This window comes from Oncorhynchus clarkii, chromosome 3 (genome assembly GCF_045791955.1).
Source record: "Oncorhynchus clarkii lewisi isolate Uvic-CL-2024 chromosome 3, UVic_Ocla_1.0, whole genome shotgun sequence".
NCBI lineage: Eukaryota > Metazoa > Chordata > Actinopteri > Salmoniformes > Salmonidae > Oncorhynchus > Oncorhynchus clarkii.
This window is the reverse complement of record NC_092149.1, coordinates 21,557,369-21,701,547: the sequence shown is the minus strand read 5'-3', so window position 1 is coordinate 21,701,547 and position 144,179 is coordinate 21,557,369. Positions and strand designations below refer to the sequence as shown.

The 144,179-nt window shown below is 46.4% G+C and overlaps 1 protein-coding gene across 1 annotated transcript; it reads left to right on the top strand.

Annotated features, from left to right (window-relative positions):
• Positions 1-58,772: 58,772 nt before the first annotated feature.
• Positions 58,773-128,175, top strand: LOC139390807 (adhesion G protein-coupled receptor B1-like). The gene is made up of 33 exons (XM_071138212.1): positions 58,773-59,629; positions 76,032-76,190; positions 78,335-78,340; positions 79,134-79,259; positions 79,979-80,149; positions 80,748-80,912; positions 82,916-83,080; positions 83,197-83,361; positions 86,669-86,770; positions 88,484-88,590; positions 88,973-89,167; positions 89,371-89,439; positions 89,874-89,982; positions 91,653-91,796; positions 93,889-93,964; positions 98,697-98,799; positions 99,950-99,993; positions 104,616-104,742; positions 110,122-110,225; positions 110,504-110,606; positions 110,814-110,964; positions 111,081-111,150; positions 111,585-111,651; positions 112,665-112,750; positions 115,926-115,991; positions 120,669-120,767; positions 122,069-122,240; positions 122,500-122,595; positions 122,705-122,744; positions 123,774-124,441; positions 125,270-125,305; positions 125,713-125,871; positions 126,330-128,175. Exons 1-33 carry the CDS (start codon positions 58,864-58,866, stop codon positions 126,522-126,524), a joined length of 4,911 nt encoding a protein of 1,636 aa, XP_070994313.1. The 5' UTR covers positions 58,773-58,863; the 3' UTR covers positions 126,525-128,175.
• The last annotated feature ends 16,004 nt before the right edge of the window (positions 128,176-144,179 follow it).

Genomic DNA, 144,179 nt, shown 5'->3' with positions numbered 1-144,179 from the left:
TGTCGTTCTGCCCCTGAACAGGCAGTTAACCCACTGTTCCCAGGCCGTCATTGAAAATAAGAATTTGTTCTTAACTGACTTGCCTGGTTAAATAAAGGTAAAATAAAAAAAAATAAAAAAATGACACACACACACACGCGCACACACAAACACACACACGCGCGCACACACACACACAAACTACTGATGAAACTGATGAAACCCAGACTCTGCATTTTACATCTTTTCATAGAGTTGGCATATTACAGAAGGATGTAAATGACAGTATTTAATTCCCACCTGACATACAATCATAATGTCATGAATTGCTGATGTCATGGATGTGGGCCCTGTCACAGGAACCTGATGACAGCAGCAATTACAGAAACACTTTGAAAAGATTCTGGAGGCGGAAAAAATATTCTGTAGTCAGGATCAATAGCATAAAACCTCAGCTCACTCAGACAGTTCAGAGAGATGGACAGGTTACGTCTCTCAATCCATATAGCAGAGCCCTATATGCAGGGAAACACAGCAAAAAGAAAACATGCGAGGGGAGTTTGTATTGTATTGTATACATTCATTTATTGTGAATCCCGGAGGAATAAATAGTTCAGCTCCTAGCCAGAAGGGTTTTTCATCTGTCCCCATAGGAGAAACCATTTTGGTTCCAGGTACAAAGAACGATTTTGTGTTCCGTGTAGAACCCTCTGCGTAAAGGGTTCTACGTGAAACTCAAAAGGGTTCTAGCTGGAAACAAAGGGGTTCTACCCTGAACCAAAAATGGTTCTTTAAAGTTTTCTCCTATGGGGACAGCTGAAGAACCCTTTAAGATTCTAGATAGCACCTTGTTTTCTAAGAGTGTAACATAATGAAATCTGTTCATGATCACAATCCTGACATGACATTTCCCTAATGAAATACAATCCTGTCATGATGTATGACCACTACTTGGATATTTCTACTTATAACAGCATGCAATCCACTCAACCCTGTCTGATAGCCAGGTCCCATGGAAGGGATCTGTTAGTGACCCATATCTGATTAGTCGTTTGGGAGCAGCTGTGGAGCGTTTGATTGGTGCGTGGGGCTGGAATGCCTGTGTGTCAGGTTGTGCCCTCTCCAACCTGCCTGTGTGTGTGGCCCTCTGTTGATCTGTGTCTAGTTGGTCAGGGAGGGAAACCATCTGATACCTGATGACTATTAGAGTGCTTTCTGGGATCAGTTTGAGCCAAGGCATCATATGGGATGCAAGACACATCTCTGACAGACTATGGTTCCGCTCACTGAACTGGGTGTGCCTTGGCTATGAATCCAAGCTAATGCAATTGACAGAGCTGACAAGCTCTAAAAAGTCTCGGGGCTTGTTGGGCCTTCACCAAAGTACTCTTTCTCTGGCTGTCTCCATCTATCTATACAGTCTTTCTTTCTGGTTCCTACCTTGATTTCCTCAATTACATTTCCTCCCCTTTCTCCTGCCCCACCCTCCCTCCTCACCCTCTTCCCCTCTCTCTAGTTTGTTTTGGTGCTGCTCCCCAGGGCCTCTGTGTAATGTGGTTACCTCGTCACCTGTACCGCATCTCTGAGGTGCGTTGTTTGTGTTGCTGTTCCAGAGATATCTGTCTTTGTTTGTGTTTCTCTATGAATCCCTGGACACAGACTGAACCATGTATCACTGAGTAAGATGTAGCATTATCAGCAAGGGTGACTTCAGTGGCGGAATTTACCTTTCTCCCTTCTGTACATGTAGCAAGGCATTCACTCTCATTCCCACATACTGCTGCTCACTTAAACCCATTACTGTTGCTGTAAAAGCCCTGGTATGACAGATAAGGACTAGGCTATATACGCCATCGATACCGGGAAGCTGATCAACGTATAGTGGCAACACTCTTTCTCTCTCTTGTTCTCACTCGTTCTTTCTCTCTCCCTCACACCCCTCCTGTTCTGTGCTCAGTTTAGCCTCGTTCCAATTTTCCAACTACAATTCTTTTTTCTCTTGTAACTTATTTTTTTGTTTGGGTCTCACAAAGGCTCTCTGAGCATTAATCTTTGAGCAGTTTAGACCGCTGTATAGTGAATAATGCAGGGCACAGTCTGATGCTCCTCAGCCGACTTCACCTTGCCTGAATGGATGAGTGCTCAAGCTGAACACACACACACATTCACCTTCTACAAACCTTCTCCACAGGGAGTGGGGGAGTAAAAACCTCACAAACAGGAAGCAACATAGGATGTGTGTCATCTCCTTAAGCATATTTCTCTGTGTGTGTGTGGGGGTGTTTGTATGTGTTGAGGGGGGTTCGCCTTATTTTAAATTCAAGGCATCTATTCAATATCCAATAGCTCTTAAATGCCTGTAAGAAAGTTAAAGGCCACCCAGCATCCTCACCATTTGACCCTCTGCCTGCCCTGAACGAATCTAATACCCATTAGAACAACTTCTAAGATGTCAATTATACGTTAAAGCAAAGGAATATTTGAGTGCTCTGCCTTTTCCTGGTAGCCTCATTAGGAAGACAACATCAAACGCTGAGGCGTTGTGGATAAACACTCAAGGAAGCTAATCCTCCCAGTCTATGGTGTCTTAGGCCTTCAGCAATAATCAAAGACCACAGGTAGGAGAAGAACACATCTAGCACTGAGATTAGTAGAAGAGCTATGGAATGAAAGGAAGTAGATCGGAGTATAGAAGGGGAAACACACTTATTAACACAGGGAATCAAACATTCTCTCAGCTTCTAAGGGCCGGTATGCTTGTTGAGGTAAAGCTCATGTCCACACGCAGGCAAACACACACACAATCACACATACACACACCCACACAATCACACACACACACACACACACACCCACACACACACACACACACACACACACACACAATCACACATACACACACACACACACACACACACACACACACACACACACACACACACACACACACACACACACACACACAATCACATATACCCCCCCCCCCCCCCCCCCCCCCCCGTCATGTCCACATCCCCCCACCCCCCATTCCCTCAGCTTCTAAGGCCCGGGATGCTTGTTGAGGTAAAGCTCATGTCCACACACAGACACACATACACACATACACACAGACACACACACACAGACACACACACACACACACACACACACACACAATCACACATACACACACCCACAGGCACACACACACACAATCACACAATCACACATACACACACCCACAGGCGCACACACACACAACCCCCCCCCCCCCCCCCCCCCCCACACACACACACACACAGGAAGGAGATAAATACCCTGTATTCTGCCTCAGTACCACTACTGTTTAAATGTTTGTCATTAGAATGGATGTATCATTAATAATTCAGGTGTTAATAGTAAAGAAGACAAATGTTGAGGTTGAGGTTGAGGGATCATGCAGGGTTTGTGTGTGTGTGTGTGTGTGTGTGTGTGTGTGTGTGTGTGTGTGTGTGTGTGTGTGTGTGTGTGTGTGTGTGTGTGTGTGTGTGTGTGTGTGTGTGTGTGCGTGAGCGTGCGAGAATACTAGCTTGAGTGTGCGAACATGCAAATGACTCTGTGTGCATGTGTTTGCGAGCGCACCTGTCTGTGTATGCACCGTGTACATGTGTGTGAGTTGGTGTTTCTGCCTAGTGTGTTATCTCTGAGGGAGAGAGCTTTAATATGACCTAGAGGAATTCCATTAGCTTCTCTACACATGGAGCGTTTGCTCCAGATCTTGTTTCCATAGCCCTGACCTCTGGAGCTGGGGTCACACTGTCTGACACTCATTTATGGTGTTGTGGATCCCTCAGTCTGCTGACTGCACCTGCCTCTCTCTCTCTCTCTCTCCCATTTCCTCTCTCTATCTGTCTCTCTCATTCTCTATCTGCCTCTCTCTATCTCTCTATTTCTCCCTCTCTCTCTCTTTCTCTCACTTTCTCTCTCTTCTTTCCCTCCAGAGAGGAAGGAAAAATACCAAATAGAGCAAAGCAATCATTCAGCTGACTGACAAGCTCAACACATTGGAGAGAGCTAGGAAAGATGGAATTAGGGAGAGAGGGAGAGAGGGAGAGAGGGAGAGAGAGGGAAAGAGGGAGAGAGAGAGGGAAAGAGTGAATAGAGTCATGGAAAGAGGGAGAGAGGAGGGAAAGGGGGAAAGGGGGAGAGAGTGAGAGAAAGAGGGAGAAAGTCAGGGAAAGAGGGAGAGAGGGAGGGAAAGAGGGAGAGAGTTAGGGAAAGATGGAATGATGGAAAGAGGGAGAGAGGGAGGGAAAGAGGGAGAGAGTTATGGAAAGATGGAAAGAGGGAGAGAGGGAGGGAAAGAGAGAAAGGGAAAGAGGGAGAGAGGGAGGGAAAGAGGGAGAGAGAGAGGGAAAGGGGGAATAGAGTCAGGGAAAGAGGGAGAGAGGAGGGAAAGAGGGAAAGAGGGAGAGAGAGAGAGGGAGAGAGTCAGGGAAAGAGGGAGAGAGGGAGGGAAAGAGGGAGAGAGAGGTGAAGAGGGAAAGAGAGGGGAAGAGGGAGAGAGAGGGGGAAAGAGGGATAGAGAGGGGGAAAGAGGGATAGAGAGGGGGAAAGAGGGAAAGAGGGAGAGAGGGAGGGAAAGAGGGAGAGAGAGGTGAAGAGGGAAAGAGAGGGGAAGAGGGAGAGAGAGGGGGAAAGAGGGATAGAGAGGGGGAAAGAGGGATAGAGTCAGGCAAAGAGGGAGAGAGGGAGGGACAGAGGGAGAGAGAGGGAAAGATGGAGGGACAGAGGGAGAGAGGGAAAAGGGGGAGAGGGAGGGATAGAGGGAGAGTGGGGGGGAAAGAGGGAGAGAGGGAGGGAAAGAGGGAGAGAGAGAGGGAAAGAGGGAATAGAGTCAGGGAAAGAGGGAGAGAGGAGGGAAAGGGGGAAAGGGGGAGAGAGTGAGAGAAAGAGGGAGAGAGAGAGAGGGAGAGAGTCAGGGAAAGAGGGAGAGAGGGAGGGAAAGAGGGAGAGAGTTAGTGAAAGGGGGAATAGAGTCAGGGAAAGAGGGAGAGAGGAGGGAAAGAGGGAAAGAGGGAGAGAGAGAGAGGGAGAGAGTCAGTGAAAGAGGGAGAGAGGGAGGGAAAGAGGGAGAGAGAGGTGAAGAGGGAGAGAGAGGGGAAGAGGGAGAGAGAGAGGGAAAGAGGGATAGAGAGGGGGAAAAAGGGATAGAGTCAGGCAAAGAGGGAGAGAGGGAGGGACAGAGGGAGAGAGAGGGAAAGATGCAGGGACAGAGGGAGAGAGGGAAAAGGGGGAGAGGGAGGGATAGAGGGAGAGAGGGAGGGAAATGGTGAGAGAGGGAGGGAAAGAGGGAGAGAGAGAGGGAAAAGGGGAAAGGGGGAGAGAGTGAGAGAAAGAGGGAGATAGAGAGAGGGAGAGAGTCAGGGAAAGAGGGAGAGAGGGAGTGAAAGAGGGAGAGTGTTAGGGAAAGATGGAATGATGGAAAGAGGGAGAGAGGGAGGGAAAGAGGGAGAGAGTTAGGGAAAGATGGAAAGATGGAAAGAGGGAGAGAGGGAGGGAAAGAGAGAAAGGGAAAGGGGGAGAGAGGGAGGGAAAGAGGGAGAGAGAGAGGGAAAGGGGGAATAGAGTCAGGGAAAGAGGGAGAGAGGAGGGAAAGAGGGAAAGAGGGAGAGAGAGAGATGGTGAGAGTCAGGGAAAGAGGTAGAGAGGGATGGAAAGAGGGAGAGAGAGGGAAAGAGGGATAGAGAGGGGGAAAGAGGGATAGAGTCAGGCAAAGAGGGAGAGAGGGAGGGACAGAGGGAGAGAGAGGGAAAGATGGAGGGACAGAGGGACAGAGGGAAAAAGGGGGAGAGGGAGGGATAGAGGGAGAGAGAGAGGGAAAGATGGAGAGAGGGAGTGTCACGCCCTGACCTTAGAGATCCTTATTTATTCTCTATGTTTGGTTTGATCAGGGTGTGACTCGGGTGGGAGAATCTATGTTTTCTATTTCTTTGTTGTTTTTGCCTAGTGTGGTTCCCAATCAGAGGCAGCTGTTTATCGTTGTCTCTGATTGGGGATCATATTATAGTCGTCATTTTCCATTTGGGTTTTGTGGGGTGTTGTTTTCCGTTTAGTATGTGCCTGACGGAACTGTTTGCTTTCGTTTTTGTATTCGTTATTTTTGTTTGAGTGATTCTTGACAATAAAGATCATGAACACCTTCCACACTGCGCCTTGGTCTACCCTTAACGACGAACGTTACAGAACACCCCACCAAAAAAAGACCAATCAGCGTGGCCAGGAGGAGCTGGGATTCTGGGCCCGGGAGAAAAGGGAGTGGAGGACATCCTGGACATGGGAGGAGGTAATGGCAGCGCATGAGAGCCTGCCATGGAAACAGGAAGAAGCAGCGAGGGAGGAACAGCGACGAGACCAGGAGTCACGGCAACGACTGGTCGATATTGGGGGTGGCACACAGGGTGATTGGCGGAGTCAGGATTTAGACCTGAACCAACTCCCCGTGCTTACCTTGGGGAGTGTGTGACCGGTCAGGCACCGTGTTATGCGAGGATACGCACGGTGTCACCAGTGGGCAGTCACAGCCCGGTGCGCTCTGTTCCAGCTCCCCGCAGTTGCCGTGCTAGAGTTCAGCCAGGACGGATTGTGCCGGCTCAGCACTCCTGGTCTCCAGTGCTTCTCTTCGGCCCAGGATATCCTGTGCCAGCTCTATGCACGGCATCCCCAGTTCGCCAGCACAACCCAGTGCGGCGTGTTCCAGCTCCCCGCACTTACCGTGCTACTGGGGGTATTCAGCCAGGACGCTTTGTGCCAGCTTTACGCTGCAGACCTCCAGTGCGCCTCCACGGTCCATTATATCCTGCGCCGGCTCTACGCATTATGCCTCCAGTGCACCTTCATAGCCAAGTGCGTCCTGTGCCAGATCTCCACACTCACCGAGCAAAAGTGGGTATCCAGCCAGGACGTGTTGTGGCAGCTTCCAGTACGTGTCCTCAGTCCGGTGAGACCTGTTCATGCTCCACGTATGAAGCCTCCAGTGATGATCCATGGCCCGAAGCCTCCAGTGATGATCCATGGCACGAAGCCTCCAGTGATGATCCATGGCTCGGAGCCTGCAGTGATGATCCATGACACAAAGCCTCCAGTGATGATCCATGGCATGAAGCCTCCAGTGATGATCCATGGCACGAAGCCTTCAGTGATGATCCAGGGCATGAAGCCTCCAGTGATGATCCATGGCCCGGAGCCTCCAGTGATGATCCATGGCCCGGAGCCTGCAGTGACGGTCCCCAGTCCGGAACCTCTAGCGACGGTCTCCAGTCCGGAGCCTGCAGCGACTCCAGCAACGGTCCTCAGTTCGGAGCTTGCAGTGACGGTCCCCCAGTCCAGAGCCTGCAGCGACGGTCCCCTGGCTGGGGCCTGCAGCGACGGTCCCCAGTCTGGAGCCTGCAGCGACGGTCCCCTAGCTGGAGCCTGCAGCGACGGTCCCCTAGCTGGAGCCTGCAGCGACGGTCCCCAGTCTGGAGCCTGCAGCGACGGTCCCCTAGCTGGAGCCTGCCGCGACGGTCCCCTAGCTGGAGCCTGCAGCGACGGTCCCAAGTCTGGAGCCTGCAGCGACGGTCCCCTAGCTGGAGCCTGCAGCAACGGTCCCCTAGCTGGAGCCTGCAGCGACGGTCCCCTAGCTGGAGCCTGCAGCGACGGTCCCCAGTCTGGAGCCTGCAGCGACGGTCCCCAGTCTGGAGCCTGCAGCGACGGTCCCCTAGCTGGAGCCTGCAGCGACGGTCTCCTAGCTGGAGCCTGCAGCGACGGTTCCCTAGCTGGAGCCTGCAGCGACGGTCCCCATTCTGAAGCCTGCAGCAACGGTCCCCAGTCTGGAGCCTGCAGCGACGGTCCCCTAGCTGGAGCCTGCAGCGACGATCCCCTAGCTGGAGCCTGCAGCGACGGTCCCCAGTCTGGAGCCTGCAGCGACGGTCCCCTAGCTGGAGCCTGCAATGACGGTCCCCAGTCTGGAGCCTGCAGCGACGGTCCCCTAGCTGGAGCCTGCAGCGACGGTCCCCTAGCTGGAGCCTGCAGCGACGGTCCCCTAGCTGGAGCCTGCAGCGACGGTCCCCAGTCTGGAGCCTGCAGCGACGGTCCCCTAGCTGGAGCCTGCAGCGACAGTCCCCTGGCTGGAGCCTGCAGCGACGGTCCCCTAGCTGGAGCCTGCAGCGACCATCCCCTAGCTGGAGCCTCCTCATTATTCTCTATGTTTGGTTAGGTCAGGGTGTGACTCGGGTGGGAAAGTCTATGGTTTCTATTTCTTTGTTTTTGGCAGTATGTGGTTCCGAATCAGAGGCAGCTGTCTATAGTTGTCTCTGATTGCGGATCATATATAAGTTGTCATTTTCCTTTTGGGTTTTGTGGGATCTTGTTTTCTGTTTAGTGTCTGTGCCTGACAGAACTGTTCATTTTCGTTTTCGCTTTGTTATTTGTTTAAGTGTTTTTTGGAATAAAAGGAATCATGAACACTTACCACGCTGCGCTTTGGTCCACTCTTCCTACCACCAACGAGAGCCGTAACAGGGAGGAAGTCAACATTCAGACAGATGATTTGGACTCCCTCCGAGTCTGCACTGTCCTCACTGTTTACACAAAGGAATATTTGGGTTTTACACATCACCGCTCATGACTTTCTATGTGCAAAGTCACTGGCTCTGACTGAAATTGAACATCACTTGTTTGTGAGAGTGTCAAAGGTCCAGTGTCTAATCTGTTGGTGGGAGTGCATGGGTGTGTATAAACAATACAGTCTACTGCACACACACATATATGCAAACTCAAGCACACACACACACACACACACACTTTTTGTGAAGAGCAGAGTGGGAGAATCCCATTATTCACTAAGCTGACACATATTCACATCTCCTCCTCCCCTTTCTCCCTCTCTCTGCAGAAACCAGGCCAGGGGATGACATATTCACTATGTGCTCCCATATCTTTCAACACCATAACTACCACTCTGGACCCCAACAATACCAAGACCCAGAACCACCACAGCGGATCTCATCCAACCTTCCCCACACCCCCCAACAAAACCAGTACTACAAATCTAGAGCTGGACCCACCTACCCCCACATCCCCCAATAATACCAGAACTACGAGTCTGGACATGAGCCAGCCTCCACCACATCCCAACAAAACCAGGGCCCAGGACCTGAGCCAGACTCCTCCAGACTAGCCTACAGCACCAGATTACAGTCTAATATGTGATTAACAACAAGTGACTAGGGTTTTTTATTGAGCCCTTCATAATCACACTTTAGAAGATATAAATCAAATGCACTGTGCAATGACCATAATGACATGTCCAAACTGGTTTATAAAGTACATTGTTTTATTCATTCATTAATGTGTTCAGTCACTCAGTCATTCATTCATTCAGACAGTCATTCATTCTAGCAGAATCACCACAGTCAAACAGGCTCCCCAGAGTTCTTCAGATAACTGGAACTAAAAAGGTCAGCTCAAAACCAGGCTTTAATTTTCTGTAATGGTATTATAATAGCATTATCCCCCTGAGCTGCTCAAATGATATGTTGCTGTTAGAGATCAGAGATAATGCCAATGTGGATTTAATACCCAATAACAGATGAAGCCACTATAGAACACTACAAAGCATCTATAGAAACTGAAAACAAAACATAGATTGATAGATGGACAAATGTTGCTGGGTCCCCATAAGGATTGGTGAAGTGGGGATTCTGTGTGTTAAGGTCACTTACAGACTGTAAATGTACTAGGACATACATGTGACATGACAAGTTAGCATTGGGCACACCACAGGGCTATATGGTCAGCTAGTTATTTTAAGAGGTCATGATTGCAGTCAAAAATGTTCCTCAATATAGGCTTTCTGTCATGCCTGCTCCCGCTCCTCCTCCCTGGCGCTTGAGAGCGCCAGGCTGCCCGTCTTTACACGCACCTGTCACCATCATTACGCGCAGCAGCAATCATTGGACTCACCTGGACTCCTTCACGTGGTTGATTATCCCCCCTTATATCTGTTGTTTCCTCTGTGGTGTTCCCTGTGTCCGCATGAATTGTTATGTGTTCCTGTCCAGACACTGTTCCTGTTCTGTTTCATGTCTGTCACTTATTAAACCCTCACTCCCTGTATCTACTTCTCATCTCCTGCGTCGATCCTTTCACTTACATTATGTGCATGATTAAAAAGGCATAAGCTCCATTTACTATAAAAAAAAGAAGAATCATATTATGGGGAGCAAACCCTGCTGGGATTTGCATAGATTTGCATTTGAAATAGCCTTATGTTCATTTGCATATCATTACTTTATGATTCACCCATTATTCAGAATCTGTGTTGTATAGGTTTCCAGAACACAACAATCCGTTACTCCCTGCAGTCAAACCAAGCCATTATGAGATGTGTGTATTTATGTAATTTGTATTAGTTCAGCTGCCACCGCAGCAGCTTTCCCCACAAACGTATCCTGGTCCTCCTATCTGTCGACTTTGACTGTAACTGTAGAGCACAAAGGGCCTCCTGAAAACACTCTCTCAGCTTGTGGTAAATGTAATTCACAATCAGGCTGTATTGTATTGTTGGAGTAGTGTAGACTCTGGGCCTAGTGGTAGATTTTGGAGGTGAAGTGTGGCTCCAAACATGGGCAGACATTTCCCATCAACCCTCGATAGCGGGCCCGAGAGAGAGAGAGAGAGAGAGAGAGAGAGAGAGAGAGAGAGAGAGAAAGAAAGGGGGGGGGCAAAAGGTAGAGAGAGAAGGGGAGAGTGAGAGTGAAAGATAGGGAGAGAGTGAGAGAGAGTGAGAGAGAGAGAGAGAGAGTGGAAGGTAGGGAGAGAGAGAGAGAGAGAGAGAGAGAGAGAGAGAGAGAGAGAGAGAGTGGAAGGTAGGGAGAGAGACAGAGACAGAGAGAGAGAGAGAGAGAGAGAGAGAGAGAGAGAGAGAGAGAGAGAGTGGAAGGTAGGGAGAGAGACAGAGAGAGAGAGAGAGCGAGAGAGAGTGGAAGGTAGGGAGAGAGACAGAGAGAGAGAGAAAGAGAGAGAGAGAGAGAGAGAGAGAGAGAGAGAGAGAGAGAGTGGAAGTTAGGGAGAGAGAGAGAGAGAGAGAGAGGGGGGTTGGGGGGGCGATAAAGAGGAAGGCAGAGAGTGATGTCAATCTATGCTATTCTCATGTCTGTCTTACAGTATATATTACATATTTAGTGACACATTTATAGGCTTTTGGACACATGTTGAATAAATCATATGTGATAATGGTGGATACAGTAATGCAGATTACTGAGGATAAGAGGGGGAGTCACTCTGCTCCTCCAGGCACACCAAGAACTTTATATCATTGTTCACTGCACAGACTGCTGGACTCATCCTCATTTTAGGTAACCCTAATGTAGTTAAAGTAGGGACAATGGAAGTATCAAATTAAAAACATCACTTCATGAAAAGGGTAGGCTGGAGATGCAGTGAGATCACATCATGAAAAGGTAGGCTGGAGATGCAGTGAGATCACATCATGAAAAAGGTAGGCTGGAGATGCAGTGAGATCACATCATGAAAAGGGTAGGCTGGAGATGCAGTGAGATCACATCATGAAAAGGGTAGGCTGGAGATGCAGTGAGATCACATCATGAAAAGGGTAGGCTGGAGATGCAGTGAGATCACATCATGAAAAGGGTAGGCTGGAGATGCAGTGAGATCACATCATGAAAAGGGTAGGCTGGAGATGCAGTGAGATCACATCATGAAAAGGGTAGGCTGGAGATGCAGTGAGATCACATCATGAAAAGGTAGGCTGGAGATGCAGTGAGATCACATCATGAAAAGGTAGGCTGGAGATGCAGTGAGATCACATCATGAAAAGGTAGGCTGGAGATGCAGTGAGATCACATCATGAAAAGGTAGGCTGGAGATGCAGTGAGATCACATCATGAAAAGGGTAGGCTGGAGATGCAGTGAGATCACATCATGAAAAGGGTAGGCTGGAGATGCAGTGAGATCACATCATGAAAAGGGTAGGCTGGAGATGCAGTGAGATCACATCATGAAAAGGGTAGGCTGGAGATGCAGTGAGATCACATCATGAAAAGGGTAGGCTGGAGATGCAGTGAGATCACATCATGAAAAGGGTAGGCTGGAGATGCATTGAGATCACATCATGGAAAGGTAGGCTGGAGATGCAGTGAGATCATATCATGAAAAGGTAGGCTGGAGATGCATTGAGGTCACATCATGAAAAGGTAGGCTGGAGATGCATTGAGATCACATCATGAAAAGGTAGGCTGGAGATGCAGTGAGATCACATCATGAAAAGGTAGGCTGGAGATGCAGTGAGATCACATCATGAAAAGGTAGGCTGGAGATGCAGTGAGATCACATCATGGAAAGGTAGGCTGGAGATGCAGTGAGATCACATCATGAAAAGGGTAGGCTGGAGATGCAGTGAGATCACATCATGAAAAGGTAGGCTGGAGATGCAGTGAGATCACATCATGAAAAGGTAGGCTGGAGATGCAGTGAGATCACATCATGAAAAGGTAGGCTGGAGATGCAGTGAGATCACATCATGAAAAGGTAGGCTGGAGATGCAGTGAGATCACATGAAAAGGTAGGCTGGAGATGCAGTGAGATCACATCATGAAAAGGTAGGCTGGAGATGCAGTGAGATCACATCATGAAAAGGGTAGGCTGGAGATGCAGTGAGATCAGTGAGATCACATCATGAAAAGGTAGGCTGGAGATGCAGTGAGAAATGCAGTGAGATCACATCATGAAAAGGGTAGGCTGGAGATGCAGTGAGATCACATCATGAAAAAGGTAGGCTGGAGATGCAGTGAGATCACATCATGAAAAGGTAGGCTGGAGATGCAGTGAGATCATATACATGGAAACTACATCAACAACACATTAATAGTGTAATTGAATGGGAAGAAATCCCTACTGTTTTTTTGCACATATTTGCATTTGGAAATAGCCTCATGTTAATGTGCATGTCATTACGTTGTTATGATTCACCCATTATTCAGAATCTGTGTTGTATAGGTTTCCAGAACACAACAATCCGTTACTCCCTGCAGTCAAACCAAGCCATTATGAGATGTGTGTTTTTATGTAATTTGTATTAGTACAGCTGCCACCGCAGCAGCTTTCCCCACAAACGTATCCTGGTCCTATCTGTCGACTTTGACTGTAACTGTAGATAATTCAAGCACAAAGGGCCTCCTGAAAACACTCTCTCAGCCAGTCGTAAATGTAATTTGCGATGGGGCTGCAGAAAGGCTTTGATTTTCCCTGAAATTAGATTGCTCCGAAAGGCACAGCCAAAATAGTCTCTTTTGGCCAGACTGTGGTTGGCAAGCCTTTTGGGGATGTATTTTGGTACATTGTCAACATGAGGTGAATGAAAAAGATCTAACTTTAACCTGTGTGTTTAACCTGCCCATGTTCTGAATGGCTTGGTTATTTGGAATGAATTCTCAGTCTGCTGTTGTATAGCTGGAGTAGAGTAGACTCTGGGCCTAGTGGTAAATGTTGGAGGTGAAGTGTTGATATTCCCCATTTGCCCCCTACTGTGGGCACATATCCCTCCTGTAGAAGGAGAGAGAGAGAGTAGAGAAGAGAGAGAGAGTAGAGAAGAGAGAGAGACAGAGAGAGATAGAGAGAGAGAGAGTAGAGAAGAGAGAGAGAGTAGAGAGAGAGAGAGAGAGAGAGAGAGAGAGAGAGAGAGAGAGAGAGAGAGAGAGAGAGAGAGAGAGAAAGGGGATAGGGAAAGGCGATACGTAGTCAGTTGTAAAACTGAAAGCATTGAACCAAAATGTGTCTTCTGCATTTAACCCAACCCCCTCTGAATCAGAGAGAGAGAGAGGGTGGAGGAGGAGGGGTGAGAGAGTGAGACAAAGAAAGAGGGGAGGTATTTATTTATGCCTTTTCCTCTGGAAGTCTTTCAGATCTCCCTGGGTTTCACCTCATAAGGGGTTCCCAGCTGTGTGGTTGAACCATTTGAACACGGTCAGTGTATGTGGAAGCACAGGAGGGAGGGGAGGATGGAGGAGAGAAGGGAGGGGTCACATGCAACAGTGCCACGGTGAGTGTATGTGGAAGCACAGGAGGGAGGGGAGGATGGAGGAGAGAAGGGGTGGGTCATATGCAACAGTGCCACGGTGAGTGTATGTGGAAGCACAGGAGGGAGGGGAGGATGGAGGAGAGAAGGGAGGGGTCACATGCAACAGTGCCACGGTGAGTGTATGTGGAAGCACAGGAGGGAGGGGAGGATGGAGGAGAGAAGGGAGGGGTCACATGCAACAGTGCCACGGTGAGTGTATGTGGAAGCACAGAAGGGAGGGGAGTATGGAGGAGAGAAGGGAGGGGTCACATGCAACAGTGCCACGGTGAGTGTATGTGGAAGCACAGGAGGGAGGGGAGTATGGAGGAGAGAAGGGAGGGGTCACATGCAACAGTGCCACGGTGAGTGTATGTGGAAGCACAGGAGGGAGTGGGGAGGATGGAGGAGAGAAGGGAGGGGTCACATGCAACAGTGCCACGGTGAGTGTATGTGGAAGCACAGGAGGGAGGGGAGGATGGAGGAGAGAAGGGAGGGGTCACATGCAACAGTGCCACGGTGAGTGTATGTGGAAGCACAGGAGGGAGGGGAGGATGGAGGAGAGAAGGGAGGGGTCACATGCAACAGTGCCACGGTGAGTGTATGTGGAAGCACAGGAGGGAGGGGAGGATGGAGGAGAGAAGGGAGGGGTCACATGCAACAGTGCCACGGTGAGTGTATGTGGAAGCACAGGAGGGAGGGGAGGATGGAGGAGAGAAGGGAGGGGTCACATGCAACAGTGCCACGGTGAGTGTTGTCTCTCATAACAGACATAAAAGGCAGGGACAGAACAAAAGCTGAATATTGACTACTTCCTCCCTGCTGAAACCTTTCCATTCAGGCTTCTGTAACTCTACGTTGCTGACAAAAGGCAGTGCAAAATAGCTTGCTGCTTATATTGGCTAACAAAGTTTTGTTACTAAAATGTCAAACATAAAATGTGTACTTTACACCTTACACTATCACAGGCTGTTGAGTGGTTTGCAGCGTTTTTTGTATGGTTGTTTACATGTTGCATTGATTTTGTCAAAGCCATTTGAGAATGCTAGGGCAGGGATTCATGTACCTGAAAACATGATTTGGCAACATAGGGCTATTCATGTCTGGGACTCCCGAGTGGCGCAGCGGTCTAAGGCACTGCATCTTAGTGCTTGAGGCGTCACTACAGACTTCCTGGTTTGAAACTAGGCTGTATCACAACTGGCCGTGATTGGGAGTCCCATAGGGCGGCGCACAATTTGCCCAGGGTCATCTGTGTTTGGCCGGTGTAGGCCGTCATTGTAAATAATAATTTGTTCTAAACTTACTTGCCCGGTTAAATGAAAACCTTCACCTCCCTTCACCGTGAGACACGTGACCCTGGACAACACCCTGTTATTCTCTACAAACGTCAAAGCAGTGATTCCGGCAGGTTCATGCTCTACAACATCCGTAGACTACGACCCTACCTCACACAGGAAGTGGCGCAGGTCCTAACCCAGGCATTTGTCCTCTCCCGTCTAGACTACTGTAACTCTCTGTTGGCTGGGCTCCCTCCTTGTGCCATCAAATCCCTGTAACTTATCCAGAATGCTGCAGCCCGCCTGGTGTTCAACTTTCCCAAGTTCTCCCATGTCACCCTGCTCCTCAGCACACTCCACTGGCTTCCAGTCCAAGCTCGCATCCACTACAAGACCATGGTACTTGCCTACAGAGAACCAAGAGGATCTGCCCCTCCCTACCTTCAGGCTATGCTCAAACCCTACACCCAACCTGAGTACTCCATTTTTCCACCTCTAATTTCTTTGCCCTTCCACCCCTACAGGAGGGCAACTCCCACTTAACACAGGCCAAGCTCTTCTCTGTCCTGGCACCCTAATGGTGGAACCAGCTTTCCCCTGAAGCTAGAACAGCTTTTTTCCCTGCACATTTTCAGAAAATATCTGAAACCCTACCTCTTCAAAGAGTATCTTAAATAATCCCAAAGCACCTCTCAGCACCCTGTCCTCACCCCCACAAAAACATGTTGTGAACTAACACTGGCACTTGACTCTTTTCCCTCTTACTAGCTCTGACTTTGCTACTTTATTGAAGAAAACGTACTATTACTGTGATATGTAGTTGTCCCACCTAGCTATCTTAAGATGACTGCACTAACTGTAAGTCGCTCTGGATATGAGCATTGGCTAAATGACAAAAATGTAAAATGTAAATGATGACAGAACCTCTTGTCAATAGCTATCATACAGGGGAATGTCAAACCAGTGGTAATTGTGCATTTGTATAGGGACATGGGGTACATATGTTTAATATGAATATAATAAGCCTCTTGATGTAAACAAAGCACTCTAGAAATATTGTCAATTAGATTTAAATAGCCTAAACTTCCTGTCATTTACTGGATGGATGTAAGCTACTCGAACGGCTGATGTGTGTTATTGGACCAGAATGAATCTATTCAAAGCTTCCCACTCACGCCTTCTTAAAACAGCGAACCTCCTATGCATAATTTTTTTAAAAAAAAGTCCACCCACTTGGAGGCGCGCTGGGAGAGCCATGGGATGCCTCGAGAAATGGAATCTCCCATTTGAGCTACAAGTATTGGCTAGTCTATTTTCCGACCACTGATCCGGATATTAGACAATAGTCTGCGCAAAATCTGGTTGGATACATATAGCCTACATCTGAGTCACTTTCCGTCGCTAGGCTACTCATAACCTAACGTAGCAGGCGTAAAGGCTACTCGGAACAGCTCGAACAAGGGAGCGACTAAATGTGCGACTAAATGTGCCATTTGGCAAGTGTAGGCTATAGCACGTGCAGCTTAACTAGTGCATTTGGAACTCAGTTAGGGAGTGTATGTTTTTTTATTACGCATATGAGCACTTGATGTTGGTGTGTAGACACTCACTGTATCTTCAATTCAGATTCAACTATAGTTGCATCACATTGGCTACTTTTGACAAGACACCATTACCTTCGTAAGGAAATAATCATCGTTTGAAATGCCATGCGTAATTGCATCCAAGCATCTAAACAGTTGTTATTTACGCTACATAACATGATTTTACTAAACATATAGGCGAATTCCAATATATTAAAAAGCAGCAAGAACTTAATCATGTCTTGAATAGATATTGCTTTGTAAATAATATTTCGATACATCTACAAAACACAGTTGATCAAGAAAGGCACACTCTCGACATAAACAAAATCCCTTCGTGCACCTCTCTCTTCTCTCTCTTGCATTCTCTAGCATACGTCTCACCCCAGCTCTCTTTGCTGTGGCTTATTCACTTCGGTGTGTCACCCACGAATTGCTACGACTCCATCTCCAGAAGGGGGAGGGGGAGCTGCTGGGTATATGCGTTTGTGACGAATCCCAGGGCTTCAAAGACGAAAACCAAGTCCAGCTCCCGGACAGCAGACACACCCGCAAGGACACTCCAAAACTGGGATGAACGATGGGTGCTGCCTTTAACGCGCGCACTGGAATCAAGACAAAACACCAGGAGCTATCCTGATTTTACGCTTTGTTAGACCTTCACTTCACCTGGCGCCTGTGTCGATCGAAGCCAGCGAAATTTGAGAATAACTTGATGACAAGGCTTCTACCATAAATTGGGATTTAAAAATATAGATTTTGAGAGCATCTCTTCAGAAACAGGGGGACCTTTGAATTTGGATCGACATACTGTTAAAAGCTACATGGACTGGATTGGTATTCATTTTACTCAATGGAACTTCGGAATAACGCAGTTTTGAATTGCAAGTCTTCTCAGACTTGTTAATTTCATCAAAATATCTACATTCGACTATACATCGGCTACGCATTCTTGAAATAATAAGTACAACGAACTTATTTTAATCAAGCTTGTGGAATTGTTGATTGTCCCTCGAAAGCGTTTGAGCTTGGAACACGGAAGATACGCTTCAATGGAATTGTTAACTTTTTCAAGGTAAATATTAGTTTCATTTAATATATAGACACCTCAAAGTAACGCGTTATTGTTACTTTCATGTGCTATGTCAATATCATAGTGTTATATTCATCCAACATGGGACCTATGCTTCTCGTATCCTCCCTTGAGGCAATGGTGTTTTTAAGAATTTAACATTTGTGTTTGATAACATATTTAGTGAATTAATTTTGCAGCACCATGCTTTTAGGATAATTGTCGTTGATGACAGACTAGCAGCAAAGCCGAGGCGCTAGTCGGCAGTTTCAGGCAGGCAAGGGAGAGAGAAAATATCCGTCACTCATCACATCAACTTCTTCTAAACCCACTGGGCATTGCTCTTATTTCCGTTCTGGTCCATCTCAATTCGATTACTATAAGCTGTACAGCTTTGGAAATGGAGAATAGGGCCAGATGAATTCGCTCCGAGTAGCTTTTAGTGGTCTCGGTGTGGATTTAGTCAGCATCAACATGTCAAACAGACGCGCTCAGGGAATCACAGCGCGCCCAACTCCTAGCGCCCTCGCGGCGGCGGCGGGCTCTAGTAGGCTAGTCGCTGTCCAAGGTACCTATCCACTATCTCTGACAAACTGGATAGCAAAGTCACCACAACGAATATCTACTGTGATTTCATGGGTTTAACCAAACCCTGGTATTTGTTTTTTGATGAAATCAAAGGGACCTTCCGGGATACAAACATGGAAAATGTTTTTATATGTTTTCGGAGATGCCTTTGTTGTGCATATTGATTGTTTCTCTAGATTTCTGTTATTATCTGACTTGTTTTTCTATGCAAGGAATACCTCAGTGGCTATTTTTTCCCTTCTACCCGCGTTCCCTTGTCTCTGCGTTTGGAAGTAGCTGCACTTCGATAGACATGTAGCTCTCCATGTCGTGAAAAATACATTCTTTCAGAACTCTTCTCCACTTTTAAACTGTTTACTCACATGTTCAATAGTCCTTACTTAGTAGCACATCATTTATTATAACATTATAGGCTATCCTATCCCTAAATGCAGATTCAAATAACTTGCTGATGTTTTAAGTTATTCAGCCTGTGTTGATTTATGTGGCCATAACTTATAGCGACGTGGCTTGCAATGAAAATGTGATACATTGTGATTCTACATGTTGGTAACGCGGTCATGCTCTCTCTGCTTTGTGGATCAGTAGTCACTGAACACTTTGGGGCGAGCGTGTGATGTGCAACTGAAGCGTATGTATCAATACAGTGTTTCCCCTAGTCCTAAATGGCTCGTATGGTTGGAATAAATAATACAACAATATCCTCCCCTATAGGGAAATAGGATGGTTCTAATATTTTCACCTAACCGCTTCTGGTGAAACTGTCCCCCATTTCCACCCCTTGACTCAAGTGAACGTTAAATGTTTCTGGACCAAGTCTCCCTCCCTGTGTGTATGGCTAAATGTCTCCGGACCAAGTCTCCCTCCCTGTGTGTATGGCTAAATGTCTCCGGACCAAGTCTCCCTCCCTGTGTGTATGGCTAAATGTCTCCGGACCAAGTCTCCCTCCCTGTGTGTAGGGCTAAATGAAGCGTTCAACAGCAGAGTGATCGAAAAGACAGAGACGGGGAGAAGACTATTTGCAGGAGCCGAGATAACTATTCGGTTCAGTTCGCCCGGTGCTTTGCTGAATAGAGGTATCTTTAAGAACAGAGCGAATGTGTGTGTGTGTGTGTGTGTGTGTGTGTGTGTGTGTGTGTGTGTGTGTATGTGTGTGTGCGTACGTGCGTGCGTGCGTGCGTGTGTGTTTGTGTGACATTAAATAGATCATAGGTTAAAGTGATTGAGACTGAGAATTGGCGTTACATTTAGAGACAGATGTCTGAAAATATTTGCGCTTGGCTTTGGGGGTTAAGGATAAGAGTTAAGCAGGAAGTTCCGTCTTCTTACGGTAGGGGGGAGTCTACAGACACTCAATCCACTCCGCGGGGGAGACGGGACTAACAGAGCATTGCAGCGCCAGAAATGATTCCTGAGCACCGGGTGGGGGTTCTCACGGGATCTCCTCGGTGAAACCGAGTGAGTTGTGTCGGTGTAAAGACCCGTGTAGCCTACCCCTGTTGCTCCCGTGTTTTAAATAGCAGTAAAGGTGTGAGATACATCAACAGGTGAAGATCCAAGATGCATGAAAGGCCCTGTTGAACAAAGCATTCATATTTCATACACGTTCCTATTATTTTTCAGTTGTAACAATATGGAGTAAATCTTTGGGCTAGTAGTCTAGTAATGACACATCTTGATGCCTGTCCTTGCCTCACCATTCACCTCTACATTATATTAGGACTACCACACCACTTTCAAGGGATTCAGGTAAATCAGGTAGTGTCTGGTCAAAGGCCTGTAAGAGTAGGACTGGCCACACACACCCTGCAGCCACTGATATTAGCCTACTATGAGTATTTTAGAAGACACAGTGATTTTTTTACCTTCATTTAACTAGGCAGGTAAGTTAAGAACAAATTCTTATTTTCAATGACAGCCTAGATCACAAGTGGGTTAACTGCCTTGTTCAGGGGCAGAACGACAGATTTGTACCTTGTCAGCTCAGGGATTCGAACCGGCAACCTTTCAATTGCTAGTCCAACACTCTAACCACTAAGCTACCCTGCCGCCCCAATCTTTGAGTAACGGACAGACCGGGCTGAGCAAGCACAGCACTCAGGCCCTTAGCCTTAAATAAACCTGGTGTGTCTAAACCTCAGAGCCACCACACGCAACCTGAAATGGAAAACACACGGTGGGATACAGACAAGAGAGGGATGAAGAAAAAGAGACATAGGGATTGAAATAGAGGAGAGACGGGAGGGGATGAAAGAGAAAGAGAAAGATAAAAGGTGGATTAAAGGCAAGCGAGAGAGCGAGGGACCATAGAGAGAGTGTTTATGATGGAGACAGACATTCTGCTCTCTTTGTCTGTCACACACACACACACACACACACACACTCACACACACACACACACACACACACACACACACACACACACACACACACACACACACACACACACACACACACACACACACACACACACACACACACACACACACACACACGCACACACACACCATGCTTTGGAGTAAGTACACAGCTATCAGTCACCCTTGAGCAGACTGAGCAAACACAAAAAAACACATGCATCCACAACAGACACAAACACAGGCACATGCATGCACATCTACCAACACACACATTCTCCACTCTAATTGGTTGCCTGAGCAACATGGTATCATCAAAAGCACAGGCGCACGCAATTCACGCACACACAGACAAAGATAGACACCCTAGAGAGGATCACAAATCTCCCTCCTCTTTAATGTTGGTGGTAATGGTTTAATGACAGGACAGTGGAGAGTTCCATCGCCACAAGCATTGTACACTTGGAGGTTGCTGCCCAGATCATGCCTGTCCATTGGCTCGCCTAATTAGTGTCTACAATAGGGCCTAGGGTTGCTGGGTGATGAGGCCTAGCCAACATGCATTGTGAGGATGCAGGGCCAGGGAGGGGAACTCAGGGCGAGGGCAGGCAACAGTTACAAAGTCCACCCGTTACACTATGACACTGACCAACGAGGCTCACTAACTCTGACCATCAACACAACATCACACAGAGTGATGATATCCATCCTTTGAGACAGTCATGCTTGTTTGTGTTTTCGTGTTTGGGCCTGTTGTGTGAAGCAGTCGTAAGGTTTTCTCATTAAACATTTAGCTTTCTCTGATGCTAGCTCTCCATCACGCAAGGATAGAGTCTTCAGTTGGCACATCACTGGGCTTGTAGTGTGTTTTGGAGCAAAACATTCATATATATTGAAGCAATATGAGCTCAGAGGAAAAGTGAAGTAAGTTTGTTATAAACTGTATGCCAAGGAATGTTTTTGTTTTTTAATGGAGTGGATCTCACTTTCTCTTTCATGCTCTTCTACAGCTAATAAAACAGGCTCTGCACTGCATGGCAGTAAGACATGGTATTGAATTAGCAAGAGTTCTTTTGCCTGTTATTTTTATCCTGGGTGTTCAATGGGGGTGAGAAGGGAATGAGGTAGAAGAGAAACACCGTCACATCTCTTATAGGTGTGTGTGTGTGTGTGTGTGTGTGTGTGTGTGAGTGTGTGTGTGTGTGTGTGTGTGTGTGTGTGTGTGTGTGTGTGTGTGTAGGGAGAAACACCCTCACACCTTTCTGCTACTTCTGTCTGTCTGCATTTCTGGTGTGTTTTAATTACATTGGGAGTTGTTAAAGATCAAGGGGGTCTGGTAAGATAAAGGACGTGTGTGTATGTGTGTGTGTGTGCTTGTGTGGGTGGGTGTGGGTGTGTGTGTGCGCGTGTACCCATACTGAATGTGCATGTGTAATGAGTACTGTAATGCACTGTACACTTGAGCCATGCATCATTGTATCCCTACAATGCAATGTGATGCTTTGTTAGAAAATATTTTTCAGACTAAGTTATAGACTACTGGCAACAAGTTTGTGTGTCTGTTAAGGTTTGCTGTGAGTGTGAATCATTGTAATGTCAAATAAAGTCAAAGTAAAGTTGTAGCGTGCACCAACAAGCAGGCATGTAAGCCAAAGTATAGGGTTTGAAGGAGAGAAATGACACAGAAATTAGAAACACAGAGACAGACACAGGCATGCTCCCTCTTTCTCTCCTTCTCTCCTTCTCTCCTTCTCTCTCTCTCTCTCTCTCTCTCTCTCTCTCGCTCTCTCACACACACACTCACACACACACTCACACACACACACACACACACACACACACACACACACACACACACACACACACACACACACACACACACACACACACACACACACACACACACACACACACACACACACACACACACACACACACACACTGTACACAGATGCTCTGGCGTAGAACTCACAGATGGCTGTCTTTCTGCTTCCTCCACAGTTTTCTTTCAGGGGTTGTGACCTTCTGTTGGGGTAGAGAACAGCCCATAATGTAACTTCTATTGGATGGGTTTTTTACATTCATCTATCTGTATTTTAGCTTTCTATTTTAGCTTTATATTGATGTGGACTGTTTAAGATTCAATTTGAATGCATTTTTTGATACAACTATTTCACAAATTGTGGTTTTACAGGATATGTGGCTACTGTGTCTATGTTAGAGGTACATTTCAATTTAAATTTCAATACACAGATTGCAATTCTGTTTGTTCATGTTGGTTGTTGTTTTTTTCTGAAAAATAAATATTAATTCTTATTAGCTTACATTTTGTTTACAAAACCCAATGATAAAAGACAGGTTGTTGGATCCAATCATTTCTCCCCAGTCTGTCTGTATACTCCCTGATGAGAACAAGGCATGGTTGTGCTTTGATCTCAAGTCCCTTAGATCATCATCTGTATCAGATACCACATCTCAGTGAGTCTCCATTCAATCCCCTCTGATTCCTCTATGAGTTAGTTAGCCTAGTGTAAACAAAGGAACTCAGAGTTACCTCCATTCTCCACACTAATTGGTTGCCTGAGCAACATGGTATCATTAAAATCATTAAAATACTGAAAGCTGTATCATTACAAAATGTCAAAATGCTGAAAGCTGTTGTACATAGGATCAAATAATCTGTTTTTATTTTTGAGTAGTGAGTCGGGTTGAAAAATTCCTAGAACCTTCAATAAACTCCCTGGTTTTCCCAACATCCTAGACAGAGGGAATTAATTGAAAGTTTCTGGAATTTTTCAACCCCAAAAGTGAGTATTATTATAGGTTAGGGGTGTTTTAAGATAGTCCATATTGAAATTATAACACTGAATGGTAGCATTCAGAATCATACTTAATTCCACATGTTGCAACAGAAAAGAGAAGATAAGGATGTAGTAAGGTTTATTTGAGCTTGTACACATTCACAGCTGAAAGCTGAATTACAGTATACAGACAAAAGGAAACAAAAATAAGAAGATTTTAAGGGGAAATAAAGAGTTGATATAGATAAAGTTGAATTAGCATAAATGTCTGATCGTGTGACATAGTATGTTATGATGTTCTATGTCTTAATATTGATAGGGTAAAATGGCACAGGAATATTTTTTTTTTAACGTGTTATCTGTAACTTATTTTGTGCATAATGTTTCTGCCACCATATCTTATGGCAAAAAAAGAGCTTCTGGATATCAGGACAGCGATCACTCACCTTGGATTAGACAAATATTTTTTTTCTTCAACAGCAGGACACAGGATATACTTCAGACACCCGACAAGGCCAACATCCCTGTCATTGGCAAGGGAAAGAGAAGTATAGAGGACACAGGGCGGGGTGCCTCATAAGGATCCACAGACGACGAGTGGGAAAGCTGCCCGTACCATCAATATTACTTACCAACGTGCAATCACTGGACAATAAATTAGACGAGGTACAATCACGAATATCCTACCAACGGGACATCAGAAACTGTAACACCTTATGTTTCACAGAATCGTGGCTGAATGATGACATGGTTATTCAGCTAGCGGTATATACGCTGCACCGGCAAGACAGAACAGCACACTCTGGTAAGACAAGGAGGGTAGAACTGTGCATATTTGTAAACAACAGCTGGTGCACGAAATCTAAGGAAGTCTCTAGATTTTTCTCGCCTGAAGTAGAGTATCTTATGATAAACTGTAGACCACACTATTTGCTGAGAGAGTTTTCATCCATACTTTTTGTTAATTTACCACCACAGACGGGATGCTGGCACTAAGACACGCAGTCAGCTGTATAAGGGAATAAGCAAACAGGAAACCGCTCACCCAGAGGCGGCACTCCTAGTGGCCAGGGAGTTTAATGCATGGAAACTTAAATAATTTCTACCTAAATTCTATCAACATGTTAAATGTGCAACAAGAGGGAAAAAAATTCTAGATCACCTGTACTCCACACACAGAGATGCATACAATGTTTTCCCTCGCCCTACATTTGGTAAATCTGACCACAATTCTATCCTCCTGATTCCTGCTTACAAGAAAAAATGTAAGCAGGAAGCACCAGTGACTCGGTCTATTAAAAAGTGGTCAGAGAAGCAGATGCTAAACTACAGGAATGTTTTGTTAGCACAGACTGGAACATGTTCCGGGATTCTTCCGATGGCATTGAGGAGTACATCACATCAGTCACTGGCTTTATCAGCAATTGCATCGAGGACGTTGTCCCCACAGTGACTGTATGTACATACCCCAACCAGAAGCCATGGATTACAGGCAATATTCGCACTGAGCTAAAGGGTAGAGCTGCCGCTTTCAAGGTGCAGGACTCTAACCTGGAATCTTATAATAAATCCTGCTATGGCCTCCGACAAACCATCAAACAGGCAAAGCACCAATACAGGGTTAAGATTGAATCATACTACACCGGCTCCGACACTCGTCTTATGTGGCAGGGCTTGCAAACTATTACAGACTTCAATGGGAAGCACAGCCGCGAGCTGCTCTGTGACACGAGCCTACCAGATGAGCTAAATCACTTCTATGCTCGCTTCGAGGCAAGCATCACTGAGGCATGCATGAGAGCATCAGCTGTTCCGGACGACTGTGTAATCATGCTCTCCATAGCCGACGTGAATAAGACCAATAAACAGGTCAACATTCCTTTGGCCGCGGGGCAAGACGGATTACCAGGACGTGTGCTCCGGGCATGTGCTGATCAACTGGCAGGTGTCTTCACTGACATATTCAACATGTCCCTGATTTAATCTTAAATACTAACATGTTTCAAGCAGACCACCATCGTCCCTGTGCCCAAGAACACTAAGGCAATCTGCCTAAATGACGACACACCAGTAGCACTCACGTCCGTAGCCATGAAGTGCTTTGAAAGGCTGGTAATGGCTCACATTAAAACCATTATCCCAGAAACCCTAGACCCACTCCAATTTGCAAACAGATCCACAGATGATGCCATCTCTATTGCACTCCACACTACCCTTTCCCACTTGGACAAAGGAACGCCTACTTGAGAATGCTATTCATTGACTACAGCTCAGCATTCAACACCATAGTACCCTCAAAGCTCATCACTAAGCTAAAGGATTCTGGGACTAAACACCTCCCTCTGCAACTGGATCCTGGACTTCCTGACGGGCCGCCCCCAGGTGGTGAGCGATGGTAGCAACACATCCGCCCCGCTGATCCTCAACACTGGAGCCCCTCAGGGGTGTGTGCTCAGTCCCCTTATGTACTCCCTTTACACCCACGACTGTATGGCCAGAAACAACTCCAACACCATCATTAAGTTTGCAGATGACACAACAGTGGTAGACCTGATCACCGACAACAATGAGACAGTCTATAGGGAGGAGTTGCCAGAATAACAACCTATCCTTCAATGTGATCAAGATCAAGGAGATGATTGTGGACTACAGGAAAAGGAGGACTGAGCATGCCCCCATTCTCATCGACAGGGCTGTAGTGGAGCAGGTTGAGTCCTTGGTGTCCACATCACCAACAAACTAGAATGGTCCAAACACACCAAAACAGTTGTGAAGAGGGCACAACAAAGCCTATTCCCCCTCAGGAAACTAAAAAGATTTGTCATGGATCCTCAGATTCTCAAAAGGTTCTACACAGCTGCAACATCGAGAACACTGGTTGCATCACTGCCTGGGACAGCAACTGCTCGGCCTCTGACCGCAAGGCACTACAGAGGGTACTGCGTATGGCCCAGTACTGTACTTCACTGGGGCTAAGCTGCCTGCCATCCAGGACCTCTACATCAGACGATGCCAGAGGGAGGCCCTAAAAATTGTCAAGGACCCCAGCCACCCCAGTCATAGACTGTTCTCTCTATTACCGCATGGCAAGCGGTATCGGAGCACAAAGTCTTGGACCAAAAGGCTTCTCAACTGTTTTTATCCCCAAGCCATAAGACTCCTGAACAGGTAATCAAATGGCTACCCGGACTATTTGCATTGTACCCCCCCAACCCCTCTTTTATGCTGTTGCTACTCTGTTTATCATATATGCATAGTCACTTTAACTTTACAGTACATTCATTTACATACTACCTCAATTAGCCCGACTAACCGGTGCCCCTGCACATTAGCTACCCAGACTATCTGCATTGTGTCCCACCCCCCACCACCCGCCAACCCCTCTTTGGTATTGTCTTTGACATTGTTCTCTGTAGATCTTCTATATTATATTCTGAAAATGTATACCGTTTCAGTTTCAATGGACACAGTAGTTTATTGATCCACATAGTGTTTGTTTTTTAATGTTGTCAGTAAGTAAGGTGCTGCTCTGCATGGTTTTACAGGCGACTGTTCTACGAGATGGGTATCATGCTGTGTAAATATGCTTAGAAAACCCAATGATAAAAGACAGGTTGTTGGAAGCAATGCTTTCTCCCCAGTCTGTCTGTATACTCCCTGATGAGAACAAGGCATGGTTGTGCTTTGATCTCAAGTCCCATAGATCATCATCTGTATCAGATACCACATCTCAGTGAGTCTCCATTCAATCCCCTCTGATTCCTCTATGAGTTAGTTAGCCTAGTGTAAACACAGGAACTCGTCAGAGTTACCTCTATTCTCCACACTAATTGGTTGCCTGAGCAACATGGTATCATTAAAATCATTAAATTCATTAATATGCTGAAAGCTGTATCATTAAAAAAAAATTGCTGAAAGCTGTTGTGTATTTTTTGGAAGATGGCATGTAGTCTACCTCACTTTGATAAAGTGGGGGATTAATTTGATAAAGGACTTGAAAGTGAGTAGGGTTGCAAAATTCCTAGAACCTTCATTAAATTCCCTTTTTCTTCAGAAATCCCAGATGGAGGTTTCCCGGTATCAGGAGGGAATAACCAGGAAGTCCGGAGTCCTCCAACCAGGATTTCTGGGAAACCAGGGAATTTATTGAAAGTTCCAGGAATTTTGCAACCCTAAAAGTGAGTATTTTTATAGGCTACAGGTGTTTTAACCCTCCTGTTGTGTTTGTTTCATGTTCATTAGTTCCCGGTCTAAAATGACCACCCCATTATAGCTGATTATAAATCCATAATAATACATATATTATCACCTAATGTTGTGTTAGATCTTTTTATAAACTTAAGTTCTTGTAAACATTACAAGTTTTGAACTTCTATTTCCTATTTATGGCCTGTAGGCCTCATTGACCTGAGTTCATACAACTCGTTTTTTGAGTAAATACTGCGCTATTCATCACAGACTACTTTGAGTCCAATTTTGACAAGGAGATTAGTTTTGAAACCATTTCAAATGTTTAAATAGTGTCAGGATTTTATGTCATCAACCCGGGATATGGCGTATCTCGTTGGGCCTGGCGTCATCCTGATAACATTTTCAGCCGACAGCCGACCTCTCCTCTCAGGGGTGGATGAAAACCAGGACATATTCCCATTATTTGACCGAATGTAACAACAACCTCAGCAGGGCCCTCTTCCTCATCACTGGATTGTTCTTCATCACTGTCTCTTGGTCTGGATCATATTCTGTGTTGTCTTCAACTTCTGACACTTCCTCCTCTAATGAATCTTCACTGTCAGTTTCCTGGCCTCTCTCCTCCTCACCAGTGTCATGATCAAAGATATGATCTAGAGCCTCACATACAGTATATCGTTTGGTCATCGTGCTGCCACAGTATTAATTATGAGCAAGGCCTCAAAAAAGCTTAATTTACCAGAGCTGCTAGAAAAGTTCTATATATTATTGAAACAATGTTGCGATTGTTTGTAAGAATGCCAACAGGTGCGGTTCCCATGGGGGAAAGATTCTATTGGGGAAAGGTTCCCGTGGGGGTTGCCATGGAAGCCAAGAAGGGGAGTGAGGTGTGTGTGTGTGTGTGTGTGTGTGCTAAACACACATGCATGTGGGAGTCTGGGAGAGGAAGTGTGTCCGTCTGATGAATGGGCATATGTCTGAACTCAATTTTATACACTAATTGTAGTCTCACTAATTCATTTCTAATGACCGGTCATTTTTGACCAGGAACACCACAGGTGTACAAAAGTTAAATAAAACAAATTTAATGGAAATCACCTAAGTATATTTGGTGTGTTCAGATGCCCTGTGTGGACAAAGTCATGGAACCTTATGACAATCATATCAAATGAACTACATTTTCAGAGAGAAAACTTGTAAATCGGTTCAATTCGACTGGAACAATGCAGGAGGGTTAAGCTAGTCCATATTGGAATTATAACACTGAATGGTAGCATTCAGAATCATACTTAATTCCACATGTTGCAACAGAAAAGAGAAGATAAGGATGTAGTAAGGTTTATTTGAGCTTGTACACATTCACAGCTGAAAGCTTAATTGCAGTATACAGACAAAAGAAAAAAAGAATTAGCATAAATGTCTGATCGTGTGACATAGTATGTTATGATCTTCTACGTCTGAATACTGATGTAAATAAGGTATGTTAATAGGTTCTGTTTTTGCCACACAAAAAAAAATGTTTTTGTTTTGTCATTTTGGGGTATTATGTGTAGATTGATGAGGGAAATCATTTATTTAATGAACGTAATATAAAAAAAATGTGGATTAAAGTAAAGGAGTCTGAATACTTTCCGAATGCACTGTATGTATATATATATATATATATATATATATATATATATATTTCTTGACAGGGCTGTCCTGAGGGTTGGGTGCTGTTTTTGTATGTTGGGTGTCATTTGGGCATCATACACTCTACATTAGTGAGGGGCACTGACAGCCATATGTATTGTCTTTGATCTTATTCTCTGTAGATCTTCTATATTCTATCCTGAAAAAATATACAGTTTCAGTTTCAATGGACACAGTACTTTATTGAATCCCATAGTGGGAATCTGTTTGTTAATTTAATGTTGTCAATAAGTAAGGTGCTGCTCTGCATGGTTTTACAGGCGACTGTTCTACGAGATGGGTATCATGCTGTGTAAATGTGCTGTGCTTAGAAAAATCAGATGCTTAGCTGCTATTGTTGCGTCTGGTCTGTATAATCTGGAGTTTGCACCATTCGATGATCACAGCAGTGGTTTTCTTTTCATTCTACATGTGTTTATGCAAGTTTATGCAAGCAACACTGAAAGTCTTGCAGTAATCTCCTATAATCATAGATCAATGCGTCTCCCATCCCCACTCTCCTATTCTAGATTTTCCAAACAGATGTTAGCTAGCGCTCAGCTGCGGAAGGATTGTCATTATCATAAAATAAGGAATAAAAAGCAGTCCCAACCAAACGGCCGTATCGGGTCCAGAGTACATCTGTTAGTCATTTGTCTTCCACTAGTTAATATGTTTACTACATACTGCGTTTGTCTTCCACTAGTTAATATGTTTACTACATACTGCGTTTGTCTTCCACTAGTTAATATGTTTACTACATACTGGGGCGGCAGGGTAGCCTAGTGGTTAGAGCGTTGGACTAGTAACCGGAAGGTTGCGAGTTCAAACCCCCGAGCTGACAAGGTACAAATCTGTCGTTCTGCCCCTGAACAGGCAGTTAACCCACTGTTCCCAGGCCGTCATTGAAAATAAGAATTTGTTCTTAACTGACTTGCCTGGTTAAATAAAGGTAAAATAAAAATAAATAAAAAATACTGCGTTTGTCTTCCACTAGTTAATATGTTTACTACATACTGCGTTTGTCTTCCACTAGTTAATATGTTTACTACATACTGCGTTTGTCTTCCACTAGTTAATATGTGTACTACACACTGCATTTGTCTTCCACTAGTTAATATGTTTACTACATACTGTGTTTATCTTCCACTAGTTAATATGTTTACTACATACTGCGTTTGTCTTCCATTAGTTAATATTACTACATAGTGCGTTTGTCTTCCACTAGTTAATATGTTTACTACATACTGCGTTTGTCTTCCACTAGTTAATATGTTTACTACACACTGCATTTGTCTTCCATTAGTTAATATTACTACATACTGCGTTTGTCTTCCACTAGTTAATATGTTTACTACATACTGCGTTTGTCTTCCACTAGTTAATATGTTTACTACATACTGCGTTTGTCTTCCACTAGTTAATATGTTTACTACATACTGCGTTTATCTTCCACTAGTTAATATGTTTACTACATACTGCGTTTGTCTTCCACTAGTTAATATGTTTACTACATACTGCATTTGTCTTCCACTAGTTAATATGTTTACTACATACTGCGTTTGTCTTCCACTAGTTAATATGTTTACTACATACTGCATTTGTCTTCCACTAGTTAATATGTTTACTACACACTGCGTTTGTCTTCCACTAGTTAATATGTTTACTACATACTGCGTTTGTCTTCCACTAGTTAATATGTTTACTACATACTGCGTTTGTGTGACAACATCTGGTTCAGAAGTGCTGACTGTCCAGTCTGCCATAGTCAGCTTCTATAGAAGAGTTCTTGTGAAGTGAAGCATGTTTGTCTGTGACCTCAAACGTTCCGTTCCATTTAGTCCAACATGTTTCTTTTGTTTTAGACGACGCTAGCTGCAGCTGAGAGTGTGGACTGTACACTGTGGGTGTAGGCCTACTGGGCATGTTGTGTAGTTTGGTTGCTCTTCAGTGTCCCTATATAGTGAATAGGGTTGTGTGGCATTTAGGACATTGCCTTTGTGTGTTTGGTAAATCATTAGAAATGTAGTGTCTCCTATCCTCCTCTCCCCTCCTCTCCCGTCCTCTCCTCTCCCCTCCTCTCCCCCCTTCCCTCCGTGCCCCTCTCTGTATCTCTGTGGAGGACAGTGTTGATGGATGGGCTGGGTCAGTGTGGAGTGTTTGACAGTGATAGCCTCGGTCACTGCTCAGACAGTGTGCTTGTCCCTCTTATCTTTCCCTCCCTCTCTATCTCCCTAACTTTCCCCAGACCCTCTCTGGATTATTGCCAGTGGTCTGAGGATACTGAGGCTGAGTATTCCTCTGTGGGATGATTGGATCATGTGGATATAGGGAGTAGTGGAGTGATGGCTGCAGATGGGCGTAAGTAAAGAAGTAGATGTGAAAGGATGGAAAGAGGGATGGGCGAGTGAGAGGGATGGAGGGAGAGGGACGTGGGCAGACTGATAGTGTCACTGGATTATCTGCACAGCCATGTGGTGTACAGAGTCAATAACTGGTCTGTTATCCACACAAAAAAATGAAATTGAAGGTTACTTGCATACGCTCCTGATGCATATTTTCGGTTTTCTGTCATCTATTGCGTTCAGTATTTGTGTTTTGGGAAAGGCATTGCGTCCCATGCTGCTACGACAACCTTGCTATTCTATTATATGACCGGAGTAATAGAGGGTAGAACTGGAAGGTTTGAAGGAAGAACAGCTAGTCCTGTACATGGTGTTGTTTAGTGGCAGTGGGGTCAGGGTGTGGTGATGCAGAGTGGTAAAGGTCTCTGTCTGGCAGTGGGAATGCACACACACACACACACACACACACACACACTCACAAATACACACACACACACACACACGAACATACACAGACATACACAAACACATACAGTGGGCATCCTCTCACCAGGCTTGTCAAGGCAGTGTAATCAGCCATATTCACCATGGAGCTCTGCCAGGGCCAGAGCTGGCACCACAAATACACCCCAGAGCTAGGTGTGTGTGTGTTAGTGCTACCACCCCCTCCACAGACAGTTACACAATTACTCCGCAGCCCATCCCATATCATTCCCACATGACCATCCAGCTCCCTTGGGTTGTATGGAATAAGAGACTGAGGTACATTGCCGCTGGATACAAATGGAAGATGTATTTTATTTTGGTACATATGGATGAAGCCAGGAAGATCTCTATTCCATTCCTAGTGCAGGAAGATGCACATTGTATTTCAGTATATATGAGTAGATGTGCATAGCCTTTGGGTACATATGGAATCAGGGATATCAGAAGCATATTACACAAAGGGCCTGTATAGCCATACAGAATCTATGGTCTAACCCTTAGGGAGAGGACTGTGATGAAGCTTTAGTAATAGTTGTTAACTTGGGTAATTGTGCCCCAAAGCCATGTCATGGTTTTTTGAGTTTGCTGATGAGAAATATCACACTAAATCCTTCTGGCATGGTAAAAGACAGGGGGATGGAGTGAGAGGGATAGAAAAAGATAGAGAGGGAAATGGAGAGGGAATGGGAGAGAGAGGGAGAGAAGGAGAGGGAGGGAGAGAAAGAGAGAGGGGGAGAGAGGGAAAGGGAAATGGAGAGGGAATGGGATAGAGAGGGAGAGAAGGAGAGGGAGGGAGAGAAAGAGAGAGGGGAAAGAGGGAAAGGGAAATGGAGAGAGAGAAAGAGAGGGGGAGAAGGAGATGGAGAGGGAGAAAGATGGAGAAAGAGAGGGAGGGAGAGAAAGAGAGAGGGGGAGAGAGGGAGAGGGAAATGGAGAGGGAATGGGAGAGAGGGAGAGAAGGAGAGGGAGGGAGAGAAAGAGAGAGGGGGAGAGAGGGAAAGGGAAAGGGAAATGGAGAGAGAGAAAGAGAGGGAGAGAAGGAGATGGAGAGGGAGAAAGATGGAGAAAGAGAGGGAGGGAGAGAAAGAGAGAGGGGAGAGAGGGAGAGGGAAATGGAGAGGGAATGGGAGAGAGGGAGAGAAGGAGAGGGAGGGAGAGAAAGAGAGAGGGGGAGAGAGGGAAAGGGAAAGGGAAATGGAGAGAGAGAAAGAGAGGGAGAGAAGGAGATGGAGAGGGAGAAAGATGGAGAAAGAGAGGGAAATGGAGAGGGAATGAGAGAGAGAGAAAGAAAGGGAGAGAAGGAGAGGGAGAGAGAGAAAGAGAGGGAAAGGAAATCTAGGCAATTGGTTGTCCAGAGCTCATGTTCTAAGCCTTAAAAGAGAAGGACAGAGGAAGAGGACAGAAGATGAGGTAGGCTATGTTCTCTATTTACTCTCCTATCACACGCACACACACATGCGCGCACACACGCACACGCATGCACGCACACGCAAATGCGGACACACTGTGAGTTATTTTAGTTAAGGGCTCATTTATTTGCTTGTGTGTGTGTGAGCCGTTTGCAATCGTTAGGCTGCAGGTGACAGTCGTAAATATTCTGCCATTGATTTGTAGTATACTGTATATGGATATCAGGCCCTCCCTGGGATCCCCGGACTAAAATAAGCTTTGTTTGGCAGCTCAGCACTTGTAAATCTGCCTGTGACATTTTGATAGCGGGCAACACACCGGGGGGAGAGAAAATATAATTAGGGGAGGGCAGGATTAAAATCTGTCACTCAAAGACCCCATTATCGACACAATGAGCATGAGGCGCTCCAGGAAGACGCAGCTGTTGGCGGGAGACAGACCGACAGAGCCATCAGCAAGTTAAACGACAGGAAAATAAAAAAAGAGAAGGATGGAGTTTAAAGGGGAAGAGAAGGTGTGAACTTGTGGTTGTGTGGTCTTGTCAGTCAGGGTAGTCGTGGGTAAACAGAAAGTGGTAAATATTTCAGCCGTCATGGCAGAGTGTGGTTAGCTGGTCCCGTCTGAATGGTGATGAAGGAAGAGGAGGAGAGAAAGAGACCGCCTCAATAGAGCCCTTCAGTCCTGGACTGGGAACCTCTACTGCCTGCCTGCCTGCATGCATGCCCACACACACACAAACACGCACACACGCACACACAAAATCGCAGACCTGTGGCTCCCCAGCTGAGTGGAGAGTCCCACAGGACAGGGCTGCTCTGTGTGTCCTCATTATGCCCTCTATTACCAGGCCTCTTGTCTCTCTGGCCTCGGTCTCTATTCCCAGGCCTCTGGCCTCTCTAGTCTCCGTCTCTATTCCCAGGCTTCTAGTCTCTCTAGTCTCTGTCTCTTTTCCCAGGCCTCTGGTCTCTCTGGTCTCTGTCTCTATTCCCAGGCCTCTGGTCTCTCTGGTCTCTGTCTCTTTTCCCAGGCCTCTGGTCTCTCTGGCGTCGGTCTATTCCCAGGCCTCTGGTGTCTCTTGTCTCTGTCTCTTTTCCCAGGCCTCTGGTCTCTCTGGGCTCGGTCTATATTCCCAGGCCTCTGGTCTCTCTAACTTTCTAATATTCTAGTGTCCCTAAGGGGCCCATGATAAAGCCTACCCATCAGCCTATTACTCATTCTCAAAGCCCCATCATTCTAGTCATCATATTTAAATGCCTGGTTAGTCATCACACTCAAGGCCCAGTCATCTCTGGATCTTTTACTGACTTCCATTTGTCTTCATCACTCGCTTATGTAACTTTATATCAGGGGTAGGCAACTAGATTCAGCCGCAGGTGTCACATGGCATGATGCTGGAGAGACGAAGCAGGTACTGGGACTAAAACATTTTATAAATAACGGACATGGCATGATGCTGGAGAGACGAAGCAGGTACTGGGAGTAAAACATTTAATAAATAACGAACATGGAACGAGACAGGAACAGCGTCAGCAAACAGGTAACACAAACAAAAGACAATCAATGCAGAAGAGGAGAGCAGACGTGACAGTACCCCCCCCCCCCCCCCCCCCCCCCTCTAGCCGGCGTCCCATCTGGGCGAACCGGCCGAGACATGGGCGTTGGGCAAGCCGGTTGGAGCGTGGAAGCCCAACAAACTGGCAGGAGTGTGAGAGCCTGGCGAGCTGTCTGAGGCATGGAAGCCTGACGATTCGGCTGAGGCAAGACGCCTGTCGAATCCGCTGCAGAGAGGGATGCCGAAGATCTGGTGGAGTGTGACGTGGGATGGGAAGCCGCCGAGCCAACCGAGGCAAGGAAACCTCTCAAGCCAGCCAGGGCGTGAAAGCCCGATGGGCTTGCTTAGACACCCCCAGTTCCATCGGCAGCGGAATTCACCCCGACGTCAGCAAAAAAAAAAAAAAAAACATAACAAACTCCTGGCCCTGCTGGGCCAACAAGAACTGATGATCCTGCTGAGGCCCGTCATGGGATGGGCGCCATCCGAGCCAACCGGGGCAAGGAAACCTCTCAAGCCAGCTAGGGCGTGGAAGCCCGACGAGCTGGCTAAGCAGCCCCCGGTTCCATTGGTGGCGACCCAGAGCCGATGCCACCATACCAACCGGAACGCCAGTACTCCCCGATGCTTCGTGTGATGGCTTCTGCAATCTGTCACATGGAATGATGCTGGAGAGATGAAGCAGGTACGGGGAGTGAAACATTAAATAAATAACTGACATGGAACGAGACAGGAACATCGTCAGCAAACAGGTAACACAAACAATAAACAATTAATGCAGCAGCAGGGAACAGAGCTGGGGAACTGACAAATATAGGGGAGGAAATAAACAGATGAGTGAGTCCAGGTGAGTCCAATATTGCTGATGCGCTTGACAAGGAAAGGCAGGTGTGCGTAATGGATGATAGGAGTTCGTGATGCAGGCCAGCCTGGCACCCTCAAGTGCCAGGAGGGGGGAAGAGCGGGAGCAGATGTGACAGCAGGATGTTCTGGGGGCTGGAACAACTAAAATAATTTGTACACTGCAAAGTATCACAATTATGCCCAAAAAGAAATTGAATTTGAAAATAACAATTGTTTCAATCCTTGATTGCATTTAGACACGATCACATATGTCCCTCTTTTTATTTGTGGGAAAAATTGAGAACAGTAACCAGCATGGCTACCACAACCTTTTGCAGCGATACGCAATCCTTTCTGGTTTGCACTTAGTGGGACAATCATTTTTTTCCCAAAAGGACAATGACCCAGCACACCTCCAAGCTGTATAAGGGCTGTATGACCAAGAAGAAGAGTGATGGAGTGCTACATCAATCAACCAATCAATCAATCACTCACTCAAATGTCTTTATAAAGCCCTTTTAACATCAGCCGATGTCACAAAGTGCAGTACAGAAACCCAGCCTAAATTTTTTTTTAAGAAACCCAGCCAAAAAACCCAAACAGCAAGCAATGCAGATGTAGAAGCACGGTGGCTAGGAAAAACTCCCTATAAACCAGAACCTAGGAAGAATCCTAGAGAGGAACCAGACTCTGGGGGGTGGACAGGTCAGCACCTCAGGAGTAAATGTCAGTTGGCTTTTCATAGCCGATTATTCAGAGTTAGAGACAGCAGGTGCGGTAGAGAGAGGGTCCAAAACAGCAGGTCTGGGACAGGTAGCTTGTCCAGTGAATAGGTCAGGGTTCCATAGCTGCAGGCAGAACAGTTAAACTGGAGCAGCAGCATGACCAGGTGGACTGGGGACAGCCAGGAGTCATCAGGCCAGGTAATCCTGAGGCATGGAGAAAGAGAGAGAGAGAGAGAGAGAGAGAGAGAGAGAGAGAGAATTAGAGGGAGCATACTTGAATTCACACAGGACACCGGATGAGACAGGAGAAATACTCCAGATATAACAGACTGGCCCTAGCCCCCCGACACATAAACTATTGCAGCATAAATACTGGAGCCTGAGACAGGAGGGGTCGGGAGACACTGTGGCCCTGTCCGTCGATACCCCCGTGGACAGGGCCAAACAGGCAGAACAAAACCCCACCCACTCTGCCAAAGCACAGACCCCACACCACTGGAGGGATATCTTCAACCACCAACCTACTACCCAGAGACAAGGCCGAGTATAGCCCACGAAGATCTCCCCCACGGCACGAACCCGAGGGGGGCACCAACCCGGACAGGAAGATCACGTCAGTGACTCAGCCCACTCAAGTGACGCACCCCTCCTAGGGATGACATGGAAGAGCATCAGTAAGCCAGTGACTCAGCCCCTGTAATAGGGTTTGAGGCAGAGAATCCCATTGGAGAAAGGGTAACCAGCCAGGCAGAGACAGCATGGGCGGCTGGTCGATCCAGTGCCTTTCCATTCACCTTCACAGTCCTGGGCCAGACTACACTCAATCATGGAACCTACTGAAGAGATGAGTCTTCAATAAAGACTTAAAAGTAGAGACCGAGTCTGCGTTTCTCACATGGATAGGCAGAGCATTCCATAAAAATTGAGCTCGAAAGGAGAAAGCCCTGCCGTAGCGGGCAGGGCTTTCTAGAATCAAATCGGAAAGATAAGTAGGAGCAAGCCCATGTAATGCTTTGTAGGTTGGCAGTAAAACCTTGAAATCAGCCCTAGCCTTAACAGGAAGCTAGTGTAGAGAGGCTAGCACTGGAATAATATGATCATAATTTTTGCTTCTAGTCAAGATTCTAGCAGCCGTGTTTAGCACTAACTGAAGTTTATTTAGTGCTTTATCCGGGTAGTCGGAAAGTAGAGCATTGCGGTAATCTAATCTAGAAGTGACAAAAGCATGGATTCATTTTTCTGCATCATTTTTGGACAGAAAGTTTCTGATTTTTGCAAAGTCACGAAGATGGAAAAAATCTGTCCATGAAATATTCTTGATACAGTGCCTTGCGAAAGTATTCGGCCCCCTTGAACTTTGCGACCTTTTGCCACATTTCAGGCTTCAAACATAAAGATATAAAACTGTATTTTTTTGTGAAGAATCAACAACAAGTGGGACACAATCATGAAGTGGAACGACATTTATTGGATATTTCAAACTTTTTTAACAAATCAAAAGCTGAAAAATTGGGCGTGCAAAATTATTCAGCCCCTTTTACTTTCAGTGCAGCAAACTCTCTCCAGAAGTTCAGTCAGGATCTCTGAATGATCCAATGTTGACCTAAATGACTAATGATGATAAATACAATCCACCTGTGTGTAATCAAGTCTCAGTATAAATGCACCTGCACTGTGATAGTCTCAGAGGTCCGTTAAAAGCGCAGAGAGCATCATGAAGAACAAGGAACACACCAGGCAGGTCCGAGATACTGTTGTGAAGAAGTTTAAAGCCGGATTTGGATACAAAAAGATTTCCCAAGCTTTAAACATCCCAAGGAGCACTGTGCAAGCGATAATATTGAAATGGAAGGAGTATCAGACCACTGCAAATCTACCAAGGCCTGACCGTCCCTCTAAACTTTCAGCTCATACAAGGAGAAGACTGATCAGAGATGCAGCCAAGAGGCCCATGATCACTCTGGATGAACTGCAGAGATCTACAGCTGAGGTGGGAGACTCTGTCCATAGGGCAACAATCAATCGTATATTGCACAAATCTGGCCTTTATGGAAGAGTGGCAAGAAGAAAGCCATTTCTTAAAGATATCCATAAAAAGTGTCGTTTAAAGTTTGCCACAAGCCACCTGGGAGACACACCAAACATGTGGAAGAAGGTGCTCTGGTCAGATGAAACCAAAATTGAACTTTTTGGCAACAATGCAAAACGTTATGTTTGGCGTAAAAGCAACACAGCTGAACACACCATCCCCACAGTCAAACATGGTGGTGGCAGCATCATGGTTTGGGCCTGCTTTTCTTCAGCAGGGACAGGGAAGATGGTTAAAATGGATGGGGCGTAAAAGCAGCACAGCTCATCACCCTGAACACACCATCCCCACTGTCAAACATGGTGGTGGCAGCATCATGGTTTGGGCCTGCTTTTCTTCAGCAGGGACAGGGAAGATGGATGGAGCCAAATACAGGACCATTCTGGAAGAAAACCTGATGGAGTCTGCAAAAGACCTGAGACTGGGACGAAGATTTGTCTTCCAACAAGACAATGATCCAAAACATAAAGCAAAATCTACAATGGAATGGTTCAAAAATAAACATATCCAGGTGTTAGAATGGCCAAGTCAAAGTCCAGACCTGAATCCAATCGAGAATCTGTGGAAAGAACTGAAAACTGCTGTTCACAAATGCTCTCCATTCAACCTCACTGAGCTCGAGCTGTTTTGCAAGGAGGAATGGGAAAAAATGTCAGTCTCTCGATGTGCAAAACTGATAGAGACATACCCCAAGCGACTTACAGCTGTAATCACAGCAAAAGGTGGCGCTACAAAGTATTAACTTAAGGGGGCTGAATAATTTTGCACGCCCAATTTTTCAGTTTTTGATTTGTTAAAAAAGTTTGAAATATCCAATAAATGTCGTTCCACTTCATGATTGTGTCCCACTTGTTGTTGATTCTTCACAAAAAAATACAGTTTTATATCTTTATGTTTGAAGCCTGAAATGTGGCAAAAGGTCGCAAAGTTCAAGGGGGCCGAATACTTTCGCAAGGCACTGTATGTACGTCAAAAGAGAGATCAGGGTCCAGAGTAACTCCAAGGTCCTTCACAGTTTTATTTGAGATGACTGTACAACCATCAAGATGAATTGTCAGATCCTACAGAACATCTCTTTGTTTCTTGGGCCCTAGAACTAGAATCTCTGTTTTGTCATATTAAAAAAATAAAAAAAATTGACGCCATCAGATGACCTGGCCTCCACAATCACCCGACCTCAACCCAAATGAGATGGTTTGGGATGAGTTGGACCGCAGAGTGAAGGAAAAGAAGACAACAAGTGCTGTGTATGTCTGTATGTATGTATATATGTATGTTGCCTAAGAACACAGCCATGAATAAGGAATGGTACCAACACATCCTCCGAGAGCAGCTCCTCCCAACCATCCAGGAACAGTTTGGTGACAAACAATGCCTTTTCTAGCATGATGGAGCACCTTGCCATAAGGAAAAAGTGATAACTAAGTGGCTCGGGGGAACAAAACATGGATATTTTGGGTCCATGGTCAGGAAACTCCCCAGACCTTAATCCCATTGAGAACTTGTGGTCAATCCTCAAGAGGCGGGTGGACAAACAAAAACCCACAAATTCTGACAAACTCCAAGCATTGATTATGCAAGAATGGGCTGCCATCAGTCAGGATGTGGCCCAGAAGTTAATTGACAGCATGCCAGGGCGGATTGCAGAGGTCTTGAAAAAGAAGGGTCAACATTGCAAATATTGACTCTTTGCATCAACTTCATGTAATTGTCAATAAAAGCCTTTGACAATTATGAAATGCTTGTAATTATACTTCAGTATTCCACAGTAACATCTGCCAAAAATATCTAAAGACACTGTAACAGCAAACTTTGTGAAAATTAATATTTGTGTCATTCTCAAAACATTTGGCCACGACTGTGTATATATATCTAGAGAGGGCAAAATGAGGACACACAGAGCAGCCCTGCCCTATATATATATATATATATATATAGGGCAGGGCAGTGTCCTTATTTTGCCCTCTCTCGATTCTATATTATCTCTATTCTATTTATTTATTACTCCACCTGGATTCGGTCTGATGTTGCAAAATTTGAACTTGTGTTTTTTACATTGGATAAAAATATAGACTCAGAGTTACAAAATGTTATATCGTATAGTGCATTTGAGGAACAATGGGAAAGTAATTCTGCTTTGAAAGTTGATCAACTTATAAACTCACTTTTGAGAAAATCGCCTTGGAATGTCTTGGTATCTAGTGAAAAGCTCCTCTTTGTCTACACCCATTCAGCATCGTTCACACCCTCTTAAGCTTTAGCCCCACCCATCTTGTTTCACTCTCGGAGCGTAGACTTGACAGTCAGGCTGATGATTTGTTTTACCTCTGGATAACATGAAAACAGCCTAACCAGCTCATCTGGCAACAATTTTATCAGGCTTTCTTGCAGACCTTTACTGACACCGGCCATATTGAACTGGTGTTGTACACACGTCACGTAACGTTAACGAGCCAGACAGCTATGGACAGTGCTAACAATTCCACAGTGCTGGGAGCTAACCAACCAGAACGAGGAAAGCAAATAGCTCTGGGAAATGAATAATAAAGTCAACTAGGGAGCCAGACAGCTAACGTTAGCTAGCTAGCTAGCTAACAGTATACTTTAGCTTAAGACATATAGCTAGCAGTGGGTCGGTTTTGTTCGCGGGCCAACTGCTCTAGATGGATCCAAAATAGCTTTCTACTTCCTAGAATTTGCACTACTTTTGGCTCGTGTCCCCATGTGCACCTCCAGTCACAGCCTCCCTGTCTACTGCCCTGCCCCCTACTGCTTACAGCACATCATCAGGGTACCATGGGATCTCTGTGGGTCTGACAGGATGTGAGGTGATGGGTGTCCCTGTATCTGTATCTGGTCCTGATACTGTATCTGAGCTCCATATCACTCAGCGTGAACCACTTTAATCTGAGAACTCACTAAAACATTTTAGTTCTGGTCTTTCTCTGAGCCTCTTTGTTGAGATATGCGGTGCATGGCTGGGAAATAGATCTAATTCACACACTCTGGGCAAGCACAAGGGGAGGAGTAGTGTGTAGCTGGGGGGAGAAGGGGGGGGGGGGGGGTTGGTTAGCACACAAGCGTGTGTATATATGTGTGTGCGTGCGTGTGAGTGTGGCAGCAGGGTAGTTCCCTGACAAGTGCAGTAACAAAGGCTAATTATCTGCAACATTTAAAGCCTGATTGCGTGTGACAAGCTTTCCCTGTCGTCTCCAGCAGGAGAAGTAACATGATTCAACCCCAAAATAGACTGTACATCTACACAACGGCCTGGAACACAACGTGTGAAATCTGATTGCAACGCCTTAAATAATACAGGGAGGGAATATAGCCTTAATGTCTTGTTCTTCAGCGCTCACTTTCTCTATCACACAAACACTCACACACTATCTCTATCACACAAACACTCACACACTTTCTCTATCACACAAACACTCACACACTTTCTCTATCACACAAACACTCACACACTTTCTCTATCACACAAACACTCACACACTTTCTCTATCACACAAACACTCACACACTTTCTCTATCACACAAACACTCACACACTTCCTCTATCACACAAACACTCACACAATTGCTCTATCACACAAACACTCACACACTTTCTCTATCACACAAAAGCTGACACACCGGCAGACAGGCACTCACACTCTGATAGGCTAAATACACACATTTACCATAGATATCCTACACTGAAACACATATACACACTTTCTCTCTCTCTCTCTTTCTCCGCAGATTTCCCATATGAAGTTATTGCTGAGTCACTGTAACAGACTGTTATTGTCTCAATGCTGTCAAACAGCTGATTTTGCAGTTAGTCCTGATACTGTATCAGTGTAATGTATTCTGATATTGCTGGTATTTTAGAACGTTGTTTTTGTCTGAAACCATAGTGTCTGTCAGGCTGTGAGGTCATGAACTTCTGAGGTCATGCAGTGAAGTTGTACTAATGAAACATATTTTAACACAGGCGTAACATCTAACAAGCATGACTGCTATGGTTTTAGATACAAGCATCATGAAACCTCTAACACAATAAATTCATTTGACTTTTTGGACCTAACTTGCTTATCACTTTTTCAATGTGAGCTCTTCCTTCACAGACTCCATGACATGATGACCTCATCCTAAATATTTGGTCAGATGATTCATTTTCAATGTGAGCTCTTCCTTCACAGACTCCATGACATGATGACCTCATCCTAAATATTTGGTCAGATGATTCATTTTCAATGTGAGCTCTTCCTTCACAGACTCCATGACATGATGACCTCATCCTAAATATTTGGTCAGATGATTCATTTTCAATGTGAGCTCTTCCTTCACAGACTCCATGACATGATGACCTCATCCTAAATATTTGGTCAGATGATTAATTTTGTGTATGGTTTCCTAGAAACAAGGGTGGCTCAACTTATCCCTTAGGCTCAACTTCCTCCAGTCTCCCCTATGGTTTCACTATATTATTTCATTTCTGTGGGTTGAGTGGTTGGTGGTTTGGCAGAAACTTGTGGAATAGAGTTGACGCTGACAGGCAAATCAGTAGTAATGAGAGATTTCTTGGCTCATGAGGTCCTCTTTTGCATAAACATATTTCCATTTGCAATGGAAATTCATAACAAATATTAACGCCACATGAAAAGAAGTGTAAATTGTGAAAGTTGCCAGGAGAATATGATATTCAGCAGCACTAATCCCACTCTCCTTTTGTTTACTGTCTGGCTTATTTGATTTGTATGTGATATGACTTAATTTGATTTGGTATCCAGTGCAATTTCCTTTCATATTTATGTGATTATGTCCAAGCACAAAGCTCCTATTATGCAGTAAATTATGCTTGATGGCATAAAGGACCATCACTTGGCCATCTGTAGCATTCCCCACTGTGTGATGTGGGTATTAAGAAGAGAAGATGAGACATTTCCTATTCCATGCACTACCCACCACACATATGCACACGCACACGCACACGCACACACACGCATATATTTATATCGCTGGATTTACACTTGCAACCCTTGACACGAGAGGCAGGTGCCATGTCATCTCCCGTTGTTCTCAGACATGGATGGACGTCGAATACTGACTTGTATTACGCCTGATCTGGCTGCACAGAAACACACATACACACACACACTCATGCTGGCACGGAGACACACACACACACTCATGCTGGCACGGAGACACACACACACACACTCATGCTGGCACGGAGACACACACACACACACATGCTGGCACGGAGACACACACACGCACACATGCATGCACGCACGCACGCTTACACAAACACAGACCCACACCGTGTCCCCTACGTCACCGCAATGTGTTGAAAAAGCTACACAGAGGTTGTTTTAGGGCCAGCCGAGGCTGTGTGATTCAGACCAAGTGCTACAGACCAACCACCAAAGCAATGCATCTGTTTGTCATTAACAGCCAATAAAAGTGTTCGTTAAACCACTTCTGCAATTTGCTTGTGTGGCAAGAAGACGATAATCTGGGTTACAGATGTCACCAATTAGGGTTATATTTAACACTGCATCCATTCCAACCAACACAGACACAGGAAGGGCAATGGTGGCAGCACTGCGTATTGTCTGTGTGGGATAATTGCTCGCTTTCATACGATGTGACTGCTCCACTGGGCATCACTCACAAAAAGGCTCTGCAAGCCATCACACCGTTCAAGGGAGGAAGAGGAGAGGAGGAGAGAGAAAATTATGTTTAGGGCTACTTAATACATGTTTGCTTCTTTGCACATATAATCAATCTATAAGCCTAATGAAGGAGATGTGAAATTAAACACTTTCTTTCCTCGGAAGGTGGAGGATCTGATGTGACGTGCTAAACATGGAGAAAGGCCAGTGTGGTGTGGGTGGGGAGGACCCGAGAGATAGGGAGGGAAAGGGGGGGTGGGGTAGAGTGAGACAGACAGACAGAGAGAGAGACGGTGTCAGGAAGAGAAAGACAGAGACAGAGTTAGAGACAAGACAGAGAAGGACATATGGGCAAAGGATGAGAGAAAGAGAGATGGAGAAAGAGGGCGAGATAGAGTGAGACAGGAAGAAATAGATGGACAGATTAGACAGAGATGGAGAGAGGGGTAAAAGGAGAGCGACAGAGAGGTGGAGAGCAAGAGGCAGAAGCAGAGGGAGAGACAGAGGTCTAGTTCCCTCCCAGTGCATCCTATTCCCTTCAGAGCACAGGTATGTGTATCCTATCCTCATATAAACATTAGGACCAATGCTGGGAAACAGACAAAAGGAAACAGAAAACATTTCATACGGACAGATAGGCAGGCAGGTAGGCAGGCAGACATGTCGCACCAGACTGCCCTCCCAGCTCCTCCCCCACTCTATCCATTTCCTCCCACGTTTAGTCTCCTAATTGAAATGAAGTGCAGCTAAGCACGAAGTGATGTCTGTGAGGGGAGGAGCTCTAAAACAACAGACCAGACCAAGAGAGAGCCTTTTAGGGGGAGAGGATAACTCATTCACCACCAGGCCTGTTTAATCATCTTACTAAGAGACCGAAGTGTGACTGACTGACTTTCTGACACTTGTTCTTTTTCATTCTATTACTGGTGTCTTTTCAGTTGTACTTTTGTTGAAATAGTTAAGCTCCAACATAGGAAGATGTGAAAATGCGTTATCTTGTTTTGTGAGAGGCTTTTCACTTTGCAATTAGAGGTTGAGAAGAGACAGATACTTTAATGCCTCATTCCAAGATGTCCTTTGTTCCTCTACAGTTATCTATTGTTTCTGTACTACTTACCATTAAATTGTCATTCACAGATCAGTAAAGATAAATATATTATTGTAAGAAAACAAACGTTCAATGGGTGCATACTGTTCTTGTTCTGAACACAATGTGTGTGTGTGTGTGTGTGTGTGTGTGTGTGTGTGCATTTATGCAGTGGTGTATGTGTTTACCCGTGCGAGTTGAGGCAGGCGCATTTGCGTTCATTTGTTTCTCTTCTGATGAGAAAGGTTTGGCATTTAATACAGTAAACACATTCATCACCATAGACAGATAATTATCTCCATAATGTGGAAGCCTTCGCAGGCCTCCCTGGGTTGTTGTCATAGTCATCAGTGGATGTGCTGTAGATGTGTTTTGCCTTTTGTTGCTTTCTGTTTGTTTGTTCAAATAACCTTGCTAGCTCTGGGGGGCACTGCAGCTCTTTATTTTAGAGAGAGAAGGATGGAGGGATAGATGGATGGAGGAGAAGAAGAAACGGGTGGCACATCAAAAAGGAAGCCGATAAAATAAACCACTCAGGAGAAACGCTAGTCGGTCATGGTGCTTAGGTCCTCTGTCTGACTCTGTCTGACTCTGTCTGGCTCTGGACGCTTTTCTCCTTGCACCCAGTTTTTCTCTCCTCCTTCTTTGCTCTTTCTGCTGTCGCGTTCTGTCTTTGCTGCTTCCTGTTTTCCCCTTACTTTCTCTTTTCTCTCTCTCTCTCTCTCTCTCTCTCTCTCTCTCTCTCTCTCTCTCTCTCTGTCCCAGTCCTTGCTGCACCTGTTTTCTTTTCTCCGCCCTCCTCCCCTTCTTTTCTCTCGGGTGCAGTTTTTTGATATCTGCAATCCTGGAAACTGAAAGCTAAAAGGCTAAATGCTGTTGATATTCAATGATTACATGCTCACCTCCCCTCTTTTCGAGTGGGGTGATAAAACGTTACGCTCTTAAATTTCCCAGCTCATAGAATAATGCGATGGCACAACAGTACTTGATTGTATGCAATTTGCATTTTCCCGTGATTTATATATTGCATATTCTCTCATTTAGTTTGTTGTGCCCGTTGTGGCTTCCCTAATCAGTGTGTAATCCTGGAGCTGATGATGAGGGAGGAAGAGGGGATGTGAACAGAGGAATACTTCCTTATCTATCTCCATCCCAACTCTATAATTTTCTCATCAGTGTGTTGTGTGCTGTGTGACTGTGTGACAGAGAAGTGGAGGCAGCTGAGAGGAGTGAAAGGAGGGAGTCTCTCCCCTAGCTCTGTCTCTGTGATTGTGGCATTGTTCTAGTGTGTGTGTCTATGTGTGTTGAGGCTGGCCTGCCTCTTCTCAGCATCAGACAGCTAGCTAGCCTCTGGGACGTGTAGACTGTGGTTTCCTGGTTGGGTTAGTCAGCTAGCTAATGCAACACCTTTGTTCTCCTAATTGCCTGCTGTGTATGCCTCGGGGCGGAAATTAAATTGCATGAATTATTCCAGTACGATGGAATACTAAAATTATGAAGTCGGTTTAACACGTTTTGCACTATATCATAGTTCCACCGTAAGTCATCATAACTTATGCACATGAAACTTAGATTATTTCTTCCATCACCATTTCTCTACAAAGGCCAAAAATACAGTGAATGAAATTGGTGACATTTTCCTTACTGACAACATGGTGTCCAAATCTTGAAGGGCACGGATGTATGTGAATCTCTGAAACTCTGTCCTCTTTGGTCCTGCCTTGGTTTGTTCACCATTCCTGTGGAATAGATTGTGTGTTAATAGCCTGCTGTACATCTGTCTGCTGGCTTCTCAAACACACAATCATTAAAAAGAGGAGGGGGGTAGTAAGAGGAGCACTGGGAGGCAGCACAGGAAGTGCTCCCAGTGCATGCTGTGTGTGTGTATGTGTGTATGTGTGTACGTGTGTGTTTGTGTGTGAGGGTCAGGTGGTGATGTATAAAGAGACCAGCAGCTCTTTCTTTCTTTCTTGCTCCTGTTCTGTTGAAGCCACATCCATTTCATTAGTGTCAGGCTCGTCTGGTAAAACGCTGCTAAATCCGGCTCTCTGGACACCTTGGACTGAAGGTTACTCTAGGTCGGAGGAGTGTTTAAACAGGGCAGGAAGGGAGCATGTGTGCTGATTCATAAGAATGCAACCCACTAAATGAACTGCTCCAATGTTTCCCTTCCCAGGATCAAAATGATATGCTCAGAAGGCCCAAGTGTGCTCATTGGGTGTGGGGACTGGTGGGTACATGCATGGGGTGTGGGGACTGGTGGGTACTTGCATGAGTTGTGGGGACTAGTGGGTACATGCATGGGGTGTGGGGACTGATGGGTACATGCATGGGGTGTGGGGACTGGTGGGTACATGCATGGGGTGTGGGGACTGGTGGGTACTTGCATGGGGTGTGGGGACTGGTGGGTACATGCATGGGGTGTTGGGAGTGGTGGGTACGTGCATGGGGTGTGGGGACTGGTGGGTACATGCATGGGGTGTTGGGAGTGGTGGGTACATGCATGGGGTGTGGGGACTGGTGGGTACATGCATGGGGTGTGGGGACTGATGGGTACATGCATGGGGTGTGGGGACTGGTGGGTACATGCATGGGGTGTGGGGACTGGTGGGTACTTGCATGGGGTGTGTGGGGATGCATGGGGTGTGGTGGTGGGTACATGCATGGGGTGTGGGGACTGGTGGGTACTTGCATGGGGTGTGGGGACTGGTGGGTACATGCATGGGGTGTGGGGACTGGTGGGTACATGCATGGGGTGTTGGGACTGGTGGGTACATGCATGGGGTGTGGGGACTGGTGGGCACATGCATGGGGTGTTGGGACTGGTGGGTACATGCATGGGGTGTGGGGACTTGTGGGTACATGCATGGGGTGTGTGGGGACTTGCATGGGTACAGTGGGTACATGCATGGGGTGTGGGGACTGGTGGGTACATGCATGGGGTGTGGGGACTGGTGGGTACATGCATGGGGTGTGGGGACTGGTGGGTACATGCATGGGGTGTGGGGACTGGTGGGTACATGCATGGGGTGTTGGGACTGGTGGGTACATGCATGGGGTGTGGGGACTGGTGGGTACATGCATGGGGTGTTGGGAGTGGTGGGTACATGCATGCAATAGGTGCCAGTTTGTACAGTAGTTTCATGTTTCAAGTAATTCATATATTTTTGGTTGAGATCATACCAGCTGGATTACAGATTCAGTTTTAGTCAGGCAAGTTTAGTGCTTCCAAATCCATGTCTGACATCTCTGCTCCTTCCAGAACTAGAACCAGAGGTGATGTTAGAAGGTAATGAAATAAGCTCTGCTGTGTTCATTCAGACAGTTCTCATAGCCTCACTGCTAGTGGAGACAGACTCACTGCATTCAACGGAGTAAGAGCAACAACGCTAATTGAGTGCTTCCGTATTGTGATTCAGCCTGCCTCCTCCACAGTAGCTAGCTGGAGTATATGCTTGTGTACCAGTGGTGGCTAGTGAATCAATGCCACTGCACTGACTGTCAGACACTACTAGTGCCAGATATGTTCTTCCAGGAGCTGGCCTGCCTGGCCACATTTCTCTCAGAGGCTAAGTCCCAAATGGCACCCTATTCCTTATAGTGTACTATTTTTGAGCCATAGGGCTCTGGTCTCATAAAGCCCTGGTCAAATGGATAAAGGAACTATTTATGGCTCATAAGGAGCCTTTCCACTAAGCTAGACCTCAAATCCTAATGGGGTAGAGAAGAGTTCACGGCCTGTAGACACGACCATGGAGGAAATAATCAGGACTGGACAGCCCATACGCTATATACATGGACAGTGTCTGCGGGAATCATTTCCTGTGTTCTTGAAAAGGTAAAGATGTCTTACCGTCTTGAAAGTATATGGTGAAAGTGTTTTGATATTTATTTTAAAAAATTATGGTAGTGGTAGCACTTGTAGGAATCAACTATAATTGAAAAAACATACAAACACAACCAAAACTGGATTTGGGGAAATAGCCTATGGGAACTTTGAAAGAAAATACAGCCTACTCACAAACAAATACGTTCCTTTTCAGAGCTTAAAAAATACTGGCAAAGCCAGGGTTGCGTTCAGTACAATGGAACCTGTGGAGGCTGCTGGGGGGAGGACGACTCATAATAATGGCTGGAAAGGAGTCATTGGAATGGTTTTAAACACATCAAACACATGGTTTCCTCCCCTCAGCAGCATCAACTGGATAGAATTGTGTGCAACATTGAATTCAACATAAACAGTGGTGTACTGAATGACCAAAACGCTGTGCTTATGCTGGTTCAGAGGGAATTTACCGTATGGTGCACTACATGAGTTTTGCGATTTCAGATGGTCACACCCATATTTATCATCCCAAAACTTGCCACACCCACCAAATGGGAGCAAACGTACCTCAAAGACTGTTGAAGAACGGTGCTCACCATTTTGGGGAACCGTCACGCAACATAGAAAACGTTGAAGCAAAGTGAACGCACCTCAGGTAAAATTGCCAAGTGCCACTCTCTGGACAAAACCATTGCTACAACAAGCAGGGGTGCACATAACCAACAAAGTAGTTGAAGTCCCCATTGCAAACCTAAGGGCATTAGAAACATCTCAAAGAAGACTATCATCATCATAATACTATTCACAGACCATTCTCAATTAAACCAGTATACATTTTCAATAAACAAAGTAATCAATTGACAAAATGACAGAATCCACTGGAAAGGGGGTGCACGCTTCTCGAGCATCCACGGGATACAGTCTACATGCACAGATCTGCTTGTATATAACCTCAAATATAACGAGCGAAGCTTCCAGAAGCAGCAACGATCAAACACAATGGAAGCACTCAAAATGCACAAACAAACAAAATACATTAAGTCGAATGACACAGAAGGCTTGGGCCCTTGTTAGCAATTTCATAGTCAAACATGTTTAAAATCAGTAACAAGGTTTGGAAACATGATTATTTAGCAGACAGTGAACAAGGGAGAGCAAGGCTTACATTTCAGCGGCAATGTGAGACAGGCCGCCATCACAGTGTTCTCGGCCAACTTTGCCCAACATGCTGCATTTGCTTTGTTAGACATACATAGAAAACAAACTGCCACACAGGGATCCAATGGTCCACATTTGTATTAGTATTGTATTTGATCTCAGGGGAGATGGGAATGGTTAGCGAGGCTTTTGGATCAGCTTGATTGATCAGTGAAAACCTGGATGTGGTGTCTGGTGTCCCTGACTCCTCCAGTAAGCCTACTATATGCCCTCTCCTGGCTCCCCATCTGAAATCCATACAGGTCTGAGAGAGCCAATGCTGCATCATGAGGTATCCAAAGTGATAATGACCGTTTAATAGGAGTAGTTACTGTTCTACCATGAAGCAGTTTTCCACACCAAATTGTTTTAGAATGAAATAGTTTGTATTTCAGTATTATGGTTTGTAATGAAGGACAAATATCCATTTAAACAACAACATGTTCTATTGACATATTCACCTATCTATTGTTTCTTACCAGGCAAGTTAGTTTAGAACAAATTCTTATTTTCAATGACGGCCTAGGAACAGTCGGTTAACTGCCTTGTTCAGGGGCAGAACGACAGATTTTTAGCTTGTCAGCTCGGGAATTCGATCGTGCAACCTTTCGGTTACAAGTCCAACACGCAAATTGAAAACAAACGGAGCTATTGATCACACAGTGGCAAGCTAAAGCAAAGGCACAGAGATAATGCATGACTGCAGGTTTTTATATTTTTGGAGTTAATAGCCGCGTGATTGGACAAATTAGTGTGCTCACTGATCAAATATGAGAGGAGACATGTTAAACAAGCCATTGTCTCTCAGGAAGGGACCGTTCTGAACTTGACTAATGAACCAAAACAAAGCTAGGCCTATGTAGTATCATCCTTCTGTCTGGTGGTTACACATACTTCATATTTTCAGAGATCTGGATGAACTGGGCATATGGTTCTCTTCTCAAGCCTCAGTGACTGTGTCTAACAATATTCTGCTGTGTCAGTTGATTAATGTGCCTTCAGAAAGTATTCACAGCCCTGGACTTTTTCCACATGTTGCTGTGTTACAGCCAGAAATGGATTAAACTGATCTTTCTGTCACACATCTACACACAATACCTCATAATGACAAAGTGAAAACATGTATCTAGAAATGTTAGCACATTTATTGGAAATTAAATACAGAAATATCTCATTTACGTAAGAAGTCACAGCCCTGAGTCAATAAATCTTAGGATCACCTTTGGCAGCGATTTCAGCTGTGAGTCTTTCTGGGTTAGTCTCTAAGAGCTTTGCACATCTGGAAACATTCTAGGTCACCTGTATTACACACACAGAGACATTTACAAAGCTCTCCCTCAATTCTATCCTCCTGATTCCTGCTTACAAGCTAAAATAAAAGCAGGAAGCACCAGTGACTCGGTCTATAAAAAAGTGGTCAGATGAAGCAGATGCTAAACTACAGGACTGTTTTGATATCACAGACCGGGATTGTTCCGATGGCATTGAGGAGTCACTGGCTTTATCAACAAGTGCATCGAGGACGTCGTCCCCACAGTGACTGTACGTACATACCCCAACCAGAAACCATGGATTTACAGGCAACATTCGGACTGAGCTAAAGGGTAGAGCTGCCACTTTCAAGGTGCGGGACTCTAACCCGGAAGCTTACAATAAATCCTGCTATGACCTGCGACGAACCATCAAACAGGCAAAGAGTCAATACAGGGCTAAGATTGAATCATACAACACCGGGTCCGACGCTCGTCTTATGTGGCATGGCTTGCAAACTATTACAGACTACAATGGGAAGCAAAGCCGTGTGCTGCCCAGTGACACGATCCTACCAGATGAGCTAAATCACCTCTATGCTCGCTTCGAGGCAAGCAACACTGAGGCATGCATGAGAGCATCAGCTGTTCCGAACGACAATGTGATCACGCTCTCTGTAGCCGACGTGAGTAAGAACTTTAAACAGGTCAACATAAATAAGGCTGCGGGGCCAGACTAATTACCAGGACGTGTGCTCCAGGCATGTGCTGACCAACTGGCAGTTGTCTTCACTGACATTTTCAACATGTCCCTGATTGAGTCTGTAATACCAACATGTTTCAAGCAGACCACCATAGTCCCTGTGCCGAAGAACACTAAGGCAACCTGCCTAAATGACTACCGACCCGTAGCACTCACGTCCGTAGTGTTTTGAAAGGTTGGTAATGGCTCACATCAACACCATTATCCCAGAAACCCTAGACCTACACCAATTTGCAAACCGCCCAAACAGATCCACAGATGATGCAATCTCTATTGCACTCCACACGGCCCTTTCCCACCTGGACAAAAGGAACACCTATGTGAGAATGCTATTCATTGACTACAGCTCAGCGTTCAACACCATAGTACCCTTAAAGCTCAGAATAACAACTTATCCCTCAACATAACCAAGACAAAGGAGATGATTGTGGACTACAGGAAAAGGAAGACCGAGCACGCCCCCATTCACATCGACGGGGCTGTAGTGGAGCAGATTGAGAGCTTAAAGTTCCTTGGTGTCCACATCAACAACAAACTAGAATGGTCCAAACACACCGAGACAGTTGTGAAGAGGGCACAACAGAGCCTATTTCCCCTCAGGAAACTAAAAAGATTTTGCATGGGTCCTCAGACCCTCAATAGGTTCTACAGCTACAACATCAAGAGCATCCTGACTGGTTGCATCACTGCCTGGTACGGCAATGGCTTGGCCTCTGACCGCAAGGCACTACAGAGGGTAGTGCGTACGGCCCAGTGCATCACTGGCGCTAAGCTGCAAGCCATCTAGGAATTCTACACCAGGCGGTGTCAGAGGAAGGCACTAAAAATTGTCAAAGACCCCAGCCGCCCCAGTCATAGACTGTTCTCTCTACTACCGCATGGCAAGAGGTACCAGAGTGCCAAGTCTAGGACAAAAAGGCTTCTCAACAGTTTTTACCCCCAAGTCATAAGACTCCTGAACAGGTAATTAAATGGCCACCCGGACTATTTACATTGTGTGCCCCACCCCCAACACCTCTTTTACGCTGATGCTACTCTCTGTTTTTCATATATGCATAGTTACTTTAACTATACATTCATGTACATACTACCTCAATTGGGCCGACCAACTGGTGCTCCCGCACATTGGCTAACCGGGCTATCTGCATTGTGTCCCACCACCCACCATCCGCCAACCCCTCTTTTATGCTACAGCTACTCTCTGTTCATCATATATGCATAGTCACTTTAACCATATCTACATGTACATACTACCTCAATCAGCCTGACTAACCAATGTCTGTTTGTAGCTTCGCTACTTTTATAGCCTCGCTACTGTATATAGCCTGTCTTTTTACTGTTGTTTTATTTCTTTACTTACCTATTGTTCACCTAATACCTGTCATGACGTTGGCCTGGGGGTAGGTTTATGACAGTCATAAATACCTCTTCCCCCCCTTTTTCCTCTCTCTACCCTACTGATGTTACATTTGCAAACACCTTGGTTAACATAGAGATTCTGGGAACATCAGAAGGTGGGGGGAAATTAACTATATTCTGTTAATCCGACCAATTGAACATATGCGGTGGTACTTAATGAATATGATGTCAGTTCGGTTGTCATCTGAGACATTCTCATCAATGATAAGATGACAGTGGAAAGTCTACACATCAGAGTTATCGGATTCACATGGAATTGTTGTTCAATTTAAATGTTTGAATATGAAATTATTTGTGATGGGATGAAATGTGTTTTTTGCTTCTAAAATGTGAGATTTGGGTTTTCATAAGGTAGGGCTCTGCTCAATCGGTGGCCCGCCCCTGTGACGGGACATGGGCTATAAAACTTTTCAAACACGGCTTCCTCTCCCTTCCTATATAAAGCCTTGACGACAATATAACCTCTTGCTCCGAGGATGTGAGGACGACGGTCCGATGTCAGAATGGTTCAGATAATAACTACAGAACGAAGCCACATCAGCGTGAGCTTTGGTTGCGAATGGTATGATCTTTGAACTCTTATTAACTACAGAAGTGATACCTCCTAGCCGTTGAGTTAGCAACAGCAGCTGTAAACGAGGGCTAGGAAGGAACAGACAGAGTATCCCGTATATCACACAACTACGTTACTACAACGTATCCAATTGACAACCAGAGACATTCTTCAAAGGACAAAGGACTCGGTTTGGCAACACAGCCTTCCATCTACCACCAACCGACTGAAGCGCAGCTCAGAGTAAATATTTATTGCATTTTCCTTTTCCAAATGGGCGGTAATTTAGAATGCATAAGATACTGTATTTATGATAGCACAGCATCACCCTTTGTTCCTCAGTCTTCCCGCTATTTCACTCAAACCCAGCCCCTTTTCTTTTGTGTAACAAGCTGTCATATCTGCTCCGCCCGCTAGGGACATTTTCCTTTATGAAGTAATTTGTAATCAAATTATGATTAATTATGTGTACAGTGCATTGCGAAAGTATTCGGCCCCCTTGAACTTTGCGAACTTTTGCCACATTTCAGGCTTCAAACATAAAGATATAAAACTGTATTTTTTTGTGAAGAATCAACAACAAGTGGGACACAATCATAAAGTGGAACGACATTTATTGGATATTTCAAACTTTTTTAATAAATCAAAAACTGAAAAATTGGGCGTGCAAAATTATTCAGCCCCCTTAAGTTAATACTTTGTAGCGCCACCTTTTGCTGCGATTACAGCTGTAAGTCGCTTGGGGTATGTCTCTATCAGTTTTGCACATCGAGAGACTGACATTTTTTCCCATTCCTCCTTGCAAAACAGCTCGAGCTCAGTGAGGTTGGATGGAGAGCAGATTTTCTTCCAGAATGGTCCTGTATTTGGCTCCATCCATCTTCCCTGTCCCTGCTGAAGAAAAGCAGGCCCAAACCATGATGCTGCCACCACCATGTTTGACAGTGGGGATGGTGTGTTCAGGGTGATGAGCTGTGCTGCTTTTACGCCAAACATAACGTTTTGCATTGTTGGCAAAAAGTTCAATTTTGGTTTCATCTGACCAGAGCACCTTCTTCCACATGTTTGGTGTGTCTCCCAGGTGGCTTGTGGCAAACTTTAAGCGAAACTTTTTATGGATATCTTTAAGAAATGGCTTTCTTCTTGCCACTCTTCCATAAAGGCCAGATTTGTGCAATATACGACTGATTGTTGTCCTATGGACAGAGTCTCCCACCTCAGCTGTAGATCTCTGCAGTTCATCCAGAGTGATCATGGGCCTCTTGGCTGCATCTCTGATCAGTCTTCTCCTTGTATGAGCTGAAAGTTTAGAGGGACGGCCAGGTCTTGGTAGATTTGCAGTGGTCTGATACTCCTTCCATTTCAATATTATCGCTTGCACAGTGCTCCTTGGGATGTTTAAAGCTTGGGAAATCTTTTTGTATCCAAATCCGGCTTTAAACTTCTTCACAACAGTATCTCGGACCTGCCTGGTGTGTTCCTTGTTCTTCATGAGGCTCTCTGCGTTTTTAACGGACCTCTGAGACTATCACAGTGCAGGTGCATTTATACGGAGACTTGATTACACACAGGTGGATTGTATTTATCATCATTAGTCATTTAGGTCAACATTGGATCATTCAGAGATCCTCACTGAACTTCTGGAGAGAGTTTGCTGCACTAAAAGTAAAGGGGCTGAATAATTTTGCACGCCCAATTTTTCAGTTTTTGATTTGTTAAAAAAGTTTGAAATATCCAATAAATGTCGTTCCACTTCATGATTGTGTCCCACTTGTTGTTGATTCTTCACAAAAAAATACAGTTTTATATCTTTATGTTTGAAGCCTGAAATGTGGCAAAAGGTCGCAAAGTTCAAGGGGGCCGAATACTTTCGCAATGCACTGTATGCGTAATTCTGTGTGATTAGTTAGGTATCTAGTAAATAAATAATTAAACCCAATTTTGTATTGCTGATTCAACTTAGCCAGAGTACGTGCAGATAACCAATAATTTACAACTTTCAGATGAGACTGAATTGAGGTGACGATTAATATTGACTGCTATTGATGTAAAATATTACTAGGTCTTTAAGAGTTTATTCGGAAGATAACAGCTCTATAAATATTATTTTGTGGTGCCCCGACTCTCTTGTTAATTACATTATTAGCTCAATCAGGTAATATTAATTACTGAGAAATTATTTTATAGAATAGCATGTCATATCACTTAATCCGGCATAGTGAAAGACAAGACATACCTTTTTTTGCACGATTGGTTAGAGCCTGTAAGTAAGCATTTCACTGTAAAGTCTACTACACCTGTTGTATTCGGCGCAAGTGACAAATTAACTTTGATTTGATTTGATTGTACAATATTTGCCATTATTGTTTTCAAGATTCTTCTAGCTCTGTCAAATTGTTTTTTGATAATTGCTAGACAACCATTGTCAAGTCTTGCCATAGATTTTATACACTGCCTTAGGAACATTCACTGTCTTATTGGTAAGCAACTCTAGTGCAGATATGGCCTTGTTTTTTAGGTTATTGTCCTGCTGAAAGGTTCATTCATCTCCCAGTGTCTGGTGGAATGCAGACTGAACCAGATTTTCCTCAATGATTTTGCCTGTGATTAGCTACTTTCCATAAAAAACCTCCCAGTCATTAATGATTACATGCATACCATAACATGATGGAGCCCACACTATTCTTGTAAATATGAACAGCGGTACTCAGTAATTTGCCCCAAACATAACACTTTGTATTCAGGGAAAAAAGTTATTTGGTTTGCCACATGTTTTGCAGTTTTACTTTAGTGCCTTGTTGCAAACAGGATGCATGTTTTGGAATATTTGTATTCTGTACAGTCTTCCTTCTTTTCACTCTGTCATTTAGGTTAGTATTGTTGAGTAGCTACAAAGTTGTTGATCCTCAGTTTTCTCCCATCACAGCCATTCAACTCTGTAACTGTTTTAAAGTCACCATTGGCCTCGTGGTGAAATTCCTGAGGGGTTTCTTTCCTCTCTGTTAACTGAGTTAGGAAGGACGCCTGTATCTTTGTAGTGTCTTGGTGTATTGATACGCTATCCAAAGTGTTATTATATTATATTATATTATTACCATGCTCAAAGGGATATTCAATGTCTGTTTTTTTTAACCATCTACCAATAGGTGTCCTTCCTTGTGAGGCATTATAAAACCTACTTGATCTTTATGGTTGAATCTGTGTTTGAAGTTCACTGCTCAATTGAGGGAGCTTACAGATAATTGTATGTGTGGGGTACAGATATGAGGTAGTCATTCAAAACTCATGTTAAACACTATTATCCATGCAACTTATTATCTGACTTTATAAGCAAATCTTTACTCCTGAACTTATTTAGGCTTGCCATAACAAAGGGGTTGAATACGTATTTCAGCTTTTCGAAAAGCATAATTCAACTTTGACATTAGGGGGTATTATAAATATGTGTGACAAAAATCTAAATTTCATCCATTTTAACTTCAGGCTGTAACACAACAAAATGTGGAAAAAGTTAAGGGATGTGACTTCTTTCTGAAGGCACTGTATATATCTGTGTTGTAATGGAGATCAAACCACTATGCACAAACTGAGTCTGGTGGTGAGAGTATAATGGAAAGAGCGAATGATTCATGTCTTATCTTGTTGATTTGCTAGTGTATTTGCTGTTATAGTGATGTGTCCTCTCAGGTCAAAATATCTCTCTTATTTCTTTCTCTCCAGGTTCGTCTGAAAGTCTGGGTCGACTGACACACACAATCATGGACAGATCACTGGACCGCTGAGTGCAATCTTTCTCTTTCTCCTCCTCCTTCCTCCTCCTTCCTCCTCCTCCTCTTCCTCCTCCTCCTCCTCTTCCTCCTTCCTCCTCTTCCTCCTCCTCCTCTTCCTTCTCTTCCTCCTCCTCCTCTTCCCCCAGAGGCTTCAGTGAACACCCTGAAGGTCCCACCTGGTTGCCAGAAAATCAGTGAGACAGAAAGACAGATCGACGAGAGGTTACAAAAAAACAGAGGTTCCAGCAAACCCCCTCTGGTCTTTCTAATTCATTTGGTAACCATGACGACCACTCTTTTTTCCTCCTTACCTGGGCACCTGGTGAACCCCCAAGTCCCCCTGTCATCATCGTTGCTGCTTTTGCTGCTGTTACAACTGTTTAGTCAGTGCCCTGCTGCTCCCTCAGGGCCTGAGTCAGACACCTGCTCCACTCTGGTTCAGAGCCGATTCTTCGGCCACTTCCTGTCCTCCTCCACTTTCCCCACGGCACCCTGCTCCTGGACCCTGCAGAACCCAGACCCGCGCCGCTACACCATCTTTATCAAGGTAACCAAACCTACCTCCACAACGGACTGCATTCCCCGGCAGCTCCGCACATTCCAGTTTGACTCGTTTCTGGAGACCACGCGCACCTACCTGGGCATGGAGAGCTTCGACGAGGTGGTCAAGCTGTGTGACTCTTCATCCCCTGTGGCCTTTCTGGAGGCTGGGAAACAGTTCCTACAAATGAGGAAAGGGCCGCCCCGGGCCGGCGTGACGGTCACCACCCCTAACGCTAGCGAAGATGGGGAATTTAAGACAGAGTACCTGGTGGTGGGGAAGCGTAACCCCAGCATGGCAGCGTGTCAGATGCTGTGCCAGTGGCTGGAGGACTGCCTGGCATCCAGCACCTCTAACAGGCCCTGTGGCATCATGCAGACCCCCTGCCAGTGCTGGGAGCCCCCTCCTCCTCCACAGCTCAGCGAAGGAGATGGATGCTACAGGAACGGGTTCTATCTGGAGAACTGCCTACCCAGTGCCAATGAGAAGAGTGATACTGACAGCAACAGTGAGTGCAATAGTTCTCTGGTTTTAGTTATGGGAATTTGTGGAAATGTTTTGGCCAGCATGTGATGCCGTTTTGTCTATTGGAGGAGAGCTTGTAGGCGAGGCTTGTGGCTCACTTGGTCATCTTGTCTGTATAGCATGCCATTTCATGTTAAATGGGGGGCCTCTGTGGTCCAGGTCAATCAATAAATGTGTAGGGAGCCTCGTACTCTAACCTGTCACAATACAAATAAACAATTATTTTAAAGGAAAGAAAAGTAATTGACATAGCCACCTCCTTATAATTTCCGGACAATTTGAGGCAATTTGTGTTCAAATGACTATGCAGCATCCAAAAAAAGTGCTCTGGCTAGGTCACAGAAAGATCAGTAGAATGACAGTAGCTAAAAGACAGAACAGAGATGGTATAGGGTTTCAGCTGATGGATTCTGAGCTGAATGACCTTGGCAGGTCGGCGCCGTGTCCTGTCTCTCTGTGGTTGGGAAGAGAGATACTGGATCGGCCTGAGGGAGGCTGGGACTGGGGAGGATGATCTGGGCGTGATATGGGATTGCTGCAGGAGGGATATGGAGGGAGGTAGAGATGGTCAGGGAAAGATGGAGAGAGGGGGAACTGGATGAATAGAGAAGGGAGACTGGGACTGGGGAGGAATGATCTATGTGTAATATGGGATAGCTTTAATGGCAGCTCAGAGCGGGGGGAGTGGGTGTGTGTGTGAGCTGGATACACAGTAGATGAGCTTTAGATTATGGGGACTGTAGCTAGCTGGATTTCTGTGTATGGCTGCTCTGAGCAGGGGGCGATGCACAGGAGAGCGACTATAGGGGCTTGGATAAGGATATGGATCTGTAGTTGGTTAGATGTGTGATGGTGCTGTGTGATCCTGGCTCCCCTCCCCAAGCCTGGACCTGACAGACAGGTTGATAACTGAGAGCTCCATCCCTGAGGGAGACTAGGGCTACTGCCTGTCATTGGGTTGAACCCTCTTCTCCTTCTCCATCCATCTTTCTCTTCTTCTCTCGCTCTCTGCATCACTTCCTCTTATCAGCCTCTGGTCTCTTCTAGGGCCGGGACAATGCCAGATTCGCGATCCTTTAGTATGGAGGCAAGAAAACAAAAAAACAAAGCAGTTTTCACTTATTAAAGAAAACAGCCCTAATGTTGGAAACAAACATCATTATGTTGTCATTATGAGTCACATGCATTTATTTTCCAAGGTATAGCACACAATATTTTACATACAGCAGGTTTTTAACTTACCAAAGAGTTAGGTTTGCTTCGTGTTTAAATTTTTTCCATAGGAAAAATATCACGATACTGGTATCATCACAACCCTAGTCTCTTCTTCTCAGAGCACCCAGCCCTCTCCCTCCCTCCACATCTCTTCCCTCCATCTTCCCCTCCATCTTCCCCTCCATCCATCCTTCCTCTCTTTCTCTTCTCTATCACTTCAGCCTCTGGTCAAACCTCTCCCTCCCCATCCCTCCCTCAATCTCTCCCTCCCTCCCCCTACCCAGGCCTATAGGCTGATTCCAGGCTGATGGAGGAGACTCAGTCTTGCAGCCAGCCAAGCAGAGCTGATGTTGTGGGTAGTATCTCATGTCGTCTTCTCCCCCCTGTCTCTTCTCCTCTCTCTACAGCTAATGTTCCCTGTCACCAAGGCTCTCCTCTCCTCTTATCTCCTCTCCTCTCTTCTCTCCGCAGCTAATGTTACCTGTCACCAAGGGTCTCCTCTCTTTTCCTTTCCTTTCCTTTCTTTTCCTTTCCTTTCCTTTCCTTTCCTTTCCTTTCCTTTCCTTTCCTTTCCTTTCCTTTCCTTTCCTTTCTTTTCCTTTCCTTTCCTTTCCTTTCCTTTCCTTTCCTTTCCTTTCCTTTCCTTTCCTTTCCTCTCCTCTCCTCTCCTCTCCTCTCCTCTCCACACTAGGCTAGTTATCCTTTTTATGTCATCCAGATCATGGGGTGTGGTCTGGAGGTACATGCAACACAGACTTGGCTGGGTACATCTAGAAAGAGGGGAATTCTTAATGAATCTCTTCCTACTCTTTTTCTTTCTTTCTTTCTCTCTCTTTCTCTCTGTCGCTATTTATTTATTTGTCTTTCTCAGTCTCTCTTTCTTTTTCTCTCTTTCTCTCTCTCGGAATAGCAGGGCCTCTGAGGTCAAAGTGAACTTTGATGATATTCCTATACCTCTCTGAGTGGCAATTGAACCCCCACTGAGCATGGGGAGACAGTCGATGGATGGATGGCTAGCTGGAAGGATGGATGGGTGGGTTAGTTGAGGATGAAAAGAGAGAAGAAAGGATAATGGATTCTGTGTGAGAATGGGCTGGAAGCCAGACTGGCTTGCTGTGCTGAGGAGGAGAGGAGCAATGAGCGGAGAGAAGAGGAGCATGAAATGATATGACTGTTGAAGGGTTTGGGAAGTGAGCGATTGAGACAGAGGCCTTCGTGGCCCTGTCTGTCTCTGAGGCCTCACTCAGCACACGATTAATGGATCCCGGTCTATCTCACCCTCCATCTTCCCTCCATCTCTCTCTTTGTCTCTCTCTCTCTCTATTGCTCACTCTTTCTATGGAGAGGAGAGGAGAGACGTCAGTTCCACACTTCCTCCCGTACACACATCTATCCCTTTCACATGGAGCGCAGATGGCTGGAGTAGTCAGTTAGAGGTCAGGCAGTTGGAGAGCAGATGGCTGGAGTAGTCAGTTAGAGGTCAGGCAGTTGGAGAGCAGATGGCTGGAGTAGTCAGTTAGAGGTCAGGCAGTTGGAGAGCAGATGGCTGGAGTAGTCAGTTAGAGGTCAGGCAGTTGGAGAGCAGATGGCTGGAGTAGTCCGTTAGAGGTCAGGCAGTTGGAGAGCAGGCCGACACTGGTAGAAAGAGGAGGAAAAAGAGGAAGCGAAGGAGGCAGCTTTCATTTGAATGCTTAGCCTGTGTGTGTGTGTGTGTGTGTGTGTGTGTGTGTGTGTGTGTGTGTGTGTGTGTGTGTGTGTGTGTGTGTGTGTGTGTGTGTGTGTGTTGCACAGTGGGAAGACATCACGGAGCAGGAGAGGATTCATTTCTCACTTTACAGAGACAGCAGGGGAGGCAGTGACAAACTAAAGGAGGGATTTGAGAGACAAGGAGAGAAACAAAGAGAGAGGGAGAAGAGGGAAATATTGGTGTGGGGACGTGAAATTGAGAAAATGGGAAGATGGGAGAAAGACAGAAATTTGACAAAAATGAGAGTAAGAGGAGTTCAAGGGGACTGGAAAGGAGGGAGGAGTAAAACATGTATTCATGACTTGCACTTTTCTTTATGGTGGTCAGATGTTAGCAGAATGCTGTCGTTAAGTAAGATGAATGTGTGTGGTAGTTCCCAGAGAGGACAGCTTCTTGTGCACACACATGCACACACACACACACACACACACACACACACACACACACACACACACACACACACACACACACACACACACACACACACACACACACACACACACACACACACACACACACACACACACGCGCACACACACGCACATACACGCACACACACAGCTTAGATGTGAGGTTGCTAAACTAAGGGATATCAAACCACTGCTCCCAGAGGAGAGGGAGGAGAGTCTTATAGCAAGTATAATGCATTAACACCTCTTCCCACACACACTATGCTACTTCTCTTGGTCTCTGTCTCTCCCCATCTCTCTCCAAAGAAACACTCTCTCTCCCTCTCTTGTTGGGCAGATAGTTGCACACACTGGTCCCTCGTGACATAGAGTGGGTGGCTGACAGAGTGCTAAGATAGAAGCTGAAGTTTGTGGTGCATGTGTGTGGACACAAACATTTGACCAACTGGGGACATTTAGTTAGTTCCCACAAGGTTAATGCTATTTCTAGGGGTTTAGTGTTAGGGTTAGAATTAGTGTTAGGGTTAGAATTATATTAAGGTTTAGAGATAGGAGCTAGGGTTAGGAGCTAGGGTTAGGAGCTAGGTTTAGTTTGTTGGTTGATGGAGAAAACAGGGACGCACACAGGAAGGCAGGAGAGAGAAGCTATGAACAGCAGATGAAAACGTGACTGTGGACTTTGTCCCAAGCAGAACACCGGGCGGATAGACCAACATTTCAAAGTCGCACAGTAACTTAAGTCTGGTACTATCGAATGGAAGCATGCTATGCTAGTGAGCCACTATTGACTGACAGACTGCATCCCGATTCAGAGCAGTACATGCAGCAGAACAATGGTGGTGGAATGTGGCTGGAGCCCAGGGTGAACCCTGGGACTTTGCCGGGGATTGACAGTGAGCGGTCGGCGACGCAGCAGCTGGGGGATGAGGGTGAGCAGTCAGCAGTGGCAACGCAGCAGCTGGGGGATGAGGGTGAGCAGTCAGCAGTGGCGACGCAGCAGCTGGGGGATGAGGGTGAGCAGCCAGCAGTGGCAACGCAGCAGCTGGGGGATGAGGGTGAGCAGTCAGCCGTGGCAACGCAGCAGCTGGGGGATGAGGGTGAACAGTCAGCAGTGGCGACGCAGCAGCTGGGGGATGATGGTGAGCAGTCAGCAGTGGCAACGCAGCAGCTGGGGGATGAGGGTGAACAGTCAGCCGTGGCAACGCAGCAGCTGGGGGATGAGGGTGAGCAGTCAGCAGTGGCAACGCAGCAGCTGGGGGATGAGGGTGAACAGTCAGCAGTGGCAACGCAGCAGCTGGGGGATGAGGGTGAACAGTCAGCCGTGGCGACGCAGCAGCTGTGGGATGAGGGTGAGCAGTCAGCCGTGGCGACGCAGCAGCTGGGGGATGAGGGTGAGCAGTCAGCAGTGGCAACACAGCAGCTGGGGGATGAGGGTGAACAGTCAGCAGTGGCAACGCAGCAGCTGGGGGATGAGGGTGAGCAGCCAGCAGTGGCGACGCAGCAGCTGGGGGATGAGGGTGAGCAGCCAGCAGTGGCAACGCAGCAGCTGGGGGATGAGGGTGAGCAGTCAGCAGTGGCAACGCAGCAGCTGGGGGATGAGGGTGAACAGTCAGCAGTGGCAACGCAGCAGCTGGGGGATGAGGGTGAGCAGCCAGCAGTGGCGACGCAGCAGCTGGGGGATGAGGGTGAGCAGCCAGCAGTGGCGACGCAGCAGCTGGAGGATGAGGGTGAGCAGCCGGCAGTGGCGACGCAGCAGCTGGGGGATGAGGGTGAGCAGTCGGCGGCGGCGGCGGTGGTGGTGCAGCCAACCAGTCAGAGAGGTGGGGAAGCACGGTGGGAACCGAGGGAGCAAGGCTGCGTCAGGGGGACTTCAACAGTCAGCGAGAGTGATGAGGTCGACGGTCAGTCATCCACTATTGAAGCTCGGGGGCCTGCCCGGAGCGAGTTGAAAAATATGGCATTTTGACCGAATATGAAGGCGTCGTTCTGGGTAAAAACCCTTCAGTGAAATGCATTGACGATAGTCGCTCCAGTCTTTCCTGAATACGGGAATTCCTCCACAATATGTCAGAGGGCAAGGCAGATGAAGGACTGGGTTCCCTGGCTAATTACAAACATGTGTCTGAGTTGTATAGCCTATGTGAAGACCGTGGTTTGGCACCATCCACGTTAAAAATCTATCGGGCCGATGTTCAAAGTGTTCTGAAGTATCTTCTGCAGTTCAGACCAAAGAGTCTGTGGGCTAAAGCCGGTGGAATTAGAAAGGTGTTACTCTGCTTGGCAAAGATGGATTAGGATTTGGGGCAGACCCAGGCATCTCACAGGGAAAATTTTTGCAACCTCTGTAGAGACGAGGTGCTCAGAGCTGAGGAGTTAAGCCGGTTTGTCGAGATAAGTATTCAGGCTATTCCTTCGGTTCTCAATAGACTGGAAGTCCGAGCCACCTGCTCTGACAGGCGTAGGTTTGCGGCTCTCATAACTAGCCCTTTGGTCATATTTAATGGCACTAGGCGATCCCGGTCACCATGTTCAGTGAGAAGGATTTTATGGAAGTAACCAAGGAAAGTGGGGGTTACCCGCTGTTCGTTGCAAGCCACAAAACGAACTATAGCTTCTGGGAGTGTAGAATTGTGATGTCGGAGGAGGAATACACTTGGCTTAAATGCTTCCATCAGATCAGGCCTCATCTGAGTGGCATCACCTCAGACACAGAGCCGTTCTTTTTCACGTCCTGCGGCAAAATGTACGATAATCTTGGGGAGTATGTGGCCCAGATATTTGCTGATTTCGGCATTGGAAGTAAAGGGACCTTCGGTGCACTTCGACAAAGCGTTGCTACAGTGAACTTTAATCCAGGGTCGGTTACATATGTGTCACTCCCTGGCGACGCAGGCATGGTATTACTGGGACTATAATTTGCCTCATAATGCCAGCCGGACACGGTCACTAATTGAGGGACAAATCAATCTATGATTCACTGATAAATAAAGTACATTTCTTTGAAATTCACCCTTGTCTTTGTGTGTCATTTGGTCATGGTTGAGAATGTATGGAGACCTGGCGGTCTGAAGGGACAGGGTGTTAAATGGTACCAGGTGGACCGAGCTGAAGTGACAGGCCGAGAGAGAGGGCAGGCGGGCAGGCGGGCAGGCAGGGCAGAGAGAGTAGGCCAAGAGGCATGGAGGTCTGTAGTTAGCCTGTAGAGGCTCGACACCTGGTAACCCGTTAAATCACCAGGTGCACGGCTGGACATAGTCTGTGGAGCGAATGCTGGACTTAGTCATTTTTCAGCAGAGCTCTGTCATTGAATTACATAGGGTTCCCAGGTGATGATGGTTGAAAACGGCTAAAACAACCAGTGGAGCCCCTTAGTTGGCTTGACCTGGGTCGGTCAAAAGCCATTAAAAAACATTTTAAAATGTGCACCTAGTAACCTGTTCAATTCCCAGGTGCACGGCTGGAATGTGTACTTAGAATTTTTTTTGTCCATTCTTCTGATTTTTCAGAAAATGATAAAAAAATACTTCCAGAGGGTTTAAAGGTCCCAAATTTGGACTGGTACCCTCTCTCATCATGGGCTAGGAGCTACGGTTAGGAGCTATGGTAAGGAGCTAGGTTAAGTTTTAGGGATAGGGTTAGGAGCTATGGTTAGGAGCTAGGGTTAGTTTTAGGGTTAGGGTTAGGAGCTAGGGTTAGGTTTAGGGTAAGGGTTAGGTTTTTGGGTTAAGGTTAGAGTTAGGGTTAGGGTTAGGGTAAATAGGATTTTGAATGTGACTGAATTGCGTGTCCCCACAAGGTTAGCTATAAAAGACTGTGTGTTTGCGTGCCTGAATGTGTGTCTGGTGTGTTTATGTTTGTGTGTGTGATATATCCCTGGTGTGTGTGTGTGACATGTAGCCTAGTGTGTGTGTTGTGTAGCCTAGTGTTAGCCACCGGGTGTCTGTGTGGGTTGGAGCAGGCCAGACTGTGGAGTAAGACTGTACTCTGTTTGACATCCCGGGGCTAACGCAATGCTACAGTACCATAGCTAACTCTGCAGAGAGAGTGTGACAGTCTTGTATAGGAAATCTACTACTGTCATATCTTATAGAGCCCAGCTGTTCTACACTCAGTTTTAAGTGGGAGCCCTTTTTTTATAATATACCTTCACTGAAACACACATTTTCAAAATTAATCTTCCTATCTCTCCCTCTTCTGTCTGAGTAGTTGTTCTAGTGAACATGTTGAGGGATGGTGTCTCCTCTCCTCTCCTCTCTCCTCTCCTCTCCTCTCCTCTCCTCTCCTCTCACAGCTCCCTGCCAACAGATCTACTACCTCAGGTCCCTCTAAGGCTTTATTAAAAATGCATATTTTAATTAAGAAATTTTACTGCCAAATCAGCATTTACTACATCAATTTAATGATAAATGAATGGTATGTACCCATTGATTCTTCAAGAAAATAACTTATACATGCCTCATGAGCTTAGTTCAACTGTTGTACCCCATCAGAACCCCAAATACGAGCTTGTTTTAATCCAGTGTTTGTAAACAACGTAAATGTAAACACACACTGTATAGCCTCAAAACATGGTTTAAACTAAAACGTTAATATCATTGATGGTCTGTGCTTGCATCCATGGCTCTGTCTATTTGAGAGTGGTTTCATTTCTCCAGCCCCATCCCTCAGCTTTTCACAGAAACAGGGGCAGGGAGCTGGCTTTGTAATTGTTTCTATTGCTGATTGCTGCTTTAATGCGTGAAGATAAAGGATCGGCTCCAGTTTTTGGCTGGTGAGCATACGGACGTGTGTGTGTGTGTGTCTGCACAGTTACTGTGCGTAACTGTAACTGTGTGACTGTGTGGATAATGGTTAGCATTGGACTGTGTGTGTCTGTGTGCGTGAGGGTGTGCATGTGTGCGTGAAACCTACTGCACTGCTCCAGGAATTCCTTGTTGCTCTGACAGATAACTCGTCACTGCTTACAACTGACGCACCTCCCACTCTCCCTGTCTTTCACTCTGTCACACCTCCACCTTTCTTTCTCTCTCTCTCTCTCTCTCTCTCTCTCTCTCTCTCTCTCTCTCTCTCTCTCTCCCTCTCTCTCTTACTTTCTTTCTTTTGCTCTTTCTCTCTCTCTCTCTCTCTCTCTCCTTCACTCTCTTTCACACTCTTGACAATTATTCATGCTGTGATCTGTAGTCTTTCGTTTTCTTCATTTCATTGGTTTCTTTTCAGTGCTGTTGGTCTGTGTGTCTCTGTGTGGGTGTGTATGTGTGTATATGTGTATGTATGTGTGTGTGTGTGTGTGTGTGTGTTGTGTGTGTGTTCTCTCCCTTAAGCCACCTTGGGATCTGATACGAGCTGTAGCAGGGCTTTAAATGCTAGACTGAGGCTCTCTCCGTCTTTCTTCAGATTTGATGAGAGGGAGAATGAAGATGAATGTCCTCTGATCAGGCAGCAGTGTACAGTTTACTGCCGCCGTGCGCCCAAAGGCACTGCAAAATGTCATTGTGTGTGTGTGTGCCTTTGTCTCTCAATGTGTGTCCTCATAAAGGTTTGTGTGTGTACGCCTGGGTGCCTATGTGTGTCTGCTAAGAGAGTGTTCTAGTGCATGTGTGTGTTTGTGTGTGAGAGTGTGTGTCTCTGTGCCCTTGTTAGGGATGAAGCAGTAGCTCAGTGGGATGTACTGGCTTTTTTTCGCTCTTTTCTCGTTGGTGATATACCCAGGAATGACAAGCAGGGGTGGTATCCTGTCACAGCGCCCACCTCCCACACACACACACACACACACACACACACACACACACACACACACACACACACACACACACACACACACACACACATACACTCTCTGTCTGGTCAGAGCCTGGCAGGCCCAGGAGAAGAGCTCATTAGCACAGACATGTCACGTGTGCTCTTCCAAACCAAAGCAGACCCACACACAAACCCTAAACCATACACACACACACACACACACACACACACACACACACACACACACACACACACACACACACACAAATCCACAACCATACACGTACACACACACAAACAAACCCACAACCACACGCACACACACAGGCTCCAGGGCCCCCTCTCTCCAGCCCACCACTCTGGCAGGGGGAGATAGGACCTGAGGTTTGCCCTGACCCCCCCCCCCCCCCCCTTCCCTCCTCATCCTCATCCACCTCCTCCTTCTCTTTCTCTATCCTTCCATCCCTCTCTTTCTCTGTGAGTCACAATGCCATCCCACGCTGTGTGGGGAGAGAAGGGCTTCAGATGTATGAGAGTATTACAGAGCGTGGTGAGAATCTACCACAGTGCACTCTGTGCTAGGAGTGTGTGTGTATGTGTGTGTGTTTCTCTCACTCTCTACACGTCCTACAGGGCAGGAGTCCAGTAGTAGCTGTCCTTGGTTTTTTAAATAGGTAACCATTCCTTTAGAACATGGAAATGAAGCAGTGTATTGTAATGTCCTTGGTTGGTAACTGTGAGACAGTAGGAGGGAGAATGACGACAGTGACACTTTCATTAGAAGAGGTACCTGCTGGGCTCCAGAACGAGTTACAGAGACCGGAGGAGGATGTGGAGAAGAGGAGGAGGAATGAGGATTTCAGTGGTGGGGATTGTTTTAAGTCCCAAAAAACCCTCTAACTCTGCACACTACACATGCACACACACACACACACACACACACACACACACACACACACACACACACACACACACACACACACACACACACACACACACACACACACACACACACACACACACACACAAACTGCCCAGGAGAAAATGGAGGGGGGTGAGGGGGTGGGCAGTTTACTCACCATGGAGGAAATAGATACAGAGGCCCTGGCCGTAACCATAGGAACACATTAGCCTGACACCCTGCACATCGAGGACGACTTGTAAGTAACAACCTGTAAACAACCTCCAGCTGGAGTCAAACTGTTTCTCTCTTATTGAGTTAAGGTCAAATCATCTGCTGCTTTTCTTGCTTTCCAACATTTCTCATCTCAGACACAAACAAGATGAAAACAAACATTTTCTAGATGAATTCAGAACCAAGGAAAATGTATTGTTTTCAAAACTAAAGTGTTTATTATTGACAGACAAACAAGTTTGCGTGTGTGTGCGTGCATGTGCGCGTTTCTGTGCACATGTGTGTCTGTCCGTGCGTATTCGTGCTCCTATATTTTCGCCCACAACGATTTGCTAGCCCCTTATCAGAGCAGGTGTTCCTGCTTGAAGATGGATGTGTCTAGAGAAAATAAGCAAAGCCTGGTAACTTCTCTAGCTCTCTCCCTCTCCGTCTCCCTGTCTGTCTGTCAGTCTGATAGAGAAAGTAGAATAGCCGCCATTTGATCCCTACCAGTCAAAGGACCTTTTGAGCTTTTTCTTATCACACCCTCTGAAGTGAAGCATCCATCATCAGAATTGAAGTGTCTGCCTGACTGACCTGCACCTGAGAGCATACAGCCCCTCCACCTGATAAGTATTTATAGACAATAGGTCCATTCAGCCGGACTAATAGGAAGGTAAAGGCTGGAGCTGGGCTCACAGGTTATATTAGGGCTTTAAAGGGATGTTGTGGTTTAAAGGGATGTTGTGGTTTAAAGGGATGTGTTAGGTTGATGGTTAGAGGAGGTTCTGTTTTGTGTTGTAGAGGTTGGAGCTGGTAACTGTCAGGGTGTGGCATGATGGGGCAGATGTTGGGGTAAATTCCTTTTATATTCAGAGAATTATTCAGGAAATGAATTCAAATTTAAATTTGAAAATGGAAAATAACTATTTATTTTTAATGAGGATTTTTCCATTGTTGAATAGGAATTTCAATTCTTTCCTGAACAGAAAAGCGATTCCAAACGTAGTTGTTGAGTACAGTATGTTGGTTAAAGTTATCAGGGGTACAGGACTAAATAAGTTGGAACGGAAGCACATGAGGGTTAGAGGGGACATGGGGTCAATGCCACCATTGACCTGGTAGGTGTTAAGGTTGGGAGCTGGAACTGAACAATAGGGGGTTAGAGGGGCTAGGGGGTAATGACATCAGAGGGTTGAGGATGGAAACTGAAGGATAGGGGGTTAGATAGGGTAGGGGATAATGACATCAGAGAGTTGAGGATGGGACCTAATGGATAGGGGGTTAGATAGGGTAGGGGGTAATGACTTCAGAAGGTTGAGGATGGAAACTGAAGGATAGGGGGTTAGATAGGGTAGGGGATAATGACATCAGAGAGTTGAGGATGGGACCTAATGGATAGGGGGTTAGATAGGGTAGGGGGTAATGACTTCAGAAGGTTGAGGATGGAAACTGAAGGATAGGGGGTTAGATAGGGTAGGGGGTAATGACTTCAGAAGGTTGAGGATGGAAACTGAAGGATAGGGGGTTAGATAGGGTAGGGGGTAATGACATCAGAAAGTTGAGGATGGAAACTGAAGGATAGGGGGTTAGACAGGGTATGGGGTAATGACATCAGAGGATTGAGGATGGGGACTGAAGGATAGGGGGTTAGATAGGCTAGCGGTAATGACAGAGGGTTGAGGATGGAAACTGAAGGATAGGGGGTTAGATAGGCTAGGGGGTAATGACAGAGGGTTGAGGATGGAAACTGAAGGATAGGGGGTTAGATAGGGTAGGGGGTAATGACATCAGAGAGTTGAGGATGGGACCTAATGGATAGGGGGTTAGATAGGGTAGGGGGTAATGACTTCAGAAGGTTGAGGATGGAAACTGAAGGATAGGGGGTTAGATAGGGTAGGGGGTAATGACATCAGAGGGTTGAGGATGGGGACTGAAGGATAGGGGGTTAGATAGGCTAGGGGTAATGACAGAGGGTTGAGGATGGAAACTGAAGGATAGGGGGTTAGATAGGCTAGGAGGTAATGACAGAGGGTTGAGGATGGAAACTGAAGGATAGGGGGTTAGATAGGGTAGGGGGGAATGACAGAGGGTTGAGGATGGAAACTGAAGGATATGGGGTTAGAATAGGGTAGGGGGTAATAACATCAGAGAGTTGAGGATGGAAACTGAAGGATATGGGGTTAGACAGGGTAGGGGGTAATGACAGAGGGTTGAGGATGGAAACTGAAGGATGGGGGTTAGACAGGGTATGGGGTAATGACATCAGAGAGTTGAGGATGGAAACTGAAGGATAGGGGGTTAGACAGGGTACGGGGTAATGACAGAGGGTTGAGGATGGAAACTGAAGGATGGGGGTTAGACAGGGTATGGGGTAATGACATCAGAGAGTTGAGGATGGAAACTGAAGGATAGGGGGTTAGACAGGGTAGGGGGTAATGACAGAGGGTTGAGGATGGAAACTGAAGGATAGGGGGTTAGACAGGGTAAGGGGTCATTTACATTTTTATTTTTTATTTTACCTTTATTTAACTAGGCAAGTCAGTTAAGAAAAAAGTATTATTGTCAATGACGGCCTATCTGCCTTGTTCAGGGGCAGAACGACAGATTTGTACCTTGTCAGCTCGGGGATTCGCTCTTGCAATCTTTCGGTTACAAGTCCAACGCTCTAACCACTAGGCTACCTGCCGCCCCTGCCGTAATGACACCAGAGGATTGAGGATGGGTACTGAAGTGCATGGAGTATAATGTCACCACCAAACTGGTAAGGGTGTTGATGTTGTGCTGGGAGGTTTGAAGTTGGACCTGAAGAATAGGAATGTTAGATGGGGTTAGAGGGAATAGGTGGTAATGTCACCATAGACCGGGTAGGGCTGTTGATATAGTTCTGGGAGGACACCTGAGTTTAAGCTTCCTGGCCCCAGAGGGAGAGGAGGGAGGGAGAGGGATCGATAGGATGGGATTGTGTGAGTGCTGCTGTTCAAATATTTATCCAGAGCAGGATACTGAATGACTGACTGTAGGCACTGGATTATACCTGCTGGATGCAGCCTATAGCACTGTCTGAATGAACACAAACAGATGGAGAGAGAGAGAGGGAAGGAGAGAGCGAGGGAAAAAGGGAGGGAGAGAGGGTGAAGGAGAGGGTAGGAAAAAGGGAAAGAGAAAGAGATAGAGAAGAAGAAAAGAAGAGAGAGAGAGAGAGAGAGAGAACGAGGGAGAAGGACAAATTGTAATGTTGTCATGGCTTTGCAGAATGTTGTCTTAGTATCATTGACCTTTATGTCATTGATGGTGAATGTGTGTTATTTACATGTGGTCAGGGTAATTACTTGTTTAAGGGAAAATACACAGGTTGTTCTCACTGTCTCTCTATCTCTTCATGTATTAATTTTCAATGATGTGTGCTCTCATGTGCGGACAAAGACAATGTAGAACATCTAGCAAACTTTACACATGAACTATCATACAGTATATTCCCCTCTCTCTCCCTCCTTATCTCTCTGTCGCCTTCCTTTTTCCTCATCCCCTACCACCCTCTCTCTCCTTCCCTATCTCTCCCTTCCCCCTCTCTCCCTCTCCCCTCTCTCTCTCTCGTTCCCTTCCTTGCTCTTTCTGCCCCCCCCCCCCCTCTCTCTCTCTCTGTGTGTGTGTGTGTTATCTCCAGCCTGCAGTTGACTGCTTCTGTCCTCTGGGTGTCAGCACTAGCCGTGTGATAGAGCTCAACCATACAGCCGCTCAGCCCAGACACTAATCACACAAGACTTGTATGCACACACACACACACACACACACACACACACACACACACACACACACATAATACTCACAAGCCTATACACAGTAAATTCACGGAAACTCATTCCGTCATTATTATGCTCAGACAGAGATACACAACTATCGATTAGATTTATTATGTAGTCTTTACCCCTTCACTCCTTCCCTCTTTCTCGCTCTCTCTCTCTCTCGCTCTCTTAAGATAGGGTTACATTAGCTGTATTGATTGTAGAGGGGTGATTTTCCGGGGGGTTGGAGAGTTTGCCTGGTATTGATGATTTCAGTTGGAGCAGGAACCTGATATGTAATGGATATGCCAGTGCAGCCGTTACAGTGCTCCAAATGGGAGGGGAAGGTGACTTTCAGAAGAAGTTAACTACGAAAGATGGACACCCATGCATGCACACGCACACAAATACACTTACAGTACGCACACTGAGAACTGTACTACATATATTTTAATGAGTGTGCATGTGTGCTTGAGAGATAGGGGAAGGAGAAAGTACAGTATGAGATTTGGAGACATATGGAGAGAGGGGGGGCAGAAGAACAGACAATAAGAGTGAGGGAGGACAGAGGTGAAGAGAGGGAGTAGAGCGGAAAGAGGAGGAGAGAGAGGAGGAAGTTTTCGTGTGATGAAGGAGTGACTGAGACTGTAATGGGTTTAGATACACGGGGCTGGGTTAGGCTGTGCTGGGCTGTGCTGCAAAGCCCAACAATTGAAGTCCACTCAATTATTTTAGAACATAATGAAATGTCCTTGAGGACAGAGGAAGAAAACTCTGCATGATTCTCTCCCATCCTCTTCCCCCCAGCCTGACTGGGATTATTGGACAACAAAAGTTCATACTCTTCTGTTGTTTCTCTGAGATAATCTTATCTGCAAATTGAGTTTTTGTTCTCTCTCTCTCACTCTTTCCCTCTCTACCCCCTCTCTCCCTTTCTCTCTCTCTCTCTCCCCTCTCTCTTTCTCTCTCCAAAACATTTATTTGACAAACACCCTCCACGGAAACAGCACTCTCTCATTCTCTCTGTATTCATATGCTGCAGCATTTCATCCTAAAAAGCCCAAAATGGTTCAAGGGGAAGAGGAGCTGAAGGTTATTTAGCTATAATTTCACCCTCTTCATTTGCCCCTAGGAGCAGTCAATGTGCCACAATGCATCCATTTAAAATAGCATTGAGGGCTTTTTTAGTGCACATTTAAATTTGAGTGTGTGTATGAGGGGGGAGGTACTGTACTTGTCATTGTTTGGGTGGGTGCTTGACTTTGCTCTGACTGGTGGACAAGGTGTTTTGGTGTGGTGCTATTCAGCAGGGTTATTTATTGTTCTCCCATTGGATGTTTTGGTGGTTTACTGTTAGCGCTGCCTGGGATTGGATGATGGAGATGGACTCTGGTCACAGAAACTTAAACAAATCCAATTTCACAGTCACAAGTAAACAATCTGGCCTCAGTCGGTCATCCTGGAGAAAACAAATGGGTATTGACTGTGCTCAGTGGTGCATCAACAGCTAAATTCAGAAACAATATTGAGGCTTTTTTCCATTTAAAACTATTATTCTCTGTCCTTAGATTGTGTGGATGGAATTCCTTTAAACCTTGGATTACCTGGGTGTAAAGTATTTTAATGAAACATTGCCCCTCTTTGCTTTTCTCTCTCTCTCTCTCTCTCTCTCTCTCTCTCTCTCTCTCTCTCTCTCTCTCTCCTCCTCCTCTCAATTAACTGTTTCACGTGCACTGTGCTCTTCAAGGTCCTCCCTTCCTTCTCAACCCAAACCGCCGGTTGCCCTGAGGAAACTGATTTGCGAGTAATTAAAACTGTGTGTGTCTGGACGTCATCCAGCATCATGTTCTATTCATGCAGATTAATACATATTTGTGGGGGCCTGTGGGAGCTGAAAGGCATCTGTCTGCCCCATTAAACATTCATGAACCATAGGACATAGAGAAGACACAAAGTCTGTGTCCCAAATACTACCCTATCCCTTATATAGTGCATTACCTTTGATCAGGGCCCAGTGCACTATATAGGGAATAGGGTACCATGTGGGATGCAGGCTTAGAGAAGAAGACCATTCAGCTGCTGCTATTTATACATTTCTCCTCCTCCTCCTCCTCTTCCTCATAACTACAGCCACATCTTAATGGAGAAACCTCAAATGAGAATTGCTGGACATGGATTCTGAAATGACAATGACATTTATCACTCCTGTACACCTTTATGTTTTAATTTAAAGGGATGTTTTGCATGAAAATAGTGACTTACTGTGTGTGTGTGTGTGTGTGTGTGTGTGTGTGTGTGTGTGTGTGCGCGCGTGCGTGCGTGCGTGCGTGTGCGCGTGCGTGCATGCGTGTGTGTGTGTGTGTGTGCCCCTACAGGTGGCTGGAGTGTGTGGGCGGAGTGGAAGGAGTGCAGCAGTGACTGTGGTGGTGGCGTTCAGACCCGGAGCCGTACCTGTCAATCTCCCCCGGAGGAGACATACCTGTGTGAGGGAGTAGTGGAGGAGGGAAGGCCCTGTAACCCTCAGCCCTGCAGTGGTGAGCTTGACAAAGACATTGCCCCGACCATGTGTGTGCGTACCTGTGTGTATGTGTGTGTTTGTTTCTGTGTTTCTGTGTGTGTGTGTGTGTGTGTGTGTGTGTGTGTGTGTGTGTGTGTGTGTGTGTGTGTGTGTGTGTGTGTGTGTGTGTGTGTGTGTGTGTGTGTGTGTGTGTGTGTGTGTGTGTAAGTGTGTGCGTGCGTATGCGTGTGTCTGTGAGTGATGTGCGGGTTGACTCATAACCTGCGGTCCCTGTAGTTGCATCCCTGCAGTTACATCCCTGTAGTTACATCCCTGCAGTTATATCCCTGTAGTTGCATCCCTGTAGTTACATCCCTGCAGTTATATCCCTGTAGTTATATCCCTGTAGTTATATCCCTGCAGTTATATCCCTGTAGTTATATCCCTGTAGTTATATCCCTGTAGTTATAGCCCTGTAGTTATATCCCTGTAGTTATACCCCTGTAGTTATATCCCTGCAGTTATATCCCTGTAGTTATATCCCTGTAGTCATATCCCTGTAGTTACATCCCTGCAGTTACATCCCTGCAGTTATATCCCTGTAGATATATCCCTGTAGTTATATCCCTGTAGTTATATCCCTGTAGTTACATCCCTGTAGTTACATCCCTGCAGTTATATCCCTGTAGTTACATCCCTGTAGTTACATCCCTGTAGTTATATCCCTGTAGTTATATCCCTGTAGTTATATCCCTGTAGTTATATCCCTGTAGTTACATCCCTGAAGTTATATCCCTGTAGTTACATCCCTGCAGTTATGTCCCTGTAGTTACATCCCTGTAGTTACATCCCTGTAGTTATATCCCTGCAGTTATATCCCTGCAGTTATATCCCTGTAGTTATATCCCAGTAGTTATATCTCTGTAGTTATATCCCTGTAGTTATATCCCTGTAGTTATATCCCTGTAGTTACATCCCTGCAGTTATATCCCTGTAGTCATATCCCTGTAGTTATATCCCTGTAGTTATATCCCTGTAGTTATATTTCTGTAGTTATATCCCTGTAGTTATATCCCTGTAGTTATATCCCTGTAGTTACATCCCTGCAGTTATAGCCCTGTAGTCATATCCCAGTAGTTATATCCCTGTAGTTATATCCCTGTAGTTATATCCCTGTAGTTATATCCCTGTAGTTATATCCCTGTAGTTATATCCCTGTAGTTATATCCCTGTAGTTATACCCCTGTAGTTACATCCCTGTAGTTATATCCATGTAGTTATATCCGCAGGGCGGGCATGTTTAGATCATGACATATTGTGTGGATGAAGTGCCGGTGGGTGGCAGGTGGGTTGAACAAAGAAAAAACAATAACTTAACAAATCCATAAATTAATAATTATTGTGTAATTTCTATCTATAGGCTATATTTACATTTTCATTTCATTATTTTAGGCTATCCGGCATTAGTGCCCAAGCCTAAGCTTAAGGGCCTAAATATACACGTGCCAAATAGTCTACACACCAATCACCAAATGCTTTTGGGAACGGGCAGAAACAATTAATGTTGATCCCTGGAGGCAAAATGGACAATGTCAGAGTTTACTGTAATTCAATAAGAGAAAAGCTGCAAAAAAAGAGAGTTGAAAATAAATAGAAGGGAGGCCAGAAAAGTCATGTTTGGGAAAGATTTGGTGAAGTGTTCAAATAGGATGCTAGCAGTGCCGGCGATGTTATGTGTGATGATTGTGAGGCGCTATACAAATTCAACAGTCACAAGACGGGGACTTCAAATAGGCCAATGACACATCAAGGGAACTGTATCCTACTGTTCAGATGGGTTAAATGGAAACTGACATCTGGACACTGACTGTAGGTCTACAAACTCTCACATAGCCTTGATATTAACAGAATGAAGCATTTCTTGCAGTAAAATGTCACACCAAATGCAGGTGAAATATGATTTTTTACTTTGAGCATCTTGAGAGAATGTGCAGTCAGATACCATCTGTAGAGGTGCAATCTTTATTATCATCAGTTTTCACAGCCCAACCTACCAAAATGTTGTAAATTATAAACCAGGAACATATCTAAATCAGGCAAAAAGAAATCCGGCACCTCCTGTGTCAAAAACAATTTCCAGCGTCTCTGACTGTAGCCTACTATTCTATATTAGCGGGTTAGGGACGGGTGTGGGCCTCAGATTTTCACTTTATCTCATACAGTCGTGGGTTTGCAGATGGATTATTAGCAATTGCTGGCGGGTATGTGTGAACAAACAGCTGACCTGCGCACCACTAGTGTGTATATGTGGGTATGTGTGTACGTCCTCCTCAATCTAAATATCTATGTCTGTTTCTCTTTGACTCTCTCTCTCTTTTGTTCTTCTCTCAATCTCATTTCTCTGTTATTTCTCTATGTACTTTTATTTTCTCTTGTCCTTTATTCCCTCCACTCTCTTCCGTCCAACAAGTCATTCTTGTGATGTAAGGAGGCCATGTTGGAAAGGGGACTTTGATCGATGCTATTATTTGGACATAGTCAACCTCTCAAGGCAAATACAGAAGGATAACTCTTAAGAAAGAGACTGAAGAATCCCTCACACTGCAATGTGCATATAATCCATGTTATAGAAGTAAGGAGGACTTAGGAACAGGGCTTCCAATAGCTCTGTATCCCTCTTCCAGTCTTCAGAACTATAGATGTTTTGATAGATTGTGATCAATGTCAGAATTCCATGTTCTTATTCCATCTGTTCGTGAACTAACAATCACGGTTCCAAAGACAAAAAAGACAGTGAGAGACACAGTAAATACACAAACACACAATCACACACCACACCTGGTTTTCCATACAAAATTCCCAAGTTTGGCTGATGCTCTTCTGGGTGACCAATCACGTCACGGTTGTGTCCTAAAAACAAAATGCCATTGGTGGTTAAGTTGCTAACCCCTCCCCCCCTGGCCTTGCCCCACCCCTCTAGGCAAAGGCCGTCATCTCACTCGCAGCCAATCACTTCGCTCCGTGGACAGCCGCAAGCGTGATGGCGGCGGTGGCGAGGTAGACAAGACGCGAGGCGGTGGCGGCGGACAGCAGGCCCCACAGACAGGTAAGACAACAGGACGCAGAGGGAGCCCATGCATCAGTCTCTAACAGCCGCTTGGGTCACAGACCACACAGGACCACCTCCTACCGTTATAGTCTGTCACTGCACCAAGGCTATAGCTAGCTATCCCTGAATCCCTCCCTCACATAGGCCTGTACATCCATCAAAATCTCCCAAACTCTTTCTTGCCTAAGTGCCACGGCACTAATTCCAACATGGACCCTGAATAAATAGAGTGAAACTGTTTGCTGTTTTGTTGTTTTGTGAGGTCATGAATGTAGCCGCTATACTGGAGATTGTGTCCTGTCTTGAAAAGTGGATAAGTCTCCGCTGAATTAGCGAATCAGGTCCCCTCACCCCTGCCATTGGACAGCCATGACTGACCAGCTTTTCCCATTGGTCAGACTAGGCTTGACTGACTAACCGGGTCTACTGAATGCATTGGGCAGTCATGGCAGCCAGGGAAATGATTGACATATCCAGTAACCAATCGCATTGCCTTCCCCTGTATGTCAAGTCAATGCTAAGGATATGGAATCAGAGCCCAGGGAGCCTGGCAGCACAGAATCTCCCCTACGCCAAACCATGCCACGCCCCTTCCTATTTTGGCCAATGGGAGGCTGCTCCTGCATGATAATTAGTTTCGGCCCTTCTCCTCCCCCCTCCACCCTGGACCATCCCTTCCTCCTCTCCTCCTCCCTCCCTTCCTCCCTCCCCCTCAGTGGACCAGACTGCGTCAGGTGAGGAGTGGTCGTCGTGGAGTGTGTGTTCGGCCACATGCGGTGAGAGCTGGCAGAGCCGCACGCGTTTCTGTGTCTCCTCCTCCTACAGCACCCAGTGCAGCGGCCCGCTCCGAGAGCAGAGGCCCTGCAACAACTCTGCCGTCTGTCCAGGTAAGCTAAGCCCCTCCACCTACCCCCCTCCCAGCTGTTTCCTTGCTGCCCCTCGTCTCCAGCCCTCTCCTGGCTCCGCTCATACATACAAGCCCTCCTCTCTCCCCCTGAAGATCTCTACTCCTTCTTCCCACTGAATAACTCCATGGCCTGGATGTCTATAGCCCTATACAAATCCTCTTTCGAAGCCTCTGCCTCAGAGAGATGGGCATGGGGCTTACCTGCTGAGCAGCAGAATAGTTATTCTGATGCCCAACTTCCTGGTGCTGTCTTTACAGAACCTCTCTGTGCAATGCATCCTGGGGCTTCTCTTACGTAACAGACAATAACCCTCCAGACCAGGACTTTAATATGGAACTATGCAGGTGAATACATTTAAACACTGAAATAAGGTCAGAGTAGTCTACACAGGGGAACCATGCAGTCACTGAGAGAAGGATGTTTGTGATGGCATTATGGCATCAGGCTGGTTTGTATCATAGAGTGTTGGATGATTATGTGTTTTGGAGTTGATGTTGTTGTTGTTGTTGTTGTCATGGTGAAGGGAAGGTCTGTGTGGTTCTCTCTATAAATCATACCCTAGCCGCTCTGATTGCAGTGCATGGGACTTGGGATGAGTGGTCGCCATGGAGCTTGTGTTCGTCAACCTGCGGCCGTGGTTACCGGGATCGCACGCGCAGCTGCAAGCCCCCTCAGTTTGGGGGAGACCCCTGTATGGGGCCGGAGAAGCAGACCAAGTTCTGCAACATCGCTGTCTGCCCAGGTGAGATTACGCAGATTTCTCACTGGATTCTTTCATACTCATCTGCTTTCGAAATGGCACCCTACAGTATTCCCTATATAGTGCTTCAGTCATCATGGCAGTCACTTCTATGGTTATATAGAGACAAATTATCCCTGAGAAGGTCATGTGAAAAGGTTCTTCTTTATGCACGAAGGTTGAATCAAAACATGTACAATGTGTGTACGTTGCGTTATGCACACAGAGACGTAGACAAACTAATACAGTTGAAATTGGAAGTTTACATACACCTTAGCCAAACACATTTAAACTCATTTTTTCACAATTCCTGACATTTAATCAAAGTAAAAATTCCATGTCTTTGGTCAGTTAGGATCACCACTTTATTTTAAGAATGTGAAATGTCAGAATAATAGCAGAAATAATTATTTATTTCAGCTTTTATTTCTTTCATCACATTCCCAGTGGGTCAGAAGTTTACATACACTCTATTAGTATTTGGTAGCATTGCCTTTAAATTGTTTAACTTGGGTCAAACGTTTTGAGTAGCCTTCCACAAGCTTCCCACAATAAGATGGGTGAATTTTGGCCCATTCCTCCTGACAGAGCTGGTGTGAAGAACTGAGTCGAGTTTGTAGGCCTTTTGCACGCACACGCTTTTTCAATTCTGCCTTCAAATGTTCTATAGGTTTGAGGTCAGGGCATTGTGATGGCCACTCCAATACCTTGACTTTGTTGTCCTTAACCCATTTTGCCACAACTTTGGAAGTATGCTTGGGGTCATTGTCCATTTAGAAGACCCATTTGCAACCAAGCTTTAACCTCCTGACTGATGTCTTGAGATATATAATATATCCACATCATTTTCCACCCTCATGATGCCATCTATTTTGTGAAGTGCACCAGTCCCTCCTGCAGCAAAGCACCCCCACAACATGAAGCTGCCACCCCCGTGCTTCACGGCTGGGATGGTGTTCTTCAGCTTGCAAGCGTCCCGCTTTTTCCTCCAACATAACGATGGTCATTATGGCCAAACAGTTCTATTGTTGTTTCATCAGACCAGAGGACATTTCTCCAAAAAAGTATGATATTTGTCCCCATGTGCAGTTGCAAACCGTAGTCTGTCTTTTTTATGGTGGTTTTAGAGTAGTGGCTTCTTCCTTGCTGAGCGGCCTTTCAGGTTATGTTGATATAGGACTAGTTTACTGTGGATATAGATACTTGAGTACCTGTTTCCTCCAGCATCAACACAAGGTCCATTGCTGTAGTTCTGGGATTGATTTGCACTTTTCGCACCAAAGTACGTTCATCTCTAGGAGACAGAACGCGTCTCCTTCCTGAGTGGTATTATGGCTGCGTGGTCCCATGGCGTTTACACTTGCGTACTATTGTTTGTACAGATGAATGTGGTACCTTTAGGCGTTTGGAAATTGCTCCCAAGGATGAACCAGACTTGTGGAGGTCTACAATTTTTTTCTGAGGTCTTGGCTGATTTCTTTTGATTTTCCCATGTTCCTTAAGTACTGAGTTTCAAGGTAGGCCTTGAAATACATCCACAGGTTCACCTCCAATTGACTCAAATGATGTCAATTATCCTATCAGAAACTTCTAAAGCCACAACATAATTTTCTGAATTTTCCAAACTGTTTAAAGGCACAGTGAACTTAGTGTATGTAAACTTCTGACCCACTGGAATTGTGATACAGTGAATTATAAGTGAAATAATCTGTCTGTAAACAATTATTGGAAAAATGATCTGTGTCATGCACAAAGTAGATGTCCTAACCGATTTGCCAAAACTATAGTTTGTTAACAAGAATTTTGTGGAGTGATTGAAAAACGAGTTTTAATGACTCCAACCTAAGTGCATGTAATCTTCCGACCATGATCTCTCTGTCTGTCTCTCTCTCTTTCTGTCTCTCTCTCTTTCTGTCTCTCTCTCTCTTTCTGTCTCTCTCTCCCTCTTATTTTCTCCCATACCCCTCTCCCTCTCTGCTCTACTCTCTTTCTCTCTGCTGTCCCAGTTGATGGGGTGTGGAATGAGTGGGCTAATTGGGGTTCATGCTCTGCGTCCTGCTCCAATGGGACCATGCAGCGGATCAGGGAGTGTAATGGACCTTCGTACGGAGGATCAGAGTGTCGCGGGGAGTGGATAGAGACCAGAGACTGCTTCCTACGGGAGTGCCCAGGTAACATCTGCTGTCAAAACTCTGTGTAGATGTTGCCCACAGGTATACAGATCTAGGATCAGTTTACTCTACGCTAATCCTGATCTTAACCATTAGAGCTGTCTTCTATGTCTTAGTGGAGGGGAAGTGGCATCCTTGGACGTCGTGGGTGGGCTGCACCAAGACATGTGGCGGGGGGAGCCAACAGAGACAGAGGATTTGCTATGGGCCCTTCTTTGGGGGTGAAAATTGTCCTGGAGATCGGGAGGAGGTGCGACGCTGCAATGAGAAGCGGTGTCCAGGTGAGTAGTCAGAACACAGCCATGGAAAGGTGTGCTCTTAATCAATCTATCCAATGTATTTATAAAGCCCTCCTTACATCAGCTGATGTCATCGGCAATCTGTCATTTTTTATTATACTATCTCATATTTACTTTTGCTTCATATCTTTTGTCAAAATTGAACATATTTGGGTTGTTTCACGAATTGAATGCCTTTTGCGTACCTTTTGATATTTTAAGTAGAAATTGTGCACCAATATTGCCTTTAAAAAAACGGTTATATTATAGCTGGAGTTGTTACATCCATTTTTATACTTATAAATTAATGATACCGTATTTACCCGATTGATTCTTGAAGAATATAGCTTATAAATGCCTCATGAGCTTAGTTCAACTGTCAAACTGTACCCCATCAGAACAAAAAATACAAGCATATTTTACTATAATGTTTGTAAACAATGTAAATGTAAGCAAACACGGTATAGCCTCAAAACATGGTTTAAAGTATAATGTTGATGTTATGGATGATCAGTACTTGCAATCATAACTCTTATTGAATTTGAGAGTGGTTACATTTCTCCAGGTCCATCCCTCAACTTTTTTTACCAGAACACAGGAGAGGTGACAGTTTTGTTATTGTTTCAATTAAGGATTCTTGCTTTAAATAAAGTCCCCTTTAATATAGACCAGATGGAGAATTCAATAAATCTAAAATAGAAAAATGCAGCATTTTGACACTTCCTCCGTCAACCCTCTGTCCTCCGTTATATTGTATGTCAGGAAGAGAAGCTGCTGCCTTGGCAGCAGCTAATAGAAATCGATAAAAATACAAAAACAAACCCTGTGTCACTTCTAGGAAGATTATAACCCACTTAATCCCAAAATGTCTCCAAGTTTCACCATCATTGTAAAGAGTTAGTTATTTTGTTGCTTTGATAAAGTCATTTCTGAAGATGATTATTTATTTCATGTGATTAGTGTCCCTCATTTTATGGTCAACCCTGTTACATGAACTGAACTCTCATTTTAAGGTCAACCCTGTTACATGAACTGAACTCTCATTTTAAGGTCAACCCTGTTACATGAACTGAACTCTCATTTTAAGGTCAACCCTGTTACATGAACTGAACTCTCATTTTAAGGTCAACCCTGTTACATGAACTGAACTCTCATTTTAAGGTCGACCCTGTTACATGAACTGAACTCTCATTTTAAGGTCAACCCTGTTACATGAACTGAACTCTCATTTTAAGGTCGACCCTGTTACATGAACTGAACTCTCATTTTAAGGTCAACCCTGTTACATGAACTGAACTCTCATTTTAAGGTCAACCCTGTTACATGAACTGAACTCTCATTTTAAGGTCGACCCTGTTACATGAACTGAACTCTCATTTTAATATGGTGAAACTATTCCTTTTTTAATATATTTTTTAAAATATAATAATTGAACATCTTATAATCAAATCATAGTGTAAAAAAAGGTGAGCTGGTTTAACTATATTTGGCAAATTTCTGGTGTTTTGTGGCGGAAAACTGAGTGGGTCGAGGATAACACGTCTACCCTGATACCCATAGATAGTCTCGTAGCGTTGACTATCATTAAATGTGAAGACTTATATCATCAAATCAATTCTCTATGTGTAATTATTCCTTAAGTGATTAAACTAATCATGTAACTTTAATTAACTAGGAAGTCGGGGCACCACTGGAAAATATTTAAACAGTATTCATTCCCAGAATTAACTCTTTGGATATTTTCACATCTTATGAATTACAGTCACTTATTAATGTATTATTACCTCATCGGTGTCTTTACTGAATGTCGCAAACCCTTGGATATCTGCACGAACCCTAGCATAAATCATGAATTAGCAATATACAAATTGGCTTAATTATTTATTTGCTAAATAATAAATCTTATCAATTACAGACTTACAAACACACACACAATAGTTCAAACATTGGTGACTGACATGATAGAAAAATCCCTAGTGGGCTAAGCCGATATGACAGCTTGGTAGAAAGGGGTGGGGACAGTTCAAGAGCGGGAAACTCAGTGTGGATTCACTACATACATACAGTTGAATACTTCGTCGTAAATATAGACATTTAGCACCCTAACAACCGCACATTTGGATTTTAGAAATGCAATTGACATATTCACAAGTGTATGCCTGTTGTTGTCTCTCTGTGATCGCTGGTCTGTCTGCTGGATAGTCAGTCAACAGAAAGCCTCTGGTTTGTCCACCAAAGATCAAAGTCTGTCGTAGATGTCAATTGTTATATTGGATACGTCAGAGTACTTCTTTGATCGGATGCGTTTATCAGACTAAAGGATTTAAAAACAGCTGCAGCCTGAATAACTGTTCTTTAGTTTGTAGATTTCTTAGCCATTTCAACTTGGGAATGATCTCCACGTTCTCTGGTCTTGTCTTTTGGTAGAGTTGCCAGCAATTTCAACATGTAGTGACAGCTTCCATGTTTTCTGGTCTGATGTACATTTTATCAGGAGTGGTTTTGTACTCTGTGGAAGACGGGGCGGTTCCATGACGCCTGACGTAATTTCTGGGCTCACGGGGGCGTGGCCACTGACTAGTTAAAACTTTATATCTAAACAAGTATCTTGTTTAGAAGGCCAACATTACATTACATCTTCTCACAAATAGTTTCATATTCAGTCATATATTTTATACAACCATCAGATGCAAAACCCATAATTGAGAAGTGTACACAACCAAAGACACGGTAATGTGTGTTTCCTGTCCTTCATGAGATCACCAAATGAAACAACCTTGACATGACTGTCCCTTAAGTGTCCACGGACCATTCCAACATTCTCAATAATAGAAATATTGTTTAATTCTCCAATTTTGGGGATTAGGAGTTTTGGCAAGAATAATGTCTTTGTTCTCCATAGGCTCTCTCCCTCAATACTCCATGGCAGTGCAGAGAGTTTCTACCAGGAATGTATGACTGTTGTAAAATCTGGGGTGGGAGAGAGAGTAAGAGAGGGGGGAAGCCACAATATGCACACACCAAGCTCCCATTCCTCCTGTCACAAGGGGATTCATGGCTGATTTAAGAGGAAACCCTGTTACTTAATTTGGCACTTAATAGGCACTTACTATTCATTACTTTATTTAACCTCTTGAGATGGGAAACCATGAACATGTGCTCTTTATGACAGGTGTACACATTTTGTGAAATCAAATGTTGTTGTTTTTTTTACCAAGTTACACTTCTGAAAAGGTACTGAATCGGTGGAACGACCCATTTGACACTCAGATTGGTGGAACACTGATGTTTGCTTTTGGTTTTGGTGCAGAACCTCATGAGATCTGTGCAGAGGAGAACTTCTCCAACGTAGTGTGGAAAATGACTCCAGCAGGGGACACAGCGGCCGTACGCTGCCCTCCCAATGCCAATGGTGAGCTACCTCCCTTTTACCCTGAGACATAAAGTGCATTCGGAATGTATTCAAACCTCTTGACTTTTTCCACATATTGTTACATTACAGCATATTTCTAAAATATATTTTAAAAAATGTATTTCCCTCATCAATCTATGCACAATACCCCATAATGAAAAGCTAAAACAGGTTTTTACAGATTTTTGCACATTTATAAAAACAACAACAACTGAAATATTACATTTACATAAGTATTTAAACCCAATACTCAGTACTTTGTTGAAGCACCAATGGCATTGACTACAGACATCGAGACTTCTTAGGTATGACGCTACAAGCTTGGCACACCTGTATTTGTCGAATTTCTCCCATTCTTCTCTACAGATCCTCTGAAGCTCTGTCAGGTTGGATGGGGAGCGATGCTGCAAAGCTATTTTCAGGTCACTCCAAAGATGTTCGATCGGGTTCAAGTCCGGGATCTGGCTGGGTCACTCAAGGACATTCAGAGACTAGTCCCGAAGTCACTCCTGTGTTGTCTTTACTGTGGGCATAGGGTCATTGTCCTGTTGGAAGGTGAACCTTCACCACAATCTGAAGTGCTGAGCGCTTGGAGCTCTCTGTACTTTGCTCCGTTCATCTTTTCCTCGATCCTGACTAGTCTCCCAGTCCCTGCCGCTCAAAGACATCCCTACAACATGATGCTGCCACCATTTTTCACTGTAGGGACCAAAGATTTCTATTCAGACCAAAGATTTCTAGGTGCTGTTTGGAAAACTCCAAGCGGGCTGTCATGTGCATTTTACTGAGGAGTGGCTTATGTCTGGCCACTCTACCATAGAGACCTGATTGGTGGAGTTCTGCAGTGATGGTTGTCCTTCTAGAAGGTTCTCCCATCTCCACAGAGGAACTGTGGAGCTCTGTCAGAGTGACAAAGGCCTTTCTCCCCTGATTGCTCAGTTGGCTGGGTGGCCAGCTCTATGAAGAGTCTTGGTGGTTCCAAACTTCTTTCATTTAAGAACGATGAAGGCCACTGTGGTCTTGTCGACCTTCAATGCTGCAGAAATTTCTGTGCCTCAACACAATCCTGTCTCCGGGCTCCACAGACAATTCCTTTAACCTCATGGGTTGGGTTTTGCTCTGACATGCACTGTCAACTGTGGAACCTTATATAGACAGGTGTGTGCCTTTGGAAAACATGTCCAATCAATTGAATTTACCACAGCTGGACTCCAATCAAGTTGTAGAAACATCTTAAGAATAATCAATGAAAATATAATTAATTTGAGCTCAATTTTGAGTCTCTTAGCAAAGGGTCTGAATACTTACTGTATGTAAATAAGGTATTTCTGTTAGTTTTTTCATATAAATTTGTAAAACATTCTAAAAACATGTTTTTGTTTGTCGTTGTGGTGTACTGTGTGGAAATTGTGGAAATTGTGTGAAAAAAATATGGAATAAATGTTCGAATAAGGCTGTAACTTAACAAATTGTGGGTAAAGTTAAGGGGTCTGAATACTTTCTGAATACACTGTAGCTGTAGACTCCAATGGCTTCAGACGTTAGACGCCATAAGAGTCTACAGCCATGTCTGAGAGTAAACCCTTACTAACCTTCCTGATCTACACCTAGCCAGAGGGATACCCATAAGACATGCCTGGCTTAAGATGGGTTATGCCTCTAGGATCCCACGGTTCTAGTGATGTTAACTCCCCAGTCTGTGTCCCCATCCAGGGCTGATCCTGAGGCGGTGCACCCTGGATGATGAGGGAATAGCCTACTGGGAGAACCCCACTTATATGAAGTGTATCTCCAACGACTACCGCAGCATCCAAACACTGGTGAGTACCAGAGAGATGACCAACGATTGAAAATGTACTCTTGTACATTACATCTGAAAACAGAAGCTACAAAGTGCCCATAGAATGCCTTTTGAGATATTTTGCCTGCTCAGTTCAATACATCCCACTGGGCACAGATGTCAACTCAATGTCTTTTCCATGTTGGTGCAAGGTCATTTCTTTGAAATGACGTGGAAACAATGTTGATTCAACCAATGTGTGACCAGTGGATGTTACTAACAAATCATAAATGGTCAAGACCAAATTAAGAAGACAGACAGGAAATGTATGTTAGTTTTACTAACAAGTGAGCAGATCAGAAGATCACCTCTATGTAATGGTGATATTTTCTGAGTGCTTCACTCATACCTTTCCTCCACAGACTCGGGAACACCTGTCCAAGGCCCAGCGAGGACTTGTGGGGGATGGAGTTTCAGAGGTGATGACCAAGCTCAGGGTGACGTCCAGCGATGGGACCAGCTACAGTGGAGACTTGCTGGCCATAGTGGACGTACTGAAGAACATGACAGAGATCTTCAGAAGGGCCTACAACAGCCCCAGCAATGCAGACATGAGAGTAAGAGGAGGGAGCATGTGTTTGGATTGGAAGTCCAAGTCATTAGGTCATTAGGTTTGGGTCAGGGCTACATTTAGAATTGACTGGTGTTAAAGAAATGGCTGGAGTGAATGTTTGCAGTAGGTCTATTGATGGCTAATGTTGTAGAGTAATGTCTCATGGCCTTCTCGCTCCCTTTCTCTTCCTTCTCTACTGGATCACAGAACTTTGTCCAGTCAGTCAGTAACCTGCTGATGGAGGAGAACAGAGAGAGATGGGAAGAAGCACAACTGGTGAGTTGGTCTCTTTTTCTTCTTCTCACAGACTCCCTGGCGCTTCTTTATGCACACACATGAGCTAGCATGCATGGTCACAGTTTGTGCTCCTTCTTGATGTGTGTCGGCCAAGTGTTGTACAGAGATCATTTCAATGACTATTCTCTGGTGCCTTTGTGTCTAGCCATTGGCATCATAGTGACATCATACCAGTCTCCCTGGAGATATATGGATGGTGTGTGATGCATATGAACAGTGGGTGTCTGTTTGGTGTTCGCTCCATCAGTTCTCTTGTCTCCTCTCTCTCTCTTTCTCTCTCTCTCTCTCTCTCTCTGTCTTTCTCTCTCACTCCCTTTGTCTCTCTTTCTCTTCCTCTCTCTCTTTCGCTCTCTATCATCTATCTCTTTCTCATCTCTCTCTCTCTTTGGCTTCCCCTATTCTCTCTCTCTTAGTTGGGTCCTAACATCAAGGAGCTGTTCCGGTTGGTGGAAGACTTTGTGGACGTCTACGGTCTTAGGATGAAAGACTTCCAGGACATGGTCGAGGTCACGGATAACTTAGGTAAGCTTTTTCCTTTGACCTTAGTCTCTTTGGCTGTGTCTGAAAATATGAATTCCTCTGTCCTTGTGTCCTCAATTCTTCTCAAATTGCGTGTCTTGAATTCCTCCAAAGCTCATTGGAGGAGGAGGGACTTTGGATCCTCTCCTCCAATGACAGGAATTGTTGAAACAAGGATGGAGAAAGCAAGGATTCGATGGCTTGTAATGTTTTCAGACATCTGCGCCTTTGTTCGTTCAATGTGGACTTTTTTTATGGAACTATTTGTTTTTTTCCAAGTTAATACACGGTCTTTAGGCCGTGGTGGAAAAGCAGGGATAGCCACATTGGCAGTATTCCAGAGCTGTATAATCTGAATTGGATATGCACCCAGCCAGGACACTAGGGGATCTCATCTGTTAGCGTTGTGTCTGGTGTGTGTGGATCTCACTGGTTCAGTCAGTACAGTCTCTCTATGTCTTTTGGAATCAGAACAGAGGGTGTGAGCAAGGAGGTCTAAATATTGCCATTTCCCCTGGGTACCACCCACAAAGAGAACAGACATCCTGGGCTGTTCCCACTGGGCACACACTGGTTGAATCAACATTGTTTCCACTGCATTTCAACCAATGTGAAATAGATGTTGAATTGACGTCTGTGCCCAGTTTGGTTGTATCTCAAGAGATCCTAAAATCACACTCACAATCTGCTCAGTTCCAGACCAGTGACCGTGAACTTCTGCTTACACATGCACAAACACACACAAACAGGCGCGCGGGCACACGCTCTTGCGCACACACACACACACATACACACAAACACAGTGACTGTGAACTCCTCTGTTTCACACAGCATATAATATTTACAGAACTAACAGCATCCCACCAGCAGGCGCTTGGCTTCTAGCTGACCTGCAGATGAATATGGCACAGTGTGTACAGGGAGGTCTGTAGCTGGCGTGTCTGGGGAGTGTGTGGAGGAGTGGTGGGGCCTGCCGTAAGGTGCTGTTTCTATCTCTGCCTAGCCCAATACCCGCCTCACTGTCTGCACTGCAGCCGAACCTCCACCCAAACCCACCGCCACACCACTCCTAGTTACTGACCTCACACTCCCTAGTCCCACACATATCACACAGAGAGAGAGAGAGAGAGAGAGAGAGAGAGAGAGAGAGAGAGAGAGAGAGAGAGAGAGAGAGAGAGAGAGAGAGAGAGAGAGAGAGAGAGATGGAGAAAGATAAGGGAAATAAACAAGTTAGTTATTGCTGTATTTAGATAGCTATAATTTAAATATGTACATAGTGAGAAAGAAGAGGCTGGCCAAACAAATGGCTAACACACATTATAAACTGGATGGTTCAAGCCCTGAATGCTAATTGGATGATGGTTCGAGCCCTAAATGCTAATTGGCTGTCATACCCGTATACCACGAGTACGACAAAACGTTTATTTTTACTGCTCTAATTATGTTGGTAACCAGTTTATAATAGCATTAAGGCACCTCGGGGTTTGTGGTATATGGCCAAAATACAACAGCTAAGGGCTGTATCCAGGCATCCTGCGTTGCATCGTACGTAAGAACAGACCTTAGCCGTAGGATATTGCCCTTATACCACACCCCCTCGGGCCTTATTGATTAAGTAAGTGATGAGTCATGAGTTTATGTAGTGAATAAAACATATCTCTCTCTCTCTCCAGTTCTGTCCATCCACAAGCGTCCGGTGGCGGGTAATGCAGACATCAGCTTCCCTATGAAGGGCTGGAAGGGGATGATGGACTGGGCCCGCAGCTCTGAGGACAGAGTTACTGTCTCCAAGAACATCCTCTCCACAGGCAAGCCAGGTGAGAGCATACACACACACACAGACAGACAGACACACACACACACACACAGACAGACAGACACACACACACACACACACACACACACACACACACACACACACACACACACACACACACACACACACACACACACACACACACACACAGACAGACAGACAGACAGACAGACAGACACACACACACACACACACACAGACAGACACACACAAACAAACACACACACACACACACACCCAAACAAAACATTCAAACAAAATTTGCATATGGAATTGCACTTGACATTTGAGAGCCTCCAGACTCTCAGCTGTGTCGAGACGTGGGGTTCCTCAGTCTCAGCCAATGGGATAGTTCTGGCTCTCTCTGTGACATAGATCATTACCACGGCTACCATGCTAATGAACCAGTCACTTGCTAATCAGAAGTCAACAGGAGCCAATCAGGGGCAATTAAAGCTAATCTCCTCCCCCACTGGTAGAAGTGTCTCCATGGCGGCAACAGCATATCAACAGTCACTCATGCCTCTCACCTGTTGCTCTATACTGGGCATGGCTCACAGGGGGCCATGCCCAGATGCACTGATTGAAATGTTTTTCCTCAGCCGCCTCTCTGAAACTTATCAGAGCAGTAAAAATGGGGGACATGCATCGAAACACACACACACACAAACACAAACACACATGCGCGCGCGTGCGCACACACAGACACGCGTGCACACACAAACACACACACACACCCCCCACACAAACACACACAACAGTGCACTGTATGATTTTTAAATATCCCCATTTGTTGCCTCTCTACTACTGTGATCATTCTGGCTGAACATATTGGCTAGCAGGCCATTATATGAAGGGGTGTGCAAGATACTTTATGTCACACACACACAGACATGCATACACAAACTTTCCCTCACTCTCGCTCGGTTCCTCCCTGATGCCCATGGGATCTCAGCTGCCTGGCCTGGAGCAGTATAGTACCCATTGCACGCTGCCTGGCCTGGAGCAGTATAGTACCCTCTGCATGCTGCCTGGCCTACTTCTGTGTCCTCTCAGCACACATCCATACTGCCAGCCTGCCAGACACAGCGTGTTGGAGCGTGAGAGAGAGCTGAGGTCCTTTAGATAGAGGAACAGATGGACTTTGTGGGTTTCTGTCTGTGACACTGCAGCAGGAGACAGCTTCAGGCTCTGTCCTTCTCTTCTGGCCTTCTGCCCAGCAGTTTAGTTTAGCTGTGACACAGGTTGGACTAAATCTCATATTTTTCTGGGTGTGTTTTTTGTATTTTTTGCCAGTGCAGTCTGCCATCACAGCATACCATGCCCAGCCATGCTACCATGGCAACCCTTTTCGTCGCATGAAATACATTGTTGTGTGACAGTGGAAAATTATTCAATGTCATCTGGCCTTTTGCATTTGGCTGTGTGTGTGTGTGTGTGTGTGTGTGTGTGTGTGTGTGTGTGTGTGTGTGTGTGTGTGTGTGTGTGTGTGTGTGTGTGTGTGTGTGTGTGTGTGTGTGTGTGTGTGTGTGTGTGTGTGTGTGTGCGTGTGTGTGTGTGTGTGTGTGTGTGTTGGGGTGGGTGTGTAAGTGCATGCATGTGTAAACAATCATGTTTATTAGGTCTGTTCAAATGGCTATTTAGTGATTATGAGTAAGTCTGGATGTAAGTGTGTTTGTGTGTGAGTGATGATGTCGTGTGAGTGTCTGTTTATAGATGGGTAGTTATGTAGGCCAGCTGCAGAGGTACAGAGCCAAGAGGACAGGAGGGAGACTGGCTGACCTGTACTCCCTCTCCTGCTGTCCTTCAGCACAGACCACTAAGACTAGAGCTGCAGGTCATCACACACACCTACACACACCACTGACACACTAACACAAACACACACCACTGACACACTTCTCACTCTATCTCTCTTGTTCTCTCTCTCTCTCTCTCTTCTCTCTCTCTCTCTCTCTCTCTCTCTCGCGCGCTTTCAATTCAATTTCAATTTAAGGGGCTTTCTCTCACTCTCTTTCTTTCTCTCTCTCCCGCCATCTGTTTTATGTCTGTTCGTGTGTGTTGGTCTGTGTCTGAACGGTGTTGTACTCCAGATACAGATGACTTGTCAGCGTTTGTCACCGGGATCGTTCTCTACAGAAACCTGGGCAGCATCCTATCTCTACAGAGGTGAGAGGGTTTATTGACATCTCTACTTGCAATGCTTTCTCCAGGGATGCGTCAAAAGTAGTGTACTATAAAGGGAATGGGGTGCCATTTGGAAAGCAACCCAGCACAGAACGCATCCCAGAAGCTCTTTTGATTGGTGGCCAGTGGGCTTTGAATGCTACCACGTAGTTCCTTAGTCTCTTGTCTGTGTAGAAGGATGTCTGAAGGAGCTAGAATGAATAACATTTCAGAGAACTGCTTAATGCTAAGCACATGTATTCCAACCCCATGTGTATTTGTGGGCTACAGCTTTCTCTCGTCCAGTGAGGAGTGTTCTCTCCGTTATGTTAATGTTATGTGCATGTATAATGAGATGGAGGAACACAGGCTAGCGTGGCGGAATCACACTCAACCCTCCCACATACTTCATTCACTGCAAATTGATGTGTTTTGTAGCTCTTTCCTGCAGTCAAATGACCTGGTGGCCTCATGGGTGGAATGCTATTCATATCTTTCATAATTTCATAATTAATAAACGTTATTTCAAAAACACACCTAAAATCCGGTGTTTCAATGTCAAACGGTTTTGTTCTATTTCAGTATTCTGTGATGTATATTAAGTGTAATATTGGGATGCAAATTCACAAGTTAATACATTTCAACTCTATATCTGACATGGTACAGGTGTCTTATTTTTTAAGCCCATAACCATGTGTGTGAGGTTTCAAAATAGAATTGTTTAAGACTACCAGAAAACACCCTGTGTGAAAACACCCTGATTTAGCCCACTGCAGTAAAAGGTTTTGTAACAGATTCCTCTTTCCATTCACCAAATTGCGGAGTTGGGAAGCTTGAATCATTTGCGAGTGGACAAACATGCGCGTTTGAAGTGATTGTTTGACAATCAGTTGAAAACATCATGACTGATTGTTTTTATGCCACATTAAAAGGAAATGCATATTAGAAGTGATATGACAAATCTTTACTGGGTCTAGGGCACAAGGACCACAGAGATCATATACAAAATGAATAGGGATTCTATAGGCCTATGTAAAGTGCCTTGCGAAAGTATTCGGCCCCCTTGAACTTTGCGACCTTTTGCCACATTTCAGGCTTCAAACATAAAGATATAAAACTGTATTTTTTTGTGAAGAATCAACAACAAGTGCGACACAATCATGAAGTGGAACGACATTTATTGGATATTTCAAACTTTTTTAACAAATCAAAAACTGAAAAATTGGGCGTGCAAAATTATTCAGCCCCTTTACTTTCAGTGCAGCAAACTCTCTCCAGAAGTTCAGTGAGGATCTCTGAATGATTCAATGTTGACCTAAATGACTAATGATGATAAATACAATCCACCTGTGTGTAATCAAGTCTCCGTATAAATGCACCTGCACTGTGATAGTCTCAGAGGTCCGTTAAAAGCGCAGAGAGCATCATGAAGAACAAGGAACACACCAGGCAGGTCCGAGATACTGTTGTGAAGAAGTTTAAAGCCGGATTTGGATACAAAAAGATTTCCCAAGCTTTAAACATCCCAAGGAGCACTGTGCAAGCAATAATATTGAAATGGAAGGAGTATCAGACCACTGCAAATCTACCAAGACCTGGCCGTCCCTCTAAACTTTCAGCTCATACAAGAAGAAGACTGATCAGAGATGCAGCCAAGAGGCCCATGATCACTCTGGATGAACTGCAGAGATCTACAGCTGAGGTGGGAGACTCTGTCCATAGGACAACAATCAGTCGTATATTGCACAAATCTGGCCTTCATGGAAGAGCGGCAAGAAGAAAGCCATTTCTTAAAGATATCCATAAAAAGTGTCGTTTAAAGTTTGCCACAAGCCACCTGGGAAACACACCAAACATGTGGAAGAAGGTGCTCTGGTCAGATGAAACCAAAATTGAACTTTTTGGCAACAATGCAAAACGTTATGTTTGGCGTAAAAGCAACACAGCTGAACACACCATCCCCACTGTCAAACATGGTGGTGGCAGCATCATGGTTTGGGCCTGCTTTTCTTCAGCAGGGACAGGGAAGATGGTTAAAATTGATGGGAAGATGGATGGAGCCAAATTACAGGAGCATTCTGGAAGAAAACCTGATGGAGTCTGCAAAAGACCTGAGACTGGGACGGAGATTTGTCTTCCAACAAGACAATGATCCAAAACATAAAGCAAAATCTACAATGGAATGGTTCAAAAATAAACATATCCAGGTGTTAGAATGGCCAAGTCAAAGTCCAGACCTGAATCCAATCGAGAATCTGTGGAAAGAACTGAAAACTGCTGTTCACAAATGCTCTCCATCCAACCTCACTGAGCTCGAGCTGTTTTGCAAGGAGGAATGGGAAAAAATGTCAGTCTCTCGATGTGCAAAACTGATAGAGACATACCCCAAGCGACTTACAGCTGTAATCGCAGCAAAAGGTGGCGCTACAAAGTATTAACTTAAGGGGGCTGAATAATTTTGCACGCCCAATTTTTCAGTTTTTGATTTGTTAAAAAAGTTTGAAATATCCAATAAATATCGTTCCACTTCATGATTGTGTCCCACTTGTTGTTGATTCTTCACAAAAAAATACAGTTTTATATCTTTATGTTTGAAGCCTGAAATGTGGCAAAAGGTCGCAAAGTTCAAGTGGGCCGAATACTTTCGCAAGGCACTGTAATTCTATGATTACACCAAGGCTATAAAATATTCATTGTGTGCGCGCTTGGGTGTCCCGTACCGGTAAGAAATGAATTCTACTTTCACCCCAGGGAGTGCATGTGGAAGCTCCTCTTCTATCTTGTCTTTATCAGGGCCTAGTTAGTTATTTTTTCTTTCCTTTTTTCCCTCAGATTTTTTTTCCCATTCAAGGAAATGTGATCAGTTTTAGACAGAGGCTGACTGACACAAACGTTTACGTTGACTGACTGCGTTCTGAGAAGTGAGAGAGAGAAAGAGCAAGTGGGAGAAAGAGCGAGAGGGAGAGAGAGCAAGAGGGAGAGAGAGCGAGAGGGAGAAAGAGCGAGAGGGAGAAAGAGCGAGAGGGAGAAAGAGCGAGAGGGAGAGAGAGCGAGAGGGAGAGAGAGCGAGAGGGAGAAAGAGCGAGAGGGAGAAAGAGCGAGTGGGAGAAAGAGCGAGTGGGAGAAAGAGCGAGAGGGAGAGAGAGCGAGAGGGAGAAAGAGCGAGAGGGAGAGAGAGCAAGAGGGAGAGAGAGCGAGAGTGAGAGGGAGAAAGAACGAGAGGGAGAAAGAGCGAGAGAGAGAAAGAGCGAGAGGGAGAAAAAGCGAGAGGGAGAAAGAGCGAGAGGGAGAAAGAGCGAGAGCGAGAGGGAGAAAGAGCAAGAGGGAGAAAGAGTGAGAGGGAGAAAGAGCGACAGGGAGAAAGAGCGAGAGGGAGAAAGAGCGAGAGGGAGAAAGAGCGAGAGGGAGAGAGAGCGAGAGGGAGAAAGAGCGAGAGGGAGAGAGAGCAAGAGGGAGAGAGAGCGAGAGTGAGAGGGAGAAAGAACGAGAGGGAGAAAGAGCGAGAGAGAGAAAGAGCGAGAGGGAGAAAAAGCGAGAGGGAGAAAGAGCGAGAGGGAGAAAGAGCGAGAGCGAGAGGGAGAAAGAGCAAGAGGGAGAAAGAGCGAGAGGGAGAAAGAGCGACAGGGAGAATGAGCGAGAGGGAGAAAGAGCGAGAGGGAGAAAGAGCGAGAGGGAGAGAGAGCGAGAGGGAGAGAGAGCGAGAGAGAGAAAGAGCGAGAGGGAGAAAGAGCGAGAGGGAGAGAGAGCGAGAGGGAGAGAGAGCGAGAGGGAGAAAAAGCGAGAGAGAGAGCGAGCGAGAGGGAGAGCGAGCGAGAGGGAGAGCGAGTGGTGGCTGTGAAACATTGTCTATTTCAAACGGGACATGGGTTAAGTGCTGGGACATACAAGGGTGTCTTGAGGGACATGTGTGCTGTGTTAGGGAGAGACGGGAACATGTGTTGTAGGAACGGGGCAGTATTACTGCTGTGTTAGGGAGAGACGGGAACATGTGTTGTAGGAACGGGGCAGTATTACTGCTGTGTTAGGGAGAGACGGGAACATGTGTTGTAGGGACGGGGCAGTATTACTGCTGTGTTAGGGAGAGATGGGAACATGTGTTGTAGGGACGGGGCAGTATTACTGCTGTGTTAGGGAGAGATGGGAACATGTGTTGTAGGGATGGGGCAGTATTACTGCTGTGTTAGGGAGAGATGGGAACATGTGTTGTAGGGATGGGGCAGTATTACTGCTGTGTTAGGGAGAGATGGGAACATGTGTTGTAGGGATGGGGCAGTATTACTGCTGTGTTAGGGAGAGATGGGAACATGTGTTGTAGGGACGGGGCAGTATTACTGCTGTGTTAGGGAGAGATGGGAACATGTGTTGTAGGGACGGGGCAGTATTACTGCTGTGTTAGGGAGAGATGGGAACATGTGTTGTAGGGATGGGGCAGTATTACTGCTGTGTTAGGGAGAGATGGGAACATGTGTTGTAGGGACGGGGCAGTATTACTGCTGTGTTAGGGAGAGACGGGAACATGTGTTGTAGGAACGGGGCAGTATTACTGCTGTGTTAGGGAGAGACGGGAACATGTGTTGTAGGGATGGGGCAGTATTACTGCAGGTAGTTTTGAGTTGGTTGAAGGGAGCAGTGATTGACAACGATGACAATGATGTGTGGTTCTCATGTGATATGTCCCCTGACAATGTGAGTTGTCCTATGCTTGTGACACCCAACTGTCCCTCCCTCCCTCCAGAAACAGCACTGTGCTCAACTCCAAGGTGGTGTCTGTGACCATCAAGCCCACCCCAGGATCCCTCTCTACCCCGGTGGAGGTCCAGTTCTCACACCTTTACAACGTGAGTGACCTTTCACCTCTGACCCTCTGACCTGAGCAAAGACCTCAGTAGTAATTGACCCCTGTAGTGTAACAGAGTAGGAAGGGCCTTGACAAATCATGTGGCTTATCCCATAAAAACACACGGTACTGATATTTCAGAGCATTTCAAAAGACTTACCATGCCTTTATCACTGAAAATCACTTTTAGCACTTAGAAAAGCACTAGACAAATCTATTTCATCATCCTCACAACTGGAGGTATATGAGAACATCTGTAATCAGAGCATATGTCCATGGAGGTGTATGGAGGTATATGAGAACATCTGTAATCAGAGCATATGTCCATGGAGGTATATGGAGGTATATGAGAACATCTGTAATCAGAGCATATGTCCATGGAGGTATATGGAGGTATATGAGAACATCTGTAATCAGAGCATATGTCCATGGAGGTATATGGAGGTATATGAGAACATCTGTAATCAGAGCATATGTCCATGGAGGTATATGGAGGTATATGAGAACATCTGTAATCAGAGCATATGTCCATGGAGGTATATGGAGGTATATGAGAACATCTGTAATCAGAGCATATGTCCATGGAGGTATATGGAGGTATATGAGAACATCTGTAATCAGAGCATATGTCCATGGAGGTATATGGAGGTATATGAGAACATCTGTAATCAGAGCATATGTCCATGGAGGTATATGGAGGTATATGAGAACATCTGTAATCAGAGCATATGTCCATGGAGGTATATGGAGGTATATGAGAACATCTGTAATCAGAGCATATGTCCATGGAGGTATATGGAGGTATATGAGAACATCTGTAATCAGAGCATATGTCCATGGAGGTATATGGAGGTATATGAGAACATCTGTAATCAGAGCATATGTCCATGGAGGTATATGGAGGTATATGAGAACATCTGTAATCAGAGCATATGTCCATGGAGGTATATGGAGGTATATGAGAACATCTGTAATCACAGCATATGTCCATGGCCACAGGAAGATGATTTGTAGTGTGGATGCACTCTTTTTTTTTTTTTACATTTTTTATTGTGATTTTTTCAGGGTGTGCTGCAGCCCCCTCAGCACCCCTACTAACCGCGTCTATGCATATGTCAACCATGTGACCGTTTCTCTCTCTGTCTGATCAGGGCACCACAAACCAGACCTGCATCTCCTGGGACGAGAGTGACAGGTAAGGCCTTTGTTCATTTCCTTTGGTGATTCACTCATGTGCCTGCTGGGTTGCCCCTTGACGCTGCCAGACTGCAGTGTGGAGCCTGGGGGTGGAACTGCCTGAATCAACTGAATAATAGGACCTCTATGATCCTACCTGGCTCTGAAAACAGAAATAGAATTACTAGAATGGACATCCTCATTCAAGTCAATTTACCATGATGGGTGGACTAGCGGCCAGGATGTAAGGTAAGAAATGTACCTATAACCAGGAACTAAAGTCATTATATTTCTATGGAGGACCCGCCTGGCTACCTGGCTCTGAAACACCTGCTGGTGTGGACCTTCACAGTGAGGGATAGAACTTTAGGAGACGGCCTCACATCACATCATCTCCCACTGTGACTGTGTTCCGTGGCTGTTCCCGCTCCACTGTTTCTCATCTTGACGAAGTGCCCATGACACACACTGACCCTGTAGAAAGGTGCTGAGTTTGTCAGACGGTTCCGGAGCTCCTCTCTGTGGGTGACGGGAGATGGGACGGGGCTGACACTAACCCCCACGCTGCTAACACCGCGCCGACAGTGATGCAGGATGTAGAAAATTAAAAGTGTCGCTCACAGCTTTCTCTCCTGGGCAGCCGCGCGCACACGAACCAAGAGGGATGAATGGAGAGTGCTTTGGGATCTACTGAGACAGACAAAGATAGAGGGAGAGAGTGTATATATGTGTAGTAAGAGAGAGCGAGAGAGAGAGGGAGAAATGCATTACACAGTTCAATTGCACAGCTAATGTGGGTCTGTTTCACACACTCTTCATATGCTTCATACACTTAAGTGCCCTTTTTGTTTTAAAACCCAAAACAGAGACAGTGAGTGAGTGTGTGAGAGAGAGAGAGAAAGAGAGAGAGAGAGAGAGAGAGAGAGAGAGAGAGAGAGAGAGAGAGAGAGAGAGAGAGAGAGAGAGAGAGAGAGAGAGAGAGAGAGAGAGAGAGAGAGAGAGAGAGAGAGAGAGAGAGAGAGAGAGAGAGAGAGAGAGAGAGAGAGAGAGAGAGAGAGAGAGAGAGAGAGAGAGAGAGATAGAGTGAGAAAGAGAGAGCGAGAGAGAGAAAGCACAATGTGCCCATGGGCCTTATTGCAATGCAGGTTGGACATTTGCATTTAGATAAGTGCGTACACTTGTGTTACTGAAACGAGGCATAGAACAGAGCGATCTTTTGCCTTAAAAAAAAGTTGAACCGGGTAAATATAGACCAAGAGAGAGAAAGAACGACCGAACAATGAGGGAAGAGGATAGAGACAGGGTTGAGAGAAAGCAAGAGGGATGAGAGAGGATATAGGAAGATGGATAGAGAGGCAGAGCGAGAGAGAGGCAGAACAAAACAAAATCTAATCTAGCTTCACCCACCATGTTGGGGAGTGTGGGGAGAGAAGGGGGAGGCGAGGGAGGGGGAGGGGAGTGACATGTTCTAAGCAAAATGTAAATCCATCTTGGACAGCAGCTATGATTAATGAGTTAATTTTGGGGGGAGAAATTGAAATGTGAGGTGTCCTTGTCATGGTGGTGTCTTGTTGATAAGGGCTGTGAGAGAGAGAGGCAAGCGGGTGTGAGACAGGTGGTCTTCTCTCCTAGGGCTCACACTTCGGTCTGGGGCGGGGGACCAATAAACAACAGCAGTGTTGCCATCCTGGCCTGCAGGTTGGCATTTATTGTAATGAATCTTGCCCTGGAGGCAGCTCTGCAGAGAGGTCACTAGCTGGCACAGCCACAAAGTAATACAATCTGATTTCAAACCTAACCCTAAACTTAACTTTAACCTTAACCACACTGCTAACCCTAATGCCTACATCCTAACCTTATATTAAGATGTAGTGGAAATCACTCAGTTCTGCTCCAGGGCAAGATTAATAATACTAAACGTCAACCTGCACCTGACCTGACCCAGTTACCCTCCCTACCTTATTTCTCCTCGCCCACCTACAGTTCTTTAGAAACCCACAATGTGATTTGTTCCCTTTACAGTTAGTTCCTTGAATTTAGCTTCCCCTGTTCTTTAATCTGTCTGTTGGTTTTAGTTAATACATCATTTATTATGATTTCCATCGCTGGGTGTTATAGCACCAGACTAAACCATTTCTGAAATAATGTCAAATATTCATCTGGGCTTGATTGAGCTTGTCTTGCTTAATGGAACCAATAGAAACGTTGGAAAAGTTGCCAATCCTGCCCACCTGGCTCTGTAGGTAGACTAGAGCAAACACTAATAGTATTTGAACCCAGGGATGTCTGGGATGTTGTGGCTGTCAGGCAGGCCCTGCTGTCCCATTCATTCATGTGGTCCTGGCCTGTTGTTGGCAGGGACCATTCACACATGCCGTGCTGCTGGACCGCCACCCAAATTATCCCATTAGACCGCGGTGAGGCCTGTGTGTGTGTGTGTGTGTGTGTGTGTGTGTGTGTGTGTGTGTGTGTGTGTGTGTGTGTGTGTGTGTGTGTGTTGTGTGTGTGTGTGTGTGCTGTGTGTGTGTGTGTGTGTGTGTGTGTGTGTGTGTGTGTGTGTGTGTGTGTGTGTGTGTGTGTGTGTGTGTGTGTTGTGTGTGTGTGTGTGTGTGTGTGTGTGTGTGTGTGTGTGTGTGTGTGTGTGTGTGTGTGTGTGTGTGTGTGTGTGTGTGTGTGTGTGTGTGTGTGTTGCTGTGGCTTGCTGTGTGGTTGGGAGAGCGGCCTAATCGTGTCATCCACAGAGACTCTGCGCTGAGTTATAATATTGGATTTCTGTTAGGGTGATGTGCTAATGTTAGCACTGAGCCTACTCCTGGGGCTACAAGACTGTACTACTCTCTCTCTCTCTCTCTCTCTCTCTCTCTCTCTCTTTCTCTCTCTCTCTCGCTCTGCTCGTCGTGGTTTTCACCCCTCAGCACTCTCCAACCAGATGCACCATGGGTAACCCTATCAAGGGCTGCTGTGAGGTGGCCCTGTTAGAGCCCGTGGTGTGTTGTGATGAGATGTCCTTGGCCCTGAGGTACAGACCTGGGTTCAAATAGTATTGGGTTTCTTTCAAATACTTCATCTGCTCTTGATTGAGCCTGCCTAGCTCAGTGGAACCACTAGAAGAATCAACACAATACAAACCCTGCACAACGGGCTCTCCAGACTGAAGCAATGAAATGCTTCAAAGTATTGGAAAGAACACAACTACAATTTGAACCCAGGTCTGCTGAAGCACAGTCCCAGGCTGTCACTGGTTTGTTGATTTGTTGGTTGGTTAAAACCCTGGGGGCTGCTGTGTGTTCCTGGTGCCACTAGCCCCAGGGACCTGTAGGGGACCATGTTCCCCCATTCTTGATGAGTCCTTTTGGGGATCACTCTGTTTGGGAAGAGGATGTAAGGGCTCACTTGAGATGGATGGAGTGTGACATCACCAATGTGCCATCCAGCATCACTGTGCCATGGGAGAGAGAAACACACAACTCTCATGAAGACATGAGGAACCAATAACCATCGGGTAATTCTCTGTGCACCTGCAGTCAGACCAAAATGAAGAGAGGAGTAAAACTGAGCCATGCACAATACAAGAACTTGAAAAGTCTTCTTTATTATTTAAACCAACTGGTTTTGGCGTGTTGTCTTTGTCAGGGTTTTAGAACAGCTGTGTGGTAACTTAGCCACTTGTGGAAGGTATGACGTTGTAAACAACAATTAAATAGTTGTGCTCTGATATTTCAGCACCATGCATAGTGGGAAAATATGGTTTCTGATATTTGGAGTTCAGCACCACATGGCAGTGGACAGCGTACAGGCAATGCAATGTCACTGGCCACCGAGAATACCCCATTCAATGAGGGAAGAGGCCTGCAAGCAAGACGTCTAGAGGGGAAGGATTTAGCCTGGTCCATTTAGGGTAATTAAGACTTACAAAAATATGGTATCTGTCAAAGTTCAGTCAACACTCAGAATTCACATTTTGATTAATATGCTCAACAAAAGAATGGTTAACAATATAACAGAAAAATGAACTACATGTGTCTTTAAAGCGCTTTCTTACTGGGTTAGAATTGAATTTATTGTTGATGTATGGTCCAGTACGCTACAACAAAGGCCTAGACCAGGCCATCAAAAACCTATTAACCTGTAAATGGAAGTTAGGATGGCATTACAGCCTCATGAAGTACTGTAAAATGGGTTCACACAATAAAACATGTTTTCCAGCTGATTCATTGTATATTAGGTACACAAATATGATCTCTTTAGCTTTTAAATTGTTCCACCAATAACGCATCTAAATCTAGGGATAAATAATGAGATTCAATAATAACTTAGATTTGCATTATTATTATAATTTTTTAAATGATCATTATTGTTGTTGTTATTACCCCCATTGCTATTGTTTGTTTTTGGGTCATTTGTGAATTCCACCTCTATATTGCAATAACCTGGCCAAGCAGAAACCTGAGCAGCACGGCGTCTGGCTCACAGATAACCTTTCATCACCATTTTCACTGCGTTTTCTGCGCTCTTGCTCGCTAACCGCGGAGATTTAAAAAGGATTTGGATTTAAATAGCTGGTGTCTGTAACGTGGTGGGGGATTTGACTAGCTTTCCCCCGTTTTTATTCACCGCAGCGCTCTCTCTCTTTTCCCGCAGCTCTTCGCTGCTCGGATCGTGGTCTGCCAGGGGCTGCAGAGCCGTGCCTGTCGACTCATTGAGAACCAAATGCGTGTGTAACAGACTCTCAACCTTCGCCATTTTAGCACGGCTAAATCCTGACATGGTAAGTCCGACAACTTCCTTCATTATTTTATGTTAGTGTATCCGAATCGAGGTGCTTGTGTATGTATCTCACGGGTTTAGTGGAAAAGGGCGTCATTGCCATTCGGTATCAACAGAGCCCTCGCGCGCGCCCGCCCTCTCTCTCTCTCCTCTCTTGCTTGAGACATGCAGATGCCATTCAGCAAGGGCTCTGTGTATTCTCAAATAAAGAATTTGGGCATCTTTCAAGTCGTCCCACCGAGCAGAAAGGGGAGATTTGTGTCGAGGTACATTCAGTTTATATATTCCAACTGCAAAATGACCGTGTTGACTATTGATTTGCATACATTACATGCTGAATGAGAAATTGTAAGGCTATATGAATACTTAATTTTTGGTTTTAGATATTCGGCTATTATTATAATCATGTTATGAGTCCTTGCATATTTCATGTGAACACTGTCCAATGTAACATAGTAACATATTATTCCAGCATTTTGACAAATTAAATAATATTTCCCTGCACATGTCTCCATTGGAATGCTGCTATGCTCCATGTATGCTGCCTAAATATCCTCCAATGATGCATTTACATAAAATGGGCCTAAAATTACAGAACAAATCACAGATAATCAGTACTTGATTCCAACTGGGGAAAAATAGGTGTGTTAATATGACAATATCTTCATAAATCCAGTGATGGCTCAAACCGCTCATATGTGGCCCAGATGGAAAGGCCAGTACTGTCTGTGAGGAAGTGTTCATTCAGAGTGATTAGTTATTATTAGACTGGAAACTGCCTCTGAAGCAGTTGTTCACTAGTTGCCCTGGTAACAGTATGGAGGGTACCAAGGGCTCTTAAAGCTATAGAAGACCCTATACTAATACACAACCACAGCCTTTGCGCTGTGTGGCCTAGATAGAGGGAAGGGAAGAATGGATGGATGGGTGAAGGGAGGGATGGAAAACCATTAAGTTACCCAAAATATTCAGACAGATGAGACATTTACCCGTTTTAGATATGCATGTGGTTTTTATATGGCTGTTCCCAAATGCTACATCAAAAGGAGAGGATGGGGATGAGAAAATGTGCACCTGCAAGCAACGGACAGGCTTGATTTGATGGGTCTTAGGAAAGCAAATAAACACGGCAGTCTTTCGCCCTGAGAATCTGCAGCTGTGTGTTTGATGTTCTGTATCTCTCTTTTCTCTCTCTCGCCCTTCTCTCTCTCTCTCTCTCTCGCCCTCTCTCTCTCTCTCTCTCTCTCTCTCTCTCTCTCTTGCCCTCTCTCTCTCTCTCTCTCTCTCTCTCTCTCTCTCTCTCTCTCTCTCTCTCTCTCTCTCTCTCTCTCTCTCTCTCTCTCTCTCTCTCTCTCTCTCTCTCTCTCTCTCTCTCTCTCTCTCTCTCTCTCTCTCTAGCTCTCTCTCTCTCTCTCTCTCTCTCTGTCTCTCTCTTTTCCCTCTCTCACACTCCCTCTGTCTTCCCCTCGTCCATCCTACAGCTAAGATTATTCAGCCGGGGGGGGATGATCTTGGAAGTGTGTGTTTGTATATATGCATATGCATACAGTTACACATACTGCACACACACACACAGTTACACATACTACACACACACACACACACACACACACACACACACACACACACACACACACACACACACACACACACACACACACACACACACTGTTTATTTGGCATGTGCCTGTGCAATGGGCAACAGTAGTAGTAGCATCATGTGTTAATAGCACTTCGCAAGTGATTGCTGCTTCTCCCCCTCATTCTTCCTTCCATCTCTCTACCTCTATTCATCCCTCTCTCTACCTCTATTCATCCCTCTCTCTAACTCTATTCATCCCCCTCTCTACCTGGGCACTCGACAGGCTATTTCACAGCAGTGTCGCATTCTGGGGGCTTTTAGATGCCCATAAGAGAAGCATATTGTGGCAATTATATTCACCTGGTTCTGTGCCAGGAGAGAAGGGCACTCCTTTTCCTCCCTCTCCCTCTCATCCTTCCTTCCCCCCCCCCTCTCTTTCTCCTTCTTTCTTCCTCCCTCCTGCCATGCTAGTTGGTTTGTGAGACAGCCATGGTTACGGAACAGGCTAATTATTCCTGCAGCAACACTTGCCACATTCTGAATGGCGCAGCCCCTCTCCTCTCCTCTGTCTGCAGCTAGCATCATACAGCCCCAGAATGACAAACACCCAGTCTCCCACTGTCTCTCTTCTACCCCCTTATCCCATCTTCCTCTCCCTCCTGCTTAGTAATTTTCCCACATCCTTTTCCTCTGCTGCTTTCTCTGCCTCTCTCTCTCTCTCTCTCCACATAGTAGGTCCCTGTCCCGCCCCTTTATCATTCCCTCTCTTCATCTCTCCTCTCCTGTCTTCTGTAATGTTACCATGTTCAGTCAATCCTACTCAGCTGCAGGCTGTAGAAGGAAAGAGAGAGAGAGAAAATGCACTGCAGTCCCAAACCTGAACCCAGCAGGCTTGTGTTTTCGGGAATCGGATGAATGAATGAATGTGTGTGTGTGTGTGTGTGTGTGTGTGTGTGTGTGTGTGTGTGTGTGTGTGTGTGTGTGTGTGTGTGTGTGTGTGTGTGTGTGTGTGAGAGAGAAAGACAGACAACTCTTTGTTAGAATGTGTCATGGGTCTGTGAGTACGCAGTTCACACACCTACAGACTCGCCTTTGACCATGTAACCTATAGTAGACCTCTAGATAGTAAGACATATATCAACTAACTCAGCCGAACCACAGAACAGCTTTGTGTTTCCCATTATATCAGAGAGACTGTTCCTCATGCTGTTGCTTCACCAGTACTCATTCATAGATGTACTGTATGTTTCTTTAGATGCTATCAATCCTACTTGGGTTTGAGTCACATGCAGTCAGATACAGAGTTCAGTGGAAGGTCATGATCAAAGCCAAAGCCAACCCAGGCTAGGTATCATTGAACTACTGTTTCCATGGTGATTCCTAGAAAATCTTGATGGTGTTGGATAGCTGTTAACACTATGTACTGTATTTATGTATACCTGTATATCTGCATTGATACAGGACAGCAACCAACAAATCAACATCACCATTTAGCCATTGTTGTCTTGAGAAACGTATATGCTCCCTTTCTGAAGGCAGTTTTAGTTAAACTCTGGGATAACGTAGCCTCTTCCGGATGGGAAGTCTTTGGTTCAACTCTGGGATAACGTAGCCTCTTCCGGATGGGAAGTCTTTGGTTCAACTCTGGGATAACGTAGCCTCTTCCGGATGGGAAGTCTTTGGTTCAACTCTGGGATAACGTAGCCTCTTCCCGGATGGGAAGTCTTTGGTTCAACTCTGGGATAACATAGCCTCTTCCGGATGGGAAGTCTTTGGTTCAACTCTGGGATAACGTAGCCTCTTCCGGATGGGAAGTCTTTGGTTCAACTCTGGGATAACGTAGCCTCTTCCGGATGGGAAGTCTTTGGTTCAACTCTGGGATAACGTTGCCTCGTCCGAATGCGAAGTCTTTGGTTCAACTCTGGGATAACGTAGCCTCTTCCGGATGGGAAGTCTTTGGTTCAACTCTGGGATAACGTAGCCTCTTCCGGATGGGAAGTCTTTGGTTCAACTCTGGGATAACGTAGCCTCTTCCGGATGGGAAGTCTTTGGTTCAACTCTGGGATAACGTAGCCTCTTCCGGATGGGAAGTCTTTGGTTCAACTCTGGGATAACGTAGCCTCTTCCGGATGGGAAGTCTCTGTCTGTCTCACTAGGCGATTGCACTCTACGTGATTCACATCACACATACCTACTCTGCTATTAGTGGAGACAGAGAGGGCTGTAAAAGTTACTCGTCTCGGCGGACATTGTTCCATTCGGCTGCACTCGTAATCTTTTTCCTTCAGACAGAGAGAGAGAGGGGAACTCACCGCAGTGCAGATTAATCAAAGGATGTAATTCATTTGGCCCTCTAGCACACATCAAACCTGGAAACAAGACAGACTATAAACTCCAATTATCTTCTGCTTGAGGGTGGAATGCACAACCATAGGGATGGGGGCCCCTACCCCCATCCCTGTCATAAGACTGGAGCTCTGCCTTCCACCTGCATCTCACCTCTAGCTACCTCAACACCACCTCAACCCCAACCCCCTGCATGGCGACCCTCCATCCCTATCCCTTCCCATCAGACCCATTCACCTACATCCACCCCCCAACACAACCCCACCCCCCCTGCATGGCGACCCTCCATCCCTATCCCTTTCCATCAGACCCATTCACCTACATCCACCCCCCAACACCACCTCTAGCAAACCTTAGGAAAGACAGCTGCCCTTAGAACATGTTTCCTTTTGGAACACATGACACGTTTAATCAAGCTAGTCTTCTAGAGTAAGCAGACTTCATTAAGCAACACTCCTGAACATGGGCTTCTTGAACATCCTCTAGTCTACAGGTCACACCCACATGTTGGATTTGGCTTGCTGTTAGCACTGCTGTGTACAGCACATAATGGTATATTGAGGAACGCAGTCAACACACACGCCTTGCCTGCATTGGGAGAGTGGCATGCCCAGGATGACATGCATGGGAGCCTGCAGGCTGCACTGCTCCCTCAGATAGATGCACTGTCTGCCAGCTAGATGCTTTCACGCTGTTCAGGCCACAGCAGGGAACACTCGTCAGTCAGTGCTGCTAAGCATGTATGAGTCAAGTCTGGGAATTGTGTCTGAAATACACACACAGACGCGCACGCTCTTAAACACACAGACACACACGCACCAGTGAGATGCATAAAGCAGACGCAGGGTCAGTGGGTTGCTGCAGCCTTCCTTCCCTCACTGCCTCTGCTGCCACGCTATCATACCAAAATCCTGCATCACCATGGCAACTAAGATAATGGCTGCTGCGGGAACATGGAGACGGCGATCTGTTGTTGTCGATGCTTTCACAGGAGGAGGTTTCAATTATCTTGCTGTGTTTCATAGTAGAACGTTTGACTCTGGCTGAATCAGACTACACGTCTGACAATATAATCTGTCAAAATGTGCTTCATGGCCTTCAGCTAAGAATCTTTGTGGTGTTTAACCTTGGAGTCACCTTGCTCCATATCCAGCCAAGGCCATATCCAGCCTAGGCCCAAACAGCAGCCTGCCTGCCAGCCTCTCTCCAGCTCCCTGCTCTTTTTTTTAATCAAAGATACAAGATATACCTACCTCTGTACACGGCACTGCGCATGTCTGTGTGTGTGTGTGTGTGGGGGGGGTCCTGTGTGTGTGGCTGTTTTAGCTTCGCAGTCATGAACCAGGAGAGTGGAAGAAAGAATCTGCTCTTGAAAGGAGAAGAAGACAGCTTCTTTACGTTTCTTTACAGTCCTAACAGTCTGTTTGTTGACTGTATGTGTGTCTCCTGCAGAACATGGATAAAATGCAGCTTCCCTCTGTGACGCTGATGGTGGGCTGTGGAGTCTCCTCTCTCACCTTGCTGCTCCTCATCATCATCTATGTGTCGGTCTGGAGGTGAGAACACTCTGGTCTCTTGTTTCGAGTGGTATCTGAGTAGTTACTATGCCCAGCTGACTTGTGCTAGGCTGGTTTGTTTACACATCCTCCATAGTTGCTGGAAAGGACAAAGTGGACTAAATCTGAGCCAGCCTACTGCGGTTCCGGTTGGCTTGATAGTGTAAACAGGCTAGAGCTTTTGAACGGTTTAAGTGAAGGAAGTATGGGTGTGGTTGTTGATGGTTGACGGTCAACTGGGAAAGGTGTGGACCCCTCAACATGTTGTCTCTCCTCAGGTACATTCGCTCCGAGCGCTCCGTCATCCTCATCAACTTCTGCCTCTCCATCATCTCCTCCAACGCCCTCATCCTCATTGGTCAGACGCAGACACGGAACAAGGTAAGAGCCAATGAACAAGCTGTGTCTTACCACGTACTCTCTCAAGGTCTTGTAAAGATCCTTTACTCACATCTCTCCACCTCTTCTTCTCTTCCCTGTTCCCTCTTTCAACCCCCCTCACACTCTCCTTCTTTCTCCCCCTCTTGTTCTCTTTCTCCCTCACTCTCTGTCCCTTTCTTCCTATCTTGTGTTCTCTCCCTCTCTCAGGTGATCTGCACGCTGGTCGCTGCTTTCCTGCATTTCTTCTTCCTGTCGTCGTTCTGTTGGGTTCTGACAGAGGCGTGGCAGTCATACATGGCCGTGACTGGCCGGCTGAGGAACCGCATCATCCGCAAGCGATTCCTGTGTCTGGGCTGGGGTGAGGATGCTGGGGGCAAGGGGGGAGGGGTCAGTTTTATCTGTTTCTCTGTCTGTCCATCTGTGTGTCCGTCCCATCCCTACCCAGTACTGACCCTTCCCCCTCCTCCTCCTTAGGTCTACCTGCTCTGGTTGTGGCAGTCTCTGTGGGTTTCACCAAAGCTAAGGGATATGGCACCGTCAACTAGTGAGTCTGCTATCCCTGATATTGTTGCTGTGTGTCTCCCTTTCTCTAGACAAATGTACTTCTGTCTCTCTCTCTTTCTGTATCTTTCTTTCTGCATACCTGTATACCTCCAGAACTCTCTTCTTCTAAACCTTTCCATATTGGATTAGCTAACTGTTTAAAGAGCATTTAAGACATGTGATACAGAATACATGGGGGTTGTATTTGTGTGAATTGAGTGCTGGTATCTGACTTGACCTCTTCCTCTCCTCGCTCTACCCCTCCCTCCTTTTCTCTCTTTCTTACACCATCTTAAAAATACAAAAAATACAATTTATCCATTCTTTTTTTCTCATGCCATCTTTCTTTCTTTTCATTTGTCTACTCTGGGTGTCACACTCTCTTCCTGACTTTTCCCTTTCCTCCGCCTCCCTCTCTTCTTCTTTCTCTCTCAGCTGCTGGCTGTCTCTGGAAGGTGGTCTGCTTTATGCGTTTGTGGGACCGGCTGCCGCTGTAGTCTTGGTACTTCCTATCTCTCTGTCTCAGCCTCTATTTGTCTGAGAAACCTTTGTTGCTTTACTGATCTTAGATTAACATTTAGCCACAGAAATATGTAAGATACTGTAACGCTTATCTTGAACTAACCGTAAACTTACCATTTTGGCTTAATGCAGTCAACATACTACATACTACATACTACATACTATTGGTTATAGCCAGTCAATAGATTGCACATTATCTTAACTAACATCTTCATCAACCATGTATAGTCATCAATGGACCCTATGTGCAAGATTGCTACCACTTGTCTAACTACATGTTATTACCTTGACTTAGCAGTTACAACTTTATATACACTACCATTCAAAAGTTTGGGGTCACTTAGAAATGTCCTTGTTTTTGATAGAAAAGCACATTTCTCGTCCATTAAAATAACATCAAATTGATCAGAAGTACAATGTAGACATTTTACAAATGCTGATGCTCCAGAAACTCAGCTAGTTTAAAGAAGGACCGTTTTATTGCTTCTTTAATCGGGACAACAGTTCTCAGCTGTGCTAACATAATTTCAAAAGGTTTTCTAATGATCAATGAGCCTTTTAAAATGATAAACTTGGATTAGCTAACACAACGTGCCATTGAAATACAGGAGTGATGGTTGCTGATAATGGTCCTCTGTACGCCTATGTAGATATTCCATTAAAAATCAGCCGTTTCCAGCTACAATAGTCATTTACAACATTAACAATGTCTACACTGCATTTCCGATCAGTTTGATGTTATTTTCATGGACAAAAAAAAGTGCTTTTCTTTCAAGAACAAGGAAATGCCTAAGTGACCCCAAACTTTTCAACGGTAGCGTACATACTGCAGGTTTGATATGTAAAGCTATTCTCTTTATGTGTGGAACTGACATAATTCACATGCATGCATCATACTCATTTCTGTAGTCCCATGTCAGACTGACAGAGTGGTTGTAGAGTTGTTCTCTGTATCTGGCTGCTTCGTTCACATCTCTCTTTTCTCTCTGACAGGTTAACATGGTTATCGGGATTCTCGTATTTAACAAACTGGTGTCCAAAGACGGCATTACTGATATGAAACTGAAGGAGAGGGCAGGGTATGCCTTATCCTACCACACATCCATCTCACTGGTCCACCAATAACCAGCCTGGGGGCATACGCTTGGGGGCGGGGCTAGCGATGCCATTGGCTCTCGCGTTTAGAACGCAGGAGAAGAAGAAAGAGTCAGATGAGGAAATTGATGAGTTCTTTTTTTTTGGAAGACAGAATTTAGAAACGGGAGATAAAAGTTGGGGAATAGGAGCACAGACAAAAGGAGAGAGGGAGAGAGAGAAAGAGAGAGCGGGAGGAGAGATATCTTGAGAGCAGAGAGAGAGAGAGAGAGAGGGAGAAGAGATATATTGAGAGCAGAGAGAGAGAGAGAGAGGAGATATATTGAGAGCAGAGAGAGAAGGAGGGAGGAGAGATATAGTGAGAGCAGAGAGAGAGGTGAGATATATTGATAGCAGAGAGAGAGAGGTGAGATATATTGAGAGCAGAGAGAGAGAGAGAGAGAGAGAGGTGAGATATATTGAGAGCAGAGAGAGAGGGAGGGAGGAGAGATATAGTGAGAGCAGAGAAAGAGAGAGAGAGGGAGGGAGGTGAGATATATTGAGAGCAGAGAGAGAGAGAGGTGAGATATAGTGAGAGCAGAGAGAGAGAGAGGTGAGATATATTGAGAGCAGAGAGAGAGAGAGAGGTGAGATATATTGAGAGCAGAGAGAGAGAGAGAGAGAGAGAGAGGTGAGATATATTGAGAGCAGAGAGAGAGAGAGGTGAGATATAGTGAGAGCAGAGAGAGAGAGGTGAGATATAGTGAGAGCAGAGAGAGAGAGAGAGAGAGAGAGAGAGGTGAGATATATTGAGAGCAGAGAGAGAGAGAGAAAGAGGTGAGATATATTGAGAGCAGAGAGAGAGAGATGTGAGATATATTGAGAGCAGAGAGAGAGAGAGAGAGAGGTGAGATATATTGAGAGCAGAGAGAGAGAGGTGAGATATATTGAGAGCAGAGAGAGAGAGAGAGGGAGGTGAGATATATTGAGAGCAGAGAGAGATAGAGGTGAGATATAGTGAGAGCAGAGAGAGAGAGGTGAGATATAGTGAGAGCAGAGAGAGAGAGAGAGAGAGAGGTGAGATATATTGAGAGCAGAGAGAGAGAGAGAGAGAGAGGTGAGATATATTGAGAGCAGAGAGAGAGAGATAGAGGTGAGATATATTGAGAGCAGAGAGAGAGAGAGGTGAGATATATTGAGAGCAGAGAGAGAGGTGAGATATATTGAGAGCAGAGAGAGAGAGGTGAGATATATTGAGAGCAGAGAGAGAGAGAGGTGAGATATATTGAGAGCAGAGAGAGAGAGAGGTGAGATATATTGAGAGCAGAGAGAGAGAGAGTGAGGGAGGTGAGATATATTGAGAGCAGAGAGAGAGTGGTGAGATATATTGAGAACAGAGAGAGAGAGAGGTGAGATATATTGAGAGCAGAGAGAGAGAGGTGAGATATATTGAGAGCAGAGAGAGAGAGAGAGGGAGGTGAGATATATTGAGAGCAGAGAGAGAGAGAGGTGAGATATAGTGAGAGCAGAGAGAGAGAGGTGAGATATAGTGAGAGCAGAGAGAGAGAGAGAGAGAGAGAGAGAGAGGTGAGATATATTGAGAGCAGAGAGAGAGAGATATGAGATATATTGAGAGCAGAGAGAGAGAGAGAGAGAGAGAGGTGAGATATATTGAGAGCAGAGAGAGCGAGAGAGAGAGAGGTGAGATATATTGAGAGCAGAGAGAGAGGTTAGATATATTGAGAGCAGAGAGAGAGAGGTGAGAGAGGTGAGATATATTGAGAGCAGAGAGAGAGAGAGAGAGAGAGAGAGAGGTGAGATATATTGAGAGCAGAGAGAGAGAGAGAGGTGAGATATAGTGAGAGCAGAGAGAGAGAGGTGAGATATAGTGAGAGCAGATTGAGAGAGAGGTGAGATATATTAAGAGCAGAGAGAGAGGTTAGATATATTGAGAGCAGAGAGAGAGGTGAGATATATTGAGAGCAGAGAGAGAGGTGAGATATATTGAGAGCAGAGAGAGAGAGAGGTGAGATATATTGAGAGCAGAGAGAGAGAGAGGTGAGATATATTAAGAGCAGAGAGAGAGAGAGAGAGGGAGGTGAGATATATTGAGAGCAGAGAGAGAGAGAGAGAGAGAGGTGAGAGCGGGGAAATAAAAAGGAGTAGATATTGAAAGGAATATGCAGATGTTTTTATAAGACAGACAGTGATCAATGATTGGAAGATTTGTAGAGGATGAGGTCTGACAGAGAGGCATAGAAGAAGAGAGGAGCGAGGGAGGGTGGGGAGGGAGGGAGATATAGGAAAAGGGAAGATTGGAGTGGTTATCGGACCCTCTCATTAAGAAACAAGATGGCGCATCAGTGCTCATCTCATGGCTATCATATTGGTTTCATTATACTCTGCCATATACTGTATGTTGCTTTTACACATTCACTCAGCTTCTCTTCATTTGCAGGTGTTGCTATATAATGTACATTTCTGTATATCCATCTTTCTCTTTTTTTTGTTTCTTTGATTGTTTTATAGGGAAGGGGAGCAGGGGCCCTATGGGTATAGAGTAGAGACCTCAGTGATCACTCAAAGCACACGATAATGTCATGTGTTTGATTTATTGTACACTGCTAATGGTGTCTCTATGTCCATAGAAATTGGTTTATTTTCTGTTGTGTTTGTTAAAAAATGCTACACACTATAGTATGAAACATACTCCATCCGATACATCTGTTTTGTTGGAGATGGGGTTTTACCACAGCCATACTACAGCCAAGTTCCTGAGACAGGATGGAAGGTTTTCAACCTTCTTCAACCATGTATACTTGTCTTAAAGCCTGCTTTGTTTATATTTACTACTGCTACTTAATACAGACAGTAGCATGTGCAGTTCAATACTTGCCAAAGTTGTGAGAGGTCATGACCTTTAGTCCCTATATAACCCCAGGGTTGACCTTTGACCTCTTGGTGACCCCTGCTCCCCCTTCTCGCAGGCTGCTGTTTTGTGCCCTCATTGGCCTTAGTTAGTACATCCAACTGTGTTGTTGTTTATTTATGTATTTATTTTCTCTGAACAACATGTTTGCCTCTCTGCAATGATCTATTCTTGAACTGTACAAGTTTGTTTCTTGCTGTCTGAAACGTTCTCTTTGAGTTTGCACAGAATCCCCCCTCTCTCTCACTCAGGGCTCCTCCTCTCCAATCAGGAACACCTCAATCTCAGCTCCCCCTTTCCACCTCGTCACTGATTCGGTAAAACATCTGCCCCTCCCACTGTTGTTGATTTGTATTGGCTATCAGCCCTGCTCATGGCCCACCCACTAAATCTCCTCCCCCTGGCAGTAGCGCTCTCTGATTGGCTTAATATCCCCTCCTTACACTCTGATTGGCTTAATACCCCCTCCTCACACTCCCCTACTAGTAGAATTGTAGAATCTCTTTCCCTGCTGTCAAAATCCCGCTTCAATCTAATACCAGCTAGACAAGAACTAGATGTATAGAATAACTATAAACATAAACTGCAGTGCAAAATCTAGAACATGGTTGTGATCCATAGTTCTGTTCAAAGTTGTCACATTACTAAGAAACAGAATGAATAGTGACAGAAGTATAGGACATGGCACAGAGTAGTATATGAAATGGTGTGTGTATGTTCGTGTGTGTTTAGATGTGTGAGTGTGTGCTTTGGCCTGTGTGTTTGTGAGCATTCGATTACACAGTGGGTACTGGGGGGTTGTTTAAGGGTTGTTTTACACCAATGTTACGCAGCAGACCACTGGGCTATCAGTGATGCCTGGACCGAGGGGAGAGGGGGCAGAGGTGGCACCAGAAGACTGGATACATACACAACACAGTAGGATACCATGGTATTCTCTGATATTATACTCACTGTTTGGGCCCCCTCTGCTCCCTCTGCCTTCTCAAGGATCAAATTAAGCATACATGGACTGAGAGGTGGAGGGACTGTGGGGAGGGGCAGGGTGGATACGTGGACTGAGAGGTGGAGGGACTGTGGGGAGGGGCAGGGTGGATACGTGGACTGAGAGGTGGAGGGACTGTGGGGAGGGGCAGGGTGGATATGTGGACTGAGAGGTGGAGGGACTGTGGGGAAGGGCAGGGTGGATACGTGGACTGAGTGGTGGAGGGACTGTGGGGAGGGGCAGGGTGGATACGTGGACTGAGAGGTGGAGGGACTGTGGGGAGGGGCAGGGTGGATACGTGGACTGAGAGGTGGAGGGACTGTGGGGAGGGGCAGGGTGGATACGTGGACTGAGAGGTGGAGGGACTGTGGGGAAGGTGGAGGGACTGGGGAAGGGAAGGGTGGATACGTGGACTGAGAGGTGGAGGGACTGTGGGGAGGGGCAGGGTGGATACGTGGACTGAGAGGTGGTGGGACTGTGGGGAGGGGCAGGGTGGATACGTGGACTGAGAGGTGGAGGGACTGTGGGGAGGGGCAGGGTGGATACGTGGACTGAGAGGTGGAGGGACTGTGGGGAGGGGCAGGGTGGATATGTGGACTGAGAGGTGGAGGGACTGTGGGGAAGGGCAGGGTGGATACGTGGACTGAGTGGTGGAGGGACTGTGGGGAGGGGCAGGGTGGATACGTGGACTGAGAGGTGGAGGGACTGTGGGGAGGGGCAGGGTGGATACGAGGACTGAGAGGTGGAGGGACTGTGGGGAGGGGCAGGGTGGATACGTGGACTGAGAGGTGGAGGGACTGTGGGGAAGGTGGAGGGACTGGGGAAGGGAAGGGTGGATACGTGGACTGAGAGGTGGAGGGACTGTGGGGAGGGGCAGGGTGGATACGTGGACTGAGAGGTGGTGGGACTGTGGGGAGGGGCAGGGTGGATACGTGGACTGAGAGGTGGAGGGACTGTGGGGAGGGGCAGAGTGGCACTGCAGAGTGGATACGTGGACTGAGAGGTGGAGGGACTATGGGGAGGGGCAGGGTGGATACGTGGACTAAGAGGTGGAGGGACTGTGGGGAGGGGCAGGGTGGATACGTGGACTGAGAGGTGGAGGGACTGTGGGGAGGGGCAGGGTGGCACTGCAGAGTGGATTCGTGGACTGAGAGGTGGAGGGACTGTGGGGAGGGGCAGGGTGGATACGTGGACTGAGAGGTGGAGGGACTGTGGGGAGGGGCAGGGTGGCACTGCAGAGTGGATACGTGGACTGAGAGGTGGAGGGACTGTGGGGAGGGGCAGGGTGGCACTGCAGAGTGGATACGTGGACTGAGAGGTGGAGGGACTGTGGGGAGGGGCAGGGTGGCACTGCAGAGTGGATACGTGGAAAACAGAAGGGTGTTAGCCTCTTTGCCCCCTCGCCTTTCAATACCTAACATGTTTAATCAAGATAATTAATGATTGCTAGATGGTGTGCCTAATTAGGCACGGTGTACTGTAGCTCTGCTCTCTCATTTCTCAGAGATTTAGATGTACACTCGCTGCCTGGTGAGGCTCTCTCTCACTTTTCTCCACCCCTAAAATTAGAGACTAATTAATTGGAGGGGAAAATGGAAACAGACAGGAGAGTAGAGGACAAGACAGGAGAGAAGAGGAAATGCCAACTGTAAAGCCATCCAGGCAGAGCTGGTGGGGTGTACTGTATCCTCCTTCCTCCTTCCAGGAAGTGTTAGCACTGTGTTAGGAGGTTGCTGTTCAGGTACTTTAACCCTAGTTGTCACTATACAGACTGGGTCCTCCCAGGCTCACTGGAAAGAAGTGGCAATTGTTACAGAGTGGACGATCCATGTGAAAGAAATACCAGTAAACTGGGTAAGCTTTGTACCCTTGTTTGTCGACTGGGAACCACAGGATATCGCCTATCTAATCTCTTCTACCCACATTGTTGAGACAGAACACCGAAGTGAGCATTTAGCTGAAGAGTATTGCTTGTTTGATTGAAGACCTGGATTTTATTTGAGCAGCAGGTCTATGTGTCCCTGTGTATACGGGAGTTTCCTACGCAGCTTCATTCTCTCTCACTGAACTCTCTGTCGCTACACATCATAAAGACAAGGGAAATGGTGTTGTATTTCAAAAGCTACTGATTGCTTTTTAATATCACTGCCTATGGCAGAAGGGGGGGGGGGTATTGGTTGTATTGCCCTTTTACTTGAAATGGAATTTCTTATAATGTGATTTTTAATCCGTCTGTCCAGCGGCAATATGGAATCAAAGGTTTAATTGTTGTCTTGCGAGCGGCCATTTTGTGACACTGTTCTTCTCGAACTCTGTTTCTTCTAGATGTGTGTTTCTTGTGGGAGTATTTTAATATAATTAAGCAGCTTTCAAGCCATTGTGTTGAAGTATGGATGGACAGTTTATTGTTGCATCACGTCCTGATAATAATCTCAGTAATCACATACCCTCTCGTGTTTTATTGCTGTATAATTTCTCAGACAGTATGTCATCCATGATGAAGAGGCATTGTAGAGATTGTACTGTGTCTCTTACTTCCAGCCAGGCATCCAGGCAGAGAGAGGCAGGCCACAGCCACACTGGGCCTTGTGATGTGATGAGAGGAGATTAGATGACAGCATAGACACTGGAGAAGTGGGGTGACACAGAAATAGACTGCTAGATGGGAACTGTGATGATTCTCTACAGTATTTGTGGATTACAGTACCAGTGGAGAAACAGCTTCTCAGGAAATCTTTGGAATTCATTGTCTATCCTTTGTGTTGTTCAAATGCAGCCATGCAGAAACACACACTCATACGTACACACATTCACATATGTACACCTGGTAATGAACAGGCGTAAAAACACACTGTTAATTTGTTAATTGGCGATATAGGCTAAGAGTCCTGTCACGACTCACTACTTTGAGTTCATAGTTCATTGTTTGTGCGTGCATGTGTTTGAGTGTTACTTTGTGTGTGTATGTGTGTGTGTACATGCCTACATGTGTGTGTGTGCATGTGTGTGTGCGTGAGAGCCTTAGCAGGGTGTTCAGTAATGCCTGTATAAAGTAATCAGTCTGACCAGTGAGGCGTAGGGAGAAATAACCAGGGGTGAAAATATTCCCAACAATTACATTTAGAAAGCTAAATAAACAACGCAATTGAGACTCAAAGCATCAATAGGCACATGAAGTGTCTCTAATTAGACATTTGCATTATTCATTTATAAGAATACCATCATTATCTAGTTGAATGCATATAAATGAAGGATTCAACAATGTGAATAATAAGATGAAGAAGGGAAATATAATGTGTATTCATGCCAGTGCACATACAGGTGCCTGGCCAATAAGAATCGGACCTGCACAAGTTACACATGTATCTCTCTTTTTACATGTTGGTCATTTAGCAGACACTTATCCAGAGTGACTGACTGGAGCAATTAGGGTTAAGTGCCTTGCTCAAGGGCACATTGGCAGTTTTCACCTAGTCAGCTCGGGGATTCGAACCAGCAACCTATCGGTTACTGGCCCAACCTCTGAACCGCTAGGCTACCTTAACCACTTATGAATCCTATTTTGAATCACTAGTTTGAGTGACATCATGTGCAACAGTGTCACTGCACTTTTCTGCACAGACTCAAGATGATTAGAATAATGTCGGAACGCAGTAGTGCCTTTGTTGACTTGATTATCCCACTCACTCTGTGTTGGTTAGGATCCCCTATATGTTTGTTGTGTTCACATAGTAGGAGCAGTGATCAATCATTGAGGAATAAATCAGCCCTTAGTGACATATCCACCCATGTGGTTGTGTATCTTGTCCGGCCCAGCCCCCACACATACCCCTTAGCCCTGAGAGAGCTAGAGAGAGAGAGAGAGAGAGAGAGAGAGAGAGAGAGAGAGAGCTAGAGAGAGAGAGGGAACTGTGACTCACTCTGAGTGTAAGTGTGTGTGTGTGTGTATGTGTGCGTTTGTATCTGTGTGTATTATGTTACAACGTGTGTTAATTTGACTACTTTGCAGTCAGATGACAGTACCACTGTACAATATGACGCTCAAATGTGCCAAGTGCGGAGTTATCTCGTCGGCTGACGTTTCTACCACAGCTACCAGTAACGCCATGTTAGTTCTGCTAATTATTTACCCACATATTCTATACTGCTTTCTTTACCTTTGTTTCCTTTACCTTGATATGCCTCCTCTACTTCCTCCTCCTCTTGTTTATATCTTTTTGTTTCCCCCCCTTTTCGTTCCCTCTCTTCCCCTGTACTCTCGCTGAGAATCATTGGGAATTTGTTCTCCAGTGCTGTTCTTGTAAGGTGTGTGTGTGTGTGTGTGTGTGTGTGTGTGAATCACAGACTGCAGAAAAATAGCTTTAATATAGGCCAGAGTGAAAGTGCAAGGCTCAGTGGCTTTCAGCTATGTAATGCCCCCGGGCTATGGATGGATACAGTAACTCTACATCTGTATCGGCATGGAGGAGGTTTTCACGGGCAGTGCACTTGACTTATCAATTAGTGTGTGTGTGTGTGTGTGTGTGTGTGCGTGCGCGCGCGCTTTGGGTTTCTGTTGCCAGGCCTGACGTGTAGCTATATTTTCTGTAATGTGTTATTCAGTGGGAGTATGTCTGAATGCTTGGATCTGTTTTAAACAACACCTAGAAACCTTTCGTTCAATCAACTCAGGACAGAATTGACAAGTGGACATGTGAAACAAAGACTCTGAAGAGTTGAGAAGTTAGGGAAAGAAATACACATGTTGATAAAGGAGAGAGAGAGAGACATTGTCCTGTAGAAACATATGGACCAGAAGACAAGTCCCTGTCCACTTAATCACACCTCTGCCCTCTGCCTCTTGCGTTTGTCTTTATGTTACGTTTCTTTGCTTCATTTCACTTTTGTTCCTCCTTTACTCACCTCAGCTCCTCCTTTTCCTGTTGCTCTTGGTCTCATATGTTTTATTGACACATCCTAAACGTACATGCATATTGTATATGTCAGTTATGGAACATATATTTCAATTGATGATGGATGTATGTTTTTGTGTGTGATATTAGCATATGTACTGTAGCTACTGTAAGTATATTTAAAACATCAAGCTATGTACCTATACCTTGTTATAGGTTTATTATACTGTACATAATGCCAATCATTTCAACAACGAGGGCAACATGCAGTACATAGATGCCTTTTTTAGGAGTAGATATTGTATGTATTACATTTGACATGCTTCTATTGTAATTAGAAATATACATGTCATTTTTAGTATCATTGAATCCCATTTCAAACAAGTAAATCATTGCAAATTGTATTAAATAGAGACTAGTTGTTTTCCAGGAGTGTAGTCTTTCCCTCTTTGTGTGTCTTCTACTGACTGTAGTACTGACCATGGCCCTGGGCTGCTGTTCCCCTCCCATCCTCCAGGGCATCGCTGTGGAGCTCCTGTGTGGTTCTGCCTCTCCTGGCCCTCACCTGGATGTCTGCTGTCCTGGCCATCACCGACCGACGCTCCTCCCTCTTCCAGATCCTGTTCGCTGTGTTTGATTCGCTGGAAGGCTTCGTCATCGTCATGGTGCATTGCATCCTGCGCAGAGAGGTACATCATTCTTTACCCTGTTGTCACTCTGACACATTTCACCTTGATGATACTCTGTCTCCTACTCTTTTTTATTCATTATTATTTAAAAATAAATGTATTGGTTGGTGTGCTCTGTGCTCCACTAGGAGCTAAAAGGGAAAAGTTGATTAAGTAAACTAAGTCATTGGTTGTTTTGAGGGTGATGTGGAGGGGAGGAGGATGAGCAGAGAAAAATCTGACTGTGACATTGAAAGGTGTTTATGATGGTGTACTGTAGGTTCAAGAGGCAGTGAAGTGTCGGGTAGTGGACCGCCAGGAGGACGGGAATGGAGACTCAGGGGGATCTTTCCAGAACGGACACGCTCAGCTTATGGTAGTACCAATGGAACGTTATTCTTCATCTTAAACAATGTCTAATATACTTGATATGTATTACATGCTCTTTGTTAACAGGTTTTCTATACATTTCTTTTCTTCGTTAGACTGATTTCGAGAAAGACGTCGACATGGCTTGCAGAGGAGGTAAGAGTACCGGCAAAAAAAAGAGTGAGTTTATGCAGGGTGTCCGTCTGTCTGTCTGCCTGACTGTCTGACCGTCTGTATGTCCGTCTGTCTGTCTGTCTGACCCTATACAACTCTCTCTATGCATGTGGATTTTTCTTTGAGTTCTGTCATTAAAAAGTTGCACCTGCTTTTCCCTATCTGCTGTACACGTATTGTGTTTTAGCAGCACCCTCCCATTCCACAGCAGCCGCCCCTTATGAAGCACAAAACACTGTTTTGACATGAGATGCACCACATTACTGCAGCATAACGCAATTTAGCCCAGCCATTTGGCAATAGGGCGGTGGTGTGCGAACGAGTGCGGAGCAGTAATCTGTGGATAAATAGGGCTGTCTGAGTCTCCCACATCTTCCCCCACATCCACCGGCAGGCGGGCCGGCCGTGCTATAATTATGTACCGACCAACAGTGCAGCATCAGATAGAGGCTCTCCTCTGGTGTCCGTTGGGAGCGGACGGAAATCTGATTATCTCCCGAGAGGATATCAGGAAAAGCATCTGGAGCAGAAACGCCATTGAGACGCGAGACACAGCAGACAAGCCCACTGAAGGGGGAGATGGAATATAAGAGGAGTGAAATGACTTTTTCTTTGTATGAGTGTGTGTGGAGCGGTGGGGACTGGGGAGTGATTGTAAGATATTTTGTCATGCTGACAGGAAGTTGTCTGATGCTGTTGTCTAGCCCTGTGCTCAATAGTGAGATGCACACCACAGCAAGCCAGCAGTTGCAGTGAAACAGGGTCACGGTGTAATATTCAAACTAATGATCAGAAGTTCACGGAAGGCAGTAGTCACTAGTTCAATCAACAGTGGGAAGGTTTGCACTCATTCTATAGCATGTCCAAGTCTGGGCATCTTGAGAGTCACCCTCTCTTTATCTCTGAGTTTTGCGTCCTCTCAAATCTCTCTCTCTCTCTCTGTTGCTCTCCCTCCCTCCCTCCCTCCCTCCCTCCCTCCCTCCCTCCCTCCCTCCCTCCCTCCCTCCCCAGGTACTCTGAAGCGTTCCTCTCTCCAGGGTGATGAGAAGCCATCTTCCCAACCCCTGACCCTTCAGAAGGGCTCTAACTTCAACACCATGCCTGCCAGCATGGCCAAGGTCCACCTCCAGAATGTGGCAGACTACCCCAGTCATACTCTCACCCTGCGCAGGGAGAAGGGTGGCGCCACCAAGGGCATCAGCACCGAGCTGCCGGGAGCCAAGTCCATCTACATCTGTGACGGGGAGCTCTTTAAACAGCTGGACGGGGAGCTGTCTCCACGGGGGACAGGGGAGGCCGGGGGGCCTGAGGGCACAGGGTACATCATCCTGCCTAACAACAACAACACTGGCACCCTGGGGCGACCCGGAAAGGGCAGCAAGGAGGACACGACGGCCAAGTACAACATCAGCATCGAGCAGCAGATGCCCCAGACCAGGCTCATCCACCTGGCCAACTCGGCGGGGGTGGAGGGCGTCCCAGGTTTCGCGCTGAAGAGCCTGCCTGCAGACCTGGTCAGTGTCTCCTGCTCAGAGAAGGAGTCGCCCGTCCACAACATGCAGAACGTCTCCGGAGAATCCCACATGATCAACAGCATGTGTGAACAGGGTGATTCTGGTAACTCTGGAATGATGTCCAAGAGCGAGACCGTGTCCACGCTCTCCATGAGCTCCCTGGAGGTAAGACACACACACACACACAACCGCATGTTCTCACCATATGACTTGGGAAGGAGATGGGACAGCTTGATCAAAGAAAATATCAGAAACTAACCAGTGCCCTTTACTGTCAATATGTGGTGGTACTGTATTCATGGCATAGGATTTCTGTTGAGATATCTTTATAGTCGCTATCCTTTTCTGTGTAGTAACAGCACTGTAGTGGCAACATGTACTGAAATATCCCTATCTCGCCTGGCTCGACAGAACACCTAGATCTTTAAAAAGGTCAGGTTTTAGTATTCTCTCCTTGACTGTGCCAGTCCAGTGGGGGAGCTCAAACTCAGACTGCTACACTGACCAGCACACACACACGCACAGCTAGTCGTGCCAAGCCAGCCAGTCAGATAGGCAGCCAGTCAGATAGGCAACCAGTCAGATAGGCAACCAGTCAGACCTCTCAGCCTTCTGGTGTCTTTTCACCTCAGGGCCAAACTCGCTCCCCTCCCAAAATGCTGTTCATGCAAGGTCGCAGCTGCCAGGGCAACCAACAACCAAGCAGCCTGAAGGTCAGGCCTTTCTTTTTCTGCTCGCTAACAAAGGTCACGCGATCACAAGCTGTTTACTGCGAGGATTCACGCCAATGGGGTCAGGATTAAGCAACATGGACGCTCAGTTTGTCATGAGTCACTGTTTCCACTGAGAAACTGTCTTTTTAACTGATTTGAAACTAACAGTGAAACAGTGAAATGCTGAAGAAGACATCACCATTTTGTCTAGTCAGACTCACACAGCATAATGATGATAGCAGAATGTATCTTTTAATCTTTCCCTCTTGTCTTTCTCCAGAGACGAAAATCTCGCTATGCGGAGCTGGACTTTGAGGTAATTTCAGACTTCTGCATTTCTTCTGAAATAATGTCTTGACGGTTTGACAAACTGTCTCTAATGTCTCAATTCTGCTTCCAAAAATCCACTAGAATTGACATAATCCTCTTTTCTCTATAATGATGGTGCATGGGACTGCATAGCAGATCATATACAGTACTCTATCTAAGCTTTGTAGATATCTCTGGTGGATGGGAGCTAAATTAAGGATTTTTCTTTGATGGTAGTTTTTTATGTGTTTGGTCCGTGTAGAAGATTTTGCACAAGCTATGTTGTTGTTTAAGGATGATTGATGTTTTTTTCTCTGTTCATACCAAAGTATTACCATGGTATATAACACACTGTGTAGATATTGATGGTGGATAAATGGGTGGTTGGTTTTCCTGTGTGATTGTCCCATGTAGAAGATCATGCACACACGGAAGCGTCACCAGGACATGTTCCAGGACCTGAACAGGAAGATCCACAGTGCAGACCAGGACAGGGCGTCTCCGCCTGGCGATGGGAAGGCAGGGAAGAGGTGGAGTGTGTCCTCAGCAGGCAGCGACAAGACCATCATGAGTGTACGAAACTCTTGTCTCTCACTCTTATCTCTTTCCCTCTCTCTGTCTGTCTGTCTGACTCCCTCTTTCTTTCTTCCCCTTCTCCACCTCTTCTCTCTACCTCTACCTCTCTCTTCCCCTTCTCTACCTCTACATATCTTTTCCCCTTCTCCACCTCTACCTCTCTCTTCCCCTTCTCTACCTCTACCTCTCTCTTCCCCTTCTCTACCTCTCTCTACCCCTTCTCTACCTCTACCTCTCTCTTCCCCTTCTCTACCTCTACCTCTCTCTTCCCCTTCTCTACCTCTCTCTTCCCCATCTCTTCCCCATCTCTACACCTCTCTCTCTCTCTCTCTGTCTGTCTCCTCTCTGTCTGTCTCCTCTCTCTCTCTCTGTCTGCATGTCTCTTGCCCTTTGATGATTTGGTCTGTTCTCTGGTTCACCTATTCTCCTCTCCTGCCCCTCCCTCTATCCAACAGGACAAGCAGCAGACACCCAGTAAGAGAGCCTGGGAGGGCATCAGGAAGACCCAATCTCCCCCGTCGTGGATGAGGAAGGACCTGGAGCCCTTGGCGGCCTCTCCCCTGGAGCTGCAGAACGTGGAGTGGGAGAAGGCCAGCGCCACCATCCCTCTGGTGGGACAGGAGCTCATGGACCTGCAGACAGAGGTGTGAGACTGAGACAGAGAGACAGACGGAGAGAGAGCAGCCAACCCCGCCCCCCAGCCCAGCTCTCAGACAGACAGACAGACACCTTCCCTTCCCGAAGCTCCACGTCTCAATCTCACTCTGAGAACCAACGACCAAATGATCAATGACCAACGAAACGGGCAGGGGTGTGAGAGAGAGAGAGAGAGAGAGAGAGAGAGAGAGAGAGAGAGAGAGAGAGAGAGAGAGAGAGAGAGAGAGAAGCTCCTTTATGTTAGGACCCAACTAAGAGAATGAGAAAATGGGAAGACATACAGAAAGAGAGAGAGGGAGAGAGAGAGAGAGAGAGAGAGAGAGAGAGAGAGAAGCTCCTTTATGTTAGGACCCAACTGACAGAATCAGAAAATGGGAAGACATACAGAAAGAGAGAGAGGGAGAGAGAGAGAGAGAGAGAGAGAACAATTGCCTGTTAAATGGGGGGGAAGAGAACAGGTTTGCAGTGCATTTTGTTATATGTTCTTATTGCTGCTGGAATCAGTTTTTTGTTTACTATGTCAGACAGTCATATATCTGGTCTGTTATTATCCACATTATTACTTCACTGGACACATACTTGAGTCCCTCTCTCCTCCTGGTAGATCTCTGTGGAGGGTTAGCCAGTTTGGCAGTTGGGTGGTGTAGGTAGTGTAGGTTAAAAGGACAGACTGCAACTGCCTATGGACTCTTCACCAGCCTGCTAACAGATCACCTGGACCAGCCATACAGTTCATGTTCCAACCAAGCCTTTAGGCAATGGACCTGGTCTGGACAAGACCTTCACCCAACATACAGTACATGTTCCAACCAAACTACATGTCCAGTACATGTCCCAAACACGCCTAGGCAGTGGAGGAGGCAGACTGCTGGACCATAACCATGTGCCTCTCCATGCCAACTAAGAGCCCCGTCCCCCCCACCCTCCACTGCACTGTCAGACAGAGTCCACACCCCCTTGACAGGAAGGGAGCAGATCGATGACATCAGCCAGCCAAAAGGGTGGAAAACCCTTCCATTGGTGGGTACCATAGTGACATCAGCATAGACCAACAAGAATGAGATATCTCATTTGCGGATGCCCTTAATGACATGACTGAAAGCCAAGATGGCCATATCTCATTGGTGGAAGCCTCTATGACCTCAGCAGAAGCCAAGGAGACACTGTTTTGATTGGTTGTCTGATTGCTTGACGTACGAGCAGGCTTGGTACATTTGTGGCAAATTTAATTCTGCTTGTTCGGCAAATGCAGGTGGTAAAAAATGAAGGACACTCATGTCACAAAGTATATAAAGAATTATGCTTAATATTGACAATGGAAATGAATAAATATAAAAATATATATGATAAATACTGTATAGGACATGACAGAGGTTGTGACTGCAGTATGGGGTTAGGATTAGTTGCACACAGAGAAAGCACAAGGCTCTTTTGGAGTCCTGTTGTACAGCAATGTAATTACTTCAACAGAGTTCTACAGAATGAATTTTAGCCTATAAATATCTTTCTTACTGTGCTTGGGGATTATTGTTGTCATTATTATAATTATGACCATGATTATTCACATTACATCTGCCTCCGAAATGGCACCCTATTCCCTATGTAGTGCACTGCTTTTGACCAGGTCAAATGACAGGAATTAACACCAGGTTAAAAGTAGTGCGCTATATAGGGAATAGGGTGGCATTTCGAACACATATTATGATTCCCCTCCCATCCTTTTCAGGGTACTGGAATATGAGTGTTCTGTAACTCCATGTAACAGTGTGTGTTTTGGTATCACTGACTGTCACTCCCTCCTCAGATCTGTACCTGTCTGACATGAACCCTGACCTCTGTCCCCTGACCTTTAACCTCCACCGCCCCTCCACCTTTTTAGTTCACAGGGGTTGACTCTTTGTTAATGTACAGTTTTCAGAGCACAAAATGAATGTGTCATATTTCTAATAAAAATATATCTATATAATAAACTATCTGTTGTCCTGGTGCATTTGTACTGCCAATATACAATTCCATATGTCAGCATCGCACCCCCCCACCCCCCCTCCAACATCTTAAACTAAAAAAAAAACAAGTAATCTCCCCATTCCCCTGTCGTGTTTGTACTGTATGTTTTAAAAATATTCCATAAATTTACTTGGAAAATGTTTTTCCCATAATGTATATGTCAAAGCACAAGGCATCCGACCCAATTACCTGGAGGATGATTGAGGGCTCGAACTGTGTGTTTGTGTGCGTGCTTATGTGTGTGTGTGTCTGTGTGTGTGTGCACGTTCGTCCATGTGTGTGTGCTCGTGCTTCCGCTTGTGTGTGAGATTAGAAATGGGAAGGCGTGTGGCTGTAATGACCTAAGCATTATTTACAGCCCCTGAACAGACACCCAATCTGGACAGCAAGACGCTCGCTCGGCTAATAAAAGATTTAACTGCTCGTAAAATAGCCCAGGCAAATAAAAATGATGTGTGTTATTATTAGATTTAAGGAATACATCAACGGTGGAGGCACTAAGGTTCAGAGTGCTGAGGAAATACTATCCAGCACAAACAGAGGATATTACTCCATGTCACTGCGGAGCTGCTAAACTCCTCTCCCTAATTATTGGGCTATCATTTATTCATTCATTTATTCACAATGGATCAACTTCAGACATTTTAAGTGCGGCAAACCCAATGGAAAGGGTTTTAGGGTCCTACTGTACAATACAGGAATGTTTAAAAGGTATGCTGGACTGCTGGACTATCCACAAGTTATCTCTTAGGAAAATAAGGAGTTGCATCAAACTATAAACACAAAAGTCATTAACATTTGACCTGATCTGCTATAAGTACTTTGGACAGGCTTTATCAATCTAAATGTTACCAAGAAACAGAGGCCCAAAACCCAGGTGGTGTAGGAGTTGTTCCCCTCTATGCAGAGGTTTGTTCTCCAACCCCTACACTCCCTACATCCTCCACTTCTCCACTCAGAGAGAGGAGGCCAGCTGCACAATGGACCAAACTCACTGAAACACTAAAGAACAGCATCTGGCCTTCCACACACAGACAACAAACCACTGGGCATTGTTCCGCTCCCTGATTCTCTTCTGTTTTAGCTTGGTGTTTAAAAAAGTATATTTAGAGTGAGACTCTTCATCTGGAATCTGGAGTTTTGTCTCCCTCCTCCCCCGTGGCACAGATGATGTTTTATTTGTGTTTTTCAGAACAGGGAATGTATGTGCAGCAGTGTCACAGGGACTCAGAGAGAAGCTGGCACTGATTTAGGCTGCCAGGGTCCAACAGCCGACCTACCTCAAAGCCCTTGGCTGGGTGTGTGTGTGTGCGCACGTGCGTGTGTGTTACACACTGACTCACCTTCCTCTCTCCTCTCATCTCCTCTCTCATTCACAGACAAGCCAACCTTTCTTCTCACGTAACCACCCTACCAGTCCTGGTTCAAAGTCCAGTGAACAGGTTCTCTAAGTATTACAACCCCTACAAATGACTCTGGTAGATCTTTGCTGGTCCCATATACACATTAGAATGCCTCCAACGATCCAGCGTGAGCCGCAGTCTTGTTAGAAACCTATAGTACCCATCATTAGCGTCCATCCATAGATATTAGCCTCACATTGTACTTTAGGCAATCAGCAGACATTAGGTTCAAATTAAGACTCATTATGAAAGAGACTGTCATTAGGTTTTAATGAGGATCAAATGACAGGAGTTAACACTGGCCGCCTATGGACTCTCAGAGTACTCCATCCTCACTGAGGCCAGCGGAAAAGCTACAGGAGAGAGTGATTAGAAGAGCTGGAGGAGAGGAGAGAGGGAATGGAAGAGCTGGAGGAGAGGAGAGAGGGAGTAAAACTTCAAGCTGCATACTGGACCCTATTCCAACTAAACTACTGAAAGAGCTGCATCCTGTGCTTGGCCCTCCTATGTTTAACATTATAAACGGCTCTCTATCTACCGGATGTGTACCAAACTCACTAAAATTTTAGAAAAGGCTGTTGCACAGCAACTCACTGCCTTCCTGAAGACAAAGAATGTATACGAAATGCTTCAGTCTGGTTTTAGACCCATCATAGCACTGAGACTGCACTTGTGAAGGTGGTAAATTACCTTTTAATGGCATCAGACCGAGGCTCAGCATCTGTTCTCGTGCTCCTAGACCTTAGTGCTGCTTTTGATAACATCGATCACCACATTCTTTTGGAGAGATTGGAAACCCAAATTGGTCTACACAGACAAGTTCTGGCCTGGTTTAGATCTTATCTGTCGGAAAGATATCAGTTTGTCTCTGTGAATGGTTTGTCTTCTGACAAATCAACTGTAAATTTCGGTGTTCCTCAAGGTTCCATTTTAGGACCAATATTGTTTTCACTATATATTTTACCTCTTGGGGCTGTCATTCGAAAACATAATGTTAACTTTCACTGCTATGCGGATGACACACAGCTGTACATTTCAATGAAACATGGTGAAGCCCAAAAATTGCCCTCGCTAGAAGCATGTGTTTCAGACATAAGGAAGTGGATGGCTGCAAACTTTCTATTTTTAAACTCGGACAAAACAGAGATGCTTGTTATAGGTCCCAAGAAACAAAGAGATCTTCTGTTGAATCTGACAATTAATCTTAATGGTTGTACAGTCGTCTCAAATAAAACTGTGAAGGACCTCGGCGTTACTCTGGACCCTGATCTCTCTTTTGAAGAACATATCAAGACTGTTTCAAGGACAGCTTTTTCCCATCTACGTAACATTACAAAAATCAGAAACTTTCTGTCCAAAAATTATGCAGAAAAATTAATCCATGCTTTTGTCACTTCTAGGTTAGACTACTGCAATGCTCTACTTTCTGGCTACCCGGATAAAGCACTAAATAAACTTCAGTTAGTGCTAAATACGGCTGCTAGAATCCTGACTAGAACCAAAAAATGTAATCATATTACTCCAGTGCCAGCCTCCCTACACTGGCTTCCTGTCAAGGCAAGGGCTGATTTCAAGGTTTTACTGCTAACCTACAAAGCATTACATGGGCTTGCTCCTACCTATCTCTCTGATTTGGTCCTGCCGTACATACCTACACGTACGCTACGGTCACAAGACGCAGGCCTCCTAATTGTCCCTAGAATTTCTAAGCAAACAGCTGGAGGCAGGGCTTTCTCCTATAGAGCTCAATTTTTATGGAATGGTCTGCCTACCCATGTGAGAGACGCAAACTCAGTCTCAACCTTTAAGTCTTTACTGAAGACTCATCTCTTCAGTGGGTCATATGATTGAGTGTAGTCTGGCCCAGGAGTGTGAAGGTGAACAGAAAGGCTCTGGAGCGCCGAACCGCCTTTGCTGTCTCTGCCTGGCCGGTTCCCCTCTTTCCACAGGGATTATTGGGCCTCTAACCCTATTACAGGGGCTGAGTCACTGGCTTACTGGGGCTCTTTCATACCGTCCCTGGGAGGGGTGGGTTGAGTGGGTTGAGTCACTGATATGATTTTCCTGTCTGGGTTGGCGCCCCCCCCCCTTGGGTTGTGCCGTGGCGGAGATGTTTGTGGGCTATACTCGGCCTTGTCTCAGGATGGTAAGTTTGTGGTTGAAGAGATCCCTCTAGTGGTGTGGGGGCTGTGCTTTGGCAAAGTGGGTGGAGTTATATCCTTCCTGTTTGGCCCTGTCCGGGGGTGTCTTCGGATGGGGCCACAGTGTCTCCTGACCCCTCCTGTGTCAGCCTCCAGTATTTATGCTGCAGTAGTTTATGTGTCGGGGGGGGGGGGCTAGGGTCAGTTTGTTATATCTGGAGTACTTCTCCTGTCCTATCTGGTGTCCTGTGTGAATTTAAGTATGCTCTCTCTAATTCTCTCTTTCTCTATTTTTCTTTCTCTCTCTCGGAGGACCTGAGCCCTAGGACCATGCCTCAGGACTACCTGACATGATGACTCCTTGCTGTCCCCAGTCCACCTGGCAGTGCTGCTGCTCCAGTTTCAACTGTTCTGCCTGTGATTATTATTATTTGACCATGCTGGTCATTTATGAACATTTGAACATCTTGGCCATGTTCTGTTATAATCTCCACCCGGAACAGCCAGAAGAGGACTGGCCACCCCACATAGCCTGGCTCCTCTCTAGGTTTCTTCCTAGGTTTTGGCCTTTCTAGGGAGTTTTTCCTAGCCACCGTGCTTCTACACCTGCTGTTTCGGGATTTAGGCTGGGTTTCTGTACAGCACTTTGAGATATCAGCTGATGTACGAAGGGCTATATAAATACATTTGATTTGATTTGATTCAATTTGAGTAGAAGAGCTGGAGGAGAGAGGGAATGGAAGAGCTGAAGGAGAGGAGAGAGAGAGTAGAAGAGCTGGAGGAGAGGAGAGAGGGAGTAGAAGAGCTGGAGGAGAGGAGAGAGGGAGTAGAAGAAATGGAGGAGAGGAGAGAGGGAGTAGAAGAGCTGGAGGAGAGGAGAGAGAGTGTAGAAGAGCTGGAGCGAGAGGAGAGAGGGAGAGGGAGTAGAAGAGCTGGAGGAGAGGAGAGAGAGAGATAATGGAAGAGCTGGAGGAGAGGAGAGAGAGAGTAGAAGGGCTGGGGAAGAGGAGCAAGGGAGTAGAAGAGCTGGAGAGAGGGAATGGAAGAGGGAATGGAAGAACTGAAGGAGAGGAGAGAGGGAATAGAAGGGCTGGAGGAGAGGAGAGCGGGAGTATAAGAGCTGGAGGAGATGAGCGAGAGAGAGAATGGAAGAGCTGGAGGAGAGGAGAGAGGGAATGGAATTGCTGAAGGAGAAGAGAGAGGGAATGGAAGAGGCGGAGGAGAGGAGAGAGGGAGTAGAAGAGCTGGAGGAGAGGAGAGAAGGAGTAGAAGAGCTGGAGGAGAGGAGAGAGAGAGAGAATGGAAGAGCTGGAGGATAGGATAGAGAGAGTCGGCTGCCAGAAGAGCTGGAGGAGAAAAGATAGGGAGTAGAAGAGCTGGAGGAGAGGAGAGAGGGAGTAGGAGAGCTGAAGGAGAGGAGAGAGAGAATGGAAGAGCTGGAGGAGAGGATAGAGAGAGTCGGCTGCCAGAAGAGCTGGAGGAGAGAAGAGAGGGAGTAGAAGCGCTGGAGGAGAAGAGAGAGGGAGTATAAGGCCTGAAGGAGACGAGAGAGGGAGAAGAAGAGCTGGATGAGAGGAGAGAGGGAATGGAAGAGCTGAAGGAGAGGAGAGAGGTAGTAGAAGAGCTGGAGGAGAGGAGAGAGGGAATGGAAGAGCTGGAGGAGAGGAGAGGAGAGCGGGAATGGAAGAGCTGAAGGAGAGGAGAGAGGGAGTAGAAGAGCTGGAGGAGAGGAGAGAGGGAGTAGAAGAGCTGGAGGAAAGGAGAGAGAGAGTAGAAGCGCTGGAGCGAGAGGAGAGAGGGAGTAGAAGAGCTGGAGGAGAGGAGAGAGAGAGAGAATGGTAGAGCTGGAGGAGAGGAGAGAGGGAATAGAAGAGCTGGAGAAGAGGAGCAAGGGAGTAGAAGAGCTGGAGAGAGGGAATGGAAGATTGAATGGAAGAGCTGAAGGAGAGGAGAGAGGGAATAGAAGGGCTAGAGCAGAGGAGAGCGGGAGTACAAGAGCTGGAGGAGATGACAGAGATAGAGAATGGAAGAGCTGGAGGAGAGGAGAGAGGGAGTAGTAGAGCTGAAGGAGAGGAGATAGGGAATTAAAGAGCTGGAGTAGAGGAGAGAGGTAATGGAAGAGCTGGAGGAGAGGATAGAGGGAGTAGAAGAGCTGGAGGAGAGGAGAGGGGGAGCAGAAGAGCTGGAGGAGAGGAGAGAGGGAATGGAAGAGCTGAAGGAGAGGAGAGAGGGAGTAGAAGAGCTGGAGGAGAGGAGAGAGGGAATGGAAGAGCTGGGGAAGAGGAGAGGAGAGCGGGAATGGAAGAGCTGAAGGAGAAGAGAGAGGGAGTAGAAGAGCTGGAGGAGAGGAGAGAGGGAGTAGAAGAGCTGGAGGAGAGGAGAGAGAGTAGAAGCGCTGGAGCGAGAGGAGAGAGGGAGTAGAAGAGCTGGAGGAGAGGAGAAAGAGAGAGAATTAAAGAGCTGGAGGAGAGGAGAGAGGGAGTAGAAGAGCTGGAGAAGAGGAGCAAGGGAGTAGAGGAGCTGGAGAGAGGGAATGGAAGAGGGAATGGAAGAGCTGAAGGAGAGGAGAGAGGGAGTAGAAGAGCTAGAGGAGAGGAGAGCGGGAGTACAAGAGCTGGAGGAGATGAGAGAGATAGAGAATGGAAGAGCTGGAGGAGAGGAGAGAGGGAATTGAAGAGCTGGAGTAGAGGAGAGAGGGAATGAAAGAGCTGAAGGAGAGGAGAGAGGGAGTAGAAGAGCTGGAGGAGAGGAGAGAGGTAATGGAAGAGCTGGAGAAGAGGAGAGAGGGAGTAGATGAGCTGGAGGAGAGGAGAGAGGGAGTAGAAGAGCTGGAGGAGAGGAGAGAGGTAATGGAAGAGCTGGAGGAGAGGGGAGAGGGAATAGAAGAGCTGGAGGAGAGGAGAGAGGGAGTAGAAGAGCTGGAGGAGAGGAGAGAGGGAGTAGAAGAGCTGGAGGAGAGGAGAGAGGGAATGGAAGAGCTGAACGAGAGGAGAGAGAGAGTAGAAGAGCTGGAGGAGGGGAGAGAGGGAGTAGAAGAGCTGGAGGAGAGGAGAGGAAAGAGGGAATGGAAGAGCTGGAGGAGGGGAGAGAGGGAGTAGAAGAGCTGGAGGAGAGGAGAGGAAAGAGGGAATGGAAGAGCTGGAGGAGAGGAGAGAGGGAGTAGAAGAGCTGGAGGAGAGGAGAGATGGAGAAGAAGAGCTGGAGTGGAGGAGAGAGGGAATGGAAGAGCTGGAGGAGAGGAGAGAGGGAATGGAAGAGCTGGAGGAGAGGAGAGAGAGATTGTATGAGCTGGAGAAGAGGAGAGAGGGAGTAGAAGAGCTGGAGGAGAGGAGAGAGAGAGAATGGAAGGGATGGAGGAGAGGATAGAGAGAGTCGGCTGCCAGAAGAGCTGGAGGTGAGGAGAGGGGGAGTAGAAGAGCTGGAGGAGAGGAGAGAGGGAATGGAAGCGCTGGAGGAGAGGAGTGAGGGAATGGAAGAGCTGGAGGAGAACAGAGAGGGAGTAGGAGAGCTGGAGGAGAGGAGAGAGAGAGAAAATGGAAGAGCTGGAGGAGAGGAGAGAGAGAATGGAACAGCTGGAGGAGAGGAGATAGGGAGTAGAAGAGCTGGAGGAGAGGAGAGAGGTAATGGAAGAGCTGGAGGAGAGGAGAGAGGGAGTAGAAGAGCTGGAGGAGAGGAGAGAGGGAGTACAAGAGCTGGAGGAGATGAGAGAGATAGAGAATGGAAGAGCTGGAGGAGAGGAGAGAGGGAGTAGTAGAGCTGAAGGAGAGGAGAGAGGGAATTGAAGAGCTGGAGTAGAGGAGAGAGGGAATGAAAGAGCTGAAGGAGAGGAGAGAGGGAGTAGAAGAGCTGGAGGAGAGGAGAGAGGTAATGGAAGAGCTGGAGAAGAGGAGAGAGGGAGTAGATGAGCTGGAGGAGAGGAGAGAGGGAGTAGAAGAGCTGGAGGAGAGGAGAGAGGTAATGGAAGAGCTGGAGGAGAGGGGAGAGGGAATAGAAGAGCTGGAGGAGAGGAGAGAGGGAGTAGAAGAGCTGGAGGAGAGGAGAGAGGGAGTAGAAGAGCTGGAGGAGAGGAGAGAGGGAATGGAAGAGCTGAAGGAGAGGAGAGAGAGAGTAGAAGAGCTGGAGGAGGGGAGAGAGGGAGTAGAAGAGCTGGAGGAGAGGAGAGGAAAGAGGGAATGGAAGAGCTGGAGGAGAGGAGAGAGGGAGTAGAAGAGCTGGAGGAGAGGAGAGATGGAGAAGAAGAGCTGAAGTGGAGGAGAGAGGGAATGGAAGAGCTGGAGGAGAGGAGAGAGGGAATGGAAGAGCTGGAGGAGAGGAGAGAGATATTGTATGAGCTGGAGAAGAGGAGAGAGGGAGTAGAAGAGCTGGAGGAGAGGAGAGAGAGAGAATGGAAGGGATGGAGGAGAGGATAGAGAGAGTCGGCTGCCAGAAGAGCTGGAGGAGAGGAGAGGGGGAGTAGAAGAGCTGGAGGAGAGGAGAGAGGGAATGGAAGCGCTGGAGGAGAGGAGTGAGGGAATGGAAGAGCTGGAGGAGAACAGAGAGGGAGTAGAAGAGCTGGAGGAGAGGAGAGAGAGAGAAAATGGAAGAGCTGGAGGAGAGGAGAGAGAGAATGGAACAGCTGGAGGAGAGGAGATAGGGAGTAGAAGAGCTGGAGGAGAGGAGAGAGGTAATGGAAGAGCTGGAGGAGAGGAGAGAGGGAGTAGAAGAGCTGGAGGAGAGGAGAGAGGGAGTAGAAGAGCTGGAGGAGAGGAGAGAGGGGGTAGAAGAGCTGGAGGAGAGGAGAGAGGGAATGGAAGAGCTGAAGGAGAGGAGAGAGGGAGTAGACGATCTGGGGGAGAGGAGAGAAGGAGTAGAAGAGCTGGAGGAGGGGAGAGGAAAGAGGGAATGGAAGGGCTGGAGGAGAGGAGAGAGGGAGTAGAAGAGCTGAAGGAGAGGAGAGGGGGAGTAGAAGAGCTGGAGGAGAGGAGAGAGGGAATGGAAGAGCTGGAGGAGAGGACAGGGGGAATGGAAGAGCTGGAGGAGAGGAGAGAGGGAATAGAAGTGCTGGAGGAGAGGAGAGAGGGAGTAGAGGAGCTGGTTGAGAGGAGTGAGAGAATGGAATAGCTGGAGGAGAGCAGAGAGGGAGTAGAAGAGCTGGAGGAGAGGAGAGAGAGAGAAAATGGAAGAGCTGGAGGAGAGGAGAGAGAGAATGGAACAGCTGGAGGAGAGGAGATAGGGAGTAGAGGAGCTGGAGGAGAGGAGAGAGGAGATGGAAGAGCTGGAGGAGAGGAGTGAGGGAATGGAAGAGCTGGAGGAGAACAGAGAGGGAGTAGAATAGCTGGAGGAGCGGAGAGAGGGAGTAGAAGAGCTGGAGGAGTGGAGAGAGGGAGTAGAAGAGCTGGAAGAGAGGAGAGAGGGAGTAGAAGAGCTGGAGGAGAGTAGAGAGGTAATGGAAGAGCTGGAGGAGAGGAGAGAGGGAGTAGAAGAGCTGTAGGAGAGGAGAGAGGGAGTAGAAGAGCTGGAGGAGAGGAGAGATGGAATGGAAGAGCTGAAGGAGAGGAGAGAGGGAGTAGAAGAGCTGGAGGAGGGGAGAGAGGGAGTAGAAGAGCTGGAGGAGGGGAGAGGAAAGATTGAATGGAAGAGCTGGAGGAGAGGAGAGGGGGAGTAGTGGAGCTGGAGGAGAGGAGAGAGGGAGTAGAAGAGCTGGAGGAGAGGAGAGATGGAGTAGAAGAGCTGGAGGATAGGAGAGAGAATGGAAGAGCTGGAGGAGAGGAGAGAGGGAATTGAAGAGCTGGAGGAGAGGAGAGAGAGAATGGATGAGCTGGAGGAGAGGAGAGAGGGAGTAGAAGAGCTGGAGGAGAGGAGAGAGTGAGTAGAAGAGCTGGAGGAGGGGAGAGGAAAGATGGAATGGAAGAGCTGGAGGAGAGGAGAGGGGGAGTAGTGGAGCTGGAGGAGAGGAGACAGGGAGTAGAAGAGCTGGAGGAGAGGAGAGATGGAGTAGAAGAGCTGGAGCATAGGAGAGAGAATGGAAGAGCTGGAGGAGAGGAGAGAGAGAATGGATGAGCTGGAGGAGAGGAGAGAGGGAGTAGAAGAGCTGGAGGAGAGGAGAGAGAGAGAATGGAAGAGCTGGAGGAGAACAGAGAGGGAGTAGAAGAGCTGGATGAGAGGAGAGAGAGAGAAAATGGAAGAGCTGGAGGAGAGGAGAGAGAGAATGGAACAGCTGGAGGAGAGGAGAGAGGGAGTAGAAGAGCTGGAGGAGAGGGGAGAGAGAGAATGGAAGAGCTGGTGGAGAGGATAGAGAGAGTCGGCTGCCAGAAGAGCTAGAGGAGAGGAGAGAGGGAGTGGAAGAGCTGAAGGAGAGGAGAGAGGGAGTAGAAGAGCTGGAGGAGATTAGAGAGGGAATGGAAGAGCTGAAGGAGAGGAGAGAGGGAGTAGAAGAGCTGGAGGAGAGGAGAGAGGGAATGGAAGAGCTGGAGGAGAGGAGAGGGGGAATGGACGAGCTGGAGGAGAGGAGAGAGGGAGTAGAAGAGCTTGAGGAGAGGAGAGGAAAGAGGGAATGGAAGAGCTGGAGGAGAGGGGAGAGGGAGTAGAAGAGCTGGAGGAGAGGAGAGATGGAGAAGAAGAGCTGGATTGGAGGAGAGAGGGAATGGAAGAGCTGGAGGAGAGGAGAGAGGGAATGGAAGAGCTGGAGGAGAGGAGAGAGAGATTGGATGAGCTGGAGAATAGGAGAGAGGGAGTAGAAGAGCTGGAGGAGAGGAGAGAGAGAGAATGGAAGGGATGGAGGAGAGGATAGAGAGAGTCGGCTGCCAGAAGAGCTGGAGGAGAGGAGAGGTGGAGTAGAAGAGCTGGAGGAGAGGAGAGAGGGAATGGAAGAGCTGAAGGAGAGGAGAGAGAGAGTAGAAGAGCTGAAGGAGTGGAGAGAGGGAGTAGAAGAGCTGCAGGAGAGGAGAGAGGGAATGGAAGAGCTGGAGGAGAGGAGAGGGGGAGCAGAAGAGCTGGAGGAGAGGAGAGAGGGAGTAGAAGAGCTGGAGGAGAGGAGAGAGGGAGTAGAGGAGCTGGAGGAGAGGAGAGAGGGAGTAGAAGCGCTGGAGGAGAGGAGTGAGGGAATGGAAGAGCTGGAGGAGAACAGATAGGGAGTAGAAGAGCTGGAGGAGAGGAGAGAGAGAGAAAATGGAAGAGCTGGAGGAAAGGAGAGAGAGAATGGTACAGCTGGAGGAGAGGAGATAGGGAGTAGAAGAGCTGGAGGAGAGGAGAGAGGTAATGGAAGAGCTGGAGGAGAGGAGAGAGGGAGTAGAAGAGCTGGAGGAGAGGAGAGAGGGAGTAGAACAGCTGGAGGAGAGGAGAGAGGGAGTAGAAGAGCTGGAGGAGAGGAGAGAGGGAATGGAAGAGTTGAAGGAGAGGAGAGAGGGAGTAGACGATCTAGGGGAGAGGAGAGAAGGAGTAGAAGAGCTGGAGGAGGGGAGAGGAAAGAGGGAATGGAAGGGCTGGAGGAGAGGAGAGATGGAGTAGAAGAGCTGGAGCATAGGAGAGAGAATGGAAGAGCTGGAGGAGAGGAGAGAGGGAATGGAAGAGCTGGAGGAGAGGAGAGAGAGAATGGATGAGCTGGAGGAGAGGAGAGAGGGAGTAGAAGAGCTGGAGGAGAGGAGAGAGAGAGAATGGAAGAGCTGGAGGAGAACAGAGAGGGAGTAGAAGAGCTGGATGAGAGGAGAGAGAGAGAAAATGGAAGAGCTGGAGGAGAGGAGAGAGAGAATGGAACAGCTGGAGGAGAGGAGAGAGGGAGTAGAAGAGCTGGAGGAGAGGGGAGAGAGAGAATGGAAGAGCTGGTGGAGAGGATAGAGAGAGTCGGCTGCCAGAAGAGCTAGAGGAGAGGAGAGAGGGAGTGGAAGAGCTGAAGGAGAGGAGAGAGGGAGTAGAAGAGCTGGAGGAGATTAGAGAGGGAAGGGAAGAGCTGAAGGAGAGGAGAGAGGGAGTAGAAGAGCTGGAGGAGAGGAGAGAGGGAATGGAAGAGCTGGAGGAGAGGAGAGGGGGAATGGACGAGCTGGAGGAGAGGAGAGAGGGAGTAGAAGAGCTTGAGGAGAGGAGAGGAAAGAGGGAATGGAAGAGCTGGAGGAGAGGGGAGAGGGAGTAGAAGAGCTGGAGGAGAGGAGAGATGGAGAAGAAGAGCTGGAGGAGAGGAGAGAGAGATTGGATGAGCTGGAGGAGAGGAGAGGGGGAGCAGAAGAGCTGGAGGAGAGGAGAGAGGGAGTAGAAGAGCTGGAGGAGAGGAGAGAGGGAGTAGAGGAGCTGGAGTAGAGGAGAGAGGGAGTAGAAGCGCTGGAGGAGAGGAGTGAGGGAATGGAAGAGCTGGAGGAGAACAGATAGGGAGTAGAAGAGCTGGAGGAGAGGAGAGAGAGAGAAAATGGAAGAGCTGGAGGAAAGGAGAGAGAGAATGGTACAGCTGGAGGAGAGGAGATAGGGAGTAGAAGAGCTGGAGGAGAGGAAAGAGGTAATGGAAGAGCTGGAGGAGAGGAGAGAGGGAGTAGAAGAGCTGGAGGAGAGGAGAGAGGGAGAAGAAGAGCTGAAGTGGAGGAGAGAGGGAATGGAAGAGCTGGAGGAGAGGAGAGAGGGAATGGAAGAGCTGGAGGAGAGGAGAGAGAGATTGTATGAGCTGGAGAAGAGGAGAGAGGGAGTAGAAGAGCTGGAGGAGAGGAGAGAGAGAGAATGGAAGGGATGGAGGAGAGGATAGAGAGAGTCGGCTGCCAGAAGAGCTGGAGGAGAGGAGAGGGGGAGTAGAAGAGCTGGAGGAGAGGAGAGAGGGAATGGAAGCGCTGGAGGAGAGGAGTGAGGGAATGGAAGAGCTGGAGGAGAACAGAGAGGGAGTAGAAGAGCTGGAGGAGAGGAGAGAGAGAGAAAATGGAAGAGCTGGAGGAGAGGAGAGAGAGAATGGAACAGCTGGAGGAGAGGAGATAGGGAGTAGAAGAGCTGGAGGAGAGGAGAGAGGTAATGGAAGAGCTGGAGGAGAGGAGAGAGGGAGTAGAAGAGCTGGAGGAGAGGAGAGAGGGAGTAGAAGAGCTGGAGGAGAGGAGAGAGGGGGTAGAAGAGCTGGAGGAGAGGAGAGAGGGAATGGAAGAGCTGAAGGAGAGGAGAGAGGGAGTAGACGATCTGGGGGAGAGGAGAGAAGGAGTAGAAGAGCTGGAGGAGGGGAGAGGAAAGAGGGAATGGAAGGGCTGGAGGAGAGGAGAGAGGGAGTAGAAGAGCTGAAGGAGAGGAGAGAGGGAGTAGAAGAGCTGGAGGAGAGGAGAGAGGGAATGGAAGAGCTGGAGGAGAGGACAGGGGGAATGGAAGAGCTGGAGGAGAGGAGAGAGGGAATAGAAGTGCTGGAGGAGAGGAGAGAGGGAGTAGAGGAGCTGGTTGAGAGGAGTGAGAGAATGGAATAGCTGGAGGAGAGCAGAGAGGGAGTAGAAGAGCTGGAGGAGAGGAGAGAGAGAGAAAATGGAAGAGCTGGAGGAGAGGAGATAGGGAGTAGAGGAGCTGGAGGAGAGGAGAGAGGAGATGGAAGAGCTGGAGGAGAGGAGTGAGGGAATGGAAGAGCTGGAGGAGGGGAGAGGAAAGATTGAATGGAAGAGCTGGAGGAGAGGAGAGGGGGAGTAGTGGAGCTGGAGGAGAGGAGAGGAGAGAGGGAGTAGAAGAGCTGGAGGAGAGGAGAGATGGAGTAGAAGAGCTGGAGGATAGGAGAGAGAATGGAAGAGCTGGAGGAGAGGAGAGAGGGAATGGAAGAGCTGGAGGAGAGGAGAGAGAGAATGGATGAGCTGGAGGAGAGGAGAGAGGGAGTAGAAGAGCTGGAGGAGAGGAGAGAGTGAGTAGAAGAGCTGGAGGAGGGGAGAGGAAAGATGGAATGGAAGAGCTGGAGGAGAGGAGAGGGGGAGTAGTGGAGCTGGAGGAGAGGAGAGAGGGAGTAGAAGAGCTGGAGGAGAGGAGAGATGGAGTAGAAGAGCTGGAGCATAGGAGAGAGAATGGAAGAGCTGGAGGAGAGGAGAGAGGGAATGGAAGAGCTGGAGGAGAGGAGAGAGAGAATGGATGAGCTGGAGGAGAGGAGAGAGGGAGTAGAAGAGCTGGAGGAGAGGAGAGAGAGAGAATGGAAGAGCTGGAGGAGAACAGAGAGGGAGTAGAAGAGCTGGATGAGAGGAGAGAGAGAGAAAATGGAAGAGCTGGAGGAGAGGAGAGAGAGAATGGAACAGCTGGAGGAGAGGAGAGAGGGAGTAGAAGAGCTGGAGGAGAGGGGAGAGAGAGAATGGAAGAGCTGGTGGAGAGGATAGAGAGAGTCGGCTGCCAGAAGAGCTAGAGGAGAGGAGAGAGGGAGTGGAAGAGCTGAAGGAGAGGAGAGAGGGAGTAGAAGAGCTGGAGGAGATTAGAGAGGGAATGGAAGAGCTGAAGGAGAGGAGAGAGGGAGTAGAAGAGCTGGAGGAGAGGAGAGAGGGAATGAAAGAGCTGGAGGAGAGGAGAGGGGGAATGGACGAGCTGGAGGAGAGGAGAGAGGGAGTAGAAGAGCTTGAGGAGAGGAGAGGAAAGAGGGAATGGAAGAGCTGGAGGAGAGGGGAGAGGGAGTAGAAGAGCTGGAGGAGAGGAGAGAGGGAATGGAAGAGCTGGAGGAGAGGAGAGAGAGATTGGATGAGCTGGAGAATAGGAGAGAGGGAGTAGAAGAGCTGGAGGAGAGGAGAGAGAGAGAATGGAAGGGATGGAGGAGAGGATAGAGAGAGTCGGCTGCCAGAAGAGCTGGAGGAGAGGAGAGGTGGAGTAGAAGAGCTGGAGGAGAGGAGAGAGGGAATGGAAAAACTGATGGAGAGGAGAGAGAGAGTAGAAGAGCTGAAGGAGTGGAGAGAGGGAGTAGAAGAGCTGCAGGAGAGGAGAGAGGGAATGGAAGAGCTGGAGGAGAGGAGAGGGGGAGCAGAAGAGCTGGAGGAGAGGAGAGAGGGAGTAGAAGAGCTGGAGGAGAGGAGAGAGGGAGTAGAGGAGCTGGAGGAGAGGAGAGAGGGAGTAGAAGCGCTGGAGGAGAGGAGTGAGGGAATGGAAGAGCTGGAGGAGAACAGATAGGGAGTAGAAGAGCTGGAGGAGAGGAGAGAGAGAGAAAATGGAAGAGCTGGAGGAAAGGAGAGAGAGAATGGTACAGCTGGAGGAGAGGAGATAGGGAGTAGAAGAGCTGGAGGAGAGGAGAGAGGTAATGGAAGAGCTGGAGGTGAGGAGAGAGGGAGTAGAAGAGCTGGAGGAGAGGAGAGAGGGTGTAGAACAGCTGGAGGAGAGGAGAGAGGGAGTAGAAGAGCTGGAGGAGAGGAGAGAGGGAATGGAAGAGCTGAAGGAGAGGAGAGAGGGAGTAGACGATCTAGGGGAGAGGAGAGAAGGAGTAGAAGAGCTGGAGGAGGGGAGAGGAAAGAGGGAATGGAAGGGCTGGAGGAGAGGAGAGATGGAGTAGAAGAGCTGGAGCATAGGAGAGAGAATGGAAGAGCTGGAGGAGAGGAGAGAGGGAATGGAAGAGCTGGAGGAGAGGAGAGAGAGAATGGATGAGCTGGAGGAGAGGAGAGAGGGAGTAGAAGAGCTGGAGGAGAGGAGAGAGAGAGAATGGAAGAGCTGGAGGAGAACAGAGAGGGAGTAGAAGAGCTGGATGAGAGGAGAGAGAGAGAAAATGGAAGAGCTGGAGGAGAGGAGAGAGAGAATGGAACAGCTGGAGGAGAGGAGAGAGGGAGTAGAAGAGCTGGAGGAGAGGGGAGAGAGAGAATGGAAGAGCTGGTGGAGAGGATAGAGAGAGTCGGCTGCCAGAAGAGCTAGAGGAGAGGAGAGAGGGAGTGGAAGAGCTGAAGGAGAGGAGAGAGGGAGTAGAAGAGCTGGAGGAGATTAGAGAGGGAAGGGAAGAGCTGAAGGAGAGGAGAGAGGGAGTAGAAGAGCTGGAGGAGAGGAGAGAGGGAATGGAAGAGCTGGAGGAGAGGAGAGGGGGAATGGACGAGCTGGAGGAGAGGAGAGAGGGAGTAGAAGAGCTTGAGGAGAGGAGAGGAAAGAGGGAATGGAAGAGCTGGAGGAGAGGGGAGAGGGAGTAGAAGAGCTGGAGGAGAGGAGAGATGGAGAAGAAGAGCTGGAGGAGAGGAGAGAGAGA

What these genes read in the sequence shown, in the direction of transcription:
- LOC139390807 (XM_071138212.1), top strand. Translation starts at nt 58,864, where the DNA reads ATGACGACCACTCTTTTTTCCTCCTTACCTGGGCACCTGGTGAACCCC. An exon ending in CCTCTCCACAGGCAAGCCAG is followed by an intron (nt 91,797 to 93,888) that starts GTGAGAGCATAC and finishes GTTGTACTCCAG; the next exon opens with ATACAGATGACTTGTCAGCG. An exon ending in AGACGCAGACACGGAACAAG is followed by an intron (nt 110,607 to 110,813) that starts GTAAGAGCCAAT and finishes TCCCTCTCTCAG; the next exon opens with GTGATCTGCACGCTGGTCGC.